Source organism: Bombus flavifrons, chromosome 5 (genome assembly GCF_040668555.2).
Source record: "Bombus flavifrons isolate JBK064 chromosome 5, iyBomFlav1_principal, whole genome shotgun sequence".
NCBI classification, from domain to species: Eukaryota; Metazoa; Arthropoda; class Insecta; order Hymenoptera; family Apidae; genus Bombus; species Bombus flavifrons.
Window position 1 is genome coordinate 333911 of NC_138446.1, and position 127326 is coordinate 461236.

The 127326-nt window shown below is 38.0% G+C and overlaps 1 protein-coding gene and 3 long non-coding RNA genes across 7 annotated transcripts; 2 read left to right on the forward strand and 2 right to left on the reverse strand.

Annotated features, from left to right (window-relative positions):
• The first annotated feature begins 15475 nt into the window (after positions 1 to 15475).
• Positions 15476 to 20018, forward strand: LOC138179732 (uncharacterized). Its single transcript, XR_011173110.1, has 3 exons — positions 15476 to 15632; positions 18992 to 19156; positions 19590 to 20018. It is a non-coding gene; the product is annotated as an uncharacterized LOC138179732 (long non-coding RNA).
• Positions 20019 to 37231: 17213 nt separating this feature from the next.
• On the reverse strand, positions 37232 to 108738 carry LOC138180086 (triokinase/FMN cyclase). 4 transcript variants are annotated; one of them, XM_069113558.1, is made up of 11 exons: positions 108704 to 108738; positions 108184 to 108373; positions 107986 to 108055; positions 95224 to 95334; positions 93819 to 93907; positions 85330 to 85546; positions 77931 to 78176; positions 64010 to 64399; positions 61229 to 61482; positions 45833 to 45960; positions 37232 to 37397 (listed from the first exon to the last, which is right to left on the reverse strand). In XM_069113558.1, exons 1-11 carry the CDS (start codon positions 108721 to 108723, stop codon positions 37280 to 37282), a joined length of 1833 nt encoding a protein of 610 aa, XP_068969659.1. In that variant the 5' UTR covers positions 108724 to 108738; the 3' UTR covers positions 37232 to 37279. The 4 variants fall into 4 exon arrangements, with proteins under 4 accessions (XP_068969659.1, XP_068969658.1, XP_068969660.1 ...); XM_069113557.1 differs by having other exon boundaries at positions 108680 to 108738; XM_069113559.1 differs by lacking the exon at positions 108704 to 108738 and adding an exon at positions 108636 to 108679.
• LOC138180105 (uncharacterized) lies at positions 60782 to 62022 on the forward strand. The gene is made up of 3 exons (XR_011173206.1): positions 60782 to 60944; positions 60979 to 61084; positions 61939 to 62022. It is a non-coding gene; the product is annotated as an uncharacterized LOC138180105 (long non-coding RNA).
• On the reverse strand, positions 64632 to 66595 carry LOC138179811 (uncharacterized). The gene is made up of 2 exons (XR_011173126.1): positions 64898 to 66595; positions 64632 to 64862 (listed from the first exon to the last, which is right to left on the reverse strand). It is a non-coding gene; the product is annotated as an uncharacterized LOC138179811 (long non-coding RNA).
• Positions 108739 to 127326: the final 18588 nt, after the last annotated feature.

Below are 127326 nucleotides of genomic sequence, written 5' to 3' on the forward strand. Positions count from 1 at the left end.
AAAACAATTTTTACTGGTGTGGCCTTTCCTTTTGCATATAAAGCATCTAAAGCAATCCTTCTTTAGATGGCCAACTTTTCCACAATTGAAGCAGCTTGGTCCTTGTTTCTCGTATTCACATTTGCTTGACTGTTTCTGCTGTTCCCTTTTATAATTGTTACCCTTTGTTACCAGCGCCACCGATGATTCCTGGTCGTCTTTCTTCCATCTGGTTTCTTCTGTCATCAGCCTGGTACTAAGCCTGTCTAGGGTCTTCTTTCCTTCTTCCACCGAATCCCACGCACTGTGAAAATGGTCAAATTTGTATGGTAACACCGATAAAATGCGTGTTATCAGCATTTTCTCGCCAATTTCACTCCAAAGGGCTTTCATCTTCGCCGCTATCAATTCCAACTTTGATAGGTTGTAGGCGACATTTTCAGATTCTTCCCATTTAAAATCGAAGAACTGCTTCTGGTCCATATTTAGATTCTCATTTGACTTCATGTCATATACTGTATTCAACTTTTTCCACATTTCATGTGCTGTTGTGCAACATAAAAGAAGATCCAACGGTTTCTTTCCTACTGAAGTCACGATTAATTTTCTCGCTAACCGATCTGCCTTCAAAAATCTTTCACGTGCGATTTCTTTCGCCGCGCTGTTACCTGGATGACACAGATTCCCTTCACACACGTTGATCAGGTCGTCATCTTCCTCCAAAAGTGTACGCATAACAAAACGCCACTGGAGCCAGTTTTCTTCGCCGCGTAACATCTCGATCTTCGCACTTGCTGATTCCATTTTAGCACTATCCCTTACTTTACTAAGCACAACACTTTAACAATTTATTCACTTCACGTTGCCGCCTTGCAATTTACAGCTCTGGGCCCATAACCTGTTGAGGTTATTCGATGTGTAATCAGAGAAAAACTAGTGGATAAATTGTAAGGCAGAAAATATATTTAAATATAAGTGTAATTATAAGTAAGAATACAATTTGAGCTGGTCCAGATCCGCACGCTAGCTGTGTTACCCAATAACTGAAAACCCCGAAGCCAACGTCGCTTGTCTACTGTTTACGGTCTGACTTCGTCGCAGTCTTTTGTCTACGCGCTGTCGATGGCTTCAATGCTTGAGAAACTAAAAAGACCAGATGTAGAGTTTTCTTATAAGTGGTGACCACTTCAACAAAAGAAAAGGAAAAAAAGAGTGCTAGTGAAAGTGCTTGACTAGTGCCGCCACTACGCCATCGGACTTAGTGTCTGCGTGCGTAAAGCGATACGCCGCCGGGACTTAGAATCTGCGTGCGTAAAGCGATACGCCGCTGGGACTTGGTGCCTGGCGAAAGTGAGTGTCTAGTGCCGCCGTTACGCCGCCGGGACTTGGTCCCTGCGATCGCGAAACGCTACGCTGCTAGGACTCCGAAAAGAATTTGAAAATGTCATCACGCGGACAGACACCACCAGCCACGAAGGCGCGAGTGATCCTGTAACACCTGAGACCGCAAAAACCAGAGAGCTTAACACTGGAAAAACAGAGCCCGGAAATGAAAAAGAGGAAAAGAACCGAGGAGGAGGAAAAAGAAGCCAAGCAGGAATCTCGGCCAGCACCTGAAACACCAAGGCCGATTCCAGATATAAAAGAAAAGACAAGCGAAATAGAAAGGAAGATCGTAGCTTTTTGCCTCGACCCGGGCAAAAAGATAAACAAGGATCAGGCCGCAACCATTATGCGGCATTTTAAGGACATGTGGAGAATTGTGGAGGACCTCCTGCTACACAATAGCTACCTGACCGGGAGGCTAGAGCAGTATACCGGATCAGCGCTAAACAAAAACACAGAAATATTATCTGTGGTAAACAAGTTGCTGCAAGCCAGCAAGCGACTTGAAACAGTGGACAAGAATATCGCGAAGGCCGAACCAAGGCACCCCTCGTACGCGGAGAAGGTGAAAATGACCAGCAGCAAAGTTGGGCAGATAGTAGTCAAGCCATCGAAGAACGTGGTAATTATCCGCCCAGAACAAGAAGATAGCTCAATCAAAACGAGCGAGGAAGCAAGGGAAGCGGTGTTCACGCTCGTGTACCCCCGAAAGAAGGGAATACAAGTCACCGCCATTAGGAAAATTGGCGGTAATGGACTGGTTGTAGAAACGACGAAGCCGGAAGGCTTAAAAGCATTCACAGAGAACGCGAAGCTGAAGGAGGCTGGCCTAAAAACCAGCACACCGCAGAGGAGGCTGCCCTGCATGATACTGTTCCCGAGGCAAATTCCTGAAAAGGAAATTTTAGCCTGCATTAGGAAACAGAACGAGGGCAGACTCAAGGAAGAGGACGTTGCGGCCATCAAGTTCTGCTTCAAGACGGGCCGCAAGGACTCCGAGGAGACCAACTGGGTGATAGAAGCCCCCCCCCAGGTAAGGGAAAAGTTATTAAAGGGGAAACTCTATATTTTCTGGAACGCGTGTAAAGTTCGCGAATTTATTGCCGTCACCCGCTGCTATAAATGCCAAGGCTACGGGCACGTGACAAAATACTGCCGCGTCGGCTACGAAATCTGCGCGCACTGCGCAGAAAGCGGGCACAGCACGAAGGAGTGCACAAGCAGGGATAAAAACGCCTGCTGCGTAAACTGCAGGAAGGCCGGGAAGAAAGGCGATCACGCGGCCTCCGACGGGAACTGCCCAATGCATAAAAAGGCGCTGGAGACGTTGGTTGCAAGAACCAACTATGAATAAAAATATGAACGGGAACGGACTAGGACATGGGAGAAAAAGGGGAATACGGATCCTGCAGCATAATATGCAGCGAACCAAAACTGTCCCCTACGAGATCAGGACACAGATGAAAGCTGATGGCGACGAAATCTTGCTGATGCAAGAGCCATACAGCATCAACGGCAAGATACCTGGGCTCGGTACAGGAGTCGCGATCGTTTGTCGAGGATCGAAAAATGACCCACCAATGGCAGCTGTAGGCGTTAAATCGGAACTCCTAACGCCACTTGAAGTCGCCGGGCTCTGCACAACACAATGCGTATGTGTGCAGATAAGCGACGGAGAAACGGAACTCTGCGGTAAGCCAGTATTTTCCACCGACCGAACACATCCGAGTCGGCGTTGAACAGCTGGAGAAAGTACTGAGGATTCTCAGAGGCAAGAAGACCATCATCGGCCTAGATTCTAACGCAAAGTCACCGTTGTGGAACAGCAGGAGTTTAGATGACAGAGGAGAAATCCTAGAGGCCGTCATAGCACAGTACGGCCTCCACGTCCTTAACCAACCAGGGCAGGCCTACACATTCGAGACAATTCGAGGGCGGTCAAACATCGACGTAACCCTGGCGAGTCCAGAGGCAATACCGCTCGTGCGAGAATGGAGAGTTCACGAGGGCGCAACCTCCAGCGACAGGGTCTTGGAGACGCGCCTGGAATTCGGAAAAAGAAGTACCGCGCCGCAGCTTCAGGAGAAGCGGTATGACGCGCGAAAAGCCAACTGGAAAGTGTTCCAAAGAGTTGTCATCGAGGAGAGAGAGACACTCCGAGGGACAACCCTCCAGCAGACTGAAGACGTGGAACGAATGGCCGAGCAAATGCAGGAGGTCCTCATAAGACCCTGCGACGCGGCCATTCCTAAGAAGAAATGGCACTATAGGTCTGTACCATGGTGGACACCCGAGCTCACACGAGCAAAGAGGGACACCTACTGGGCAAGAAGAAGGTACCAGGGGGCTAAGGACCCCGCAACGAGGGAAGAAGAGAAGCTGCGGTACCAGGAAATCAGAAGGGATTACAAGAAAATGATCACGAGAGCCAAGATCCAGAGCTGGCAGGACTTTGTAACAAAGGAGGGGAACAAAGAACCCTGGGGAATTGCTTACAGAACGGTCACGGGTAAACTTAGGAGAGAAGAAGCAGCATCGACCCTGCGGATGCCACAAGGAGATACCTCCAACTGGCGAACGACCGCGGCGGCGATACTGTCCGCCCTCTTACCCGACGACCAAGAATAAACGGACACGCCAGTGCAGACGGAGATCAGGAGGAACATAACAACCCCACCAAGCGAAGAAGACACCCCAGAGTTTCAGCTCGAAGAACTCAGCGGCGCTGTGAAAAGACTGAGGAGGGGCAAATGCCCTGGCCCCGACTTGATCGAAGCGGAGGCAATACAACGTGCCTGGGGGGAATTCATCAGGAACTCCTTAGGCTCATAAATTGCTGCCTCACCTGGGGAATCTTCCCAAAAAGATGGAAAGTGAGGAACATTATCACCATCCCGAAAGGACCAGATCGGGATAGGAGTAGTCCGAAGTCCTACAGATCTGCCTACTATCTATGGTAGGCAAATTGCTGGAAAGGCTGATGGCTACGAGGATGGCGACCATCATTCATAAGCACGAGATGTCCTCGGACCGACAATACGGCTTTCGCCCCGGAAGATCGACGGTGGACGCGATCATCAAGTTCCGTGAAAAAGTCGAGCAAATGTGTGACAAGAAGTATGTCCTCGCAATTGCACTCGACATATCAGGAGCCTTCGACAACGTCTGGTGGCCGAACGTGATGCAGGAAATGAAGAGAAGAGGCTGCCCCAACAACCTGTATCGGTTGACGAGGAGCTACTTTTTGGACAGAATCATGCAAATCGCCGGGATGAACAGTCAGCAAACCCGTCACGGAAGGATGCCCGCAGGGATCGGTACTGGGTCCAAGTTTCTGGAACCTTATATTCAATGACCTGCTCGCCGAGCTAACGACAAGCGCGATAGAATGCGAACCTATCGCGTACGCGGATGACATAGTGATCCTAGTCGCCGGAAACGCGAGGATCGAATTACAGAAGAAAGGACAAGATGTAGCTACACGCGTTTCCACGTGGTGCACCAGGAAGAAACTATCGTTATCGGCGGACAAGACGGAAATACTGCTAGTCAAGGGCAAATTGGACGCGGAGAGACGCCGATCATCAAGATCAATAACAAAAACATCAGAATGGGACAAATAATCAAGTACCTGGGAGTGCACCTTGAAAGAGGCCTAAGAATCAATCGGCATGTGCACGAAACAACACACAAGTACCAGAGACTATTCAATAGCATCGCAAGAGTGGCCAAGACGAAATGGGGACTCGGACACGCAGCCATGAGTACCCTGTACAAAGGGCTGTTTGAACCGATAACCACTTACGCCGCAGCCAGCTGGAGCGACCTGATGAATGGAAAAACGAAAAACATGCTGATAAGATCTCAGAGAATGGCACTCCTCCAAGTGACGAAGGCCTACAGGACAACGTCAACGCAGGTCACCGCAGGAGTAATTCCCATCGACCTGCTAATTGAAATCAGGGCGAGGGCCTACAAGAAGAAAAGAGGACTGGACGAATCTACCAACCAGAGAGCCATCGTCAGAGAAGTCATTGAGAAATGGCAAGAACACTGGCAGTCCACACCGAAGGGCAGAACAACGTTCGAATACTTCGACAGAGTCAAGGATAGGCTTGAGAACCGCTGGGTAAGACTCGACCACTACATGACACAGTTCATCAGTGGTCACGGGGATTTCGACAGCAAACTCAGGACATTCCGTCTGAGCGTGGTAGACACGTGCGACTGCGGAGAGATAGAAACCCCTCATCATATCTTAGAGGATTGTTCAATCTTCAACGAAGATAGGCAAAGACTCCGGAACGCAATACAAAAACTAAACTTGCACTGGCCAGAGGAAAAGTGGGAATTCGTATCAAAGGACGTATATCCCCACATCCGCCAGTTCACAAGGAGTGTTCTGCAGGCAAAGGAGCAGAAGAGAAGGAGAACTATGACTCTCTCTCTTGGGTAGCGGCATGCCGCCTAATAACGGTGTGTCGTGAGCCCTGGGATTGGTTGTAGTTGCTCAGGGGCAGGGGGACTTCGGTCTCGCCAGCTCAAGTCACACTTCTACCTCCTCGTGGTACCGCCGGTAACATACTCCGCTCGTGTCAGCGTGGGGTGTACAATCCCCCCGGGCACGATGAGTATGGCTAAACGGAGTGTGGCGCAGAAGGAGCGAAAGACTAATACCATCTCAGTCGGCTTGCCGACCCAACGGTGATTCGTCGCCGTGAAGTTGGGAAGCGTTTCCTCAGCAAGGAATTCGTTCCTGTTTGATGGATACCGGTAACGACTGACTTGCTAAAAGGTCATGAGCTGGACATGACTTGGACTGTTGAATAGATTACAAATTGAACGAAGCATTTTCGATAATGAAAATTTATGTGGAGGGGACCACTGTTGATGACTCGGCTATGTCCACTGACTTGAGTATGACTATTTTGATACCATTCGTGGGTACCCAGGTTGCTTGTCCTGTCTGTCAAGAGGGGGGAATTAACCTCTTCTTTTTATCACCGACGGACTTGAACAGGCACCTGGAGCAACATCATGTGACAGCCCCTATTAAATATATGTGCAGAGAATGTGGTAAATGCTTCTCGAGGCTTCATGGGGTTAGATGCCATCTGCCTCGTTGCAGTGGCAGGAGCGAAAGACAAGAAGGACCTTACAAATGTGAGGCCTGCCCCATGAGCTTTGGGACACAAAGAGGGCTGTCTACCCACGAGCGGCATGCACACCCTGCCGTTAGAAACGTCAAAAGAAGGGGAACAGACCCCCCTGATAAAAAATGGACGTTTCAAGAGTTGGCCCTCCTGAGGGAGCTCTGTGAAACATACAAGGATCACAGGCATCCTAATAAAATGATAAGTGAGGTCCTCACCACCAAAACCATGGACCAGATTAAATATCAAAGAAGAAAATTGAGATTAACTGGTGAGGACAATTCTCAGGAGGCCACTCCGGCGACAGAGGGAGGGTGTGATCCCGTTGATCCAGGCAATGCGCATTTCGAAGAGCCTGGAACCAACGGAGACTTAGAAGAATGGAAGCTTCAATTGGAGCAAGCCATTATGACACAAACCGAGGTGCCCTCTGTTTTAAGATGGGTTAACATTCGGTTGACGAACATCTGGGTCGCTCTCAAGGGAGATAGGGAATCCCTTGTGAGTGGAATTAATGAATTCATCTCTTCAGTGCTCTATAGAGCTATTGAAGATTTTAATAAAGGAAAAGAAAAGAATAATAACGACAGCAAAAAATTAAAAAGGATTGGTCACCAAACAAATAATAAAAAGAAAAGACGCAATGCTAAGAAACGATACTCATACGCACGTTGCCAGGAATTGTTCCTGGAAAATCCTAAGAGGTTGGCAGAAGCTATAGTTAATAATGATCAGGCCTTCCTCCAGCCGGCTAGGGAACCACCTGAAGCCGTGGAAGTGAGGAGGCTCTATGAGGAATTATGGGGCCAAACAGGACCTACCAAGGCCCCGATCCCGGGAAATGGAGCCTCTGAACTATCCTTATGCGATATCTTCCCGCCGATTGCTGTTACGGATGTGGCGGAGAGAATCAAAAGAATAAGAAAAAAGGCTGCGGCAGGTCCAGATGGCTTGCAAAAAGAACACCTTCTGATACCTGGCCTGCCTACCATTTTGGCGAAACTATTCAATATGTTATTATATATATCGTATTTTCCCTCCATATGGAAGGAAAATCGCACAACACTCATTCCGAAAGCAAATAAGCCTAGCAGCCTGGTCGAGAATTGGAGGCCTATAACAATAGGTCCCATTCTCGGCCGTATTTTCTCCTCCATAATCGACGGGAGATTGAGAAGGGGCACGGTATTAAGTCCAAGGCAGAAAGGTTTCACCGCCGAGAGCGGTTGTAAAATCAATATAGATCTGTTGGGCGCTGCCTTGGACTACAGTAAGAAACACTCGGCTATTGAACCTTGCCTGGCGAGGAAGGGAGTGCCGGCCCCCATAATTGAACTTATAAAAAATATGTACGATGGTAGCTATACAACTATTAAATCCAAAAACAATGTGGGGGTCAAGATCAAAATTCTCAGGGGTGTCAAGCAGGGTGACCCCCTGTCCCCATTGCTCTTTAACTTGTGTTTAGAGCCCCTGTTGGATCTGGTTGAACAAAAAACCAGTGGCATCAATGTTAATGCAAATAGAAAAATTCCTGTCCTGGCTTTCGCTGATGACGTGGTGTTACTCGGCGCGGACGAGGGAGAGGCACAAAGCCAAATGAACATACTCCATGAGTACTTAAAAGGCCTCGGTATGAATGTTTCTGGAGACAAAAGCCAAACATTCCAAATTGTCTCCAAAAGGGATACATGGTTCATACGAGAACCAAAAATTAAACTTGGGGATAACATCATCCCATCGGTGGATCCCGGCGAGGTCTTCAAGTACTTAGGCGCCAAAATGGGGCCTTGGAAAGGTGTTCATTGTGGCATAATTGTGCCTGAGCTTCTGAACACGTTGCGAAGAGTGAGAAAACTCTCGCTCAAGCCGTGCCAGAAGTTAGAATTAATAATAAGATTTATACTCCCTCGTTATATATACCATTTACTCATGAATCCGCCGGGTGACAGCGTCCTAAGATTGCTGGATAGCGAGATCAGGCAGGAAGTCAAAGCTATATTTCACTTAACGCCGTCAACAGCCACTGGCTTCTTCTATGCCCCTAAAAGTTGGGGGGGGGGCTAGGGTTGCCGAGATTCGAACATATTATAAAACTCGACACCCTCAAAAATGCTATAAAAATGAAAGATTCAACTGATCCGGCAGTCTCTGGCCTGGTTGACGAGCATGGGGAGTTGAAATTGAAAAAGATAGCCAATTCCCTGAGAATTAATTGGCCGGCCTCTTTGGATGATATTGAGAAAGCGAGAAAACGGTTAAAAGCCGCCCACATCAAACAATGGGCAGAATTGAGGAGTCAGGGACAAGGTGTTCTTGACTTCTTTAGGAACAAAACGAGAGATAGAGGGCACGCCGCTAAAGGAACGACCATCAGGGAGGAGATCGACACAACTGGATGAACTGACATACCGGCCTCCAAGACGAAGTCCGAGGCTGGCACGACGACCACCCGAACAGAACAGAGGAGGAGAAGAAGAAGAAGGAGAAGAACCCGCAACACTGGGCAACAGAGAGACCAGTGACGATGATGACGACAACAACAACAACAACGATAACAACGACGAAGAAGACAACAACTAACAGCAGAAGAAGAAACACTATGAAGAAGAAGAAAACCCGGAACAACAACAGCACTGGACTCGAGACAGGATAACAAGCATAAAAGAATCAGAAACAACAGGTATAGAAAAGAAAAACATGGAAAAGAAAAACGATAAGTAAGAACTAGGGAGGAAACCCTGCGACTGTCGGTGCAAGCGGTACTCATGCAAATGAATACTGTGACGGTGTAGGGAATAATCGGCTGGAAAACCAACCTGCTGGGACCGAGCTACACGTTGGCAGCTCCGCCTCCTCCGGGCTTTTACTCGACCCCCGTGGTACCATCCTTAGTCATTGGTGGGACTATCGTGTGGATGTACGGCCACGTCACTGCCGGCCGGCAACCTGCTAACCGTGTTCGGCAGTCCCAGATGGGACTCACGTAAGCGGGGGCGTCAAGGTACAAAGTACCCGGGAACTTATCCGACGGTCCCATCCTTGGCATCAGGATCGAGGGTGCGCTACCACCCAAGGCCACGTAGAGAGAGTGTAACCGTACTTAAACGCCTTACACTCCCAGCGACCTTTCCTGCGGTATACATACAGGACTCACGTAAATATATTCTTGTACAGTACGCGCACTTTCTGCATTGTGCATTTTATAATACTCCGTAAATATCAATTTAAAACAGACCAACAGCTGTAATGCATTTAATCGTCGATATAACATTTAATGAATTTTTGAAAAATCGACAAATATCTATCTCCATATAGATCTATTTGAAGAGAGTCATATGTTGCATGTAACTGATGACTATTATCACATAATGAAACACCTTTGACTACTCATTTTTGAGTATAAGCATTACATATCTATCTATCGGCAAAAATATTATTTATCAACATAAGTGGTATAAACAGAACACCCAAAACGGATGATGATTTCAACTATGGATTTACTTGAGACACTTGTAAATACAGCTCTCACCGATTTCTCTCGAGCTTATGATACTGGTGACACACAATGGTTTTAATGAGAATCTTGTAAATAAGATATTCTGAGTCCATTATTGAGTTCAGATTCGCTTATAACCAGTTTAGAAAATAAAATACAAGATCTAAATCTGATGAAGAACCAGTATTATGGGAAGAATTAATAACGTTAGGACCATCAGTATTATCAGAATAATCTTGAGATATTTGACTTATATTTTAATCTATATAACTATTTTAATTTAAATATTTTTTTAATAGAAGGAGTTTTTTCTTTAGTCATCAAATAATCGGTAAATATATTGTACTATTATAAAATATTATAAAATATAATACCAAGTATGTCCACCAGTGGTCGAAAGAAAGTTGATATCCAACAATGTCAATAGCAAAATAGCAAAAATATTACTTATTCGCAGGATATAGCGAGAACCAAATTGTTACGTATTATTACAAACCAGAGAATAATATCTATACAATAGATGAGATTGCAAAATTAAAAAATATTACTGTCCTTAGATTCCCATCATATCACTGTAAATTGAATTCGATAGAAATAATATGGACCCAAGTAAAGAATTATGTGGCCACAAGAAATATAACATTCAAATTTGGTGATGTAGGATATATATCTTATATAAAGCTGAAAATTCTGGGATTCAGACAATGTTATAGAAAGAAACCTTTCATAATAAATGCAAATGACAGTTACGGTAACGTAGAGTTTAGTGATACCTCAAATCCTGAATAAAATATATTGTTTACAACTCACGTTATTTATTGTTTCATTTATATTAACATTCACAATATATCTACTAACCATCTATACTCATCCATACTCATTTCAAAAATCCCACTCGGGAAGTTGCAGTATATGAAGAATATGAATATGCCCCTGACCCGACCATGTGCGTTTAATTACATCTATTGAATCGAATCATTGAACGGAGTATAGTTATACAGCGAGCGAAATTATTCTTTATCAATAGAGAGTGAAAAACGTCTATTTTTTATTTTCGGCTCTAAAGAACTATCTTTAAAAATTTTTTTAATTTTTTGCAAAATTGCATAATTTCTGTAAACTGTTGTGACTTTATGTGCATTCACCTGCACCGCACAGAGCACTGGGTCTAGGCTCTCCTTCCAGTAACACAGGGTGCAATGGGAAGGAGCATAAAAGGTATTAAATGTGCTAATTATAAATAACTTTGTAATTTATATCAGCTACAGCTAACGATGCAATAGAAAAGAATGTCTATAATTCATACATAAGGATACACTTCGTCCAGATTTAACCATACGAACATGTTTTCCATCAACTGCTTCTAAGCGATTAGAAAAATTTGCAAGAATTCGAAATCCTTCTGCTGTTTCATTCCATGTACATATTTTTATCTGATGATGGAATATATCCTACATTATGTACCGAATCATCTTGCGTGGTGTCTGAACTATCTTACTGGCAATCATACTACCAATCCTAACATTGTAGTGCAGGTCTTTGAAATTGCATTCAGTAGTAAAATGTATGAAATAATAGTTTAATACTGTCAGCATTCTGTTAGGGCCATTCATATAAACACAAGTTGACAAAACGCGAATGTTCTTACAATGTAAATTTTGTTTTGGTTTAATAGGTTCCGTTTTTTCCAATGGCACCTTTATAGTTTCGTCGATATATACAGGGTGGTTGTTAACTGGTGGTACAAGCGGAAAGGGGGTGAAAATATAGAATAAAAATTTTTCCTTTGAGGCTTTGTTTTCGAGAAAATCGATTTTGAATTTTCGCTCGATTCGCGTGCACTTTATCACGTCTCGTTATAACGTCTCGATGGAAAAATTAAAAAAAAAATTAAAAAAAAATTTTTATTCTATATTTTCGACATCTTTTTTCGCGTAGAATCGCCCCCTTTCCGCTTGTACCACTAGTTACCAACCACCCTGTATATGTCGGGTTAACACTATGATTAGGGTTAGGGGCGTGTAATGAATCTTCACTGGAATCAACCATCGTTGTTATACAATCGAGGTATCGTTTATTAGCACAAATGTGGGTATTACGGAATTGACAAGTAACCGCGGTGATTAGACACTAATGACAATATTCTTAGGTTCGATAACGAATCCGCGGTCAACGGGATAGCAAATGTACTTTTCTCCAAAATCTAAGTCGGACTACTAATTAAATGTGAAGTATCCACTGTTCGTAAAGACGTTGTTATACTCGCTCATGAGATCGCACGAGAGAATGTTCTTCTCCGTCACGGTGATGCTGCAGAGGAAAACTATGATGGGGTGTGTCTAAGAATGCGAGATCATCGGATTCGTCGAGAAAAGCCTTCGTTCAGAAAGTGAGCGAAATGGACCTTGCTGTTAATTGATTAATTTCTATGTTGATATTTTTTTTAAGGAGAGCTATACAATTACTCCATATCTCTGTTAGGTAAAAACGTTCATCCCGTGACCGCGTCTACGTTCAGCGACTAGTTTTCACTTCGAGCCCAAGCTCATTATCACAAATCTCGGACAATTCATAATCGGGTTAAATTATGAAAACTAAAGTATTGGGGATTTTCCCAAGGATTCCAAAGGGAAGGCCTCGGTGTCCCTTTGATCTCCGACATATATTAAAAAATATAATCATTCACAAATAAACATTGTTATGCACATATTTGTATAATTTTGCACTTCCAATTAGCGAGTGTTGAGATATGGTCTTAAAATGCCGCAAGAAAAATATAAGAAAATACCGAAAGGGCTATATACAGAAAAAATGTTTATTACAATCAAATAAGGATCTTTTTGCCGTTTATTAATGTCGTTCATTCTTATTCCAACAACGAAATACGCAAAAATCAGTAGAGAAAAACATTCAGAGTTCGCTAAAATCTATCAAATCATGATACAAATTTTTGAAAATGTCATATTTTCCAATGACACGAAAATAAATTTATTTGGTGCGAACTCTAAGCGCTTTTCTCTATTGATTTTTGAAAAGTTTCTTCCTTACAAATCGTGGTCACTTTATCATGATACTCTCCTCGCCCTAAGATTCTTCGGATTACTTTTTCAGATATTTTCCAATTCTTCTTGAAACTTCAGTGCAGGAGTACTAACACGGGAAGGATTAAAGTTTCCTTGGAATAAATAAATATTTTTGATATCTTCTTAATTGTTGACAATAATAATCAATGAATAATTTTATTGAAGCCGTACATGTGGTATAAGTCCGAATTCTAAGAGCAAAATGTTACAATGTTTAGTTTCTCACCTTGCTTATACGTATGGTCAATCGCACTCTTGGAATCTCGTACTGAGTTAGTACAGTTGCTGGAAGACTGGTTGTATGAATCATTGACGATTAATAAAATGGTTCGAGGAAGCGCGGATACCCTGCGGGGCTAAGGTACTGCGAACATAAACGAAGAGCGAGTATGTTTAAGGAATTGCTCTCCGCCTGTGTCAATGTTCCTAAACTTCCGTCGACTTCATATCCCAATGATCCTCCTGTCATTGATCTGACGTTGTCCGAAGAAGATACCGTGGAGCTCCCTGATGTTCCTAGTTATGATTTCGATATTTTTAAGTTAGGTTTTAATTTTTTTTCAATAATATTTATAATTATGTATTTATACGTTTGTTTTTTCTTGCAATATTAAAGCATTCGCACGCGACGTATCTTTTATTTCCCTTAAGCTTTCTATTCCTAATTCCACTTGCCCAAAGTTATGGTTCGCGCTATTCGCGACTTATGACGTATTCCTTTTCCTTTCCTGGTTCACGTTACGGCTCGTGTGAAGCGCGAGACGTGATAAGAAAAAATGGTTAATATTATTGTTTTTTTAGAAAATTTACGAGTAAAGAAGTAATGTAGAATAAATTAATTTAATAATGTTAACAGGACAGTAACTATTTAGATACAATAAAATAATATAAGATAAAATAACATAAAAGTAAGATGTAAGATAAATCGTGATATAAAATATGTGGATTAGTAACATAATTAATATGATCGAAAATGTGTATCATAAATAATTTGTATAAAAATATTCTATTATCAATATTGATATGCAGATTATCAATATACTGTATAAATATATAATAATATACTGTATAATATATAATGTATAAAAGAATATAAAGATAGAAATGAAAAATATAATAAAAGAATAAATATACTAAGCCATGTAATTATCTTGGTGTTTATAATAAAACAGCGTAAAAGTTTTAAAATCAATTATAAATAATAAATTAAAATAATAAAGTATAGTATAATTCGTAATAGAGTATTACTAAATTTTAATGGTTATAAGAAATTAAATTTCGTTCTATCGTAATTTAGCGTTAACCTGAGTCATGTAGTATTTAATTAGTGAGTATTTATACCATAAAACTTATGTTTCACTATAATCGAATTACTTTATTAAAAAATCTAACATTAAATTGATTAGTATGTTACTTTCTATATATGTAACACATATTAATGCATTATAGTTGTTATGGGATATTTAAGTCTCGAAATCAACTTTTATTCATCACACATTTTATTCATCATATAACATCATCCATATGTATATATATTTCCATTATGTGTTATGTTCATTAATTTATTATCATTTACTTTTGTTATTTCATTAGTTGAACTTGTAATATTATAATGTAGGTGTGCTTATTAATTAATTTAGTAAGCAACATCCATTGATTGGAGAAAATCACGACTTCAATATGTCTTAGATTTTTATAAAATGATTATTTACCGTTCATACTGGCGTTTATATTTTCTTGTGTAGTTTTGTTTTGGTATAGAGTTAGATAATCATGATGTGGTTCAATAATAAGTCTATAATATAATCTTTACGTAATAACATTTAGACTTCCATACTAAGTTCATATGTAACAATGTTTGCTTTTTTTTAAAAAGTGGAAATGGTGGATAATTTTGATCAATTTGCGTTCACCATACTGTCAAATCGTGTATTTTATGTATTGTTTATCAGTTTCCTTTGTTTAATTTTCATTCATATAATGTTTACAATTTGATTTGTTGTAGTTCATTTGTCTCTTGCTATTTATTTAGTAGTAGAAAATATATAACAAATTAACTTAGAATTCTTCTTCCATGTAATTTTTTACCACCTTGTATGTATTGTCCACATTAGTTTATTCAGAGTCATACTAGTCAACACATGTTCATTACAATATAATTGTCACATTTATTGTAACTATCTAATATAGTTAATAAATTTAATTAAAATCTTAATATATTATTACGCCACGTGTAACATTTTCTTTGTAATCACATCATGCTTCATGGACTTCTCAAGATGGATGCTATGTAAATACTTTGCTATTAAGCACGTGCTCAAGTAACATGATAAAGTATACAAAATTTAATTAAATTTAATTAAAATCTTAATATATTATTACGCCACGTGTAACATTTTCTTTGTAATCACATCATGCTTCATGGACTTCTCAAGATGGATGCTATGTAAATACTTTGCTATTAAGCACGTGCTCAAGTAACATGATAAAGTATACAATTTGTTTATTTAATTGACAGCTCATGGCGAAAAAGTATGTATTATTCGCATCTTCATAACTGGAGTTATTTACCTAAGATTTATCCATACTAAATGTGCTTCAGTGTTTTTTGGTTATAGTTATTTGGTTATAGTTACACGCGTTATTCTGCATATTTATTTATCTGTATCATATTTTCTAATTTATAAATTTACTAATTATTATGCATCAACTACCTTAATCGATAATGTGTTGTACTAACTCATATTCTTTCAGTTAAAGAACAACTAACATAAATTTGTCTTTATTCACGTACATTCATAACGTATAAGTGTGGTGAGTTAATGACTTGTAGATTTTTAGTTTTAATTATAAAGATAGGAATATTGGTATCTTAGTTTTATTGTTTTCCATGTTAAACTTTGATTTATGTAATTTAATAATTTCTTCTTAGTTTATATGATGTTAATTGTGATAGACATATTTCCATGTGTTTAGTATATTCTCTGATAGAATCCAGTATTAACTTATAGTCTCTATTATATCGTATTTGCAAATGTTACATTACTGTTTAACATTTTACTAATATCATCTTGTTATTTATTGTATACGGCTTCCATCTGGGTTACATCTGATTAGTACTAGATAATTTTAAATATAATATAATGTTGGATACTTTTCTTTAATTTGATTTAAGATTTCTGTTACAAGTATATACCTGTAATTGTAATATATATATATTATTACATATTTCAATTAAGTTTATTACTGGATTCTTTATAACCATTAAACGTCAATATACATTAACAGCTGATTTAGGTTTCTTTTTAATTTGAGACAATATCATTAAAATATATTTTTTGGATAGCTTAATGTTATCCAATGTATCATATTCTGTATCAAAAGTAGGTATTAAATAATTTTATACCTCCAAAAGAATGAAACGGAAAGAGATACATATTCATTGTATCTTTTCTTTCAAATTTTTAATATGCTAAAATAACCATTTTATATTATTCTATCCAGTGCTGTGTTATTGATGCTGTTGCTATTACTTATTATTTAGACATGTTATAGATAAAATTACCTTAATTTTATACATATTGATAATCATAATTTTATTAAACAGGTGATATATTTAAGTATCTTCTTATTAATATCAAATGTTTTATATTATCGTTAATGTTTGGTGCTAAGCTGTTAATCCTTGGATTCATATATTTCACGATATTGTTAATAGAATATTGAAATATTTTAGATTTATCATTCTACTTGTGGTATTTTAATTTATCTATAGTTCCTTATTATAGTTTGACACTTTACCACTTCTTTAGCACTACTAGTTATGTACATAGAGTACAAGTAATTCAAAGTGGCCGTGAATGTCAGTACGTGTACACTTAATAATGATTAATATACAATAAATATATGCATTGTATTACTTATTATCTACCATTAGTATCTCCCCATAGTGGAGTTCTACTTTTGGTATTTATAAGTCACAAGTGCATTCTTTATTTAGTATTCTGTTATTTTCAGCACATGATGTATAAGTTCGTTTAATCTTAAATATGAATATCTATTTTGAGTGCATCAAAACTCATGAGTATGTCATATAAAATGAAAATTTTTAACTTGTGTCAGTGCTGCTGCATATTAGGCCATATTACAGCCTTGATTCTATTAGCATGTAGTTAGATCATTTAACCACATGTATACTAGGTTATTTTTCATACAGTTACTCACGAGAGTATTTGAAGGTTTACATATGCAAACTTGAATGGGTGAAATAATGTACATTAAAGTATTAGGTTGGCAACTAAGTGATTTTGGATTTTGTCATTAGGTGGTAATAATTTGCTTAGACAAGCAGTTGTCAATAGGAAGATGAAAGTCTTAAGATTATGTCAGTAATGTAGGTAGGAATTATGATCCATTTATTAGAAACTTTATTGTAAGTGACTCACAAAAGTATTTGAACACTACATATATTATTAAATTATTTAATATTAATATTTTGTTGGACCACCTTTAGCAGCAATAATGTTTTCTCAATTGACGTTCCATACTGTAAACCAATGATTTTGTAAAACTACACTTAACAGAGATTTCTATAATTTTATCTTTCAATACTTTCTTTGAGGTTATCTGAAATTTATTTCATTTTTTCCGATTTCAGCCCATAAATTTTCAATTGGATTTATGCCTGGACTTTGCGGTAGAGTAATTAACATGTGTGGTGTGTTATATACGATCCATTCTTTCACAATTCTAGCAATATGCTTAGGATCATTATCATGTTGGAAGTGGAAATCTTCGAATAATCCTAATTTACTAATTTTAATAATTAAAAGATGACTTTATCCCAAAAAGAATTATCATTATTAATATAAGTTTTTGCAAAAGTCAATCTTTTTTTTATGATCGACCGCATTAATATATGGCTTCTTTCGCGGTACTCTGCCATGAAAAACATTGTTTCGTAAGATCCGTCGACATAATTCCGGGTGAACTTCTTTATGAAACATATCAGCTACCATACTTGCGAGTTGAGGAGTGGATGTAGTAGAATTTCTTTTTAATTCGCGAATGATAAATTTCTCTTTTCTTCCAGTCAATTTCTTTGGTTGACCTGATCGAGTTTGTTTGCAAGTGTTCCCTTATTCTACGACTTTTTTATGATATAATGTATTGCGGACTTACTTCTGTTCACAATTCCGGCAATCTCGTTATATGATATGCCGTCCTCATGTAATCGGAATATTATTTCTCTTTCACACTTTTTTGTTTCAGACTTTTTGGTATTCATTTTGAATACTATTGTGCACACATTTACGTTACTGTTACTGAAACGATATCCTAACATCAAATGAACGTACCAATAATTTTATTTCGCAATGATGTTTAAATTCGCTGCAAAGGAAGATGAAAAACTATCAACAGTGTTACAGCGTTCGAATACCTTTGTGAGACACTTATCATGAATGTTTCTAATAAATGTATCATAACTCCTGTCTATATTATTGAATCATTTTCAAATTTTACTGATGTAATCTTGATACTTTCCTGTCACTATGAATACCAAATTGTTTTAACAAATTAGTTTAGTACACATTTTATTAGTACTCATTTTATTAATTGAAATTTGTAAGTGTAAACGTATGAATACTTTTGTAACCCACTGTATATTATTAGTCTATTACCTTACATTTCCTTAACGTATTTGGTAATTAATAAAATTTATCTAGATTTGTAGTTGTATGGGAATTTATTTGGTAATTTCTCCATATCGTATGCACGTAATGAGATAACATAACGTAGAATGTAAGTTATGTAATTTTAACATGTCTTTGTATTATCTTCATATTCACTGCTATATATTTATGTTATAATACCTTATTTTTTTGATATAGGCCACGTCATGATATGACAATTAAGCAATTTAGCCTGTAATTGAATTTAGAAGATCACCACCGTTATAAGATTATGTGAGCTGCTATGCAATACATCTCGGACTACTCTGCTAATTTTTTGAGGACATTTATAATTTAGTTTAAACTTATTTCTACCATAATTAAGTAAGTAAGATCTTTTATGTGATTATTGTACTCGTTATGTTTATGTGTTTAACCGTTTGAGTCCCAAGCAATGCGATCGCTGTTTAGATTTTGTGTCGAAAAGTCCTAGTACATTTGAACGCTACGGACGACTGACGGTTTTTTGTATTTCATTGTTATATTCTTAATAATTTTTATTGAACAAAACTTGAAATATTTATAAACTAATAGTATGCATACATATATAGATTTATTTCATAAAATAACAAATATGTCGATCGCTATTACACTTGTTTCACTTTGCAATTAATTAAGGCAAGCACTATCGCACTGTTGGGAATTTTTCGGTCCTATTTTTTCAGACCCGTGGTACTCAAACGGTTAATGTCTCCTTCTTCTCCGCTGTTCCCATTCCTTTTCTTGCAATTGTCTAGTTTTCATAATTGTTTCACAGAATTTCCAGAAAGGTGTCAGTAGTTCTCCAGCATGATTTTCCAATGGCGTTCTTAGAATTTGACATCTGGAGCAGTTAAATAACGCATGCTCAGCATCGTGAGAATCTGCATTACAGTCCCAACATCTCTCGTCAGTATCTTTATTTATTTTTTTCCTATATTGATTAAAAATACCATGGCCAGTAATTAACTGCATGGTATGATGATTGATTTCTCCTTTAGTATTTCTAAATAGGCATGCGTCATATATCAATCTTCGGGTTTAATTATCCTCTCGATACATTTCATTCTCGTCTCCATTTTGGTCGTTGCTGGTGTCGCCGCGGTGGGCCTGGTTGCTTTTAGAGTGGTTAGGAGTTGTTGCCCTTCCCGTTCAAGTCACACTACCTAGTGGTACCAGCTGGTAACATAGTCTTGGAGCACAATATAGCACTTGAGCTCTGGAGATACGTTACTTGGGCTGTTAAACTGTTTGAGGAAAAATGGTTTGTTATCTATTTCATTTAAATGTTTAATGCTTTTGCCTTACTGAGAGAGGAAGTTAATTGGGGAATATTTAACGTGTCAAATGTTGAAATGCGTTCCATTTGAGGGTTTTAATTGTATACGAGTTGGCTTATCCATGGTTTATGGTTAAGGAATTAAATTATAAGAATTGCCGCATGGGATGAAGGAAAAGTAATATAGAATAATAATGGATTATAGTGCGAATAATGATTTAGCCTCGGACACAGAGTCACCAGTTGCCGGGAACTCTGTGGCCGATCAATTCGCTCAGAAGGAGACCTTTGTAAACGACGTGGCTATGAATATGGATAATGCGAATAATGAAATGACGATCTGTGTGCCCCTAAAAAGCGACGCACTATGTCCCTTTTGCGTTAGGGAAGGTCTTAGATTCGCGTTTAATACCTTAAAAAGTCTTAATGAACACATTAATAGTCATCATCTGGAAAATAAAATATCGTGGTGTTGTCGATTCTGCCTGAAAAGTTACTCAAAACTACATGGGTGGTATTGTCATTATGGTAAGTGTAAAGGATCAGTTGATACTGGGCCTCCAAAAGCATTTCAATGCGAATTGTGTAATGATAGGTTTGACACTCAGCGAGGATTATCCACCCACGAGAGGCACGATCATCCACGTTTACGGAATGAAAAAAGACATGCGATGAGCACGTCGAGAGATACTACTCAAGTCCGTAATCGCCCGAGAGGAGCAATATGGACAACGGAAGAAACTGATTTGCTAAAAATATTAGAGCTACGTTTTCGCAATTTTAAACAAATAAACGTTGAAATAGCAAAGATTATTACCAGTAAAACAGCAAAACAAATAAGCGACAAGCGAAGAGATTTGCGTAAAACTGCGGAGTCAGGAATAGGTAAAGTTAGGGTAGGAAACGGAACCGAGAATGATAATAACAACAATGTTATACTTAAAACGGAAACTGAAGTGGGAAACCAGGAAGAGATAAAAATGAATAGGGAAGAGGTGCACAGGCGATCATTAGAAAATGAAGGAGAAAGAAAAGAGAAAATGGTTAAGGAGGATGAGATGGAAGAAGGAGATGCGGTTCTAAGCGAAGGGTGGCTTACGAAGTCGATAGAGGAAGCAAGTAGTCCCGGAAATATGTCGCAATTAGTGATTGAGATATATAATACTATAAGGATGTTATGGCGCAATTACATACAGGGAACAGTCGAATTGCGTAGTGGAATAGACAGTTTTATTGAGGATGTACTAGTCCCATTTCTCAACAAAACAAATGAAACAGCTACTATAAGTAACAAAGAAACGGGGAATCAAAACTGCAGTGGAAAAGAGAATAGTCGCAAGCAGCAACAATTTAAAAATAGCTTTAATAAGAGATTAAATAAGAACAATAGGAGTCATAGGAAACACTTTTCGTACGCTATATGCCAGAATATGTTTAGAGAATGTCCCAAAAGGCTGGCAGATATCGCGGTAAAGGGCGATCTTAACTTACTACAACTACCACAAACGCCTCCGTCAGGACACGAGATAAAGAATCTCTACGAAGCGCTCTGGGGTACACTTGGTCCAAACCTGGAAATAAAAAATGATAATCAGATTAATGAAATAAATATCAGTAGAATACTTACCCCGGTTACCCCTGAAGAGGTTCGTACTAAAATAAATAAGACATCACAGAAATCAGCTGCTGGCCTGGATGGTCTGCGAAAGAAACACCTGCAACAAAAAGGATTAGAGGTAGTCTTGGCCCTATTATACAATATAATTTTGGTTACAAGTTATTACCCGAAACCCTGGAAATTAAATCGCGCGACGTTAATTCCTAAGTATGGACAGAATCTAGCTAGTGTGAAGAATTGGCGCCCAATAACAGTTAGCTCACTACTCAGTCGCATCTTTTCGGCATTAGTGGATATCCGTTTAAGGAAGATCACCGAACAAGATATCAGAAAAAAAGATTTTACCTCGGAGAATGACTGTAAAAGCAATGTTATACTCTTAAATGAGGCTATTAAATTGTCCAAAGTTCTGGATGGTGGAATAGTATCAGTTTTGGATATTTCGGAAGCTTTTGACACTATTTCGCATACAGCTATAACGAGAAGTATGGCCAAAAAAGGCATCCCTGCCGGAATCTGTGACTTAATAGAAAATATGTACACCGATGTTGTGACATATATTAAAGCATCAAATGGTCAAGTTGAAATAAACGTAAAGCGTGGCCTCAAACAAGGCGATCCTTTATCGCCATTATTACTCAATTTTTGCATCGGACTACTATCAGAGGATTTACAGAAGAAAACTCTAGGCTTGAAGGTTAATGCCGAAAGTAACACTAGAATAGCTATCCTAGCATTTGCAGATAATATCGTCTTATTAGGTGCGAACAGAAGCGAAGCACTATCCCAATTAGACCTTACGCACGAATACCTAAGGAAACTAGGCATAGTGGTGTCTATACCTAAGTGTCTGACATTTGAAATTAGAACTAGCCGGGGCACATGGTACATGGTAGACCCCGATTTATCAATCCAGGGTAATAAGATATCGGCAGCAGATCCAGACACCGTCTTTAAATATCTTGATGTAAAGATTGAACCATGGCGTGGCCTAACAGGCGGTATTATAGTTCCTGACATTATCGACATAATTAAAAGGGTGCGGAAAATGCCACTTAAGCCACAACAGAAAGTGGAGTTAATTGCGTCTTACATTATGCCCAGATTTATATATGGGTTCATAATCTGTCCACCGAGTGATTCAGTCTTGAGATTCCTAGATAGTGAACTGCGGCAGCAAATAAAGTTAATACTACACCTAGTACCTTCTACCGCCTCTGGCTTTTTTTATGTCGCCAAATCTAATGGCGGCTTGGGGCTACCGAGGTACGAACACGTGATTAAATTATCTGTACTGCGCAAGGCTGTAAGGATGACAGAGTCCACTGATCCGGCAATCTCTAAATTGTGTCTCAATAGTGCAGAACACAAGAAATTAGAACGTATGGCTCATTCGTTAAGAATTAACTGGCCAACATCGCTCAAAGATATAGAGAAGGCCAAAAGACGGCTGAAGAAAGAAAACTGGGAAGATTGGAACGGTTTGAAGTCCCAGGGACAGGGTGCGTCTGCTTTTTATCAGGACAAAATAGGAAACTGCTGGCTAAAGGAACACGATCTATTAAAACCATCGCGCTTTATAGGTGCAATAAAACTAAGAACAAATACTTACGGAAATAGAGTGACTCTAGCTCGAGCAAATAAAAATATAGATATATGGTGTCGAAGGTGTCACAGTCGACCCGAAACGTTAGGTCACATTTTAGGATTCTGTGGAAGTACGAAACCTAAAAGAATTAAGCGTCATGATGATATAAAGAATTTACTGGCTGAAAGATTAGGCACTAGAGAGAGTAATGCCGTTCTCGTAGAACCCCAGCTGCAGGTTGGAGAAAATTCGATAAAGCCTGACATAGTAATTAAAAACGAAGACAAGCTGATCGTAGTCGACGTGACAATCCGCTTTGAGAACAGAGAAAATCTTCTACAGGCCTGCAATGAGAAAATTAAAAAATATGGAAAATGTTTAGCGGAATTGAAGAAGAAATATAAGTGTAAAGAAGGCGGAGTATTACCTGTGGTTATTGGCTGTAGAGGGGCTATTCCGTCTTTTACAAAGAAAAATCTTCAGAAACTGAAAATTAGTATAAAAGATATGAAAACAATGTCGTTAATGGTACTACGAAGCTCCTTGGAAATAGCGAATGCGTTCTTAGATTATGATACTTAGGATATACAAATTTTATGTTTTGAATAATTATACCTCTATTACATGCGACATGAGAAGTGTTTTATTTTGATTTATGATTTTATTATATTACCTCTAAGCGTTTATTGTACGAATTTTGGTTAAGAATTAATACTTGTATATGTATAAGTACAGTCAGTGCGTGTGTGAGATTAGATGTTAAGCACCCAACGAGAGGGATAAGTCTCAGAAGTGTGAACTTCCTTTAGAGAAGCGTCATAGGTTATACCCAAATGCCTCCTTATGCAATTAGTGACACGTATGAATTGGTTAACGAGGTCCCCTCTGTCCCTATCTACTTCCTAGCGAAACCACTGCCAAGGAAACGGTTTTCGAAATTTTAGCGGGAGAAGAAGAACCCGTATAGCTTGACTCTAGCCTGGTATCGTAAGGCGATGTGGGAAGCGTAGCATAGATGGGAGATAGTAACACATCACCGATAAAATACCACTACTTTCATCATTTATTTACCTACTGGATTGGGCGGAGCATGTGCGCTGGTGATTTGAATCGCTTGTCATAATACCCGAGAGCCAAGCGTGTAACAGTGCTGTGCGCCCTTTCCGGTTGATCGTCAAAAATACTCCGGATATTTTGCAACAAAAATAGTTGATTAAACATTAAACCCGCCTACTCATCAAAAACCGACTAATAGAATGTTTCAGTCCCTCTTCTGGAGCGGGATGTGCCGCTTTTAGTCGGGAAGATTGTTTTTTGAAACCAATTGAAGTTGGTTTAATTGACGCGAGCTGAACAGGAAGCGATATTGAAACCTCCATCGCAGATCAAAGCTCGGTCCCGTGTCTTAGTCTTCCGTGGATCTTCTTTGCTGCGAGGCCTAGAAAGGTTGATTTGGGTCTCTTTTTAATTTGAGACAATATCGTTAAAATATATTTGTTGGATAGCTTACTGTTATCCAATGTATCATATTCTGTATCAAAAGTAGATATTAAATAATTTTATAAATCGTTTATTAAACGGAAAGAAAAACATATTCATTGTGTCTTTTCCTTCAAATTTCTAATATGCTAAAATAATCATTTTATATTATTCTATCCAGTATTATGTTATTGATGTCGTTGCTATTACTTATTAGTTAGACATGTTAGATAAATTTACCCATAATTTTATACATGTTGATAATCATAATTTTGTTAAACAGATGATATATTTAAGTATCTTCTTATTAATATCAAATGTTTTATATTATCATTAATGTTTGATGCTAAGCTTGGATTCATATATTTTATGATATTGTTAATAAAACATTTGAATATTTTAGATTTATCATTCTACTTGTGGTATTTTAATTTATCTATAGTTCCTTATTTTAGTTTGACACTTCCCAACTCCTTTATCCTGTTACTGCTACTATCCTGCTACTAGTTACGTATATAGTACGAGTAATTCAGAGTGGCCGCGAATGTCAATACGTGTACATATAATAATGATTAATATATACTAAATATATGCATTGTGTCACTTATTATCTATCATTAGTATCACTCCGTAGTGGAGTCCTACTGCATCCTTTTAATCCTTAATTCTTAATCTTAAGTCCTACTGCGTTTAATCTTAAATATGAATATCTATTTTGAGTGTGTCAAAACTCATGAGTATGTCATATAAAATGAAAATTTTTAACTTGTGTCAGTGCTGCTGCATATTAGGCCATATTACGGCTTTGATCCTATTAGCACGTGGTTAGATTACTTAACCACATGCATACTAGGTTACTTTTGATATATTATTGGTCTATTACAATACATTTCCTTAACGTATTTGTTAATTAATAAAATTTATCTCGATTTGTATTTGTATGGGAATTTACTTGGTAATTTCTTCATATCGTATACACTTAATGAGATAACATAACCTAGAATGCAAGTTATGTAATTTTAACATGTCTTTATATTATTTTCATGTTCATTGCTATATAACGTTAGCGATCAATGTTCAGTTGTGCCATCACTAGCACACGCACTTCCGTTCATTGCTATATATGTATGTTATAATACCTTATATCTTTGATATAGGCCACGTCATGATATGATAATTAACACGTTCATCGTGTCACGTAAAATAACAAAAAAAAAAAAAAAATAAAAAAATAAAAAAAGAAATTTGAGGTGAAAAATAAAAAAAGAAACTTTATTTTTCTAACAACAATCCACTTTACAATCCACCTCCGAACTCTAGGCGTGACTTTCCAAGACTGAAGCTCTTACAATTTGACTTTCGATCGGATCCGATTACTTTCTTTTGTCATCCCTTAACATCCCCACCGTCCATGCATTTTCTAGGCGTTCGCGACCGTTGCCACGTGCTCTTTCTTCTAGAACCTTCGGTGGAAGGACCGTTGGGATGTTGATGGTTCATTAGGCACTTCAGCGATATAAATTGTCGTTGAGTGCCGCCACATCTTTATCTCCATCGTCAGTCCATCGGATTTAAAGCATGCCGGTCATGACAATCGCCACGTCGCACATATCGGTGCGACAGGTATACTTCCGTGGGGGCCCCGTCACCAATGTATGGTGACGCTCTTCTTGTTCGAGTTAATTAAATATACGATATTATATTTAGGATATACAACATAAAAATATTAAAAATACATTATACCATACTTTTTATTAATTTATATTCTGGATAATATATTATATTATTCTATATCGCATAATATTTGTTAAAACATTCCAAACACATTTGGGGTGATTTTGGGCACTTCGACCAATAGTTGTAGACTCCGTCATCACTACTTTCCTCACTTTCAAATACAGGGTGGTTGGTAACTGGTGGTACGAGCCGAAAGGGGGTGATTCTACGCGAAAAAAGAAGTCGAAAATATAGAATAAAAATTTTTCTTTTTTAATTTTTTTTTTTAATTTTTCCATCGAGACAACGATCTACAGTGAGAGCCGTTATAACGTACCGCACGCGTACCGAGCGAAAATTCAAAGTCGATTTTCTCGAAAACAAAGCCTCAAACGAAAAATTTTTATTCTATATTTTCGACTTCTTTTTTCGCGTAGAATCACCCCCTTTCCGCTTGTACCACCAGTTACCAACCACCCTGTATATTTGAATGCTCCAACAACTTCAGTGTGATACAAGAGTGAGTATGTGATATGACAACTACGAACGAGTACGACCTGAGACTTCTTTCATGTTGACGATGCTGATGAATGTGTTCGGCTTATAGGTTCTTGCTGGACTTCTGACTCTTGATGTTCCTTACAGTGGCCTTTGACTGGTTCTTGACTTAGACTGACTGAGATTTGACTGCCATGTTGATGAGAACAAGTTTAGAGAGATGACGTGACTAAGACTGACTTGTCGCTCCTATGTTATTACGGAAGAAAATTCGGTGTGGGTGTGCCCTTTGAACGAAGAACGCGGCTTTGTTGTTCACACTTTTCGTTAAGAAAAGTGAGGGTAACGATCCGCGATGTCGTTTGTTATGATCCACGTTAATGCCTGAAGGCATGAGGAGGAAGCCTCCTACCAACGTGGTACGTGGGTGACCTTGTTCATGGGAAAAACCAGCCTGTTAGACAGATATTCGGTTTTTCCCAATAGGTGAATACCCGCTTTCTCCGTGTTTTTAAGAGCGCCTAATGAACCCAAGGACCTTTCTAATAACCAGTCGTGAACCGCAAACATTTCTAGGATTAAAAATCCTTCAGGGCAAACAGATTGACTGAAAAACATATGTTGACACAATGCAATTAAAAGTTGAAGGTTTATGATGGGTCCTTAGATTTATTGAGAATCGGAATAACGGTACGTAGACCGTTGACTGTACAGCAGCGAGGGATGGAGTGCAGATGTCTTACGCGACATAACAAATTCAAAATAAAGAAAATATATGTAAGGAAATATAAAATATATGTATAGCATGGAAATTGAAAATAAAGAAAATATATGTAAGGATATATAAACTATATGTATAGCATGGAAATTGAAAATAAAGGAAATTAATGTAGTGAAATATATAAAGTATATGTGTAGCACGGAAATTGAAAATAATGAAAATAAAGGAAATATATGTAAGGAAATATAAGGTATATGTATAGTATGGAAATTGTAATCGTTACTCGCTCGCTCCGCTTGTTGAGAAACGTTAAATTGGTATGATTGCTTGTCCTTACAAGCTAAGTTGGTACGACTCCTAACGACGCTCTTTTGGCTTAGGAATCGACCACGTGTTAATTATCTAAGTATATCCGTTGTGTTTAGACGTTTTGTACGAGGTGGTGAAATATAGAAAGTAAAATTGAATCTGAGTGAATCCATTAAATATCAACCCCAAACCTATATTTAATATCGCCGCTCGCTCGTAAAAATCTAGTCTAACCGCAGAACCGATCCAGCAGAGTCGCAAATTTCAAGAAAATCGCCTTCGTATGGAGACGCGATCGCAAGTGGATTTGGTTTTAGGTTAGGCTATAGTTTTTCGAGCGAGCATTGCGAGCGAGCATTGCGAGCGAGCAACACTTAAATGTGTGTCACAAACCAATGGTTTGGACCGTAGCGGCTTTGAAATATTCGCACCCGCCCGAGGAGTCGAAAGCTTCTATCGAATGGTTTACTTAAATAACGTTACAGGGAATCAATATTTTTACACAAATTTGCGACGTAATACAGTGCAATGTAACGACATAAATTTTTTCTTCTTTAATTTATTAATATTTACAATCAATTCTCGCATTGAGAATTTTCAGTAATTTTTTCTGGCGTGGCGCAGTGACATGGCTAGTTATTTATAATAAGTTAATAATTACTATAGATAAGTATAATTTATAAGTAAGGTGTTATAAACAGGTAAATATTATTTAATATAAATATCTAATTAAATCTTGTGTTTAGGTCTAGCGGGTACTGTCTCTTCAGCCTGCGGATCTGGTCCGACGTATAAAGTAGTCCAGTGATTAGGGGGTTTCGGTGTTTGTTGACTCTTTTGCTATATCTGTCGCTATATTTTGCTATTTCCTCTTTGTTTGACTGTGGGTATCTTGAGGTCGCGATGTATTGTTTCGTTGGTAACATACCAAGGTGCATCTAATAGGGATCTTAGCGTTTTCGATCGGAAGCGTTGAAGTATTTCAATGTTGGAGTTACTTGCTGTTCCCCATAGTTGGATTCCGTAGGTCCAGACAGGTTTTATTACGGTCTTATAGAGGGTAATTTTGTTCTGTGTGCTTAAGTTGGTGCGTCGACCAGTGAGCCAATAGAATTTTTTGAGTTTGTCCTTGAGTTGCTTTGTTTTGTCTGTGATGTGATTTTTTCAAGTTAATCTCCTGCCCAGGGTCATGTCCAGGTATCTGACTGTGTCCTTGCTAGGAATTGTTGTATTGTTGATGGTGACCTGGGGGCAGGTTTGTTTTCGGAGCGTGAAGGTTACATGTGTGGATTTTTTTTTCATTAATTTTGAAGCCCCACTTATGAAACCACTTTTCCATAGAGTCGAGACATCGCTGGAGAGTGAAGCAATTATCTGGTTTGCGTGGGAAGCTAATAGCGCTGTGTCGTCAGCAAATGTTGCTATTGTTATCTCTGTTAATATTGGTAAATCGGTAATGTAGATGGAGAACAGTAGGGATCCGAGGACACTACCTTGGGGTATGCCGGATTCTATTGGGAAAGTTGTGGAAGTGGCGTCTAAGTATTTAACCATGAATTGTCTATTGGTTAGGTAGGACTTTAGGATGGAGTAGTAGGCGTGTGGTAGGATTTTTTTAAGTTTGTATAGTAGCCCTTCATGCCATACTTTGTCGAATGCCTGTTGAATGTCTAGGAATACCGCTGAGCAATATTTTTTCTTTTCAAGGATTTGGCTGATAATGTGTGTTATGCGATGGATTTCCTCTACTTTTGAATGTTGTTCCCGAAAACCCAATTGATGATCTGGCAGTGTCTTCAAATCCTCTAGGAGTGGAAGGAGTTGATTCGTTAGCATCTTCTCGAATAGTTTTGACAAGGTAGGTGGGAGACTAATTGGGCGATAGGAGCTAGTTTCATATATTGGTTTTCCGGGTTTAGGGATGAGGGTAATCAGTAAGATTTTCCAGGCCTTTGGAAAGTATTCAAGGCGAAGAATAACGTTAAAAGTCAATGTGATGAGTGCAATCGCTTTTATGGGAAGTTCCTTGATTGCTTTATTGCCTATTAGGTCGTGCCCTGCTGCTTTCTTGGGATTTAGGCGACTAATTGATTCTATAGTCTCTGCAGAAGTGAAAGGTTCAATAGGAGGAGACATCTGGAAGGGAGAGTGCAGGTATTCAGTAATGTCCGCGGCAGCTTTGGAGGAATGGGGTTTAAATACTTTAGACAAGTATTTAGCAAACAGGTTGGCTTTATCTATAGGGCTACGCGCCCATCCACCTTGCGGACGTCGGATTGGAGGGATTATTTTCGGGGGGACGCGTGAGTTTCCTGGAAGCCTTCCATAGTGAGTAGTTGGAGTCAGCTGTGGGGGACAGATTGGCGAGATACTTATGAAAACTGTCGTTTTTATAATTTTTTATGATTTTGGTTAACTTTCTAGTTGCGTTGTTTAGTTTGCGTTTGTCATCCGGTGTTCTATGAGTCTGCCATACTCTTCTTAGTCTACATTTTTCTGCTATTCTTTTTAATATGTAATGGGGATATTCATGTTTGCTGATAGAAGTCTTAGTAGGTGTGGAGGAGCGGATAGCGTTTATTATGCTCGTGTTTGAGTATTCCGTGGCTGCTTCCATATCTTCATTAGTTTTTAGTAAAATTATGGCTGAAGTTGAGTGATTAAAGACTTCTCTAAAGAGCTGCCAGTTGGTGAGTTGGTTATGAATGAAGCCATTAGGTGTATTCTCGATAACTGTTGAACTGACTGCTGTTATCACGGGGGAATGATCAGAAGAGAGATCAGCCGAGGAGTTGATTTAGACGTATCTTGGCGAGATATTTTTGGTTATAAAGAAGTCAAGTAAGTCAGGTATTTTGTTAGTGTCAGTGGGTCAGTGTGTCGGTTCATATGTGGTGAGGTAGTTGAGATTGTTGGTGATTATGCTATTTAAGAGATTTTTGCCTCTTACTGTGACCAGTCTGCTGCCCCATTGGGTATGTTTGGCGTTATAGTCTCCTCCAGCTGTGAATCTATTTCCCAGAGCGTCAAGGAAGTTATCAAAGTCTTCTTTGACGATGGAGTGTCTGGAAGGGCAGTATACTGCTGAAGTGGTGATTGTACCCTGGCAGTCTTCATTGCTACGTTTGTTGCTTGGAGGTAGTCTTCCTGGAATGATGGAAGTTCGTAGTACTTAATGCTGGATTTGATTATGATTCCGGTGCCGCCGTGGGCCTTTCCGCTGGGATGTTGGGTATGGTAGAAGTTACAACCATTTATTTTCAGATAGTTTTTGTCGGTGAAGTGGGTTTCAGATACGAGCATTACGTCGATTTGCTGCTGTTTAAGGAAGAGTTCTAGTTCAAATTCGTGTTGAGCTAGACCGTTGGAATGCCAAAGCTGTCCAGGGGTTCATCAATGCAATAAACTGCAGGTTACGAGTTGGTTAAAATCGTGTAAGTAGCAATCCTTGCACCGAACATAGAACTTCATCAAATACATTTTTTTTTTCTTTGAAAGAATGAAGGACATGCTGTAATTCAGATAAGAATGAATTCGAATATTTGCTTCCAAATTTCGCTTGAAACTTTGCACCAAATGGCTGCATGCATGTGTCACGTAAACTTGAGGGTTGTGTGATAAAATAAAAATAGTTGAGTCGTAACACAACTATTAATTTTGTTTTAATTAAACTTTATTACATATTCAGCAATCAAACTGGAATACACGCTGAATTAACATAAATCACAATTCACTCTAACCACGTTATGTAAAACTGAGTTACAATGATACCTTAAGTACGCGATTGTTATAAGGGTAGAGACCGATAAAGATATGTTCACTATTCTAAGGATACAGAATAAGTGAAGTTTTACTGACGATACTGTCTCTGAAGAAAGCTAGGGGTGGGTGTGTCTAAGGACACGGGACTATCGGATTTGTTGATGACAATTTTGGTTAAGGAAGTGAGGGCAGTAGACACCGTCTCCGATTGGATAATAAGACGGTTGGTGAACCAGGAAGGGTTTTAGCCGCCCTCGTGAAGAAGTTGCTAACGGAACATACCAGACGTGAGCAAAATCAACTTTCCGTGTTAACCCGTAGTAAATAATAAACGTAAAAAGGAAATCTAAGACAAGAGATACTCGCTTGGTCTGAAGGACCTTAACTATGAAAATTCCAAGATCCCTGGTGGGTACTTAAGGCTATTGAGGGTACGCGCCAAGGATGTGCAGACATCTGGGCACCATCCGGCCGGCGGTGTGTGGCCTGGTCTCTGATGTGAATTGACGTTACACAATCTTCGTTTCTTCTAATGTCCTTTCCAAGAAGTTCCTCTTTTTACTGATATGGTTTCCTTGCAGATGCTGTTGATATCTCCTCCAAAAAGTTCTTCTCATTGCTGGTACATCAGTTTTTTGTTGAGTGCCGAGCGTGCAGACGTGTGTCTAGTGCCCTGTGAAGTTCACAAAAAACACGTGACGCCCATCCGTCGAAAGTGATTCGAAACAGACTTAATCCAAGTGTTTCTTAACTAACCAGTAGAAAATCCAATGCTCCTAATCTTTGACCCGAATCATAGCCTCTCGACTAGTTATTTTAAATTGAATTAACTGGATCGATAATGGCCCAAGCATCCCGACCAGGCTCCCTTGAGTAAAACCACAACTGCTCCGCTCTTCCTCCTCCGTGCCAAAAGGACAATATATCCCTTCTAACATTCGAGACTAAAAGCATCAAAAAGCGTAAGCTAGAAATAGTTAAAACAATTGCAATCACTAGCCAAAACGAACAGACAACAAGCGGTGTAACTACCTATAACAGATACGCAATACTAGAATCCACAAACGACTTCATGGACGAAGCTGAAACACCAACTAACCAAAATACACGTAAAAATCCCCCTCCCCTACCTATCTTCATTGACGACGTCATTGACATTCAAACAATGGTAAAGGCCATTGAGAAAGAAATTAACAAAGAAGACTACAAACTTAAAATAAACAATGACCAAGTCAGAATCCTGCCGACTAACCCAGAATCCTACAGAAAACTAACTATGCTACTAAAAACCGTAAACGCAAACTACCACACGTATCAACTTAAACAAGAAAGACCTTTTCGAGTGGTACTACGCAACATCCACCACTCAACTAATTTGAACGAACTGAAGTCCGAACTCCTAAATCATGGCCACGAAGTAACAAACATCAGCAACAAAAGACATAGAATCTCGAAAAACCCGCTATCCTTACATTTCATAGACTTAAAACAAAAGCCAAATAACAAACAAATTTATAACATCAATCGATTAATGAACTCAGTAGCAAATTCGAACCTCCTTTTATAAAAAAGGAGATAGTGCAATGTAAAAGATGCCAAAGGTACGGTCACACGCAGAAATACTGCAACCATAATTTCTGCTGCGTTAAATGTGCAGGTATACACCATACTGAGCAGTGCACTAAATCTCCAGAAACCACTGCGAAGTGCATCCTCTGTCAAGGAGACCACCCTGCGAACTATAAAGGTTGCTCTGCCTACAAAACCCTGTACACAAATAAGTACCCTAAACACAGAGTAAAAGAGATAAACAATCAAATACCAGTCCTCCTAAATTCACTATTACTTCAATCTCCTTAACTAATCAAATACCTAGTCCTTCTAACTTCACCACTACTTCAATCTCTTATGCCCAAGCAGTACAAGGAAGCCAAAATAAGCCGAATAGCCACAGGGACCATTCTCAAAATAGTGTCCCCAATTCACCAAACACAGACAACGTCTCTAGACTTGAAAAGCTAATAAAAAAACAATCTGAACAAATAAATAATTTGCTATCACTATTAACACTCAACATGGATAAATCAATACACCCCGACGCAAAATAAAACTAAGACGCATAGCTCTTTGGAACGCCAACGGTCTAGCTCAACACGAATTTGAACTAGAACTCTTCCTTAAACAGCAGCAAATCGACGTAATGCTCGTATCTGAAACCCACTTCACCGACAAAAACTATCTGAAAATAAATGGTTGTAACTTCTACCATACCCAACATCCCAGCGGAAAGGCCCACGGCGGCACCGGAATCATAATCAAATCCAGCATTAAGTACTACGAACTTCCATCATTCCAGGAAGACTACCTCCAAGCAACAAACGTAGCAATGAAGACTGCCAGGGTACAATCACCACTTCAGCAGTATACTGCCCTTCCAGACACTCCATCGTCAAAGAAGACTTTGATAACTTCCTTGACGCTCTGGGAAATAGATTCACAGCTGGAGGAGACTATAACGCCAAACATACCCAATGGGGCAGCAGACTGGTCACAGTAAGAGGCAAAAATCTCTTAAATAGCATAATCACCAACAATCTCAACTACCTCACCACATATGAACCGACACACTGACCCACTGACACTAACAAAATACCTGACTTACTTGACTTCTTTATAACCAAAAATATCTCGCCAAGATACGTCTAAATCAACTCCTCGGCTGATCTCTCTTCTGATCATTCCCCCGTGATAACAGCAGTCAGTTCAACAGTTATCGAGAATACACCTAATGGCTTCATTCATAAACAACTCACCAACTGGCAGCTCTTTAGAGAAGTCTTTAATCACTCAACTTCAGCCATAATTTTACTAAAAACTAATGAAGATATGGAAGCAGCCACGGAATACTCAAACACGAGCATAATAAACGCTATCCGCTCCTCCACACCTACTAAGACTTCTATCAGCAAACATGAATATCCCCATTACATATTAAAAAGAATAGCAGAAAAATGTAGACTAAGAAGAGTATGGCAGACTCATAGAACACCGGATGACAAACGCAAACTAAACAACGCAACTAGAAAGTTAACCAAAATCATAAAAAATTATAAAAACGACAGTTTTCATAAGTATCTCGCCAATCTGTCCCCCACAGCTGACTCCAACTACTCACTATGGAAGGCTTCCAGGAAACTCACGCGTCCCCCCGAAAATAATCCCTCCAATCCGACGTCCGCAAGGTGGATGGGCGCGTAGCCCTATAGATAAAGCCAACCTGTTTGCTAAATACTTGTCTAAAGTATTTAAACCCCATTCCTCCAAAGCTGCCGCGGACATTACTGAATACCTGCACTCTCCCTTCCAGATGTCTCCTCCTATTGAACCTTTCACTTCTGCAGAGACTATAGAATCAATTAGTCGCCTAAATCCCAAGAAAGCAGCAGGGCACGACCTAATAGGCAATAAAGCAATCAAGGAACTTCCCATAAAAGCGATTGCACTCATCACATTGACTTTTAACGTTATTCTTCGCCTTGAATACTTTCCAAAGGCCTGGAAAATCTTACTGATTACCCTCATCCCTAAACCCGGAAAACCAATATATGAAACTAGCTCCTATCGCCCAATTAGTCTCCCACCTACCTTGTCAAAACTATTCGAGAAGATGCTAACGAATCAACTCCTTCCACTCCTAGAGGATTTGAAAACACTGCCAGATCATCAAGTGGGTTTTCGGGAACAACATTCAAAAGTAGAGGAAATCCATCGCATAACACACATTATCAGCCAAATCCTTGAAAAGAAAAAATATTGCTCAGCGGTATTCCTAGACATTCAACAGGCATTCGACAAAGTATGGCATGAAGGGCTACTATACAAACTTAAAAAAATCCTACCACACACCTACTACTCCATCCTAAAGCCCTACCTAACCAATAGACAATTCATGGTTAAATACTTAGACGCCACTTCCACAACTTTCCCAATAGAATCCGGCATACCCAAGGTAGTGTCCTCGGATCCCTGCTGTTCTCCATCTACATTACCGATTTACCAATATTAACAGAGATAACAATAGCAACATTTGCTGACGACACAGCGCTATTAGCTTCCCACGCAAACCAGATAATTGCTTCACTCTCCAGCGATGTCTCGACTCTATGGAAAAGTGGTTTCATAAGTGGGGCTTCAAAATTAATGAAAAAAAAATCCACACATGTAACCTTCACGCTCCGAAAACAAACCTGCCCCCAGGTCACCATCAACAATACAACAATTCCTAGCAAGGACACAGTCAGATACCTGGACATGACCCTGGGCAGGAGATTAACTTGAAAAAATCACATCACAGACAAAACAAAGCAACTCAAGGACAAACTCAAAAAATTCTATTGGCTCACTGGTCGACGCACCAACTTAAGCACACAGAACAAAATTACCCTCTATAAGACCGTAATAAAACCTGTCTGGACCTACGGAATCCAACTATGGGGAACAGCAAGTAACTCCAACATTGAAATACTTCAACGCTTCCGATCGAAAACGCTAAGATCCCTATTAGATGCACCTTGGTATGTTACCAACGAAACAATACATCGCGACCTCAAGATACCCACAGTCAAACAAAGAGGAAATAGCAAAATATAGCGACAGATATAGCAAAAGAGTCAACAAACACCGAAACCCCCTAATCACTGGACTACTTTATACGTCGGACCAGATCCGCAGGCTGAAGAGACAGTACCCGCTAGACCTAAACACAAGATTTAATTAGATATTTATATTAAATAATATTTACCTGTTTATAACACCTTACTTATAAATTATACTTATCTATAGTAATTATTAACTTATTATAAATAACTAGCCATGTCACTGCGCCACGCCAGAAAAAATTACTGAAAATTCTCAATGCGAGAATTGATTGTAAATATTAATAAATAAAAAAAAACAAAGCTTTGGCATTCCAAGATTCACAGTAAAATTGATACTCGCGACCAGTGTGCAATTACTTATTCTATATCTTCATTGTGTTCGTGGACTGTTGAAAATTTCATCCTAATTACCAATTTTATGTTGGATGCTATGGTGTATCTGAAGGTTAGGTTTCACAGTTTGAAGACATTTATTTTTAAATAAAAGCTATAAACGTGTCCGGGTTGGTATGGTATGGCACGCAATTCTTAAATTTAAAGGAAAAGAATACACTAATTATGCAAGGTCAACATATCAATGTATGATGATTGTAGAAACAACTATCATTAACCTTATATTTTATACTTTATTATATTTTTTAAATATTAGTTTTCTTTATAAATTGAAGCAAATAATACATTTATTTTTGATTATGAAATTGTTGAAAGTTTTTGACATGTTTTTACCATTTATATTATTTTTAGTAACATGTCGCAATGCGTTAATATATAATTATGTATTTCATAAAAATATCATAAGAAATTACAATAATATGTTTCTTAATGACTTAATAAGCAACATTAATTGAAATTTTTAAGCACATTTGTAATGGCTTCAACACAAGTCGCAACAGCATATGCACCAGCATCTACATTCTGGAAATATTGTGTTTGTTTTACATAACTAGCTCGTCCTACCCTGTAACATAAGTTAAAATGAACAAATCAGTTGAATTCAATGCAAGTAAATAAAAGTCATGTGTTATATATATGTCGGAGATGAAAGGACATCGGAGCCTTCCCTTTGGAACTTCGGGAAAATCCCTTAACACCGTAATCTAGATTCTATTATAGGCGTAATTAAACAATTGTCATCATTCAATCCGATTGTATTTGTTCGAGATCTGTGATAATGAGCTTGGGCTCGAAGCGACAACCAGTCGCCGATCGTAGCCGCGGTCACGGGATGAACGCTTTGTCTAACAAAGGTATGGAGAAATTCTATAGCTCTCCTTAAAAGAAATATTTGTAGCGGCAGGCGACAGTAAACATTCCAACGGTTTCTGTCCTGTGGCTCGCCATACGCAGACCCAATTCTTCGGCTATGATGGTTACCAGATGCCGACGCATCTCCACAGTATATTGTTCAGCTAGCCTGAGGGCCGTTATAAACATTAAGATCTAGTGACCTAAAGTCCTTCAAACAGACAAACAGTCTTTGTCCCAACTACGGGAAGATAGGCGAGATCTATTTTTCAACGAACGACGCTTCCCGCTAGCAACTTTCCCTCAAGGACGGCTACCATCCTTTTATAGCCACCGACATGGAAATTGACCAATTAACAGTAACGTCAATTTCCCTCACTTTCTGACCTAAGGCTATCCTCGACGAATCCGATGATCTCGTGTCCTTAGACACAACCCATCATAGTTTTCCTCTGCAGCATCATCGCGACGGAAAGTCATTCTCTCGTGAGATCGTATTAGCGAGTTACTTAGCGTCTTTACGCTCGGTGGATATTCCACGTTTTAACAAAGAGTCAGCTTATATATATGTCGGGGTTACATTTTAATTTAGGGTTAGGGGCGTGAAACAAATCTTCGTTTGGATTATACAGTGTCGTTATGCAATAGAGAAGACATTGACTAGTGCAAATACGATTATTATAGGATTGGACAAGTAACCGTGGTAATTAGATACTCGAGAAACTAATGACAATGATTCTAGGTTCAATAACGAATCCGCAGTCAACGGGATGATAGATGAACATGCTCACAAAATCTAAGTTTGTTAAAACGAGGAATATCTACCGAGCGTACAGACGCCAAGTAACTCGCTAATACGACCTCACGAGAGAATGACTTTCCGTCGCGATGGTGCTGCAGAGGAAAACTATGACGGGGTGTGTCTAAGGACACGAGATCATCTGATTCGTCGAGGAAAACCTTCGTTCGGAATGTGAGGGAATTGAACGTTCCTGTTAATTGGTCAATTTCTATATTCAGTTCTCCCTGAGCAGTCGAGCTATGCGGACGTGTGAATCAGTGTCTCCGTACGTGCGACAAGTGGAGAAAACAAAGTGACTGAAGACAGAGCCAATCGCTAATTAAGGGAAATATGCAACAAATACCACCAATAAAAATACTAAACAAAGGCGAAACATACTTTATAAACAGAGCTGTAGATACAACAAACGCAAAACAATCAACAAACGAAGATCATGACTGCTCAGTTATAAAGGAAACAGAAACGGGAACTACACAAAAGAATGACGAGAAGAATAACATCAACAACGATCTATCACACCAGAATGAAAGCTGGAAGGTTGTAACTTCCAGCAAAAAACGAAGAATAACATCAAATACAAATGCTAGGAGGGATGTAGAAACGGAAAGGCAACAATGGCTTCAAGAAATTCTTCTCCAAAAGTCCTTCAGCGCACTGCCACAAGAGATGGAATCAGACCCAGCGGAAAAACCAAAAACACACATCGCCAAACCACCAGCAATCTACATAGATGCCCAGATATTAGACCCCCTAAATGAACTATTAAACATCACGGCAGGTAAAGTAAATTACAGCATCAAGCAACTAAAACTGGGCCAGGTAAAAGTCCAAACGAACACCCCGGAAACTTATAGAAAAGTGGTGAAAGTGCTAAAAGAGAAAACGCCGGGTGTCCTACTTACCAGCTTAAAACTGATAAAAGTTACAAAGCAGTAAACAGAGGATTACACCTAAAGACAAATACAAGTAACATATGCGAAGAACTAGACAAAATCGGACACCAGGTAAGGGCGATAAATAACATAATCAGATATGATACTAAACAACCATTACACGGGAAAAACAACCGATGTAAAATGTTACAACTGCAGTGGAAACCACCCAGCCAGCTACAAAGGCTGTATAGTCAGAAAATAACTTCAACGTAAGCTCTTTCTGCTGCTTCGAAACAGGACATACAATAACTATTACAAACAACAAGACAGCGCAGAAATTGAGACATCAACAAATATACAGCACGTAATGAATATCAACCACAATAATACCAACACCATTGGTAGCCGAAGCTACGCGCAAGTAACCAAACAATCAACACCATTAGACAACCAAAACCAGAATAATAATATCAATGACGCTACAGAAATCAAAGAACTACTAAAGCAATCCATCAAAAACACCGAAATGCTAACAAAAATGATAAGCGAACAAAACGCAGTACTCAGACAGCAAACGCAACAAATCACAGTAATGCTACAATTACTTACAAACATGCTGAGCAAAAAATAAGAAATAAAAATAGACACGCTTAAAATAGCAGCCTCGAACTCTAACGGCCTACAACAAAGGGCCCTAGAAACCAAAACATACCTGTACAGCAATAACATCGATATACTACTCGTATCAGAAACACACTTCACTACAAAAAGTTATATAAAAATACCGTACTACACCATTTATGATACCAAGCATCCCTCAGGAAAAGCACACGGAGGGACCGCAGTAATAATAAAAAGCGACATTAAACACCACCTACACAGCCAAGTCAGTAAGGAACATATACAAGCAACCACCGTTACAGTACAAACTACCAGCAACCATTTACAGTTGTCAGCAGTATATGTACCACCGCGACACAAAATTGCATCACAAAAGTGGGAAGAGTACTTTAAAAAATTAGGTGACAAGTATATCGCAGCGGGAGACTACAATTCAAAGCACACACTATGGGGATCAAGAATCACTACACCTCGAGGTAGAACCTTGGAAAAATACATTAGAAACAATAACCTCAATATATTATCCACAGGAAGACCGACATACTGGCCGACAGACCTGAGCAAAACACCTGACCTACTTGATTTTGCAGTTACAAAGGGACTAAACGCAAATAAACTAAATATAGCACCCAGCCTCGAGCTTAGCTCCGACCATACACCCATAATAATTACATATAGAAAAAAACCAAAACTTCAAAACAATTCAGAGACACTATGCAATAAAACAACCAATTGGCAAGCATTTAAAGAAATAATTGAGAGCAAAATCAACTGCAACATCCCATTGAAAACAGCCGAACACATCGATCAAGCAGTAACATCATTTACAGAAACTATTCAAGAAGCAGCATGGGCAACCACTATAGCTGAATCAACCAATAGACAAACAATAATAATTCCGCCAGACATCCTCGAAAAAATTAGAGAAAAAAGAAAAGCGAAAGCATAATGGCAAAAATATAGAACAAAAGAAAACAAAAAACACCTAAACAAACTTGCAAAGGAAATAAAAAACAAAATAAAAGAACACAACAACAATGAGTTCACAAAGTTCATAGACTCACTATTTGCACACGGGAACTACAACTACTCCCTATGGAAAGCCACAAAAGAATAAAGTAGACAATAAAACTGGTTCCAGCAATCAGAAGAGCAGATAACACATGGGCAAGAAGCAACGAAGAGCAAGCTGAAAAATTTTTCAACCACCTTTACAACACATTTACACCACATAATATCAACAACAGCAACTCCAAATGCCATACGGACGAGGATGCGCAAACAACTAGTACTTCAACTGACAAACACTACACCATACCTAAAACAACAGCACAAGAAATTAGAAACATAATCGAGAAAGCAAAAAATAGTAAAGCACCAGGAATCGACCTAATCAATGGTAAAATCTTGAAAAACCATCCGCCAAAAGCGATAAGACTAATGACAATAATATTCAATGCAATACTAAGAATCCAATACTTTCCTAAACTACGAAAACTGGCACAGATCATAATGTTACCTAAACCAGGCAAAGATCCACACGAAACTACATCTCACAGACCAATATCACTACTTCCTGTATTTTCCAAAATACTAGAGAAAATAATATACGACCGCATAAAACCAATAATGGAGAAGGAAAAATTAATACCAGATCGCCAATTTGGATTCAGAAACAAATACTCCACTATAGAGCAAATGCACAGGCTCATCAACGAAATAATACTAGCATTAGAAAACAAACAATACTGTACAGCCCTCTTTATGGACATAGAGGAAGCATTTGACAAAATAAACCACGAAAGCCTACTTCAATCAATCAGAAAACAATTCCCGGAGCAGATATACCAATTAATAAAATCTTACTTAAGCAGCAGAACCTTCGTAATAAAAATCAAGGACACATACTCCGAAGTCAAAGACATCAAGGCAGAGGTTCCGTAAAAAAACGTCTTAGGACCAATACTATACACACTATACACGGTCAGCATACCAACAACTACCAATAGCAAAATACTGACATTCGCGGACGACACAGCGGTACTAGGCAGGCACACTAACCCTGTAACAGCAGTCACATTACTACAAGAACATATCACAAAAATAGAAAAGTGGCTACAAGTTAAACAAATTAAAGCAAACCCCGATAAATGCAACCATATTACATTCACACTGCGAAAACAGATACTACCAAACATTATACTGAACGGCACGCACATAATGCAAACAAGATAAGTCAAATACCTAGGACTCCACCTAGAAACACAACTCACATGGAAACAGCATACTGAATCAATGATAGACAAAATAGACAACAAGGAGACAAATGCGTTGGCTAACAAGTCGAAAATCCAAACTAAGCATAGAAAATAAATTAAAAATATACAAAACGATCATAAAACCAATCCGGACGTACGATATACCGCTATGGGGAACAGCAGCAATTAGCCATATAAGCAAAATAGAGACAATCCAAGCTAAAATTCTCAGAACAATAGTAAACGTCCCATGGTACGTTAGAAACGAGGATATACGGAAAGACCTTGGAATACCAACGGTCAAGGAGGAGATTAGCAGATGCGCAAGAAGGTACAGAGAAAGAATAGCAACGCACCCGAACCGGCTTGCAGCGGAAACGATCAACACATCAAGCATAGAAAGAAGACTAAAAAGGAAACATCCAACAGACCTTACCAAGGACATAACCTAACAAACACGAAGATGGTAGCCCGCTAGGGGTAGCCACCCACATGATAATCAAACAGCCAAAAAATTCTACCAAATGTCCAAATCAGATAAATTGTGAATGTAAACAGCTAAATAAAAAAAAAATTTCTATGTTGGTAGTTGAAGAAGGATGCTAACCGCCCTTGAGAGAAAGTTGATAGCGGGAAGCATCGTTCGTGAGAAACGCAGATTTCCCGTAACTTCCCGTAGTAGGTGATACATTTAGGGACTGTTAGGATAAAGACTGTTTGTCCGTTTGAAGGACCTTAGTTAACAAAATCCTAAGATTTATAGCGGGTCCCCAGGCTAGCTGAACATGTACTGTGGAGATGCGTCGACATCTGGTAATCATCTTACCCGAAGAATAGGGTCTGCGTGTGGCGAGCCACGGCACAGAAGCCGTTGGAATGTTTACTGTTGCGCGCTGTTACGACTATTTCTTTTAAGGAGAGCTATACAATTACTCTATACCTCTGTTAGGAAAAAACGTTCATCCCGTGACCGCGGCTTCGTCCAGCGACTTGTTATCACTTTGAGCCCAGCTCATTATCACAAATCTCGGACAATTATAATAGGGTTAAATCATAAAGACCCGGTGTCCTTTCATCTCCGATATATATAATATGAGTTAGAAGACAATTCAAAGATCGTTAGGATACACGTAATGTAATAATAAATAACCTCCGGGCAAAACAATGTCGACACTACGTGCAACCGTCGAACAAAGACGAATTTGAATTTTCCGACTTTCTTTCGATCAGTATAAATAAACAAACGCAACCGAATCAGTTCAGTTTTCTATCGAATATCCAACGAGTTATCGACGAGAATCTAACGAGCATTTATCGAGTATTTATCAGCGATCTTATTTTGCGACTTATACACTGTACGAGCGTCTCAACGACATTATTTATACTTACTTATTTATTTAATTTAAATATATTTGACGGGTTGCAACACCAAGTTCTCGTTATTCTAACTACCAATCCTCTACAAGTTCTCTACATTGGTGACCCCGACGTGGTAAGTGAATAAAAATGATGGCAAGTACTAACGAAGCTGCGGATAGCAAGTCCACAGCTAATATAACGATCAGTATGCCTCCATTGCAACCCTTGAACATCACAAACGCAGCTCGACGCGACGGACATCACGACCGACAAGTTAAAATTCACAACCCTCGCCAAATGTCTCGACGGTCAGCTACTACAACAAATTGAGGGCATGTTGACGAATTCCCCAGCCCCAGGACGATATGCGATGCTACAAGGGAAACTCATTCGCATACTAACCGATACAGACAGTGCTCGGATAAAGAAGATGGTGGAAAGCAAAGAGATGGGCAATAAGAAGCCATCTCAATTTTATCAGCACCTTAAAAAACTCGCTAGCCCCTCCACACCTGATGATTTCATCCACACGCTCTGGAGGAATCAACTATCCGCCCGCATCAGGCGTATCCTGGCCGCGGTCGACGACAGGAACCCAGAACAATTAATGCAGTCAGCGGAACTGATACCAGAGGAATTTGAAGAGGAGTGCCAGTGTACTGCCCGAATAACGACGGTAATTGATCCACTAGCTCAAACAGTTGGAACAAACGAAACTTGTATCACCCCTTTCAACGCGTTGAGTGACTAAATGAACCAACTGAGGGCCTCGGTGAGTGCGCTGAGTTTCAATCATCGTCCTCGTCGGCGATCGAGATCGAGGAGTCGGAGTAGATCAAGGTCGCGAGAACGATCGTGTGACTGCGGCCTATGTTACTATCATCGGACATTCCGGGACCGCGCACGAAAATGTCGGTCCCCTTGCAAATGGAAGCAGGGAAACGGGACCAGCCGTCCGTAAATACGGCATACGATGACGGCTTGGGAACCCGCCGCATTTTTGTCATGGACAAGAGGACGAAAATTTCATTCTTAGTGGACACCGGTATCAACACATGTGTGTATCCGCGCAACAGGATATGCGAACCCGCGAACGAAAGCGATTACGACTTGTTCGCGGCCAACGGAACGCGGAACTTGCGGCACCATCACGGTGTCCTTCAACCTATCGCTACATCGAGCCTTCAGGTGGCGTTTTGTAATTGCCGATGTACAAACGCTCAAAGTTATTTTAAGGAAAGATTTCAGTTTCCTTTGTTTAATGTTTTATGTTACCTGTTTAAATGATTGAATGCTTACAGTTACTAATATGTGTCATGATACGTTCCACGTATTAGATATATGTAAATATCAGAATTAGATATCGATAAAAACATACAACTCAAGAGATTACTTTCTGTATTATTTAGAATATTATATTTGTTTTCTCAAATCTATCAAACACGGAAAACAGAAAGCAGTGTTCTAGCCAGATACATATGCTTTGTTCTCTTAATTTTGTTATACAGGTACATGATTATATGGGATCGTGGTACAATTGGGTGGTGGGTACTACATGCAAAAATAAATCAGGAAAAAGGATAACATTTTCTCATTTTTGTTTCATAACACTTTCACTAACTTGGAGTGAACATATACGTACTGGCAGATTTTTTAACTCATCTATTTCGGGAATGCAGCCTTAAATTAAAAAATGTGATTCATTTTTCTAGATTTATTTTCGCATATAGATTACCGTCCGACCGATTATACCACAATTTTAAGGACACCCTATATACAACTTCTGAGAAAACAATTGACTTACCTCCACAAATTTATTTATAACAAAGTAAACGATAGTATTAATAATTACAAATAATAATGTAAATTAAAAAATATATGAAAATTAAAAAACACTCCAATTCTCATCATTTTTTTTCCACTTCTCAATTTATAGTGCTGATCATTATGACTTTTGAAGAAATAAAGTTTGTAAAATTAATTGTTATGAAATAAAATCTAGAACATATACGTTCAATTTGAAGTAAACTTGTTTATAAGCAATTATAGTAATGCACATTTTCAAGAGTGTTCAGGCTATAAAGCAACCCACGATCCAAGCTTGTTATCAAAACCTTCCGACTCGACATAACATACAAAACAATCATCATTATGTAGAAATAATATAAAACAATTATCGCTGAAAAATTTTGATTCTTTCTACAAAAAAATATACAAACTGTTTTGCACTTACTTAGCTTTCATATTCTTCGTGGATTCACATGCTTTCCAAGTTACTACCTTTAATGCATCACAAATGTCTACTAATGGCTTGTGCAACAGGTTTTCAAAAGTATCACAAAATGCATTGAGAGCATCAACCTAATAAAACACAAAAAGTATTTAAATAGTATTATAGCAAATTGATATTAAAATGTATAAACGATCTTTTCACATGTATACAACATTTTATTTTTCAACTTTAGACATATCTTAAGGAGATATCATTAGTTAGTCGCGACATTTAATTATTATAAAAGTATTCATACATCCTATAAAAAGGTTATTTTTATTAACATGTAAAGTAAATACATGTTATTTTACAGCATCATATGTTATTTAAATAAAATATCTCTTATTTATGTACGAATGATTGAAAGTTTTACTTGAAAGAAGTAAGCCAAGAAAATTTCAAATTTTTTTTTTTTTTTTTTTGTTTATTGAAATTTACAATCAATTCTCGCATTGAGATAAGTATAATTTTTAAGTAGGTATTGTAAATAAGTAAATATTACTTAATTTAAATAACTAATTGAATCTAGCGTTTAGGTCTAGCGGGTACTGTCCCTTCAGCCTGTGGATCTGGTCCGACGTATAAAGTAGTCCAGTGATTAGGGGGTTTCGGTGTTTGTTGACTCTTTTGCTATATCTGTCGCTATATTTTGCTATTTCCTCTTTGTTTGACTGTGGGTATCTTGAGGTCGCGATGTATTGTTTCGTTGGTAACATACCAAGGTGCATCTAATAGGGATCTTAGCGTTTTCGATCGGAAGCGTTGAAGTATTTCAATGTTGGAGTTACTTGCTGTTCCCCATAGTTGGATTCCGTAGGTCCAGACAGGTTTTATTACGGTCTTATAGAGGGTAATTTTGTTCTGTGTGCTTAAGTTGGTGCGTCGACCAGTGAGCCAATAGAATTTTTTGAGTTTGTCCTTGAGTTGCTTTGTTTTGTCTGTGATGTGATTTTTTCAAGTTAATCTCCTGCCCAGGGTCATGTCCAGGTATCTGACTGTGTCCTTGCTAGGAATTGTTGTATTGTTGATGGTGACCTGGGGGCAGGTTTGTTTTCGGAGCGTGAAGGTTACATGTGTGGATTTTTTTTTCATTAATTTTGAAGCCCCACTTATGAAACCACTTTTCCATAGAGTCGAGACATCGCTGGAGAGTGAAGCAATTATCTGGTTTGCGTGGGAAGCTAATAGCGCTGTGTCGTCAGCAAATGTTGCTATTGTTATCTCTGTTAATATTGGTAAATCGGTAATGTAGATGGAGAACAGCAGGGATCCGAGGACACTACCTTGGGTATGCCGGATTCTATTGGGAAAGTTGTGGAAGTGGCGTCTAAGTATTTAACCATGAATTGTCTATTGGTTAGGTAGGGCTTTAGGATGGAGTAGTAGGTGTGTGGTAGGATTTTTTTAAGTTTGTATAGTAGCCCTTCATGCCATACTTTGTCGAATGCCTGTTGAATGTCTAGGAATACCGCTGAGCAATATTTTTTCTTTTCAAGGATTTGGCTGATAATGTGTGTTATGCGATGGATTTCCTCTACTTTTGAATGTTGTTCCCGAAAACCCACTTGATGATCTGGCAGTGTTTTCAAATCCTCTAGGAGTGGAAGGAGTTGATTCGTTAGCATCTTCTCGAATAGTTTTGACAAGGTAGGTGGGAGACTAATTGGGCGATAGGAGCTAGTTTCATATATTGGTTTTCCGGGTTTAGGGATGAGGGTAATCAGTAAGATTTTCCAGGCCTTTGGAAAGTATTCAAGGCGAAGAATAACGTTAAAAGTCAATGTGATGAGTGCAATCGCTTTTATGGGAAGTTCCTTGATTGCTTTATTGCCTATTATGAATGATCCTACAACTTCTTGGATTGTTGAAAATATCGTTTTTAATGTATCAAAATCTTTAAATTTAGCTTGGAATTGTTCCGTAATTTCTGTTAACGGTGCTGTGAATTTTTGAAAATTTGCATTTGCGTGTTCATTTATTATCTCTTTACGAGAAAATGATGAAATTGGGAGGTTTCTGTTTTTAATATAAATAAATAGATTTGTTCCTGGAAGCCGTTAATGTGTTCAATTAATTCTGATATCGTTTGGTCCTGCTTTTCTAAATTTAGATTTAAGCGGTTGAGGTGATATATAAATCTATCAAAAATGCTAATTCACTTAAAAACGAAATATCTTCAAATTAATGCAATTGTTAAGGTATAGAGAGGATTCGGAAATATAAATAGTTTACTTTATTTCACACACAACAGCTATACATATATATTACACTCTGAAGATCTCGATAACCTTCTTGCACTCACGCTTGTTGTCAACCGACTCCACCAGATTCTTCTAACGGCTTCCAACCGCCTTTTGTTTCAACTCAGACCTGGACGCCCTCTGATGCTTACACACACATTCACATGTACAGTGTAAATGTATCATCTACCTAACAGCAATAAATTCTCACTTCTTTTATTTCATTTTTTAAAAATTCGGCTATTTCATTTCTTAATGAAAAGAATCGGGATAAGCTGAACTCAACCAATGTATATCTATATGCAAGGATGGGCCTTCATACGTGGCACTAATTTCTTGTAAGAAGTTTTTAAACTTTTTACGCGTGAATGCATTATTTGTACTTCTAATCAAATTAGTAACTTTCATTACAGTTTTCATCGTGGAATTTAATATTAAAATCTTTCCACATCACAGCTCTCGATGCAAGATGCAATGAAATGTTGGATCATTTTTCTCAATAGGCCTTTTAAGCTGCGTAAAATAAAAACAACAGGCTGTAATAAGCCAAAAATGATAAATTATGATGTATACGTATTTGACCGTAGTGATATGAATTGACATTTAGCTTTAGTTGCTGAAGAAAAAGATATAGAGTGATGACTAACTCATTTGTGGTAGGAAAATCTATAGAGTAACCAACTCTGGCCCGCGAATCGTGAATTCGTCAGTCCTGCTCTTCTCGAAAGGTAGTAGACTTTATCAAATCCGTTTAGTTAGAGATCTTCTCCCTGATATCAGTAAGACATTTGACAAAGTAGCTAATAAGCCAATAAAGTCTCACTACATTCTCAATCATATTATTCCTAACGATCAATTCACTTTTCATTCAAAATACAACACCATTCATGCTATCAGTAAGTTTGTATTTGATATTTGCGGGGCAACGAATGCTGATAGATTTGTAGGAGTACTGCTAATCGACCTTGAAAAAACCCTTGGACACGGTGTGGTTGAATGCGTCGTTCTACAAGCTATTCTAAAAAATCTTCAAGTTATTTGAGCTCGTCCACAATTTTCTCACTTAATAATGGTGTGCAATAGGACACGGTAAACTTACCCTTGCATTTCGATATTTATTTCGGCGACTTACTGTTCTCTTTGACCTAAACAATTAGGATGAGATATCTGCAACCGCTTTTGCAAATAATCTATTATTATGTGTTTCCTACAGGAAATTTTCCCAAATTAACAAAATCTCCCAAAATACTTTTAACAAGCTCCAGTTCTATCTTCATAGTTGGAATCTCCGATTTAATATGGGCTATTTCTCAAAACATTACGAAGTCAACTATTATGTGGCCAAATACTCTAGCATATTTAGCATTCTGGAAAAATCATTTAGCTGCCCTAAACCAATTAAACATAAATCCTCGATTAAATATTTAAATTTAAATCGTTTTAAAGTCGTAAAATTTTTGGGTCTTAATCATTTTAAAAGATTAAGATTTCTAAATAATTTAAGATTGGAACTCTCCATAGCTCAAATAACAATGTCGTCAAACAAAAAATTATTGTATTCAAATTTTTAAACAACAGTGCATATATTCTATATTATAAATTATTAGTAAGGTCTATAATTATACATGGTGGTTGGTAACTGGTGGTACAAGCGGAAAGGGGGTGATTCTACGCGAAAAAAGAAGTTGAAAATATAGGATAAAAATTTTTTCTTTTTTTATTTTTCCATCGAAACAACGATTTACAGTGAGATCCGTTATAACGAGACGTGATAAAGTGCACGCGTATCGAGCGAAAATTCAAAGTCGACTTTCTCGAAAACAAAGCCTCAAACGAAAAATTTTTATTCTATATTTCGACTTCCTTTTTCGCGTAGAACCACCCCCTTTCCGCTTGTACCACCAATTACCAACCACCCTGTATATGAAATGCTTATATGATTCAATATCTTCACTAGCACGATGGAGAGAAGCAGGTTCGCCGAGAGGAAATATCTAAAACAATGCCCAGGATGATTCAACTCTCCTAGTTCCAATTCAAAAACTAAAATAGTAATTTAGAATTGTATAGCTATATGAATATTATGAGAATTTATTTATCTGAGTTGAAGCAAATAAGGAGTTATTGGGTGAAAATTAATGATATCTCAAATAATGACTGAATTAAATACCGCGCGTTCTCAAATTCTCTTTATTTTCAAAAAGCTACGAAAATCGGATATCGAGTAGGTAAAAATTGTCGGATCCGGACTGAGGATAGCATCTCACTCATCTACTATGTTGGAAGAAATCCGTACAATAAAGAGATAACATATATTCTTAAGAACTTCTAGACGAATTTGAAATATTCACTACCAGATTCTACACCTAATTTGAAATCCCACTTAAACTGCTGATATCCATGGACCAATTTAATAACAGTATAATGTATTTATTATTAGGTATATACATGTATTAGCTAGAATTGCGTATGTTAGATGAGATTAGTACCTGCCACAATTAGGTTCCTACGTAAATATTCTGTTATTCTATGGTATCACTTAATTCTATCGCATTATTATTATTATTATTATTATTTTATTCTTTATCTTTTCACATTAGTTTTTTCGGGTAAGCAATCGTGTTTGGACCATGCATTTGTTTTTTGCACATGTCACATTTGGTCTAATGTTATTTTATCTATTTTTTATCCATATTTGTATTAAAAATTACATGCCGTGACGAAGTATATAAATTATGCGAATACTTACTGTAACTATTTACAACTGTATATATAACTGTAACTATTTACTGTAAGTAAAACTGTGGCATTTTTCATTAATTCTGTAATACTAATTTGCGAGAACTGTTACTAGAGCCATACAGATTTAGTGCATATTTTTTTTTTTTATAAGTGGAGAAATCCTCATCGACACCCTTTTTTTTTTCTTTTATTCCGCGAGGAGGGGAAAATGCTGTTATGCATACCCAGAGACCTCTTCTCCGGGTTATGTAGGATTCGGCAGATGGCATGTCATACCTACTAAAAACCCCTCCTCATTCTCCCTCTGCTCGGTACTCGAGGCACCAACCCGGTACTGTCATTCGACATTACTTCAGGTTGACCTCTACACAATGTACCCAATCCTTTATCTTCTCTCCTTGACTCTGGTCCTTCCTCTCATTCTTCCTTCCCTTCTTCTCCTAACCTTCATCTCCCTTTCTTTAAAAAGCCGGCATTTCATCGCCTTTGCAAAAAAATTATTAAATCTTGTCCACAACCTCTCCTCCGCGGCCATCTTCTCAACGACACGGTTCTCCAATTTAAAATCATCACCGATCTCGGCCTCCAACTCCATTCTCTCCTCCGTCCATCTAGGGCACCAGAAGAGCACATGCTCGGCGTCATCCAACACCGCACCACAATCCCAACAGCTGGTGTGCGACTCTTTGCCGATCCTATGACGGTAAAAATTAAAGATACCGTGTCCCGTAACGATCTACATCACATGGTAGTTGGTCTTCCTCTTTCTTTCGTAGAAGATCAACGAATTTTTTTACCAATCTCCTAGTCCAATTGTAGGGATTGTGGAACGCCCACTCCAATCTCCACCTATCCTCTGCCTCCGTCTTCAAATCCTCCATTTCCTCTTGCCCAGAATGTGCCATTTCTTCAGAGCTCTCGTTGATCCACCTCTTCACTCCATACTGCTTCCACCGCAACCATGCCTTGATGTAAATCGGCATGCTACAGGTAAGCACACACAGAGCCCCATGTGACACCGTACGGTAGGCGGTAGACGTCCGGATCAACGCCGCCCTTTGCGCCCTTCTCATGATCGTCCTATTTGCTTCTCCTCCCAGGGAGGAGACACCGACTCCCAGACACCATAATACAGCCTCCTGACTAAGTCGTTAGGCCCGCCGACGTTTGGGAGTAGGCTCCGTATGGCGCCCAAGAACCGTTCCGCCTTATCACAAACTGCTTTAAGATGGGGAGAGAGTCCCCTAGCACTATCCAATACTACCCCTAGGTACTTCACAACACGGCTAGTAGAAATCTCCCCCCCCCCATCCCCCACGTTAAGGTTAAAAATCTTCGGTATCCTCTTCCTTGTTAAGAGGATAACCTCCGTCTTCTCCCTCGCTAGGTGCAATCCAGCCTCGTAGCACCACATGGTGGCCAAGGCTATGACGGCCTTTATCTTTTCATTAATGTCGTGGGTCCCTCTAACCTTAAGTAGAACTGCCAGATCGTCGGCGAACGCTACTGCTTCGGTATCCTTCTCCCGTTCCAGCGCCTCCAGCACTCCGTCATACACGAGATTCCACAGTAACTCTCCTAAGACCGACCCCTGCGGAATCCCCGCGTAGACGTTCCTCCTTACGACACCGTCACGACAATGTACCAGTATTCTTCTCTCAGCCAGATAGTCCGCTAACAACTCCTGTAGCCGTCCCGGTAGCCGTCTTCTTCGAACCTCCTCTATTATCCTCTCCCACCTTAGAGTGTTGAAGGCGTTCTTCACATCAAGGGCGAAGAGAACGCACACCAGGCCCTTCCTTCTGCACTCTTCAGCAACTGCGACCGTCCTCTCCGGGACTTCAAGAGTCCCCCTCCTTCTCCTGAAGCCATACTGGTCCCTATGGAAGGGATCCTGACCAACGCTCCTCTCGATGAGCATTTTCAGCGAGTGCTCCCACACCTTGCTCAACGCCGGCAGTATGCTAATCGGCCTATACGCCGATGACGTTGTCGGGTCTTTATTTGGCTTGGGTATGAGGACTACCCTAGCCACCTTCCATATCGCCGGTATTCTTCCTCTATTATTAATATCGTTGAACACGTCCAGGAGCACCCTAGTTCTTCGCTCCGCCACTGTACTAACAATATCGCCAGGGATCCCCTACACACCAATCGCCTTCCTCGGGTCACACTTTCCGACGGCTATCTTTAGGTCCTCTTCCGAGATCTCCAATCTTTCTTCTCCGTCGGGTGTCCCACTTGGGATCCTTAGTTCTTCCTGCATCCTCTGTCGCGGTTCCTGTCTGGTGACAAAGAGGTCTTCTAGAATACCCGCCACCCTATCTCTACCCAGGGGTCCATTGACGCCGACCGCATCATTTTCTTCTTCACTACACGATACAGCCTGCCCCATGGATCCTGATCTAAGGTGGCGCAGAACCCTTTCCAACTCTCCTCCTTGCTACGCCCGATCGCCCTTTTCAATCGCCTCCTAGCATCCTTGAATTCGGCCACCAGGACCTCGGCATATCGACACCCTGCCACTCCTGGGAAGCGGCGGGGTAGTATCGGGCTTAACCGACTAAAACCCCACGGTGGTCCGCCTGACGCTCAACAGGGATGCCTCGGGACCTCTTTCGAATTACTACCGGAGCACTCCTGGGTCTTCTCGCATTCTGGGGGAGTCGTCCCTAGGTTAGTTCGGGCATAGGGAGGGACCACCCCTCTGAACGGTATCCCCTGGGCCGTCGAGCAAGTCTGGAAAGATCCCAGATCCTCCTCGGTATGTAGACCAATGACTACCTAGCGCGGCGCGGAACCCTACAAGGGTGGGATATGAGAACCCTCTGCCGCTCTGTGCGCTCCTTCACGAACATTGCTCCTTCGCAATAGGAGCAAATTGCGAGGAACTCTTCTCGGCCTCTCAGCATCACCTTCCACGACTGACGAGGGATCCAAACTTTCGCTAATCGTTAGTCGCAGAACACGTCGCGGGCCTCCCGCGCTCGACAAAACTCCAGCGTGTGCTCGGCTGTGTCCTTGCCCTCTCCGGAGTAATGGCAGATGTTCGTCACCACTCCTCCAATTTTCTGCAGGTACTCACCAAGTACTCCATGCCCGGCGAACACCTGCGTCATCCGGAAGGATAACGGGAGCCCTCCACGGCCCGTTCAAACCTCCCAATTTGACCTTCGTCGAGTCGAGCGGAGCGCCATCGCTGTATGTAGAAGAATGTAGAGAGGCACCACGAAGAATTCAAAGGCCTCCACTATCCTATCCCAGGGTATGGTGTTGAACGCATTGACTATGTTTAAAGAGACTGCCAGCCCTACTCCACCCCGAAAAACCATGACCCCGTCACCCATCTCCTGTATCCGGTTCACCGCATCCACCGTCGAGCGTCCCCGCCGAAAACCGTCCTGGCTTTCGTGCAAACCTGGCACTCGTCCTGATATGTGGACCTCCAGACGGACGGCAATGACTCCTTTGAAGAGCTTGCCCACTTCATCCAATAGGTACACCGGACGATACGCGAATGGCGAGTCCGTCGGTCGTCCCTACTACTGAAGCAGGACCAGCCTCGCCAGACGCCATATCCGAGGGTAGGCTCCCTCCCTCAGACACCGTGTAAATAGGTGTCGTAGTCTGAAAGTCATGAACGCCATCGTTTCCACCCATGCCCGTCCCGGGATCGCGTCCGGGCCGCGCACCACGTCGCGTGTGGCCATCCTCCTCGCCGCATCCAGCATCTCCTCCTTCGCAACCCCCAGTTCCTCCCGCCACTCCACTGTCCAAATCGAGAATGTTCAGGGCTGCCTCGGCCTGTCCCTGTCCTCCTTTTTATTGCCAGATCCATATCTGCCCCATGGATCCCATTCAACCGACTGGAAGAGGTCCATCCAGGATCGGGCTTTAGTAATCTTGATACTCCCCTGTTAGATGTGTCGCGTCTCTTTATATGCCTCGTAGCAGAGGGAGATCCTTTCCTCGTCGCGAAATCGCCGACGAGGTACCCTCTGGAACCACCTGCGAGCCCGAACGCAAGTGTGTACGGGCAAGGTCCGCAGCTCTGCGATCTCCGGGATCCACCAGTACACAGTTCGGTTCTGTCTAGCACCAGATACGGAGCGCGGCATCGTAGCATCATATGCCGCGCTCATGTCTCGGCGAAAGCTCCCCATCTCCTCGTCCACGCTTGTCTCCTCTGTACAAGCGTCCCAGTTCCAGGCCGCCTTAATGGCTGCTGCCTGGAGCATTTCGCTGTCATCTTTGATGGACCATCCTGGTGACAGGCAGGAGCGTTCCACTCCCCGGATGCCGCGGGCCTCTCCCGCGGGCATTATCTCCGGCCCCACCTCCATGAATATATAGGGGTGGTCTAAGAAAGTCTCAACCCTCTCAGCTAGTCTCCAGACTGAGACTCGGCGAAACGCGTTGGGGATGTCGCATGTAATATCGACGACGGAACACCCCCTCTACGCCACGCATGTGCTGGTCGAGCCCCTGTTAAGTCATAGGAGCCCGAGGCCCGTAGCCCGATCTGTCAGTACCCGGCCACGAGCGTCAGTCCTGTGTTCCTCCATTGCGGGGAGTGGGCATTAAAGCCCCCCCTCCCCCGGACGAGAACCTGACGGGGAAAGTATCGTCTCTCGTAATCGCCAACCCCGTCCAGGAACTTCCCAAACGCGACCAGGCCACTGTTCGGAGAGACATATACGTCTACCACAACCATACCAGCCTACTCGATGGCTACATACACCTTGCTCTACTCGGGCAGGACTCCGGCGGCAGATGTGCCCGGCGCTGACGTTCACGTCACGGCGACCAAGTTATCCAGGTTTCCGACTCAGTCAGGGGTGTCTAGTACACGACAGGGCTTGGCTACTACTGACAAGGCATATCCATGGCCTTCCCCCGGTCATTCACCACACTCGTTATCCCGGCAGGTCTCTTGCGTTATCGCCCTGCCTCCTGTCCGCAGCAGACCCCCGAATCCGACTCGTCCTTTTAGTCTTCGGCGGAACACACGACGCCCCTCTCATTCTGTGGTTGGCGAGCGCACCGAGTGACTCACCGATCGGGCACCCGATCATGGAGGTAGGGCAAATCTCAACCCGGTAACCGGTGCCTCCGCACCTGTAGCATAGATGCCTCCGGTTTACTACTGAACCACAAGTTGCTCTCACGGGTCCCAGCTCTAAGCATCTGTAGCATTGTAGGGGCCTCTTCAGCATGGCTTCGACCCTTGCCGTTGACCAGCCCAGAGCAACTCTTCCCGCTCGGATTAGTTTCCGCGCTGCTACCGTCGGGCACCTTATCCAGGGTGACCCAAGGCCACCTCTGAAGATCCTGATGTCTCCTACTCGAACCTCCAGTGCCCTGTATCCCCTGGCCCCAGCCAGGGCGTCCCGAAGTTCCTTCTTGCCGACCGAGATGTTGATCCCAGTCGCTCCCAGCTCTGACGTTCTATTTGGAGCCACGACTCTTACCGTGGCCAGGTCCAGGGCTTCTGCCAGACGTCCTGCAAACGCGGTTGTCTTGTCTCTTTCTTTATCCCAGGGAACTTCCAGAATGAGGCATCCAGTCATCGCCTTCCTAATTTTAACTCTTTCAATTCCGACTTCGGCTAGCGAAACTTTCTGTCTAGCCGTCGCCAGCACTTCGGCGTAAGAAGCCTTCCTCCACTCCCTCAATGTTAAGGTCAATGCGCATGATTGCGGTAGGCGAGGGAGCACCACCCTATTATTCGTCTGTACCGGCCTTCCTTTCCCGCAGAGAGGATTTGCTTATGTGAGTTTATGGGGGCTGGCAAACCCACATTCCCGAAACTAGAGGGGACCGTCGGGACAAGCGTCCCGCTTACGTGAATCACCTATGTACACCGCAGGGAAGGTCGCCGGGAATGTAAGGCATTTAAGTACGGTTACACTCCCTCTACGTGGCTTTGGGTAGTAGCGCACCCACGATCCTGAAGGGTGGGACCGTCGTGGTAAGTCCCGGGTAGCGGACACTCGGCGTTGCCCGCTTACGTGAGTCCCATCTGAAACTGTTGAGCTCGGTTAACAGGATCTCCGACCGGCAGTGCGTGGCCGTATATCCACACCGATAGTCCAACCAATGACTAAAGTTGAGACCACGGGAGTTGAGTGAAGCCTAGAGAGATTTGCGACCTTTCAGCTCGACCAAATTGGGTTGGACTCGTGGGGGTAATGGTTAATGGCCAAATGCTGGCAAGACGACCGATTTAAGGGGTATTGGCTTCCCAGAATGGCCGTCCCTGGATGAGCAGTGTCCTAAATGTTCCGGAACCGTCCTGGAGAGACGATGGGGCGCTAGGAAAGAAGCCCCGTTTGACCTGAGACGAGTGGAAGCCCCTGCAGACCTAAATAATAAGGGTAGCAAGGTCTGGGTACCGAGTGAACCCAATCCCTATGACTCTAGGGGTGCTTGGGTCCGGTATAGCTACTTCGCGAGGTACGGACCTGTTATCTAAAGCTGCTACGGCGGTAGACACTAATTGTACCTGTCCTCCTTCTAAGGGCAGTTGTAATGTCCCCGGCGCCTTGGCAGCACCTGGTCTCTTCATACTGTTCTTCTTCTTCCTCGACACGGCCAGCTTCCATTCACCACCCTCCTGTCCCCTCGGGGGCGATGATAATTACCTGCAGCCGTAACTACGGCTAACTAGGTAAAAGGTAACTACCTTCCTCGGCCGTGCTTCTCGGCTATGTCGCCGGTCTTGTAGACGTTCTCCTAGGCGTTGCAGGCGTTCATTAGCGAAGTCCCGAGCTCCTTAAATTTTTTCTCGAGGACGGAAAGACACTCCCCCCCCCTCCTGCTCCCATCATCCTTCTTGGGAGGCCCAGCTCTGAAGTGGAAGCGTTGCACCGTGCACTCTCCTGACGACCGCAAACGGCCTTCCCGGTTTGCTCTTTCCGACGGACCTCGATCTCCTTCTCCAGCACCGTCACACGTATCTCCGCCAGCCTAGCAGCTCCAATGCCGCAAGCGAACCCCGTCCTCCTTGTCAGCTCCATCGTACCAGCGGCGATGGTGCTTGCCGCCTCCTTTAAGGTCTTGATGTAGATGATTTTCAGATTCCACGATGTTATCGCCACCTATATTACCTCCTCGAGCCGCCGAATTAGCTCAGTCCTTATGTCAACTATCGAGGACGTTCTTATCTCTAAGACCAGCTCCACAGATACATCTGGGGCTGTGGATGTCAGCTTCCTTTTTCGTTCCCTGAACATAGTTGATGAGGACGAAGCCCCATAGACCAGCGCCTCTTCGACGTCCGAACTCGCATTTCCCTGCGAGATTCCTGCAGTGGTTGTTCCGGCGTATTATCCGGCGCTTGGCGCCATGACCCGGTCCATGCCCGAACTCTTTGGTCTGTCCATCCTGTCTGCAATTCTCTTGAATTTCCTAGTCACCTTTGACGCAGGCTCCACTCCTTCCTCCATCTCCTGTTTCCTGCTAATATTCTCCTCGCCAGATACAGGAGCTCATCTGGTGGCCTGGCGGTCAACTCCCGAACGGTCGTGATCATGGGATGCCGACACAGTGGGGTCCTGCGCGCACGTGCTCTCGGGTTGTTTCCGAAGTTGCCCGTGCGGCGGTTATGCCGGCGCGCGTCCCAATATGGCCTCCTTATTGCTTCATCGACAGGGCTGAATTTTCTGTACTTCCCTATCCCATCCATCCCATACCAGTTTTCTTGCACACTTTCGTACACGCACACTGGCACAACACTCTAGTCAACTTCTTCTTTCGGATTTCCTTATTTTCCTAATAATTTCGTTTGCAGAGTATAGAGCAACGTGAACGCGTCCTCTCCATGCCGCCATCTTCGGAACTCCAGATATATTATATCTACTGTATACCTATATCTGGCGTTTCGTATAATTTCTACATGCATATTTCTGTAACTGAAATAGTGATAAACACATTAAAATAAGAACTGTAACACAGATTAGATGGTGCGGCAATCGAAGTGCTTGATTCTGATATGAACGACGAGCTGTACTCGAAATGCGTGACAAATTGATTGCCAACGATCTCTCACGAAATCGATGATACGCGAAACGAGATACGCGATATGACTCAATCTAGCACAGAAACGCTAAAAACGACGCTTTAATTATATTAAATTTAATTCCATATTTAAATAGTTCAATAAACATATTGGATTGTGATTTCAATGACATCGATACAATATTTTGCTAATTATTTACAAATCATATGACCTTATCGATTTCAATGATCTTGAAAGATCAACATTCTGGACGTCTTTTCCCTGTATATGTTACCGTCACTATAGGAAAAAGTTATTTGATATCTTAATCTTGACAGCATATTTCAAGCTCACATAAATCTGTGAAGTCGTTCGCTTTGTAAATAATTAGCAATATTTTATATTGAAATAAAAATATGTCTGGCATAGAAACGCCAAAAATGCTAATTCGTTTAACGCAACGGTTAATTCTTAAGTAGGAATTATGATTCCCAATCATACATTGATATACAGAGTTATCCACTTAACTCGAAACCAGCGGTCGCAACAATATTGAAAACTGCAACAGTTTAATATATACGCTTATTGCTACAATCAAACGTCGCGAGCCACCTGTGAGCTGTTATTAGAAGTATAATTAGGCAGTGTGGTTGTCGCTGAAAGATCTTAAAGTTGGTGTTGCAATAAGGAGAAGACAAGCGAAACGAAATGAGGCAAGAAGAAAACATGCCTTGCCGATTTTCGCGCAACGATTTCATGTCCTTGCACGCTTCTGAAGCCGTCCTTCCAAACAAGCAAGTGCATCCGATTCTATACCCACATATAGCTCATTTTTTTTATTATATTGGATTATTTGGATTTGGTTTATCTGATATATAACTGCAATTTTATTTGGTTTATTTAAAATCGCATTGAACTATCAGAATTATTAATGAACTACAATAATATTGTTCCAATATTTACAAACATTGCGGTCCTTTTTTTATTTCGCCTGGTAATTTTCATTTTTAACGTATTAAACATTTTCTTCTACATCGTACTTTAAAATTTGTTAACGATTACTTTCTACAAATTGATCTCTATTACCTCGTTTTGGATCGTTCTGCTGTGAGTATATCGAATGTAAAAATAAGGGACAAATTGAGAAACAACAAAACACCTCACAGGACTCAGATTTAAATAAATCAGTTAAAAAAAATAAAAATTAATTTAACTTTTGTACTGCAATACCTGGGCTCATTTGGACTAGTTGACGAACAGCGGATGTATGTTTGAACGATAAGAAGCCGAACGGTCTCTAAACGACAGATTTCACATCAGAATTCGACAATTTATATACAGGCTGTTCTGCTATAGGTGTAAAAAATGTAAGGGATGTTTCTTAAAGCTAAAATAAGATGAAAATCAAGAATTAAAAATTGCATCTTCAGCTTTGTTTTTTAGTTATTGACAATTAAGAATTAGCCGAAATATCCTTGTGCGCGAGCAATCCTCCTTACAAGAACGAAAGTAGGTCAGGCTAACCAGCGGGGTGCGCAAGAATCCTTCAATCGAACGATACACGGACAGCAACTTACCTCGTACAAGTAGTAAAGAAGAAGATATACAGAGTGCCCGTAATGCAAGTAAATGTAAAGTAAAGTGAGTAAAGTAAATAAAGTAAAGTGAGGAAATGAAGTGTGAACGAAATAGACAGAAAAGTTTATCAGTCAATTAATTAACCTACGGCAGCTGCTAACATATTCCTAGTGTACAATGAGATTATATAAAATTTGAAAAAATAAACGACATTTCCGTACACAAAGTTTCTTTATTACTTTAACCCATTTGTATCCAATCGCGGATTATTACGCGCACTGTGACTGCTTTTTATTTCAGTCGCTAAGAATTCTTCAGATGTGAGAGTTTACGTTTGACCCGTTTGTCAGCATCTCGCCTATATCAGTTTATTGTATTGACCATTTTAAAGAATCCCACGAGAAATAATATGATTTAATTTCTCATTTCTTATTTTTTTTTAAATACTTTTTTCTTTTTTCCATTTAGAAAGTGTAGAAAGTGCATCGATAAATCCGGATTATAGTACAGTTCAGTACTGAAATTAAGCGAGCAGCATTCAAGATAAGCTTTTGTTATTGTGCAGCGTAATATACACATGTATTCGATTCGTCGTCCTCGTGACAACTAACGAAAATATCATTGAAGCAAAAAAGATTATCGATCATGTCACAGGTAGCGTAGCAAAATTTAAGTAACATAATATGCAGATTTAATTAGTTACAATGTTAAACACCAACTATTGAAATCCCGAATATGCTTGGAAAATTATCGAAAGTTTATTGTAATGTTATATAATAAATATTTCTAAAAACTTACCATGGATCTATCACCCGGTTTCGCTTTCCCATATTTTATTAAGCAATTTAGACCACTGCGAAATGCACGTGCCCAAATTTGCAGCCAACCTTCTTTTTCAGAAATTGAAACTAATTCTGTGGTAATACTGGTAAAAAATAGGCAGTACAATGCTCCAGAAGTGCCACCCATTTCTTCTTCGGCTATATGGGCTAGTTCAGTAAAAACTGATGATGGATGTGAGAATTGAAACTTGTCTAGATTTCCTAAAATTCCTGAAAATAAATATTTATCAAAAAAATTTAGTTAAATTCGATCGTATTTTCTGTATCAAAAAAGATGATATTAATTAACTTAATTAACTTTTATTCAAATTCATATTTGTACGAATATAAGTAAAAAATAAAATTTCAATAAAAATTTTCTTCATTTTATCACCGAGATATTACAAAATGTGTATTTTATCTCGGATATTTAATATATTTCTGCATACTATACTCATTTTGTATACTTCTGCACATTAAAATGTTTTATAAATAACTAAAAATCCACAGTCTGGTAATTAATTATATACAGGGCGTGTTTACGTTGCCAAAACCGAACACGTAAATATCTCCTTTACTATTAACGTTTAAGTTTTGATGTAGCTCTCCTCGACTTTTTCTTCTTGTAATATATGCATAAGTGAGAAATAATATTGCATACATATATTTGTTTCTGTTTTGTTTAAGAGTATGTGAGCGCACATGCGTCAGGCAATTATTCAGTAGATTTTATCAGAACCGGATCGCCGCGTATGTCGTGTTCATGTTTTGTAAACAAGAAGAAGTAGTAATATTATGAGAATCATTGAAGATATATAAGATTTATGAAAAGATACCCTTTTTGTGTTAAAATATTATTTATTAAGTCAAGTCTCCCTTGTTATTTAAACCCCAATTTCTTGTCTCATTATAAATCCAACAATGTTAATACAAAATCTGTATGTTACACACATATTTCTACACTACATTGCTTTTAATAAAAATTACGACAAATTGAGGAAATTATTGAAATATGAATTTCTATACTCATTTTTTTAGAAAATATATGTTTGCAGTAAGTGTTTTATAACTACAGGGTTCAAGTTGAATGAGCCTATCCAAAGTACCTATTGCAATATGTACGTGCAAATAATTGCGTAACCATTCTAGATGCACTGAAGCACCATTTGTTGGAAATATTGGGAATTTAATTCAGATTTTTTCTATGGGTTTAATTAAAGATAAGGTATAGCCATAACCTTTAAATTTTATAGAAAATGTAAATGAACAAAAGAGAGTAAATTGTGAAGCAATAATCAGAGATCAACTTAAGTCGTTCATAAAAACGACTAAAAAGCATTATATGAACTGTTTAAACTAATGGAGAGACATTTGTGTATCTTCTTTAATTAAAACATTTTTTCTAATTATGCACGTACATTTTTGCAAAAAAAGATATGATTGTGAATATGTAGTCCACATTGAATTATTCATCTCTTTTTTTTTTAACATCATTTTTTCTGGCTAACCAAAAGAAAAATATGACCTTTTACGATTGCTCAAATCACCTTGTATATGATAACTAGTTTCACTTCGCACTTTTTTATCTAACATGTTGTATTTAAAAATCTAAAGAAATGTCATCATATTTCTTCACACTGTAGTTGTTATGTGTTTTGTTTAGAAATAATTATCGTATCGTAATTGATTCGTACAAAAAAAAGAAAATAATCACGAGGCATTGTTAGAAACTTACGAAATGGATTAACATATAGTGTAATATTTAGTATATCTGTAGTTCATTTTGATATTAATCTTCAAAACTTGATAATAATATTTTTAAATGAAAATAATATTTTTTAAAATTTCAAAAATGTTTTAGCTAGGAAATTGGAAAATAAAAAATATTTCCAATAAATATTATTTATTGGAAAATATATCTTATTGACTGTTAATTGAAGATATCTTACAAACTCGTATTTGAAAAAACATTACAATCTATTATTAGAATAAACCTTCATATCTGGACGTATTCGTCCTACTGAATATGACGTTGGATAATTACTTAATTAAATCAGTGGCTGTCTTGCCGCTTAGGCAATTCGTTTAATACCCGAAGTCACCAAGGTATTCCAAAATCAGAAAGAGAGAGATGTGAATTAGGTACAACAAGTAGGAATTTTATGCACTGATTTTCTATGTGTGAATTACGGGTTTACGCTGTACATGTGTAAATGCAAGGGTTTAGTAACTCATCTGGTTCGTAGATATGTAATTCCGCAACCATAAAGTAATTTCTAGATCTCAATCTTCGATTCCAAGAAGGAAAAATTAAACGAAAACCAAAGGATTTAGAACATTTCTGCAAAATAGCATCCGTGACATAAACCCGAGTAGTTGTGCGAAGATCTAACAACATAAATGTTGAAATTGATCAAAGTGATCGGAAGATAGATGAAGAGAACAAAAATTAGATTTTATTATATCAAATTGAACGTCCAATATATGAATTCTCTATAATTCAATGTTTCAAATAGGATCAAATAGGTACTTAAATATTTGGATAAATTGTTAACAATTTTTCAGGCATACTTAAGTTTAGGAGTTATTAGTGTTAGGAGTTTAGGACTTACATAAGACCTTAATACGTAAAAAGGGTGATATATACCGATAAAATGCAGACCAATAATGTTGAATCTTGGTAGAAGGGTTCAACGATCATCATTAAATAATACAGGAAATTTTGTATTTATTCTTAGGCATGATGTGGCATACATACCAGTAGCAAGTCTGCTAAGCGTCGATCCTGTGTCACCGTCTCCACATCCTCTATCTAGATCATTAAGATGAGTTTCTTTCTGAATGATACTTTCACAAGCACTTTTCAAACATTGCTTTAATAAGTTCTGTAGTTCGAGAGTAATTTCCATTCCAATTGTTTCCACTGTCCGTACTACTAGATCTTGAACAACCTTTCGTGCACTTTCTGTAGAAATACTATATACGCAACCTGGCCACTTTGGTGCAACAGTAGGTGCATCAAGGCAACCAAGGAAGAAACTTTTATCATCTCCGGATAATTTTAAAAGAGTGATATGCACTCCAGCACTGTTCAATGACGTCATCAGTAGTCCCGCATACACACGAAGAGGCTCTATATTCATACTTCCTATATTAACAAACATTCTTTGTAAAACATTACAGTGATTAATTAACTTTATTATTGAGATTATGAATTCAGTTAAATTTATTTTATTGTTAAATTTATTATATATGGTATCAAACCGTTTTTTAAGTTTTGTCATTTTTTCTTTTTTTTTTTTTACTTTTTCTCTCCGTAAACCGAAAGTCGTCCAAAGCCGAAAGGCATGGACTAAGAATAAATAAATAAAATAAATAAATACTTTTTCTCTCACTTTAAAAGTTTTGCGTAATATTACAGAAAAGCATTATGAGCAAAAATAAAAATTAATACATATGAATTTAACCCCAAATTCAATACCCAAGATTTACTTCACATCGTTTGAATACTACCTGTAGGATATAAAGATTTATCCATTACATCTTTCAAGAATTCGATCTTCATAAGTCGATTTGAATTAGGTTGGGCTAGGTTTGTACTTCTTGCGGGGCTCCGCAGAGGGACAGCGGGATTTCGCCCGAGAACGAGTCGCAGTTATGCGTTTGAGACCAGCGTGCGTAAGCCCATTGAGTATGGCGAGCCGACGAACCCGAGTAATTCACGCGGGTGCGCATGAAAGGCGAGAGAGCGTCACAAAGGAAGCTTCTAGTCGTCGTTGGAACTGAGTACTCTGACCGGCTGACCGAAGTGGGTAACATGGGAGTCCTAAATACTCTCTTCCGATGCAAGGCGGTCGGAGTGGCAGCGATTCGGGCGAGGACTCAGACGTCAAAGTGGGTGTAGACGTTAGTTACTTCCGGAGGTGGGAAGGGGGAATAAAATCAACTTTTTAGAGGAAGAACACCTCTCTGAGGAGCAGTGACGCGGGGATGATATCCGTTGAGTTCATGTGGCTACCCCATCGCGCTCGATGAAAGTCATTGTGAGAGTTTTAGTCGGTAAAAATACCATACTACGTGAAAAGAAAAGGAAAAGAAATAGGCCTCACTAGTAGAGTCACTGCGAGAATCCAGGTTCGATTTCCACAAAAGTGGAAAAAGTATTTTTTCTGCCACCAAACTTCAGGAGAAAGTTCGTGAATGCAAAGTAATCTGCGAATCAAAATGGGAATTTTCTAATGCGAAGAAGAGGCACTGTGGCGAAAAAGACATCGACTTCCGCCAGTCTGCCCATCAGCATGGCTTAGGGGCGCCCAACTGTACACGAAGAAATAACGGTGATGTACGACCGGATGAAAAAATTAGCGCAACAATGGAACGGAACTGAACACACTGAAAGAAAAAGCTCCGAGCGAAGAGTACTAAGAAGACTGGCAGTGGCTGTGGTTAAGCGACATACGTGCGGTCGAGAACTAGTCGTAGACTGTGGCGAGTCACCCTGGCCGTGCGGGAGTACTCTGAAAAACAACAGCTCAGAAAAATGGTGGCTTCCGTAGCCGCCGTGGCTGCACACAACTCGAATAGGGGTCCGGTTTGTTATAGCACACAAACGAGCCCCCAAGGATGGTTGCACCGGATGTGCATGAAGAGGGGTAGTCCATCCAGCTCCAAGACATTTGTAAAAACAAAGGCAAGGACGCGGGCGATACTGGTGATGTACCTCAGTATTCACTGTGCCCCTCCTATCACGTTCGAAGACGGATACCGAAAGAATTGAAGTAAAGAGAAGTAAGAATCCCGCACTACCTGCGTCCTCTCTCTAGGGGCTATGGAGTGTTCTTCGGATATTTCCAGCACATAAAAGGAAAGAAGAAAGAAAGAATTGCGTCCGGGCCTGATGACCTCTTCTGCATCGTAGGGTCGTCAGAGTTTTCACTCTGGCGATGCTAATCGGAGGCCGGTCAAGGTAGTCCTATCAAGCTTTGAAACTTGGCTGGACAGAGGGAAGGGTAGTCCCACCTACAGCATGAGGCAGGTATCATCGGCATAGTTGCTTCGGAGTAGTGCAGTGTGTAAATAGGGCCTCTCGCTAGTCTAAAACCATCCGCGCAATGCTAGACAGTAAGAGATCATAGCAGGCGGTAACCATGTTCCGCAAGCACATAATACTGCAGAAGGAGAGCGCGGAGCGATATCGGGAACACACCGATCCGCAACAAAAACGCCGCTTCATCCTCCTCTGCAATATAAACCCCTTTCTTCCCCGCTGCAGACAAGGGTTGTCCTCCCCTTCTGAAAGCTGCAGAATAATAAATACAATGAAGCTTTCCTTGAAAATGTGCATATCAAAACGGACAACAGAACAAATTTACGACAGAACAAATATTAAACATTTTCAACATTGCACAATTTTCTAAATTTCAATATGTTTCTATTAGAAACAAGCCAATCAGATGTTAGAGCAACTTATGGCTCTCGTATTCCAAACTATTACAAGAAAAACGTGATTGTCATTCGCTAAAAGAAACAACACAAATAGTAGAAGGGTATACCAAAGTTACGCTACAATGTTTACTGGATCAGACAACTTCATGCATATTGAGAAATATAAACAGATTAGAGCGCAATTCAAAATTACATTTTTATTTGCAAATGAGGATGTGATAGAAAAGTTCAGGGAAATAGAGATATAAGCAAGTGTCCTACATAAAGATTGATATGACAAATGACGATAGCGCATTTATTTCGAGTCTCTATCTTTACGTATTCAGAAAAAATTAAATTGTAATATTTTATAGAAAAATCTACAACCATCGTCATCCTGGTTTTGTCGGCCAATTAAATTTCATTTTGTAAAAAGATCAACGCAAATTATACAAGACAACAAATCCAACAAAATAAGTAATATTCAAATAACGTATACCATGACTTTAACATTGGTAGACAATAAAGTATGCAATACTATAGCAAGTACTATACCTGCGATGTGTTGCTATATTTTCAACGCACAACCCTTTGACACTGCAAACATTTTGAAAGAAATTGCGAATAGTATTACATAAGTTAACAAACACATATATAAAATATAAAATAAATATATAATATAATACATATATTAAATTAAAATGAATATAAAATATAATACAATATGTTTTACTTTCGATCATCCAACTTGCAGAAGAAACACAAGAAGCGAGACACAAGGATTTCAAGGAATATAGGAATAAAAACGACAGAAAAGATTTAAGGACTGCTACTAATGAAGATACATTTTATAGAATATTTTTAACCTCTGATCCATTGCCATCATTAAGACTAAAATCATCTATCAGGAACCATAAAATACTAGATCCTCGAGCTATAGAGCACATAAACAAATATAATGACGGAAATTAACCATTTATCAGCTCCCATATATGTAAGCAAGTTCATATTATATAAGATTTCTACTATTTCTTATACGCTTTTTTTTCCTCGTATTTCGCAAGATGATTACATATTATATTGTTGTGTATTGTTATTGTATATTACCATTATTATTATATTATTTTATATTATTTTATTTTATTTTGCATATATGTGTATAATATCAGATACAATGTTAGTATTACTTTTCAAATGGGCAATACGTTACAAATAAAAATTGCCAAAATTTGTAGTACTATTTAATATTTTTCTTTCACAATATGAAATAATCAGATTCTTCAAATTTGCTTAAAGCTATTTAATGCAAAAATTAGAAGAAGAATTGTTAAACATAAAATATACTATGTACATCGTATTTAATTCAATAAGGATTATTTTTCAACACTTTTTAAATAAAGCTTCATTCCAACATTTTGTGTGCTCCAGCATTTATACGAAAATATCCCATAATTTTTCAGCGCAACGCTGTCGAGTGTTCCCATAGCGCTGCGAGAGAAATGTATACCTTGAAGCAGTGTACACGTGAAAAGAATGCTACTAAGGAAAGTGGAGGATAACAACGCTGATTCCAACTGTAATTTCGGGAGATCCCCTAATATACTGAGGTAGAACATCATGGAGATATTAGCCGGTAAGAATCCAGCGCTACTTTGCATTCTTCTCAAGACTGTGCGGAGTATTAATGAAGATTTCCTCAAAGTGAAAACAACAAAGACTACGTCAAGTTCTTAACATTGAAACGAGTACTCGCAACTTTCGAAAGTCTACTTATAATAAATCCAATATTTGAATGAATCGGTCTTTTTATAACTAGTAGACGAATAATAAAAATATATTCCGCCAAGTTTTCCTAACAAATTTCAGTGAAATTGTAAGGAATTATAGACGATTAGCAAGTTTCTACCTTTTTTTTTAATTAATTTGTATGAGAGGTCAGTGGGGTGTTTTCTTTTTCGTCTTCTATCTATGGGAGTCTTGCTCGCTTCAGCAGCCGGCTTGTTTGAATGCATTGCCGTTCTTTCCTTGTATTTTTTGCGTATCTACCGATTTCTTCTTTGACCGTTGGTATTTTTAAGTCCTAGCATAAATCCTCGTTTCTGACATACCACGGGGCGTTGACTATTCTCGTCAGTATCTTCGATTGTAGCGACTCTAGTTTATTTGTGGCTCATTGCTGCTGTTCCCCGTAGTGGTATTCCGTACGTCCAAATTGGATTTATTATCGTTTTGTAGATTTTTAGTTTATTTTCTATGCTGAGTTTAGAGTTTCGACTAGTTAGCCAGTACATCTGTCTTCTTTTTATTCATATTTTGTCCATAATTGATATAGTATGTTGTTTCCACCTAGATTTGTGTCTTAGTGTAGTCCTAGGTATTTAACTTGCCTTGTTTGTGTTATATGCGTGCCATTCAATTGGATATTTGATGGTTTCCGTTTTCCCAGCGTAAATCTAATATGGTTGCATTTACTGGAGTTTACTCTTGTAGTAATGTGACTATTGTTTCTGAATTAGTATGCCTGACTAGTATAGCCGTGTCGCCCGCGAATGTCAGTAGTGTGCTCTTGGTAATGGTTGATATGTCAGCCGTGTATAGTGCGTGAGGTGGAGATAGTGTTGTGGTGATAGTGCTACTGCTGATATAGAGGCCGAGATAGGTTCTGCTGCAGGTGTAGACGTCTCTGCTAGAGTACTGCTACTTTTCTTCTAATTTAGACGCCGTGGAAAGAAAAATCGGACTCCGCTAACCGGGATTTGAAGCCGGGCCCCGAACGTTCGTAACCTAAGGCGCTAACCACAGCGCTGCCGTCGTCCAACGCTAGTTGCTGTCGAGTGCCGCTACATGTGTATAATATTGGTCCCAAGACGCTTCCTTGCGGTACCCCAGCCTTGATGTCTTTTACTTCAGAATATACATCTTTTATTTTTATTACAAAGGTTCTGTTGTTTAGGTATGTTTTGAGTAAGTGATGGATTTGTTCCGGGAAATGTTTTCACTTTGTCAAATGCTTTCTCAATGTCCACGAAGAGGGCTGTACAGTATTGTTTCTTTTCTATTGTTCGTAAAATTTCGTTGACGAGCCTGCGCATTTGTTGTATCGTGGAGTGTTTGTTTCTGAATCCAAATTGGTGATCTGGTATTAATTTTTCTTTCTCTACTGTTGGTTTTAGGCGGTCATATATTATTTCCTCTAATATTTTGGGGAACACAGGAAGTAGTGATATTGGTCTGTAAGATGCAGTTTGGTGTGGGTCTTTGCCCGGCTCAGGTAACATTGTGATCTGTGCTAGTAACTTCCATAGATTAGGAAAGTATTGGATTCTTAAAATTGCATTGAATATTATTGTGATTAAACGTATTACTTTTGGGGGGAAGGTTTTTCAAGATTTTACCATTGATTAGGTTGATTCCTTGTGCTTTATCATTTTTTGTTTTCTCGATTATGATTCTAATTTCTTGTGCTGTTGTTTTAGGTATGGTGTAGTGTTTGTCAGTTGAAGTACTAGTTGTTTGCACATCCTCGTCCGTATGGCATTTGGGGTTGCTGTCGTTGATATTATGTGGTGTAAATGTGTTGTAAAGGTGGTTGGAGAATTCTTCAGCTTGCTCTTCGTTGCTTCTTGCCCATGTGTTGTCTGCTTTTCTGATTGCTGGGTCTAGTTTTATTGGTTTCTTTATTTTTTTCGTGGCTTTCCATAGGGAGTAGTTGGAGTTCTCGTGTGCAGAGAGTGACTCTATGAATTTTGTGAATTCGTTATTGTTGTGCTCTATTATTTCGTTTTTTATGTTCTTTGCAAGTGTGTTTAGGTATTTTTTGTTTTCTCGTGTTCTATGATTTTGCCATTTTGTTTTCGCTTTTCTTTTTTCTCTAATTTTTTCAAGTATGTCTGGTGGAATTATTTTTGTTTGCCTGTTGTTTGGTTCATAAATATTAGTTGCCCATGCTGCTTCTTATATAATTTCTGTCAATGTTGCTACTGCCTGTTCGATGTTGTCGGGTGTTTTTAGTGGAACATTGCAGTTGATTTTGCTCTCAATTAGTTCTTTAAACGTTTGCCATTTGGTGGTTATATTGCAAAGCGACTCTGAACTGCTGTAAAGTATTGGTCTGCTTGTGTATTCTATTATTATCGTTGTATGATCGGAGCTAAGCTCAGGACTGGGTGTTATTTTTAATTTATTTGCGTATATTCCTTTTATAACTGCAAAATCAAGCAAGGAAGGAATTTTGTTTAGATCTGTCGGCCAGTATGTTGGCCTTCCTGTGGATAATATGTTGAGATTACTAATTCTAATATATTTTTCTAGTGTTCTACCTCGAGGTGTGTTAATTCTTGAGCCTCATAGCGTGTGTTTTGCATTAAAGTCTCCCACTGTGATGTATTTGTCACCTAAGGATTGAAAATACTGTTCTCATTTTTTAAATGCCATTTTATGTCGCGGTGGTGTATATACTGCTGACATCTGGAAGTAGTTGCTGTTAGTTTGTATTTTAACGGTAGTTGCTTGAGCGATATCGTTTCTTATTATCACTGCAGTCCCTCCGTGTGCTTTTCCTGAGGGGTGTTTGGTATCACAGATGGTGTAATATGATATTTTCCTGTAGCTTTTTGGTGTGAAATGTGTTTCTGAAACAAGTAATATTATTGTTATACAGAATTGTTTTAGTTTCGAGGGCCCGTTGTTGTTGGCCATTGAAGCTCCAAGCTGCTATTTTCACTGTGTCCAATTCTATTTTTTACTTAACATGTTTGTAAGTAGTTGCAGCGTGACTGCAATTTGTTGTGTTTTTTGTCTGAGTATTGCATTTTGCTCACTTATCATTTTTGTTAGCATTTCAGTGCTTTTGATGGATTGCTTGTGCAGTTCCTTGATTTCTGTAGCGTCGTTACTGTTGTTGTTTTGGTTTTAGTTGTTCATGGGTGGTGTTGGTTAATTACTTGTGCATAACTTCGGCTGCCAAAGATGTTGTTGTTTCTATGGTTAGTGTTCGATACGATTTGTACGTTTGATGTTGGCTCTGGTTCTGCAATTTCTTGTTGTGAGGGATGGCTGCCGTATGTTCTGCTTCGATGCGATGGAAACAGTTTTCGTTGTAGTTGTTTTCTGTCATCGCAGTCTTTATAGCTTGCTGGGTGGTTTCCATTACAGTTCATTTACAGTTACATTTTACGTCGTTTATCTTTCCTGTGTATGGACAGTTTGGTGTTAGGTGGTTTTCTGCACATTTGACATACGCCGGATTTCTGTTGCAGTTGTTTTTGTTTGTCGGTATTGTTGACATCGTATGGATTGCGTACGTCGTTCTTATAACGAGGTGGCTCAATTGTTGCTCTTGTGTTCAGGATTTTTTTAATGTCAAAGATTTCTTTGTTGTTGGCTTTGGGTTCAAGTTCTATTACAAACGGTGACAATGGCTGTTTCGTATCATATCTGGTTATATTATTTATTGTTCCTGCTTGGTGTCCGATTTTTGCTAATTCCTCACATAACGTTTCCTAACCATAACATAACGTTCTCCTTTAACGTTTGCGTCACTTTTCTAAAGATTTTTGGAGTTTCTGTTTGTGCTTTTACTTGTTCTAGTTTTAATTGCTTTATATTGTAGTTTTCTTTTCCAGCAGTGTTGTTTAATAATTGTTCTCTGTGTTGGGAGCAATTGGACTCTGAGGTGTGCGAACGAACCTGATTAGAAATTAGGGAGTCACAGGAGATGTTATTACAGGCTACATAACTAGTAAAAGTTGACATGAGCGATAAAGTTGTGTTGCGTGAGAACGTTTAGCTAGGTTGTACGGGCTTTGGATTGTGGGCTTGAATGTTAAAGCTTACAATAATTACATTCGAATTTATGCGGGAAACGGAAATATGTATATTGTAATCGAAAGACTGTTATAAGTTTTTCTGTCGCGGATAAAAATGAATATATGTATACAGTATTGCTTGCTTGGATTTTCGGTTTGGACTGACAATGTTAAGATTAAGAGTGGTGTCGAAAAAATACCGAATAGAATTTAGGTGCTTGTGGATTCTGCAGAATTAACGATTTATTCAGAGAGAATCATTAGTCTGATCTCACTATACTGCCTCTTAAAAAACGCGACGCGATGTTATGCAGAGACTTTCGCGATGTTTTGTCCGGGGAAAATAATTTCTCGGCTGGTGATATACCAAGAGAATACAAAAATTCCATGGTAAGATAGAACCTGTCTTTACCATTTACCAATTAGCTCCTTCTGGGAAACGGTGCTCCCGGATATTTTCACAGTCGGCCTTAATAGTAATTATCTTCCCCATATCATTTTAGGATATTGAAATATTTATATGCGTATAAAGCACAAAATTGGTGTCCCCATTGGAAAAACCATACATAAAACGCATAATTGCTATTTCCACATTAGAATTACAACCGAATCTGCGATAACACTATTTCGCGGTCATCAATATATACATTCAATGTGTCGCGAAAAGACTCACTTATGACATCAAAAACTAATAAATAATAAAAGTTGATTTTACATTGAATAGACTGTTATTAGGATCTATGTTGACTAGATATTTTTTAATCATCCCGGTCAGTACTATGAGCTCTTTAAATATTGTATCTTTTTTTCTAACGCCAGGTATAATAGTTTGTTTCATAATAAATTACGAGCCCTTTGTTCGAATCTACAATTTTTACCTGCTAATGTATGTAAAATTCGAGAGCCCGGTGATAACTAATATACACTCGTCTGTATCACTAGAACGGAAAGGGTTAAAACTCTGTGTGAGTGCTCATTTTATAACTACATTCCTCTTTTATAAAAATGGCAATAAGTTTGTTTGACGCAATCACGAACAGTATCATTTAGAGTAAGGTTAAATATGGATGCAACAACAATGAGATTTAAACAACATGCAGTGATCGCGATTGTAACTGCAGAAACAGTTATACCTATGGCAATTTATCGTCGTTTATTGATAGTGTACGCAACGACATCAAGACCACATTTGCGAAGATGTGTATGTCGGGTTTGGAATTCATCGGAGACCACATTTTTCACAATGAAGCATTTGTATCTTACGCGTGAGCCACGCTAGATCGTATGATTTGGGAATCTAAGAATAAACTATGTAAACTACGTAAGAGAAAAGCCGAGCAGTCCCTTGCTCTCACCTTCTCCTCTCTCGCTCTCTCTCTTTCTCTTTCTCCCTTCCCCGCATGATTGCGTGTGAGACTCAAGATGGATCGAATGGCAGCGGAAATAAACCGTGACGCGAGGGGAATTTGAAGGGTAAGAACAAGGCCACGCGACCGTTGCTTTCCGAATTTTTACCACTGCAGTTCGAACCGTCGCATTGTCTTTGAGTCGCAAACTTGTCTTCTCATCTAGCCACTCACATCGAAGTCCTTCATCTTCTTGCATTTGCAGAAATACTGCAATTATATCGAAGTCGTATACCTTTTCGGAATGCAAAGAAATAAACTTTTTTTCTAAGTCCTCTTTTCCTTTCCCTATTTTTCTCGATTGACAACGCGTTTCATTTTTTTGGGCTAAGTCCTAATTTCAACTCGCAACATTCATTGAAACTATTGAAATATCGCTAGTATAATATTATTGCAGAATGACAACGCTCGACCAGACATCGCACACTCAATACTTGATAGTCCTGCGAGTTTGAAATTTGAAGTCGTTCCGCATCCGCCTTATAATCCAGACCCGATTCCTTCGGATTTCCACTCCTTTCCACAATTAAGGAGGACTTTGAAGGGTATTCATTTCAAGTTAGACAATGAAATCAAGACACCAGTGAAGTCCTTTATCAAAAGTAAGCTGGCAAAATTCTTCATTGTGGAAATGAAAAAACTTGTCACAAGTTGGCAAAAATCGAAGTTAACGGTGATTACATTTAAAAAATTTTTATTTCCTTTTGATAATTGCCTTTTGTTCTCGGGATACAGACGAGTGTACAACATTACTTATCGGCCAGCTCTGGCATAATGCTTCTTTACTATTTCAGATATTTGTTTTAAAAAAAATGTAAAAAATTTTCTAGTATGTTTGCTGCCTGTTTATCATACAATGCACGTTACAAATAATGATATGATGAACTCTATTAAGATGAATTATCTTAATTTAAAAGCATCTACCATTGTATCTTACGCGTAAACAATCATTCAAAATATATCATTTGCAAATATAAGAGTTAATGTGGTCTTATATTCAACATTGATGACTATTAGAAACTACAGGGTAGATCTTCGCCAGTTTCGGTAATATACCCAGTATATGCCGCTTAAAGTTAAAAAAGTTTACTAAATTTAGCTCCTCAATCCTCATACAAGGGGAAGGACGAGCAAATCATCGAGTATTCTAAATATGGTCTGACTTTGTGGGAAAATATTATAATAATGTACGGTGTTTGTCGAGACAGGACAGCCTGCTATAAAAGAGAAAAAAAATACTACTTTGTGACAACAGCATCACGCAGTTTGAAATCGCTGTGGCTGCGGCAATGGTAAGTCGAGAGAGTTCAAAAAATAGTTATTTCGCATTCTCGAATATCGTAATACTTTGCCCGAAACTTAATCACATTTGAGAATATCGTTTTAACAGGAAGTACTCGCGGATGTGAACTATACTTTATTGCACAAACACTGTTGTATTTCGTCAGAATTAATATAATTTATTTTCGATTTCACTAAATAAAAACTCTTGTTATTTCACCACGCTAGATCCCCCTATTTTCGGATTGAGTTATCTTAAATCAGTCCGACTCCGACAAAACGATTAGATGCGCGATCATCGCTGTTATCTCTTCGTTGGATTTATCATCGGAAATTTTAAAGCTCCGACTCCTTCATCTTGAGTCGCGTAAATAATCGGCAGGATAAACAATCGTGGATGAACGGTCTAGCAATGACTGTGTCACGTAAAAGTAGGGCTTAGGTTTTAAAGACAAGAAGGTTGAGCCGTAACTCAACTTTATGTTTCTTTTCTATTGAACTTTATTAAATAACACAGGTTTATAAGCACAGTTTACGCGACTGATCTGAGAGATGTTGACTGATGAGAGTTTGTAATTTCAGTGCCGAGGTGTTCTCGTATTATTACGGAGGAAAGCTCGGTGTGGGTGTGTCCCTTTGAACTTACAACGCGGATTCGTTGTTCACACTTTTCGTTAGCAAAAGTGAGGGTAACGATCCGCGATTCCAATTGGTTATAGCCCACGTTAATAAATGAAGATAGGAGGAGGAAGCCTCCTACCAACGTGGCTCGTAGGTGACATTGTTTATGAGAAAAACCAGCTTGTCCAAATATTCGTTAGCCAAATATTCGGTTTTCCCATTAGGTAACTACCTGCTTTCTCCGTAATTTGTAAGAACGTGCAATAAACCTAAGGACTGTTCCATGGACCATCCATAAACCGATAAAACTTACAGGAACAATAAACTAAAAGTTTAAGTTTATGGTGAGTCCTTGAGGTTATTGAGGGTACGCGGTGAGGACCCGCACACATCTGGTCTCTAATGTAGATTGACGTTACAACTGTTACGTCTCGTTATCTCGTACGGGTTGAAGTCCGTCCCTCGGTCGGGATGGCCACCAGAGGTGCAAACATCATAAATCGGACCGTAATAATCTTAAGGAATAGTCATAAAACTAAATATCTTTTTTTACTTTAACGTCAAGGCCCTCAATTGCTGCAACATAGAGGTCAAATCGAGACATTTGAGGCGAATGTATTGTCCGTGATAATTATAACTGCTGGCTGAAGATGTCGCTGCTGGGGTACTGCTATTTTTCTTCTGTTTTTGATGTGTGGAAGAAAAATCGGACTCCGGTCGCCGGGATTTGAACCCGGGTCCCGAACGTTCGTATAACCTAAGGCGCTAACCACTGCGCTGCCGTCGTCCGACACTAGTTAGTGTCGAGTGGTGGTATTTGGTGTTGAGTACCACCACAGTAGCCCCTTGCCAGTGATGACGTTTCTTTTTAGCGTGGTAAAGCATCAGCCGATTGTTGTCAAGCCCATGTACATGTTGCGCGTTGTCTTCGATGTGGCAGTGGATACCTGTCGGTACAGTGAGGAGCATTCCGCGTAGGCTCGTAGGCCTCTGTTCCACTTTATAGTATGACATGCTGGTGGTGATGCCCGTGAACTTTGCAATGGCTACATCACTCCTGGCTTGGTCATCGTCTCGTATCCTGTCACCTGCTTGCGTGGGTCGGCGGTGAGGCGTCGAGTTTTGCTGAAGGAAGAGCCGATCCGTGTGCGTCGTAGCGGTAGATCCAGATTGCCACAGTCTTAGATTCGCGATGATCGAAGTCTCGGGTAGCGCTATCACGGTCACACCTCTTTTCGATGTCGATCACGTCGGGGTCACCAGTTTGAGGTAGATAGTGGGAAGTTGCTAGCGGGAAGCATCGTACGTGCGGAAAACAGACTTTCCGTATTTTCCGTGGTATGTGAAGGATAAAGACTATTTGTTCCTTTGGAGAATCGTAGCTAAACAAATCGTAAGATTTGTAGCGGGTCCTTGGGCTAACTGAAAATATTCCGTGAGGATGTGCCGACATCTGGCAATCATCTTGTCCGAAGGATAGGGTCTTTGTGTAGCGAACCACGGGACAGGAACCGTTGGAAAGATTAGTGTCGAGTGCCGCTACACATTCCTTAGGGCTATTGTTCCAGCCAATAAAAATTGGGGACGTGGGTTTTTCTACTTTTCCCGGGATTTCCACTCGTAAATAACCGATGGTGGGCCGATCAGTGACCATCCCCGGTTCAGTATAAATACCGCCATCACAGAAAAGGAGTGTTTTTAGTTTTCTATTAGTTCTCTGATCAGTCACCGTACTCACGTGTATCTCGTACTCCGTCTTAATTTGTATACCGTCTGTCGACATATCAACTGTTATATTGAATGTTGCATTCATTAAGTTGTTGAAATAAAGTGTATATTGTAACTTGTTACATCAGTATTATAATCAGTTCAACCACCTCTAAACGAAATAGGGGATCGATCATTTCGTGACGTCGATGATCTAATCGTAACGGAAATTTACGACTCCCGTCGACGCGATCTACCGCGAACACGTTTCTCCGCAAACGGTCGAACAGTGACATATTATTATTTTTATTGGTGTGCGGAATTATAACGAACTAATTAAATTGGCCGGGATAAACACGTCAGGTAATTATGAAATATACAATATATGTCTTTGCATACAAAATTTATGTATAAATATTTGATTGTTACTTACGAAGATGTCTCACAACATCATAAACTACAATTCCTTGTTCCAGTTGACTTAACGCTCCGAAGTTATTAATGATAACTGCAACTGAGTCTCCACTCTTCAAAGATAATGCCTCGCGTAAGCGTTTGAGCATGAATGCAACTATTTCACTGCAGGGTTTCAATTTCATTTTTTCATATCCAGCCTCTCCATGAATTCCCTGGCCAACTTCGATTTCATCTTCTCCGAGCTCGAACATTGGAGATTGGCCTAAAAATGTTAATATACGTTGGTGTGGAAAATTAAAGGATCGCTAAATTTTCGATAAAAAAAATTGTCTATATTCAAGCTATTGTAATTTCATAAAAAAATCATACTACAATCCATTTCGGCTTGTAAACCTGCTCTTCAGCAATTTGAAACACAAGACTTCCTCTTTCACAATTCTATATTTTTCAGAGATGTTTTTACCTCGTGTAATGGATACAAGTAAGTGAAAGTAGATATGCTTTTTTTCTTCAACAATTTTATAAATTCAAACAACTCTATGGAATTTGTAACATCTTATTCCAGATTCGTTTTAAGATGATTTTGTAAAAAGAAATATCCCCTTTACAATGACTTTTAAAAAACTGATGCACCATGTTTTCATCGTTTCATGACATTTTAAATGAAAAGTAAGCTACACCATCATTCAAATAATTCAAAGTACACCACGAGGAAATGTGGAAGGAAGGTAATATGTGTGTGTTTAGTGCGTATGTATTGCACTAAATAGTGTGTATGATGCACGTATAATGTGTGTGTTTAGTGCACGTGCAGTCTGTGTGTGCGTATGTGTGTTTAGTGTGTTTACAAGTGAGTATTACCTAGTCATTGCATTATACCTTCTTGACATTGCTCCTTCATATTAATGGTTCGCTAAATTAATTCTTAAGGGATATCTGTCCCTCAAAGTACATCTCCCAAAGTATCACAATATGTTTTCTCTGATTTCGTAGTCGGGCTCCAAGAATAAAAATTAATACGTGGGAACAAGAACATGCATGAACGACGCAAAGAAGTCATAAGACAATGGAAAGATAATACACTAAATACTTTTCAAACACACTAAATACTAAATACACGAGATACAAATTATACCGTGATGTATCCAGAGTTATACCAATACAGTTTTAAGACTCAGATTGAATTGCTACTTAAATTATGGATTTATGTCAAACTACGAATGTGTATACAGAATTTCAAATTCAAAGTCAAATATTCCGATTGAACCGTATTCTATTGCTGATGAAATGATTGATGATGACTGATGATTGATGATGAAGATGAAAAACCTCAAAGAAACCATAGATTGCAACTCAACTGTAGCGGCACATGAGCGTAACAAAGTTCAAGTAGAAATGGAAAATTCGAATCTGGGAGAGACCCATATTATTGTGCCTTTGAATACTAACGATCGTTTTGGTTTACAAAGTCTAGAGGCAAATGAATTCTGGACAGATTGTTATTGCCGTTTCTTGTAATCTTCAGCGGGAGTTAAATAAAAAGGTTAATTTTTTGTGGTAACGCCCGTCGATATAAATGTATGAACGTGCTCCCTAGGACAAAGTATTATTATCTTTTATTCGATCGGCATAATATCATTGAGCGAGCGACGACTACAATTGGCACACAGTATCTCTGTATCAGTACTTGTACTTGTACTGATTTTAATACAACTGGCTATTACGAATTTGTCCACTCGTTTCTTTATCAAACGAACCTACACGTTTAACCTTTAACGCTCCGACTTTTAATTGTGAATATCGACCGGCAACTTGCAAGTTTTTAAGTGTCAGATTTTAAATGCTACAATGACATGTAAATAACGATATTAGTCATTCAAAACAATCTTTATTCGGCTCAGAAGTAATATAACTTTGATTACAATATTGTAATATCGTGAACAAATGGCCTAAGAAACAATAAACCATAAACAATGTCACGGAAAAGCCTAAGTGCCGACAGGTCCATCAATTTGTCGTCGATCTTTCAGTCGAATAGTTATGCGGAAAAGAGGCCTACGTGATCATGGCCACAGACGGTTGCGGAACACGTACATGCTGGGGCTATGAAAAAAGACAAAGGGATGCTTAAGGGAGAAAGACGAATTAACAGTCGTGAGATAAGAAGTCAGAGTATAGTCAGCATTGTCGGAAAAGGTTGTCAGCGTTGCCGAAGAAGGTGGTCCGCGTGAAAGAGAGCGTTGGAACGATAGCGACGAGAGTTGTAAATTAACTATTTAGTTGTCTTAATTATAGCACATTACTATATTTAGTTCACGTTAAATAACCATCGTTTCCTGTTTAATCCATTTTAAATAAATAAAAAAATCCTACAACATTTATATTAATTATGATTGAGTATTGTGTGGAATTTTTTAAAACATTCATTGGAATGCAAACCGAGATTGCGTTCACAGGTTTCACAGTAGAAAACTGTTTGTTCTTTTACCGCATTACTTCATTTTGGTGAACAAACAATACACTGATTTCCTTTCCTGAGAAATCTTGTAAAGTATATAAGCATTTATTATACTCGTTTCTAGTCCCCAAAAGAACCGTATTCTTCCACCACTTCAACGATTTTCTCAGAAAACAATATGTTGATGCATATTGATCGGCTTTATCTACAGTGCTTGAGAGACACGCTTGGAGTAGAGCGCTGCACATCGGTGGTGCTTGAGAGAGGCACACTTGGAACGTTAAAGGTTAATCCACCTCACTTTCAAGTGAATGAAATTCTTCAAAACTCTTTCAAAATACTCTTGCACCATGAAGACGGGCACATGAAACTTATACCGAAATCTTTCAAAGTAGGCAACGAACGGCAATACTCACATATTTACGGTATCAATGCGACGCAACTGTTCAATCGGATCAATGGAAATAAAATTTATTAGATGCGTGCCTATTAGAGGACTGCTAGATATGATACAAAATATCGGCTGTTATGTCGTGTCCGACAGTCAGACCACGACCCTTGTACTTTGTAAGACGGAGGACAAGCGTTCTTTACCACTGATTGTGCATAACTGACTGTCGTGTCCGACGGTTGGATCACGGCCTAGCGTTGTCGTAAAACGGGGGACAACACTGGTTTTGAAGACTGCTCTTTAGAGTAGAGTAAGACTGCTCGTGTATAGACCACGACCTTCTAGTTTCATCAGATGGAAGACAACAGCTCTTCAGGATTGATTCTTCGAATCTATCCGTCGTGAGCGACGATTAGACCATGACCCTTGGTTTCGTCAGATAAAAGACAACAGCTAATGGTCATTTCTCCCATCTGCCCGACTATTAGTCGCTCAAGATGGGGGCGAAGGATAAAAGTTTGCTTCTTTTACCGAGTAGCTTATGACACTGTTGAATCTTTAAGAATTTTGGTGCCTAAACTTTAGGATCTACATAGCAGTGTCATAAACCCATACCTCTTCAATGATCTTGAACAGTGCACATTATCCAAATCATCTCTATTCAGATTCAGATCCGAAGAATAGACAGGTCACTTCATAACATTAATTTTATGGTTCTTTAAATACCGTTTAACTGCATAGAAACTCTGTTTTGGATCATTATCCGCCTCATAAACATACTCCTTAGGCATATGCTTTATAGCGAAAATCACATCATGTATTCTATAAGTCTCGTATCCTCTTGAGAAAAAGAAATTCCTTTAGCGATGTTACATAGATGAAGTAAAATGCTGTATAAGCTACAACTGTAATGGAAACCACCCAGCAAGCTATAAAGACTGCGATGACAGAAAACAACTACAACGAAAACTGTTTCCATCGCATCGAAGCAGAACATACGGCAGCCATCCCTCACAACAAGAAATTGCAGAACCAGAGCCAACATCAAACGTACAAATCGTATCGAACACTAACCATAGAAACAACAACATCTTTGGCAGCCGAAGTTATGCACAAGTAATTAACCAACACCACCCATGAACAACTAAAACCAAAACAACAACAGTAACGACGCTACAGAAATCAAGGAACTGCACAAGCAATCCATCAAAAGCACTGAAATGCTAACAAAAATGATAAGTGAGCAAAATGCAATACTCAGACAAAAAACACAACAAATTGCAGTCACGCTGCAACTACTTACAAACATGTTAAGTAAAAAATAGAATTGGACACAGTGAAAATAGCAGCTTGGAGCTTCAATGGCCAACAACAACGGGCCCTCGAAACTAAAACAATTCTGTATAACAATAATATTACTTGTTTCAGAAACACATTTCACACCAAAAAGCTACAGGAAAATATCATATTACACCATCTGTGATACCAAACACCCCTCAGGAAAAGCACACGGAGGGACTGCAGTGATAATAAGAAACGATATCGCTCAAGCAACTACCGTTAAAATACAAACTAACAGCAACTACTTCCAGATGTCAGCAGTATATACACCACCGCGACATAAAATGGCATTTAAAAAATGAGAACAGTATTTTCAATCCTTAGGTGACAAATACATCACAGTGGGAGACTTTAATGCAAAACACACGCTATGAGGCTCAAGAATTAACACACCTCGAGGTAGAACACTAGAAAAATATATTAGAATTAGTAATCTCAACATATTATCCACAGGAAGGCCAACATACTGGCCGACAGATCTAAACAAAATTCCTTCCTTGCTTGATTTTGCAGTTATAAAAGGAATATACGCAAATAAATTAAAAATAACACCCAGTCCTGAGCTTAGCTCCGATCATACAACGATAATAATAGAATACACAAGCAGACCAATACTTTACAGCAGTTCAGAGTCGCTTTGCAATATAACCACCAAATGGCAAACGTTTAAAGAACTAATTGAGAGCAAAATCAACTGCAATGTTCCACTAAAAACACCCGACAACATCGAACAGGCAGTAGCAACATTGACAGAAATTATATAAGAAGCAGCATGGGCAACTAATATTTATGAACCAAACAACAGGCAAACAAAAATAATTCCACCAGACATACTTGAAAAAATTAGAGAAAAAAGAAAAGCGAAAACAAAATGGCAAAATCATAGAACACGAGAAAACAAAAAATACCTAAACACACTTGCAAAGAACATAAAAAACGAAATAATAGAGCACAACAATAACGAATTCACAAAATTCATAGAGTCACTCTCTGCACACGAGAACTCCAACTACTCCCTATGGAAAGCCACGAAAAAAATAAAGAAACCAATAAAACTAGACCCAGCAATCAGAAAAGCAGACAACACATGGGCAAGAAGCAACGAAGAGCAAGCTGAAGAATTCTCCAACCACCTTTACAACACATTTACACCACATAATATCAACGACAGCAACCCCAAATGCCATACGGACGAGGATGTGCAAACAACTAGTACTTCAACTGACAAACACTACACCATACCTAAAACAACAGCACAAGAAATTAGAATCATAATCGAGAAAACAAAAAATGATAAAGCACAAGGAATCAACCTAATCAATGGTAAAATCTTGAAAAACCTTCCCCCCAAAAGTAATACGTTTAATCACAATAATATTCAATGCAATTTTAAGAATCCAATACTTTCCTAATCTATGGAAGTTACTAGCACAGATCACAATGTTACCTGAGCCGGGCAAAGACCCACACCAAACTGCATCTTACAGACCAATATCACTACTTCCTGTGTTCCCCAAAATATTAGAGGAAATAATATACGACCGCCTAAAACCAACAGTAGAGAAAGAAAAATTAATACCAGATCACCAATTTGGATTCAGAAACAAACACTCCACGATACAACAAATGCGCAGGCTCGTCAACGAAATTTTACGAACAATAGAAAAGAAACAATACTGTACAGCCCTCTTCGTGGACATTGAGAAAGCATTTGACAAAGTGAAAACATTTCCCGGAACAAATCCATCACTTACTCAAAACATACCTAAACAACAGAACCTTTGTAATAAAAATAAAAGATGTATATTCTGAAGTAAAAGACATCAAGGCTGGGGTACCGCAAGGAAGCGTCTTGGGACCAATATTATACACATGTAGCGGCACTCGACAGCAACTAGCGTTGGACGACGGCAGCGCTGTGGTTAGCGCCTTAGGTTACGAACGTTCGGGGCCCGGCTTCAAATCCCGGTTAGCGGAGTCTGATTTTTCTTTCCACGGCGTCTAAATTAGAAGAAAAGTAGCAGTACTCTAGCAGAGACGTCTACACCTGCAGCAGAACCTATCTCGGCCTCTATATCAGCAGTAGCACTATCACCACAACACTATCTCCACCTCACGCACTATACACGGCTGACATATCAACCATTACCAAGAGCACACTACTGACATTCGCGGGCGACACGGCTATACTAGTCAGGCATACTAATTCAGAAACAATAGTCACATTACTACAAGAGTAAACTCCAGTAAATGCAACCATATTAGATTTACGCTGGGAAAACGGAAACCATCAAATATCCAATTGAATGGCACGCATATAACACAAACAAGGCAAGTTAAATACCTAGGACTACACTAAGACACAAATCTAGGTGGAAACAACATACTATATCAATTATGGACAAAATATGAATAAAAAGAAGACAGATGTACTGGCTAACTAGTCGAAACTCTAAACTCAGCATAGAAAATAAACTAAAAATCTACAAAACGATAATAAATCCAATTTGGACGTACGGAATACCACTACGGGGAACAGCAGCAATGAGCCACAAATAAACTAGAGTCGCTACAATCGAAGATACTGACGAGAATAGTCAACGCCCCGTGGTATGTCAGAAACGAGGATTTATGCTAGGACTTAAAAATACCAACGGTCAAAGAAGAAATCGGTAGATACGCAAAAAATACAAGGAAAGAACGGCAATGCATTCAAACAAGCCGGCTGCTGAAGCGTGCAAAGCTCTCATAGATAGAAGACTAAAAAGACACCCCACTGACCTCACTATGGAAATAAAATAGTCAAACTTGAATATGGTATCCCTCTGGGGTAGCCATGCACATGTTATATAGCATTTAAGCTAGAAAAATTTACCAAATGTCCAGCTGGATAAAATTGTAAAGTACGAATTAAATATTAAAAAAAAAAAAAAAAAACGTACGCCTTCTTCCGTGTAACTATTCAACTAAAGAACCGACCGCTTGGCCCATTGAAGTTTCCCAACTCTTTCAGTCTGTCTGCACATAGGCTTTCTCGCATCCTCCAGCCTACCTAGGTTATATTACTTTACGTCTATTATATAAAAATATGCATTTTTATAAACATCCTCAAAGTAATTATGATGTAGTTACTAAAATAAATAAGTATATAACATTTATGATTGAGAATATAAGAAAACAATTTGTTCCAATTACATCTTGTGTAAGTAATATTTGGATACTAACCGGGTATTGCACATGCTGTTAATCCAACCGAATAAGTGGCTGTATTTTGCAAAACATCATGTGCAGTTTTAGTCACTTCTTCAAGTGATAGTCCTTGTTCTGCTAACGCACCTGCTATTTTCATAACAAATATTATTCCCGTTAAACCACGCTTGCCAGCGACACCTTGCTCCTCCTTCGGTATACTACAGTCTTCATTTACAATTACTTCCGAAATCTAAAATGTTAAATAGAATAAATTACACTAAATTGTAAATACAATACAATAAAATACAAATAAAATACAGTTCAATACAATAAAAATACAATAAATTACATATGTTAAATAGAAACAATTACGATTGTCTATTACACTATAAGCAGGACAGCGAGCTTGATTTTGTGTATCACTGTCGGCATCCTACCTCGAGGCCACTGTCGGCCTGCAAAGCTGCATATTTTCTACTACGTCCGGTGACTCTTACACGGTGCACATAGAATTAAGCAATAATCCTAAGGAACTGTCATAAAACAAGGTTTTTTGATTTACCGTTAAGGCCGGTAAGTCCTTTTTTTTTTATTTGGAAGAATTTTTACAATCAGTTCTCATTGAGAATTATAAGTAAATTATTCTGGCGTGGTACTATATCGTGTATAATAGGTGATTATCGTCTGTTTGATTCTGGCTGAATCTAATGTTTAAATCTAGAGGGTAATGTCTTTTTAGTCTGCTGATCTGATTCGTCGTGTCAAGTAATTGAGTAACTAATGGGTTTTGGTGGTTGTTAACTCTTATGTTATATCTGTAATATCGATACTACTTTAATTTGTTTATTAATGATAAGTAGATTGAACAGGTATTAATTGAACAGAGAATAATGTTTGTTAAACATGAACTGATCGCAGCAAACATATAATAATTAACACGACTGAATAATTAATCAACGACTCTCATCAACGCAATCCGCACTCTCTGACATCTCAACTCATATTGCTGTTAATTCGTTTATTGTCCCCTAGCAACCCCTTGTCTTGTGCCTTAGCCTCATTACGTACATGCTCAGCAATCGCTCGTTTATAATTCACACGACACCCCCCAGGCACCTCATTCATGATACCACATATCTATTACTGAATTTGGATATTTCTTCTTTAACTGTGGGTATCTTAAGGTCGCGATGTATTGTTTCGCTGGTAACATACCAAGGTGCATCTATTAAGGATCTTAGAGTTTCCGATTGAAATCGTTGAAAAATTTCTGTATTGGAATTACTTGCTGTTCTCCATAGTTGGATCCCACAGGTCCAAACAGGTTTTAATATGACCTTATATAGCATTATAGTATAAGTCATAGTATAAGTTATAAGTAAAAGTGAAACCGAAAAACGCACCAAACCTCGCGGTGCGTGTGTGATTTTGCTGTGGACACTCGCGGAGGCAAAGAGAAGGATTAGAGGAAACAATAATCCTGCCTACTCGGAAATTTCTAGGGCAGTATTCATAAACGAATTTAATGTTCAATTCCTAAATACCATTTCTCTTGCAAAACGTCGCGCTGAATTGTTTACGTCTCTGAATACCATGGTTTTCTTCTTTACGACTTTTATGAGATAAGCTGCCGCTCATGTGTCGCTCGGATTGAGGATCACTATGCGCCTCGCTGCTTAGGTTAATCTTCTTTCGTTCGTGTAACGAGATTTGCTCGCGTGCAGGGACATTTTGGCTAGTTTTTAATTGCCAATAAGTAAAAAAAAAAAAAATTGGTTGCCTCTTAGAAATAAGTCGAGTTAGTTGTTAATCGCCATCCGTAGTTGCTGGTTGTCTCCCTTAGTCGTCACTCATCACAGAGTCGACACTCGTAGTCATCACTTACCCTGTCTAATAGTTGTTTATTCTCTTTAGTTAGATCTCGTTTTCGCTACTTTACTTGTTATCTCTAGTCCCTAACAATCGTTCTAGTATTAGGTTGTCCGGAAAGTGTCTTTCTTTTACAGACAGATCTTTTACAACGATGCATCTTATACAAACATGAAACCTAATCTGTCGAATGTTGTGATCGTTATTTTAATAGAACAAAATAGATCATACGTAATTCGATACAATAATATAAAACGGAAAATGTTGTGCATCCATTATTTCCTTATAAAACAAAAGAAACTTTTCGGACGACTTATAGTTATTCCACGCAGTAGTGATGATCCTTCAAGTCAAACACCTAATTTTACAGCGTTTTTGTTCGGCACATCATGTACAAAGTCCAACAAAACCCGAAAAATCACAATATTCGGTCAACTACGTGTATTAACAAATAACCAATTTATTGAAACAAGCTAATTTCGACCACTACACATATATTTCAAAATACAAACATGATCAAATATTTTTAATACAATATTTAGAAGAAAACATTGATAACAAAACAAAATTGGTCGGACTACACAACAAAGAAACAATCCAAAGAAGTCGACATAACACTACCCATATTCACGACACATCTCATACCAGATGGTAATAATAATAAGTTGGGACAAATAAAGCACGTATTGCACCAAACAGTAAAATGGGAAAGAATATGATTCAGCAAAACATGCTGGAACTGTCAAAGGTTAGGTCATTCTTCACTAATGTCAAACCGAAATACTTCAACAAATTCGAAATTCTAAAAGGCAAACTCAATCAGAGTTACAAATTAGATCTGACAGAATATACACTGCACAGATCAGACCGACCTACCATTGTTATTTTCGTTACGATCTTTCTGTAAACAGATTGGACGCTCGCGGGCGTATGTACTTTTTCTGTGAACACTCACGACCGGAACAATCGCGGTGCGTGTATGAACTTTGTATAAACATTATTAATATGTGCTTTTATTTATTATTTATTTATTAAGGATTAGAGAATTTATAAAGGATTAGAGGAAATACTAATATTCGATATGCCGTTATGGATTTCAATAAATAATCAGGTTTAATGCTTAATCTACAAGTTTTCTTATAAAACTTTCCGTCACGATGATGCTGCAGAGGAAAACTATGATGGGGTGTGTCTAAGGACACGAGATCTTTGGATTCGTCGAGGATAGCTTTCGTTTAGAAGGTGAGGGAAATTGGTGTTGCTGCTAATTGGGCAATCTCCATATCGGTGGTTAGAAAAAGATGCTAGCCGCCCTCGAGGGAAAGTTGCTAGTGGGAGACGCCGTACGTTGAAAAATAGGTCTCTCCTATCTTCCCGTAGCTGGGACAAAGATTGTTTGTCTGAAGGACTTTAGCCAACTAAATCTTAAGATATATAACGGGCCCTCAGGCTAGCAGAACATGTACTGCGAAGACGCATCGACATCTGGCAATCATCTTACTCGAAGAATAGGGTCTGCGTGTGGCGAGCCACGGGACAGAAACCGTTGGAATGTTTACTGTCGCGTGCCGTCACAAATATTTCTTTTAAGGAGAGGTATAGAACTACTCCATACCTTTGTTAGACAAAGCGTTCATCCCGTGACCGCGGCTATGTTCGGCGACTGGTTGACGCCTCGAGCCCAAGCTCATTATCACAAATCTCGAACAAATACAATCGGATCGAATGACGACAATTGTTTAATTACGCCTATAATAGAATCTAAATTACGGTGTTAAGGGATTTTCCCGAAGTTCCAAAGGGAAGGCTCCGATGTCCTTTCATCTCCGACATATATTTATTATGATATACTCTATATGTACACTTTGTATAGAACTCGCGATTACTATTAGCGGTTCGCGATTCGCGATTACAAGTTCAACTTCTGGTCGATGCGTTTTGATGCGCGATGATGATTACTTAAGATGCCGAGGAACTCTGATCAATTATTGCGAACTACCGACTATTGATTCGGACCGATGTGTAACGACTCTTGTGTAACGACTGACTTTCCGTCACGATGATGCTGCAAAGGAAAACTATCATGGGGTGCGTCTAAGGATGCGAGATCATCGGATTCATTGAGGAAAGCTTTGGTTCGGAAAGTGAGGGAAATGGACGTCGCTGTTAATTGGCTAATTTTGTGTTGGTGATTGGAAAAGGATGCTAACTTCCCTTGAGAGAAAGTTGCAAGCAGGAAGGCATCGTATGTGAGGAAAGCAGATTTCTCGTATCTTCCCGTAGTAGGTGATAGATTTAGGGACTGTTAAGAGAAAGACTATTTGTCCCTTTGGAGAATCTTAGCTAAACAAATCGTAAGATTTGTAGCGGGTCCTTGGGCTAGCTGAAAATATTCTGTGAGGATGTATCGACATCTGGCAATCATCTTGTCCGAAGGATAGGGTCTTTGTGTAGCGAGCCACGGGACAGAAACTGTTGGAAAGTTTACTGTCGAGTGCTGCTACACACCCTACAGCTGACCTATTTTCGTTCATTTTTTTTTTTTTTTTTTTTAATTATTCACATTCACAATTTGTCCAGTTTGGACATTTGGTAGAATTTTTTAGCTGTTAGATTATCATGTGGGTAGCTACCCCCAGTGGGATACCATCTTCATGTTTGTTCGTGTTCATTCATTTAAGGAAGTTCTCTCGTACACAGGGATATTTCGACCGATATTTAATTCTTAATAACTAGTAAGAAAAAGAACATTTGCCATTTTTAACTTTCGCCTTATTTTGATTTCAAGAATTACCTCTTAGAATATTTTTACACCTATGGCCGAAAGTCCTGTATACTACTGCTACGCTTTGACTATGAAAGTTACTATTACAACACCAAGATATAACATTTTACCAAATGTCCTACTGGACAAATTGTAAAATTTAAATAAATAAATAGAAAAAAAAGCTATGAAAGAGGAACTCCTTTCGAATCAATTGTGGAAACTTGGAGACCATGAACTGTCTATGCATACGTATATATCTTATATGGGCATGTCAGAATAAGATGTAGATACTCCCTATCCTCCCCCCCTCTTTCTAAAGAGAAGGGCCACTTTCTTATCAAATAACATTTAATAGATCTATGTAGAAATCATTTTACTAGAACAACAAAAAATCAACATAATAGACTAAATAGTAGGATTATCTTACCCACAACCACAATACTTCGAAAAGGTAAAAAAAATAGGATACACATCGCCCTTAATATTCTTCTATTTAGACGCAGACGGAATCATTACAGATAACAACATTATCCTGATCATATATCACAATGACCGAGGTCTCAACCTAAAAACAATAGTATACGAAAAGGCCCCTCATACAGGTCTTGCGCTTAATTAGGAAACGAATACTAAGAAAAGAGACCTAAAGAGAACAAGAGTTTCTGGAGGTTCAATTAACAGTACACAAAACATTAAATGCCGAATATGAAGCGAACACCTGCGTCATCCGGAAGGATAACGGGAGCCCTTCACGGTTCGTTCAAACTTCCCAGTTCGGGAGGACCGATCTAACGGCCCGGTGGCTCTGAATCTGACTTTCTCTGATTTGGCCAGGCCTCTCAGGTTTTCGTACACTCCTCGGAGCGCCAAGGCCTGGAGCTGGAACGGTGAATATGCCGACGCGTAAGATACCGTTCAGTATCCCCTTATGACCCTGATGGCGGTCGTCCTATGCAGCCTCCTCAGTAAAAGCAGACTGCGACGACTCGCCATCAGATCTTCTGCCCACACTGGAGCCCCGTACAGTACCCGGGAACGGACAACTCTCACATATAGTCGGCACACTCCAACCCCAGCCCCACCGATATTTGGCAGCAAACCACATAAGGCGTTGGCTGCCGTCGTCTCTTTGGGGACCAAGTGCATGAAGTGCGTGAGGTGAGGCCCAGGTATTTCATCTAAAGCCCTACCTCGATGTCCTCCCCGTTTATATCCAAACACAGGTCCAGCAGAGGAGCCCCCTACGCCGCCAGTCACAAAACCAGATAGCCTCCGACTTGGCTGCGGACACCCTCAAGCCCAGCCTACGTATGGCACGTATCGCACAAGCGACGATGAGCTTGTCGTGACGCAGTGTCTTGTGCCACCAACATCCCCCGGTCAGGAACAATGTGTCGTCAGCGTTAGACGCCATGCCTGTGTCCGGAGTCATGAGACAGCGAAGCATCGCGTCGTAGCTGATGATCCACAGAATCGGTCCCAAAACAGAACCCTGCGGAACACCGCGCTCGACGGGTCGCCGACCCTCTTCATCCCTGCCGATGTACCGACCCACCTGCCGTTTAGGTAGGGCCGGATAACACGAATAAGGTAAGGAGGCACCTCGAAGAATTCGAAGGCCTCCACTATCCCATCCTACGGTATGGTGTTAAACGTGTGGACTATGTCTAAGGATTTTTTCAAATTGTAAATACATTTTTCTCAAAATTGATTGATTATCTAAGACTGAAATGACAGATCTGTTATATTTTACATACATATCAAATTTCATTTAAATCTGTAAGAACTAGGTATGAAAATTCCTTTGTTAGAGAATTTAGATATTTGAATGTTTCACCGAACAGAATATGAATGTTCGGTTACAATCTTATTTTTTATTTTACTAAAATGGGGGAGATCGACTGGTCGCTCTGTTCGTCTAAAGCAAATATAAAGGTCGGATTTTCTAGATGCGTCCAACGCACGCGCTGCATTAAGAACGGTCAAAAACCCAGCATTACTAGATTGAGAGAATAAAAATCCTTTGATAGTAAGGGATATAGTATAGTATATAGTATATCCCTTATATATACTATATATATCCCTTATATATACTATATGTATACTATATGTCGGAGATGAAAGGAAAGCCGAAGCCGTTCCTTGGAAATTTTAGGAACATCCTCTAGTACTCTAGCCTGGATTTTATCATAACTGTAATTGTTCGAGATTTGTGATAGCGAGATTGGGTTCGAGGTGACAATTGGTCGCCGAACGTAGCCACGGTCACGGGATGGACGTTTTGCCTAACGGAGGTCTGGAGTGGTTGTATGGGTTTTTCGAGAAATGTGGTTGTGGCGGCATGCGGCCTCGGGAGCGGGCCTAGCCACGTGTGATGCTGCTGTCACGACCGGCTCACTTTAAAATCGGAGATAAAGATGTGGCGGCACTCGGCGACAATGTATATCGCTGAAGTGCCTAATGAACCATCAACATCCCAACGGTCCTTCCACCGAAGGTTCTAGAAGAAAGAGCACGTGGCAACGGCCGCGGACGCCTAGCAAATGCATGGACGGTGGGGATGTTGAGGGATGACAAAAGAAAGTGATCGGATCCGATCGAAAGTCAAAAAATCATAAGAGCTTCAGTCTTAAAAGGTCACGCTTAGAGCTCGGAAGCAGATTGTAAAACCAAGTGTTAGAAGAAAAATAAAGTTTCTTTTTTTTATTCTTTTTTGTTGTTCTTTTGTGTAATTTTACGTGACACTGCCTCGGAGGTGCTGATACAATGGGCCATACATTGTATTACTAATCAAACTCCAGGCAGAAACTGCCTAACAACGGTGTTTGGAACTTTCTCTATGCTTCCAACGAGTCTGCCTAGCAACGGTGTTTGGAACTTTCTCTATGCTTCCAACGAGTCTGCCTAGCAACGGCGTTTGGAACCTTCTCGATGCTTCCAAACGGGTATAGAAAAACAAATGCAATCGTACAGCGAGAAAAATCTCCACGAGGCTGGCATTCTTGCGATTGCTTTGGAGAGTGACACGTCGAGTTTTCAACCATCGTATTTCTGTGCTTAAGATCAGTCTACGCTTAGTAAAGAGTTATCCCGTTGGCCGTGGATTCGTTTGAACTCAAAAATGTTGGTAATAGCGTTCATTAAATTTATTATTCGCAAATCATACTATTCATTAAACTTACTATTCGTTAAACTTATTATTCATTAGACTTATTATTTGTTAGACTTATTATTCGTTCAACTTATTATCCACTAACTTTATTATTTGTTAAGCTTATTATTCATTAGACTTATTATTTGTTAATCTTTGTAGTAGACTTGTGTATATGTGTAGATATAATCCCGGCTGTGTAAAACAATGGTTAATTTACGTGAAGAGTTGTTACGCGCCCAAAATTCCAACCATAACCCGACATATATATATATAGTATATATACTATATATAAGCGATATACTATATTATTATATAGTATATAGTATATAGTATATAGTATTATATTATTATAGTAATATATAGTAGATTATATAGTATATAGTATATAGTAAGGGATATAGTATAGTAGGTCAAATTAAGGACATCGTCTGGAAACCCTGGATAAGCTCGAATCACACAATATGCTAGTAAAAACGAGAGAATGCTTCTCTATTGTAACGGTAAAAATCAGTGATCTCGCAACGAGACAGTGTTACTTACGTGATTCGGGTTTTAAACTGTTTCTGACCTAACGCGCGCGTTAGATGCACATAAGAAACCTCGCCTTAAATGAACCATAAAAACCGACGATGTGTTACATACGTACATAAACGTTGATCCTATCCATATAAAATATAGAAGCTAAAATTAATCAAAAAATTCAGTTTATAAATTCGTTTTCCTTTTTCTTACCTTCAGACCCTTTTGTCTCGCTTTTTCAATTGCTATTCCAAAATTAAGGCAATCTCCAGTATAATTCGGAACGACCATCAAAATACCAGCTAGAAACATATTATACACATAAAACATTTTATAATTTAATGTGTTACATTATATAACTCCATTTAAGATTTATGATAATAATATTAATAATACACTTCTGATCATGTATGTTAAATTGTTTGAATTGAAATCAAGGAAATGACCTAACGCCTAAACTTTTAGTTAAATTTTCTAATATTTTTTTATATTTCAAAGCTTACGGAAGCAGCATGAAATTTTTTATCATCTGTTACTGGACACTCTGTATAGATAATAAAGATAGTACAAAATCTGTTTAACTTTGCGGAACTAAATCGGACATTTTGTGTAGTCTCGAAATTTCCGAAATTGGGATTAAAATTTTCGAAATAAAACCAGAAATTATTATTTCCTTTCCTTTTTTTCTAAAGATATCTAATTCAACAAGAACTAAAATTTTGACAAATTTTTTTGAGATAATCAAAGTATTTAATGGTGAAATGGTACCAATTAAAATCTAAGCAGAGATGCAATTGAATGATTATCAGTTAAATAAAAATAAATTTATATGTATCGTCACAATACGAGGTGTTTCGAAATTCCCAATGTCCCCTCTCTAGTAATTACATATGAAATAAAGAAAAAGAAAAATTGTAAGAGGAACAAAGGTGACATAGTGAAATAGTAAAATCCACCAAACTCCAATGAGTAGAAGTTCATATGTTTCAAAAATCGTACACGTAATTTAAGAGTCATTTTCAGAGGAGAACGATATGCTTTCAGAACCAGCTATTCCTCTACAATATATCTAAAAGAATTTTTCTGGGAAGTAAAAGAGTTATATTGATTCATTCTTTACTTGTATCCTGGGTGTTCCGGATCTATGATACATCGTTACACTACCAATCATTATACAAATTGATTTTTAAAATTTGATATGAGTGACTACGTGCGTATGGGACGCACATGACTGTAAATACAGACCAAATTGGCACCAATTTTTATTTTACGATCTCATTGTATCATTTCCACCAATCATATCAGAAATCAAGTCAAAATAGTCTATTATATCTAATACTATATTGTGAAGGTAAGTTTCGTAAAAATTGTAAAAAAAACTAGTCATTTTGAAGATCTGTATCTTTCAAATATTTTAGATAAGAGGAAAATGATGACTTAAAAATTTTTTTCGTATTAGTTATAACATATAGTTATAACACATTCCAACTTGAAACAAATATCAGATATTCAGTACAAAAGTAACTTATTTAACGTAAATAACACGAAATGCTCAATTTTGGATTTATTAAATCTTGTTCTGTCTAAATCCAACGAAATTATAAATCTTACAACTTACTATTATTATATTGAGAAACACGGTCGATGGCATAAGAGATATGTTTTGACGGTGGTGCTGCGTATATTGAGCCTGCTACAGCCGCAGCTAACATACCATTTCCAACATAACCTAAAAGAATATTTGAAACTAATTTTATATTGTTTAATTTTACTTATACTATTATATATTCATTTAAAATTATATTATATGTACATATGTACATATATATTGCATCTACATATATATAATGAAAAACGCCTTCGTATTTTTAATAGTTAGAAAAATAGTAGTGCGTAACATTTATACTGGATATACTATATCTACACATGTACAGTGTACAGAATTTAAAGATATTGTTGATAAAAATTATCACAGCGTAATTCTACACATCTGATTCGATGAAAATTTATCTAAAAGAGTCTATGCGGAATTGTTTTTAAGCTTGAAAATCAAAATCGAAAGAACAAATTTTTTTGCATCGTATCTTACTCATCACGAGAATCAACTTTGCAACTTTGTTAAGTCGCAACTTAACTGATGTTAAAATTCTATTGTCTATTGCATTCACATAATTTGTAATATGTTCATATTTAACAATCAAATAGGAAATAAATAACGGAATATTAATACAGGAATAGAAAATTATTTTCTGTTTTTGAATAGAACGAAACACCTATCTTCACGATTTCTAAATATTGCAAGATTACGTTTTGTATGAAAATAACCATCCTAACAAAAGTTAGATAACCACGATTTGGTGTTATTAGGTCCGATCCAGATGAGTGATTTTTGTCCGTGCGATATCGCTGCAATCATATATAGAGAGAGAATATAAACATATGGTGACAGTAATATCGCGCGGATAAAAGTCGCTTGTCTGCATCGGGACTTCATTTTTTCCGCAGGTAGATACTTGAAGGACATATGAAGATCCACTATGTGTCTTGTAAATAGAATCACTTTTCTTTATGCGTTGATCGGTACAACTCGTTATTCCACATAGGAAACTATCAAAAAATTAATTATGCCAAAAAACCAGCTCAGAAGGTATTCATTATCTTTGTTACCTTGTTTTAAAAGCACAATTTATTAAAATATTTCCTGAACCAATTACTTTTTAACATAACCAATTTTAGTAGTTTCTTGTGTGGAATAAAGAGTTGCGTTAACCAATGTATACAAAAAATGCAAAAAGATACTGTTAATTATGCCGAGAAATGTTTCAATCAAAAGTTGAATAGCTTCTATTAGATGGACATTAATCGATGTAATTAGCATTTTCATAGGTGGGCGCGTGGAGGATCTTTGAAACTCAAATTTGTTTTCTTAAATGGAATTACGCATTTCAATATTCTCTATAAAAAGATGTTCAGCCATGTATGTTGCAAAGTTGTTTTGGAGATTCTGTAACTTATATTTTACAAAATAAAAATTAGAACATCTAATGAACTTCGATGTAGGTTGATAATTTTTTTATAGAGAATGTTGGACTTGGCGTTGTTTAATGTATAAAGGAATATATGATTCCTTTTAAAAAAACACCTTTGACCATGTTCTCTACGCATTCAGCTACAAAAGTACTAATTACGTCGATTATTGTCCTCCTCGGAATCAATCAACTTTTATTTGAAACATTTTTTGAAATAATTGACAGTATTGAAAATATTTTAGCTTTCATCTTGGGTAACTCACCTTGTATGTAAACATATATATGTAAACTCTTTAAGAGTTCAAATGCGAATACGTTTGTACGACCGTCTCTCGACGTCTCTTCTTTTGTTTCACGGACAGAGCGGCTTTCTTTGTTTTACGGAGAGCCATTTTGAGAGACACGCATTTCCCAAACGTACGGACAGAGATCAACATCGGAGATAAACAAGATCACAGAAGAAAGTATAATTATTTAAAACATTGAAGACTGACGGAGAAAGATCGGTAGCTCAGGACGTTGAAAATCGATCCTCGATTTTCAGGTAGACATTACACAGAACTTGTTATTTATTGTTTACTGTTATTAATTGGTTGTTGTTTATTTATTATTGTTATTAATTGTTGTTTATTCCTGTATTTCATTTAAGTATTTTCATAATAAACTCGATTTTCAGATTTTCAGAATCGATGCCTGAATTATCATAGAATTGAACCTTATATATATATATAACATTATATTTTAGAATATTTAACGACCCGACGACAGCAATTAGATTTTCGCACAAGACAAATTTTATTTTGTAGTAGCTAAGAATTTAACCAACTTATATTTTCTGCTACGGAATAAAGAAAATATTTTAATTCCCGGGATCATTTTTATACAAATTTATATAAACGGGATTTCATTAAAACGATCTTTACTTATACATACTATTATAATAATGAAATATTATCGTTTACTGGATATAAAATATAAGGTATCAATGAGTTCATGGAAATTTAATGAAAAGTACAAGTTATAATATATATATGTAGTATCGTGGGAAAGGGACTAAGAAATATGAAGCTAACCATAAACAATGTCGCGAGAGCCGAGGCGCCGTCGGGACCATCAATATGTCGTCGGTCCTTCAATTGAATAGTTTCGTAGAAAAGGCGTACGTGACCCTGGCAACGAGTGTCTGCGGAAATCGTGCGTGGTGGGCCTAAGAAAAGACAAAGGGATGCTAGAACGGTCAGTGTTGGTGGAGAAGCCACAGAGTGTCAGTTGAGAAGTCAGAGGGAGAGTCAGTGGAGAAGCCGCAGAGTGTGAGTGGAAGAGCCGGAGAGTATGAATCGGGATGTTGAGAGCCGAGTATGATAAGACGTACGACGATATTGTAATCAGTTTTTTGTATTGAGTATTGCTTATTAAACTAAACTTAACTCCAAATAAAATATCATTACTTGTCCTTACTCTAAGACACGTTTAAGTAAAGTAAAGTTAAAGAGGTTTTAGACGATTTTCAAATGTTGCTCATCCCTACATTCTGAGTTCCGCCCGAGCAACCGAGCTAAACGGACGTGTAAAACAGAGCTCCAGAGAAAATGCGGCAAGTGGGGAAAAGAAAGTTACGAACGTCAACGGCCATAACCAAATGATGGAAATCCGTGTCATCTACTAAGAAGACTATTATCAAATCTAAAATGCAAAATCATATCCCACCGATAAAAATAATTAGTAAAGACGAAACATACTATATAAATAAAACAACAAACATTTCAAAACCAAGCCAATCAATAAACGAAGAACAGGAGTGCTCAGCTACAAACGAAGTTGAAATGGAACCAATACAAAATAAAGAAGAGAATAAAACCAGTAACGAACTAACCCACCAGGATGAAAGCTTGAAGGTGGTAAGTTACAACAAAAAACGAAAAATAACACGAAACACAAACGTTAGGAAAGCCATAGAAGCAAAGAAACAACAATGCCTACAAGAAATTACACTCCGAAACTCCTTCAGCGCACTGCCAGAAGAGAAAAAAACAGACCCAGCCGGAAAACCAACAATCCACATCGCCACACCACCGCCAATTTACATTGAAGCCCAAATAATAGACCCCCTCATTGAACTACTTAACAACACGGCACGAAAAGAAAATTACAGTATAAAACAATTAAAACAAGACCAGGTAAAAGTACAAACGAACACCCCAGAAATTTTCAGAAAAGTGACAAAAGCACTACCAGGTATGTAAATATGAAACCGGAATTTTTGTATAGAAAATACACGTTTATTGTATGAAAATGATTAAAAATATTTTATTCGAAGTATTGCCCATCGCCAGCTATACATTTTTCCCACTTGTCTGGCAATTGGTAGATGCCACGCCAAAAAAACTGTCGCTCTTTTGAGGCAAACCAGTCATCGAGCCATTTTCGTACATTTTCGTAAGAAGTGAAGTGCTGGTCAGAAAATGCGTGTCCCATCGATGCAAATAAATAGTAATCGGATGGAGCCAAGTCTGGTGAGTAAGCCGCGTGCGAAAGTATTTCCCAACTGAACGCTTCGATCGTTTTCTTGACCGGTTTTGCTGTATGCGATGGTGCATTATCATGAAGCGAAATTACTTTGTGTTGCCTTTTTTGATATTCTGGTCGTTTTTCACGCAAAGCTTGATCCAAATCGATCATTTGTCGTCGGTAGCGCTCGGTATTAACGGTTTCGCCAGGTTTTAACAGCTCGGTGGTCTTTTTCGGTGGTCTTCCACGTTCTTCGTTCCTCGCGTCAAGATTGCCACTTCTGAATTTTTTAAACCACTCAAAGCACTGTGATTTACCAAGAGCATGCTCACCGTAAGCTTCGACAAGCATTCGATGCGATTCTGCAGCAGTTTTCTTCAAATGGTAACAGAAAATCAATGCTGTCCGCAAATCGTAATTTCCAGACACAAAATTTGACATGTTCAACGCTATTACAAACTATGCTGTTGTATGAAACTTGTATTGTTCTGAGTCCAAAATGTTTGTGAAATGTCAACAAAGACTTTTGGCATCAATGATGCAGTTTAGTGATAACTACATTATCAGCTAGGGCCACCTATAGGCAAATTCCGGTTTCATATTTACAGACCTAGTAAAAGAAAAAAACGCCGGGTATCACACTTACCAGCTCAAAGCTGATAAAAGCTATAAAGCAGTAATCAAAGAATTGCATCCAAAAACAAGTACAAATAACATATGCGAGGAACTAGCTAAAATCGGCCATCAGGTAAGAGCAATAAGCAACATAATCAGGTACGATACTAAACACCATTACCGCTATTCCTAATAGAACCAGAACCTAAAAACAATAACAAAAAAATTTTTGAAATTAAAAAGATTCTAAACGCAATAGTAACAGTGGAGCCACCTGGACATAAAAAAGACATACCGCAATGCAAACGGTGTCCGCAATATGGACACACAAAAAATTACTGCAACAGAATCCCGGCGTGTGTCAAATGCGCAGAAAAGCACCTAATAACAAACTGTCCATACATATAAAAAATAAATGAAGTAAAATGCTACAACTGCAATGGAAACCACCCAGCTAGCTACAAAGGCTGTGTACAACACAACACACAACATCTTTCACGCGCAACAGGATAGTACAGAAACTGTGACAATACCAAATCTACAGCACGTAATGAACAATAACCACAGTAACACCAACACCGTTGGTAGCCGAAGCTACACGCAAGTAGTCAACCAATCGCCACCCTTAGACAACCAAAATCAGAAGAATAACGGCAGCGACACTACAGAAATCAAGGAACCGCTCAAACAATCCATTAAAAATACCGAAATGCTAACAAAAATGATAAGCGAACAAAACGCAGTTCTCAGACAGCAAACGCAACAAATCACAGTCATGTTATAACTTCCTACAAACATGCTAAGCAAAAAATAAAAACGGACAAGCTGAAAATAGCAGCCTGGAACTCAAACGGCCTACAACAACGGACCCTAGAAACTAAAACATTCCTGTATAACAACAATATAGACATATTACTAGATTCAGAAACACATTTTACTCCAAAAAGCTACATGAAAATACAATACTACACCATATATGATATCAAACACCCCTCAGGAAAAGCACACGGAGGGATCGCAGTGATAATAAGAAACGATATCAAACATCACATACACAGCCAAGTAAGAAAGGAATATACCCAAGCAACCACCGTTACAGGACAAACTAGCAGCAACCACTTCCAGTTGTCAGCAGTATATGTACCACCGCGACACAAAATGACAACACAAATGTGGCAAGAGTACCTTCAACACTTAGGTGACAAGTATTATATATCGCAGCGGGAGACTACAATGCAAAGCACACGCTATGGGGATCAAGAATTACCACACATTGAGGTAGAACCCTGGAAAAATACATTAGAAACAACAACATCAATATATTATCCACGGGAAGACCGACATACTGGCCGACAGACCTGAGCAAAATTCCTGACCTACTCGACTTTGCAATTACAAAGGGACTAAACGTAAATAAACTAAAAATAACACCCAGCCTCGAGCATAGCTCCGATCATACACCCATAATAATTACATACAGAAACAAACCAATACTTTATAGCAATCCAGAGACACTATGCAACAAAACCACCAAATGGCAAACGTTTAAAGAAATAATCGAGAGCAAAACAAACTGCAACATCCCATTGAAAACACCCGAACACATCGAACAGGCAGTAACGGCATTGACAGAAACTATCCAAGAAGCACCATGGACAACCACTATACCTGAACCAACCAACAGACAAACAAAAATAATTCCACCAGACATACTTGAAAAAATTAGAGAAAAAAGAAAAGCGAAAACAAAATGGCAAAATCATAGAACACGAGAAAACAAAAAATACCTAAACACACTTGCAAAGGACAAAAAAAAAAAACGAAATAATAGAGCACAACAATAACGAATTCACAGCTAAGCGGACGTGTAAAACAGTGCTTCAGAGAAAGTGCGGCAAGTGGACAAAAGAAAGTTACGAACGTCAACGCCCATAGCCAAATGGTGGAAACCCGTGTCTTCTACTAAGAAGACTATTATCAAATCTAAAATGCAAAATCATATCAAACCGATAAAAATAATTAGTAAAGACGAAACATACTACATAAATAAAACAACAAACATTTCAAAACCAAGCTAATCAATAAATGAAGAACAGGAATGCTCAGCTACAAACGAAGTTGAAATGGAACCAATACAAAATAAAGAAGAGAATAAAGCCAGTAACGAACTAACCCACCAGGATGAAAGTTGGAAGGTGGCAAGTTATAACAAAAAACGAAAAATAACACCAAATACAAACGTTAGGAAAGCTATAGAAGCAGAAAAACATCAATGGCTACAACTTCGAAACTCCTTCTGCGCACTGCTAGAGGAGAAAGAAACAGACCTGGCCGAAAAACCAATAATCCACATCGCCAAACCACCACCAATCTACATAGACGCCCAAATAATAGACCCCCTAATGAAACTGCTAAACATCACGGCAAATAAAGAAAATTACAGCATTAAGCAACTAAAACTGGACCAGGTATAAGTGCAAACTAACAAGCTGAAAACTGATAAAAGTTACAAAGCAGTAATCAGAGGATTACACCCAAAGGCAAATACAAGTAATATATGCGAAGAACTAGCCAAAATCGGACACCAGGTAAGGGCAATAAATAACATAACCAGATATGATACTAAACAACCATTATCGCTATTTCTAATAGAACTTGAACCTAAAAACAATAACAAGGAAATTTTTGTCTTTAAAAAAAGTTCTAAACACAGTAATTACAGTCGAGCCACCCAGACACAAAAAAGACATATCGCAATGTATGCGGTGTCAACAATATGGACACAAAAAATTACTGCAACAGAAACTCGGCGTGTATCAAATGCGCAGAAATGCATCTAATAATGAACTGCCCATACACGGGAAAAACAAACGATGTAAAATGTTACAACTGCAGTGGAAATCACCCAGCCAGCTACAAAGGCTATATAGACAGAAAACAACTTCAACGTAAACTGTCTCCGCCACTTAGAAACAGGACATACAATAACCATCACAAACTACAAGACAGCGCAGAAATTGAGACATCAACAAATGTACAGCACGTAGTGAATATCAACCACAATAATAACCAACACCATCGGCAGCCGAATCTATGCGCAAATAACCAAACAATCAACACAATTATACAACCAAAACCAGAACAATAACATCAATGACGCTACAGAAATTAAATAACTACTAAAGCAATCCATCAAAAACACCGAGATGCCAACAAAAATGATAAGCGAACAAAACGCAGTCCTCAGACAGCAAACGCAACAAATCACAGTCATGTTACAACTTCTTACAAACATGCTAAGCAAAAAAATAAAAATGGACATACTTAAAACATTCCTGTATAACCACTATACCTGAATCAACCAATAGACGAACAAAAATAATTCCGCCAGATATCCTCAAAAAAATTAGAGGAAAAAGAAAAGCGAAAGCAAAATGGCAAAATCATATAACACGAGAAAACAAAAAATACCTAAATACACACTTGCAAAGGACAAAAAAAAACGAAATAATAGAGCACAACAATAACGAATTCACAAAATTCATAGAGTCATTCTCTGCACACGAGAACTCCAACTACTTCCTATGGAAAGCCACGAAAAAAATAAAGAAACCAATAAAACTAGTCCCAGCAATCAGAAAAGCAGACAACACATGGGCAAGAAGCAACGAAGAGCAAGCTGAAGAATTCTCCAACCACCTTTATAACACATTTACACCACATAATATCAACAACAGCAACTCCAAATGCCATACGGACGAGGATGCGCAAACAACTAGTACTTCAACTGACAAACACTACACCAAACCTAAAACAACAGCACAAGAAATTAGAATCATAATCGAGAAAACAAAAAATAGTAAAGCACCAGGAATCGGCCTAATCAATGGTAAAATCTTGAAAAACCTTCCGCCAAAAGCGATAAGACTAATGACAATAATATTCAATGCAATACTAAGAATCCAATACTTTCCTAAACTATGAAAACTGGCACAGATCATAATGTTATCTAAACCAGGCAAAGACCCACACCAAACAGCATCTTACAGACCAATATGACTACTTCCCGTGTTTTCCAAAATACTAGAGAAAATAATATACGACCGCATAAAACCAATAATGGCGAAGGAAAAATTAATACCAGATCATCAATTTGGATTCAGAAACAAACACTCCACTATAGAGGAAATGCTCAGGCTCATCAACGAAATAATATTAGCATTAGAAAACAAACAATACTATACAGCCCTCTTTATGGACATAGAGGAAGCATTTGACAAAATAAACCACGAAAGCCTACTACAAACAATCAGGAAACAATTCCCGGAGCAAATATACCAATTAATAAAATCTTACTTAAGCAGCAGAACCTTCGTAATAAAAATGAAGGACACATACTCTGAAGTCAAAGACATCGAGGCAGGGGTTCCGTAAGGAAGCGTCTTAGGACCAATACTATACACACTATACACGGCCAACATACCAACAACTACCAATAGCAAAATACTGACATTCGCGGACGACACAGCCGTACTAGTCAGGCACACTAACCTAGAAACAGCAGTCAAATCACTACCAGAACATGTCACAAAAATAGAAAAGTAACTTCAAGATAAACAAATAAAATCAAACCCCGATAAATGCAACCATATTACATTCACACTGCGAAAACAGACACCACCAAACATCCTACTGAACGCCACGCACATACCGCAAACAAGGCAAGTCAAATATCTAGGACTCCACTTAGAAACACAACTCACATGGAAACAGCATACTAAATCAATAATAGACAAAATACAGACAACAAGGAGACAAATGCATTGGCTAACATGTCGAAAATCCAAATTAAGCATAGAAAATAAATTAAAAATATATAAAACGAGCATAAAACCAATCTGGATGTACGGAATACCACTATGGGGGACAGCAGCAATGAGCCATATAAACAAAATAGAGACAGTACAAGCTAAAATTCTTAGAACAATAGCAAACGCCCCATGGTACGTTAGAAACGAGGACATACGGGTGGACCTGGGAATACCAACGGTGAAGGAGGAAATTACAAGACACGCAGGAAAATATAAAGAAAGAATAGGAACACACCCAAACCGGCTAGCTGTGGTGTAGCAAACGATCAACACCTCAAACATGGATAGAAGACTGAAAAGGAAACACCCAGCAGACCTCACAAAGGACACAACCTAACAAACACGAAGATGGTATCCCACTGGGGGTAGCCACCCACATGATAATTTAACAGCTAAAAAATTCTACCAAATGTCCAAACTGGACAAATTGTGGATGTAAACAACTAAATAAAAAAAAAAAAATACAATCGGTTTGAATGGCGACAATTGTTTAATTACACATAAGGTAGAATCTAAATTACGGTGTTGATGAATTTTCTCGAAGTTCCAGAGGGAAGGCTCCGATGTCCTTTCATCTCCGACATATATATTATATACAGGGTGGTTGGTAACTGGTGGTACAAGCAGAAAGGGGGTGATTCTACGCGAAAAAAGAAATCGAAAATATAGAATACAAATTTAAAAAAAATTTTTTTTTTTTAATTTTTCCATCGAAACAACGATCTACAGTGAGATCCGTTATAACGAGACGTGATAAAGTGCACGCGTACCGAGCGAAAATTCAAAGTCGATTTTCTCGAAAACAAAGCCTCAAACGAAAAATTTTTATTCTATATTTTCGACTTCTTCTTTCGCGTAGAATCACCCCCTTTCCGCTTGTACCACCAGTTACCATCCACCCTGTATATATAAGGAAATTTGGAACAACTAAATTGTGTATCTCCTCGTACTTTATAAGCAATTTTGGCCCATCCTAACTGTTCTAATGCCATAACAATAATAACCAAAGCCACCTAGATCATCTAAATTGTATAATTAAATTTTATTTGTTAGAAAATGTTAAATTTCGCCATCATCGATAACTCTGTGCAGATTTTCTTCGAGTTTTGTTCCGTATAAGGTGTTCACACATTTGACTTTATTTTTCATACCAGTGTTGTTTCTAATATACATATTATAGATAATAATATTATGTTGTGAAGCACGAAGAATTGTTTTCTTTTTCTATGTTTACTTGTTAATGTCAGTACTCTTGTTTCGTTCATACAATAATTTTTAACATATTCATATTTAGAACACTATGGACATATTCAAAGTATATGAATATTGTCGGTATGCTACTTGTTTGAGTATAATACAATTATATATCACAAACAAAAAATGTAATCTATACCAAGTATGTTTACCATTTATGTTTATGTAGTTACAAAGTGCCATTGAATTACATTAATGTTTCATTTAGGCATTAATAAAAACCCTTATTATAATTTATAGCGATTTTTTAAAGAAGTTTTTAACAAAAAGGAAACAATTTAATGATATTACTGATTATGAACTATTTGAAAAAGTGGAAATAATTTAATCCTTTTATTGGAAAAATTGAAGTGATAATTGTAGCGTCTGTTTCAAAATTCAACATACTATAATCAATAATAATTAACTTTACATAACAAAAGGCCCGTAAGCAATAAGAAGTTTAATAATAATTATACTTATAATTACATTTAATGCCAGTTTATTCCGAATAGATTGGGTGTCATTTTTCTACAAAATAGAGAATAACATTAAAGAACAGCCGACAATCGCTAATTAAATACCGGAAAAAGCATGAATTAAAATCAGGGTACAAATTTAATCAAGATATATCAAGGAAAGTGAAAAGGATTGAATTCAAATAAAAATGTTTAAACAGGCGTCATTTTAATGGTACTAGATTACATTAAATCATACGGAAAGAAAATTTGATTCTTTTTAACATCACATTAAAATAGAACATAATTAATAGAACATAAGAACAGAATTGGTTCCATTGTTTAATTATTATGTAAATACTATCTATTTATAAACATATAAATATGTTGTTTTTTAGCATATACAGTTTATAATTGATATTCTATACTTTTTATATATTTGGTATAACAAACAGTTAAGCTTTTTAATTTTAGTACAAAATTATAGCAAAAATAAAAATGACACAGGAATATAAAAATCGTGTCACCAAATTTGAAATTAGATATACAGGATAGGACACATAAATCGGAACAGCAAAATATCTCTGTTATTAATGGCCGTATGAAAAAACTTCACAGAATTAAATTATACTATTTTAAAAGGCACATGCAATTGGTACATAATGTTTTTTCCGAAAGTTACTTTTTTAATAAGATTTCAAAGGACATCACCATTTTTTTTGGACAGGACCATATCCTTTATATATTATTATATCCACTTCGGCATTATCTATAAAAAAGCATTAACATATGTATGTCAACAAACTATTAATTTAGCAAATATTTTAACTCTAATTTATCAAATTTAATATAGAAAAGTATTTTTGTTTCTTATATGTTAAATTTGACAAATTAAAGTTAAAATATTTATTAAACTAATAGATCCTCGACATAAATATGTTAATACTTTTTATAGGTTATACTGAGGTGGATAGACTAATGTATTAAAAAATGTATGGTCCTATAAAAGAAAATAGTAATGACCCTGAAATCTCATAAAAAAATGACTTCCAAAGAAAACATTATCTATCATTGCATGTGCTCCCCCAAATAGTATAACTTTATCCTCTGAAGCTTTTTCACATAACCATTAATAACGGAGATATTTAAGCGTTTGTAATTGTTTCCGATTTATATGTCCTACCCTGTATTTAAGATAACATTCAATTAACATGTTCCATATATTAAAAATATGTATCCAATATAGTCTTTAAATATTTAAGTTTCGTTAGTCTTGTAACTACATAATCTAGGAAAGCTTCTTAGAAAATTATGGAATTCCCAAATTCTTAAAAAATTTTGTTTTTTATATTACATAATTAATAGATCCTAAACTCTTCGAAAATTTATATACGCATATACTTTTATACCGAACTGCAAATAAATTATGTTTACTGTTTCTTCCCTTGAATGAATTACAGTTTTATTTATTTATATCTTACATAAAATTCATTAAGTTATTGGTTTAATGTATTTAAATGAAATTAATAAATTCAAGTAGGATATTTATTTTTATACTTGCTAGCATTTAAGAAGTATGATATGACTCAAAATAAAATTGTATTCATAACTCATAATAACATGCATATGGTGTTCCGATTTTTTAAAAAATAAAATAAGCGCATACCAGCCGCGAAAGGTTCGTGTCCACTTCCACCGCCGCATATCAGGGATACCTTATGTTTCCGTTCTTGAAGCTAAAATACAGCAAATTATTAGTAAAATTGTTCATGGAAACGCCAACATATATAGTAAAATCATGACAACATTAGGTATTATTCGTATTAATTTGTTTCATACAGAATATTCAAGGTTATGTACGTACGTTTGGCATCAAAACGACTTTATGAGATTCTTGATACTCCAATTGCGGAAATGCAAACGATAATCCAAAAAGAGATTCCGTGACGGCATTATTAACTTCGTTAACTAAACTCTTCATAGTTCTGAATAAAATTTTCGTAGGATACACACTGAAGTAAACGTAGCTGTTCACGAAATCGTTCTTCTGCGTACTGTGAACGAAGAACATTCAAGATTAATCTTCACTCAGAGGTCAAGAGTTATCGCACACGTTGAAATCGCAATAAAGACACCAATAACCCTGAATATACACGAGCTACACTATACCGTGCGACTCCACTGCGATCGTATATCTGACTTTGTCATATTTAACAGGAAAACAAAGAAAAACATATGATCGCAGCGGGATCGCGCGATAAAATATCGCCCGTGTGTATTCAAGATAACAGATATATGTTCATCATGAATGTTAACCAGTTAAGCGAAATGCAATTAGATAACATCGAGTATTTCTTTACACTTTGTGTATAGTAAAACTACACCATTTCTTAATGAATCTCATTGATACTCGAACGTCACACATACTAGCTTGCAACGGCTTATGTAATTTTCCTTTATGTTTATATATTTATTAACGTATAATAATATCTATGAAACGTATTAAAATTGATTAATATCTTTAACTCCGATTATATGTTAACTTCTGATAATCTTAGTTTTGTAAGTGCTACTATATTGTATTTGAATAAACATTAAAAGCACGTGATAATTGGGAAAATTACGAAAATTTCATTAAGATAATGAAAATGGAACTGCTTAAAACACTCTCGCTACCACGGACAACTAAAGTCGCTCGCCACGATACCTTTGTTTAGATACCACAGGCAACTGAAGTCGCTCGTCACGAAAATAATCCAGTCAAATTAAGCCTAACAAAAGTGAATCCATAAACAAATTGACAATAGAAATATTTTTGGATGATATGATTCGGAACGATATTTAAAACAATATAAACGACTTTGAAACAATTTTCCTCCGGTACTTCATAAATAAAATATTGATTAAACGAAAAATATATGACTTTTCTTATATTTCGCTTTATATGTTAAAAAGCATTTGTCATCCAACAAAAGGGTTTAAATGGAAAGTTGTGTAGATCATAGAATTATCCGTAAAATGAGACCTATTACACTACGATAAGTCCAATTTGTAAGTTACAAATTAGTAAAAAGTGCCAAGAAATCCTTTTTCCTTAAATCGTTTATAACTTTAATTAAAAGCAGTATCGAAGGGCTGTGATAAGTAAATACTATCAGAGGGGAAATGAGAGTGCTCACTCTCGTAGTTCTGACTGTTTCAGAGTACAGGTGCTGCACCATGCGACCAAATGCTCAATTCAGCTAAAATTAGCGTATACAAGAACCTATAAAATTAGGGATCTGCTCTGTTTGGTTATAATTTAGCATATACAAGAACCTATGTATTTAAGCTTAAAGTTAGGGATCTTCCCTGCTTGATTATACACTACCATAGATAAGAACCTACTGAGTTCCACGCTACAAGAAACTGTGTAACCTTGCCTAGCAATTTAAGTTCCAATAGCGCTAACCATAAACAGCAACAAGATCGGTCACACATCAAGCCATTTCACGGTTTGGCTGAGCGTTTGGAGTTGTGCAAATCGCACATGTCTTTTGATATGTAAATGCATGTGTAAGGTACAACTAATTTTATTTTGCAAAATGTTTAAGTAAATCAATAGTAAATAGTAAATCAATAACATCGACGAACCACGTCTCTCACACGATGGACAATTGCACGGTTCTACTGAAAAGTTCATACCTACTTTTCTATCCGAGATAAACAAGTAGGAAAATGACAAAATTTTCTTATTACTATTAGTTAATTTGTATTTGTATTTGTTTTACAATTTGCTCAGCTGAACATTCGGTAAATTTTTCTAGCTTAATTGCTAAATAACATGTGGATGGCGACCCCCAGCGGGATACCATCTTCGAGTTTGTCTATTTTATTTCTTTAGTGAGATCAGTGGGGTGTTTTCTCTTTAGTCCTCTTTTCATGAGAGTTCTGCTCGCTTCAGCAGCCAGCTAGTTTGGATGTGCTGCCGTTCTTTCCTTGTATTTTTCTGGGTACCTGCCAATTTCTTCTTTGACCGTTGGTATTTTTAAGTCTTTGCGTATATCCTAATGACAAAATTGCGGAATAGTGAAACTAATAGTAAGTTGCTTAAGAAGGAGAAATTAATTGTTTACTATATTTTTGTAAAGGAGAAAAGAGAAAATTTTTTTTCAAACGATCAGTGGAGTGATACAATAATTTTTATATTTTTCCTAACACCACTTAAATTTAACATTAATCCTCAGCACTTGGCATGTCAATTGTACTGGCATGAATATTTTTTCATTGTCGCATGGAACAATATATTCCTTTTCCTTAGTATGTACGATGGTGTTTGTTAAGGAAAATTCAACGACATTGTATATGAGCTCATTTATTGTTGTAAAATGTTATAAATTAATCAGTTCATAAGGAATCAAGTGAGCCAGACTCACTAGCTACTGGCTATTAGATTGCAGTAAACGCTGTAAACAAATATCGAAACCTATCCCCAAACCTCTCAAATTACCAAATATTACTGAATCATGAAAACTGACTTTAGTTGACATACTTTAGACGATTAAAAATTGTAGATGTTAAAAATATCTATCAAATACGATGTCACATGTTAAGATTGGTAAATTCGTCGACTCATAAATAATAAAAACTGTCAAAAATCGCACTATTCTCAATTACCAACTATTGAAATTGAGAATGCGAAGTTGAAACATAATGAAAATGTAGTTCTTGTCAGATGTATGAAAATGTGAATTTCGAATGCCTGGGATAACCACCTGACTTTTGTCATCCTCCATTGTGGAAAGAAAAAACTTCAACACTTGAAGGTTTTGATAAAATGAACCATGAAAGCCTCTTACAAACAATCAAAAAACATTTCCTGGAACAAATTCATCACTTACTCAAATCATACCTAAATAAAAGAACCTTTATAGTAAAAATAATGGATGTACATTCTGAAATAAAACACATCAAGGCACGGGTACCGCAAGAAAGCGTCTTATGCCCAATGTTATACACACTCTACACGGTCGACATACCAACAACTATCAACAGCAAAATACTGACATTCGCGGACGACACGGCTGGACTAGTCGGACACATTAATCCAGAAACAGTAGTCAAATTACTACAAGAGCACATCACAAAAATAGAAAAATGGCTACAAGATGAATAAATAAAAGCGAACCCCAGTAAATGCAACCACATTACATTTACACTAAGAAAACGGAAACCACCAAATATCCAATTGAATGGCATGCACATAACACAAAGAAGGAAAGTTAAATACCTATCTCCACTTAGACACACAACTTACATGGAAACAACATACTAAATCAATTATAGACAACATACGGATAAAAAGAAGACAGATGTACTGGCTAACTAGTCGAAACTCTAAACTCAGCATAGAAAATAAACTAAAAGTCTACAAAACGATAATAAAACCAGTTTGAACGTACGGAATACCGCTATGGGCGACAGCAACAATAAATAAGCTAGAGTCGCTATAATCGAAGATACTGAGAACAATAGTTAACAATAGTTACAAACGCCCCATGTTATGTCAGAAACAAGGATATACGCAGACTTAAAAATACCAACAGTCAAAGATGAAATCGGCAGGTACGCAGAAAAATATAAGGAAAGAACGGCAACACATCCAAACCAGCTGGGTGCTGAAACGTGCAAAACCTATATCGAAAAAGGGCTGAAAAGAAAGCATTCCACCGATCTCGTTAAAGAAATATAATAGACAAACTGTAAGATGGTATCCCGCTGGGGGTACGCATCCACGTGGTATATAATAATAAAATTTTTCTTTTTTTTTTATTTAGTTGTTTACATTCACAATTTGTCCAGTTTGGACATTTGGTAGAATTTTTTAGCTGTCAAATTATCATGTGGGTGGCTACCACCAGTGGGATACCATCTTCGTGTTTGTTAGGTTGTGTCCTTTGTGAGGCCTGCTGGGTGTTTCCTTTTCAGTCTTCTATCCATGTTTGAGGTGTTGATCGTTTGCTACACCACAGCTAGCCGGTTTGGATGTGTTCCTATTCTTTCTTTATATTTTCCTGCGTGTCTTGTAATTTCCTCTTTGATCGTTGGTATTAACAGGTCTTCCCGTATGTCCTTGTTTCTAACGTACCATGGGGCGTTTGCTATTGTTCTAAGAATTTTAGCTTGGACTGTCTCTATTTTGTTTATATGGCTCATTGCTGCTGTCCCCCATAGTGGTATTCCGTACATCCAGATTGGTTTTATGATCGTTTTGTATATTTTTAATTTATTTTCTATGCTTAATTTGGATTTTCGACTTGTTAGCCAATGCATTTACCTCCTTGTTGTCTGTATTTTGTCTATTATTGATTTAGTATGCTGTTTCCATGTGAGTTGTGTTTCTAGGTGGAGTCCTAGGTATTTGACTTGCCTTGTTTGCGGTATGTGCGTGCCGTTCAGTAGGATGTTTGGTGGTGTCTTTTTTCGCAGTGTGAATGTAATATGGTTGCATTTATCGGGGTTTGATTTTATTTGTTCATCTTGCAGCCACTTTTCTATTTTTGTGATATATTCTTGTAGTGATTTGACTGCTGTTTCTAGGTTAGTGTGCCTGACTAGTACGGCTGTGTCGTCCGCGAATGTCAGTATTTTGCTATTGGTAGTTGTTGGTATGTTGGCCGTGTATAGTGTATATAGTATTGGTCCTAAGACGCTTCCTTACGGAACCCCTGCCTCGATGTCTTTGACTTCAGAGTATGTATCCTTCATTTTTATTACGAAGGTTCTGCTGCTTAAGTAAGATTTTATTAATTGGTATATTTGCTCCTGGAATTTTTTCCTGATTGTTTGTAGTAGGCTTTCGTGGTTTATTTTGTCAAATGCTTCCTCTATGTCCATAAAGAGGGCTGTACAGTATTGTTTGTTTTCTAATGCTAGTATTATTTCGTTGATGAGCCTGTGCATTTGCTCTATAGTGGAGTTTTTGTTTCTGAATCCAAATTGGCGATCTGGTATTAATTTTTCCTTCTCCACTATTGGTTTTATGCGGTCGTATATTATTTTCTCTAGTATTTTGGAAAATACAGGAAGTAGTGATATTGGTCTGTGAGATGTAGTTTCGTGTGGATCTTTGCCTGGTTTAGGTAACATTATGATCTGTGCCAGTTTTCGTAGTTTAGGAAAGTATTGGATTCTTAGTATTGCATTGAATATTATTGTGATTAAACGTATTACTTTTGGGGGGAAGGTTTTTCAAGATTTTACCATTGATTAGGTCGATTCCTGGTGCTTTACTATTTTTTGCTTTCTCGATTATGTTTCTAATTTCTTGTGCTGTTGTTTTAGGTATGGTGTAGTGTTTGTCAGTTGAAGTACTAGTTGTTTGCGCATCCTCGTCCGTATGGCATTTGGAGTTGCTGTTGTTGATATTATGTGGTGTAAATGTGTTATAAAGGTGGTTGGAGAATTCTTCAGCTTGCTCTTCGTTGCTTCTTGCCCATGTGTTGTCTGCTTTTCTGATTGCTGGGACTAGTTTTATTGGTTTCTTTATTTTTTTCGTGGCTTTCCATAGGAAGTAGTTGGAGTTCTCGTGTGCAGAGAATGACTCTATGAATTTTGTGAATTCGTTATTGTTGTGCTCTATTATTTCGTTTTTTTGTCCTTTGCAAGTGTGTATTTAGGTATTTTTTGTTTTCTCGTGTTATATGATTTTGCCATTTTGCTTTCGCTTTTCTTTTTCCTCTAATTTTTTTGAGGATATCTGGCGGAATTATTTTTGTTCGTCTATTGGTTGATTCAGGTATAGTGGTTATACAGGAATGTTTTAAGTATGTCCATTTTTATTTTTTTGCTTAGCATGTTTGTAAGAAGTTGTAACATGACTGTGATTTGTTGCGTTTGCTGTCTGAGGACTGCGTTTTGTTCGCTTATCATTTTTGTTAGCATCTCGGTGTTTTTGATGGATTGCTTTAGTAGTTATTTGATTTCTGTAGCGTCATTGATGTTATTGTTCTGGTTTTGGTTGTATAAGGGTGTTGATTGTTTGGTTATTTGCGCATAGATTCGGCTGCCGATGGTGTTGGTTATTATTGTGGTTGATATTCATTACGTGCTGTACATTTGTTGATGTCTCAATTTCTGCGCTGTCTTGTAGTTTGTGATGGTTATTGTATGTCCTGTTTCTAAGTGGCGGAGACAGTTTACGTTGAAGTTGTTTTCTGTCTATATAGCCTTTGTAGCTGGCTGGGTGATTTCCACTGCAGTTGTAACATTTTACATCGTTTGTTTTTCCCGTGTATGGGCAGTTCATTATTAGATGCATTTCTGCGCATTTGACACACGCCGAGTTTCTGTTGCAGTAATTTTTTGTGTGTCCATATTGTTGACACCGCATACATTGCGATATGTCTTTTTTGTGTCTGGGTGGCTCGACTGTAATTACTGTGTTTAGAACTTTTTTTAAAGACAAAAATTTCCTTGTTATTGTTTTCAGGTTCAAGTTCTATTAGAAATAGCGATAATGGTTGTTTAGTATCATATCTGGTTATGTTATTTATTGCCCTTACCTGGTGTCCGATTTTGGCTAGTTCTTCGCATATATTACTTGTATTTGTCTTTGGGTGTAATCCTCTGATTACTGCTTTGTAACTTTTATCAGTTTTCAGCTTGTTAGTTTGCACTTATACCTGGTCCAGTTTTAGTTGCTTAATGCTGTAATTTTCTTTATTTGCCGTGATGTTTAGCAGTTTCATTAGGGGGTCTATTATTTGGGCGTCTATGTAGATTGGTGGTGGTTTGGCGATGTGGATTATTGGTTTTTCGGCCAGGTCTGTTTCTTTCTCCTCTAGCAGTGCGCAGAAGGAGTTTCGAAGTTGTAGCCATTGATGTTTTTCTGCTTCTATAGCTTTCCTAACGTTTGTATTTGGTGTTATTTTTCGTTTTTTGTTATAACTTGCCACCTTCCAACTTTCATCCTGGTGGGTTAGTTCGTTACTGGTTTTATTCTCTTCTTTATTTTGTATTGGTTCCATTTCAACTTCGTTTGTAGCTGAGCATTTCTGTTCTTCGTTTATTGATTGGCTTGGTTTTGAAATGTTTGTTGTTTTATTTATGTAGTATGTTTCGTCTTTAGTAATTATTTTTATCGGTTTGATGTGATTTTGCATTTTAGATTTGATAATAGTCTTCTTAGTAGAAGACACGGGTTTCCACCATTTGGCTATGGGCGTTGACGTTCGTAACTTTCTTTTGTCCACTTGCCGCACTTTCTCTGAAGCACTGTTTTACACGTCCGCTTAGCTCTGCTGCTCGGGCAGAGCTGTGTGTTCCTTAAAAATGTTGCTTTTTATTATCGGAACAACTGGTAGCAGCCAGTCGTTAATTTTAAAATTACTTGATGAGTATGTTAAACGCTGTTATAATCCTACAGTTAATGCGATAGTAAAACGGTTTTCCATCGAAGTAATTTATTGACTGTCGCCGTTCAAATATTCTTTTCATTCCTTTATTTATATTTTCTGTTTGTCCACTTAGAAAGGCGCTGTTATAACCTATCAGCAGATGACAGGACAAAAGATTAAACAGGAGAAACCAAAGTAGCGTAATATGATGTAATTGATTGTTGATAATATTATCAATGGTATCTTACAAGGATTAGCAAAAAATTAATTTATAACTACAGGAATTCAAGACCAATGGAGAACTACTTTGTCGCATAGATGTACTTCTCAATTTACCAAATGTCCAGCTGGACAAATTGTAAAGTACAAATTAAATAATAAAAAAAAAAGAGGGAAGATGTACTTTTCTTTGATGACATGCAACTACCCTACTAACTGTAAAGAAACAGCTGAAGTCTACTTTCTACAACCAATGTGTAGAAAAACAATCCAAGTATACTTGAAACGAAGAATTCGTAATAAAGCGACAAGTTTATTTTACAGAACGGACAAAATCCGCTTCCACAGGCAATTTTGTAAAGAAAGTGCCCAAATCAGTCACTTCCAACGTTTGTGGAGAAACGATCAGACATAATAAAATAATAATGATAGATGTGAATAATAGATAATTTTTAATGGCAATAGTTAGGAACGAAAGGATTGGCGGGATTAATTGGTGCTCTCTTCAAGCTAAAATAAAATGAAAATCAAGAATAAAAAGATTGCATTTTCGGCTTTGTTTTTTAGTTATTGATAATTAAAGAACAGCTGAAATATCCCTGTACTCGAACAAACCTCCTTACACGAACGAAAGTAGGTCAGCCTGAACAACGGGTACACAGCAATCCACAAATCGAATGATACATGGGCTGCAGCAAGAAGAATTATTGTGGAATTCGGAAACGTAAGCCATCCTGCACGACAATTCGTAAGGAAAATCGCAGATTAAACATTACACCCACCTACTCATTGAAATCCATAACAGCGTATCGAAAACCGCCTCATAGAATTTCTTTTAATCCTTTGCTCCCATAAATAATTAATAAATGAAAGCACATATGAACAACATTTACACAAATCTACACGCGCCGCGATTGTCCCCTCCGTGGGTGTCCACAAAAAAATCGTAACAAAATAGCAGTCATTTTATATTACAGTAAATGGTAATATAACCTCTGTTTTCTTGCAAACAAATTACACAATAAGCACTGTACACACTACGCACCCAAATCATTTGCACTGGAACTAAATAAAAAAGATTAACAAAATAACAAATAATAACAAAATAAAGAAAATAATGAAGTTAAAAAAACTAAAAATAAAAAGGACCAAAGAAATTTACACCGGAATAACTTAAACCTATACTAAAACTACAATTAACTCCAACTTTATGTTTATACGGTTAGAGGTTCTCCTAAAGTTTCTCTCTGGCTCTCGAAATGATTCCGTTCTTTCAGAGCTGCTTTACCCTCTTACCAAATTTCTGAAATCGCTAAAACATGTTGCGTAACAAGATAGTAGTGGAGAGTTCATTCAGAAAAAGAATTTATGATATTCTTCGCCAACGCTTTCATTTCTCTTGTATAATTTTTTCTGTTTGTGTTATGTGCGCGCCAATCAATTGAATATTTGGTGGTTTCCGTTTTCTTAGCGTAAATGTAATATGGTTGTATTTACTGGGGTTTGCTTTTATTTGTTTATCTTCTAGCCATATTTCTAGTTATGTGATGTGCTCTTGTAGTAATGTGACTACTGTTTCTGAATTAGTATGCCTGACAAGTAAAGCCGTGTCGTCCGCGAATTTCAGTACTTTGTTGTTGGTAGTGGTTGATATGCCGGTCGTGTGTAGTGTGTATAATATTGATCCCAAGACGCTCCCTTGCGGTACCCCTGCCTTGATGTCTTTTATTTCAGAATATACATCTTTTATTTTTACTACAAAGGTTCTGTTGCTTAGGTATGTTTTGAGTAAGTGATGGATTTGTTCCGGGAAATGTTTTTTGATCGTTTGTAAGAGGTTTTCATGGTTCACTTTGTCAAATGCTTTCTCAATGTCCATGAAGGGGGCTGTACAGTATTGTTCCTTTTCTATTGTTAGTAAAATTTCGTTGACGAGCCTGCGCATTTGTTGTATCGTGGAGTGTTTGTTTCTGAATCCAAATTGGTGATCTGGTATTAATTTTTCTTTCTCTACTGTTGGTTTTAGGCGGTCGTATATTATTTTCTCTAATATTTTGGAAAACACAGGAAGTAGTGATATTGGTCTGTAAGATGCAGTTTGGTGCGGGTCTTTACCTGGCTTAGGTAACATTGTGATCTGTGCTAGTAACTTCCATAGATTAGGAAAGTAATGGATTTTTAAAATTGCATTGAATATTATTGTGATTAAACGTATTGCTTTGGGGGGGGGAAGGCTTTTCAAGATTTTACCATTGATTAGGTCGATTCCTTGTGCTTTATTGTTTTTTGTTTTCTCGATTATGATCGTAATTTCTTGTGCTGTTGTATTAGGTATGGTGTAGTGCTTGCTAGTTGGGGTACTAGTATTTTGCGAATCTTAGACTGAATTACATTTGGTTCTACTGTTGTTAATATTATATGGAGTAAATGTGTTACAAAGATGATTGAAGAATTCTGCAGCATGCTCTTCGTTACTTCTTGCCCATGTGTTGTCTGCTTTTCTGATTGCTGGAATTAGTTTCATTGGCTTCTCTATTTTGTTCGTGGCTTTCCATAGAGAGTAGTTGGCATTCTCGTGTGCAGAGAATGTCTCTATGAGTTTTGAGAATTCATTATTATTATGATCTTTTATTTTACTTTTTATTTCCTTTGCGAGTTTGTTTAGGTATTTCTTGTTTTCATCTGTTCTATGTTTTTGCCATTTTGCTTTCGCTCCATCAGCGGTGGTATTAGGCGCGCGGGGGAGGAGGCCCCGTTGTGACGCTCGCACCGGTTCCCGGGCCTCTCTCGATCGCAGCCGGGACGGTCATCGTAGAGGTTTTAGTCGTTTGGAGTCCGACACTACCACGCCGCTTTCCCCAGAAGCGGCCTGGCGTCCGTGCGGATTTCCTCCACGTAAAGTAGTTGCAGCGTGACTGTGATTTGTTGTGTTTTTTGTCTGAGTATTGCATTTCGCTCACTTATCATTTTTGTTAGCAAAGTGGATTGCATGGATTGCTTGTGCAGTTCCTTGATTTCTGTAGCGTCGTTACTGTTGTTGTTTTGCTTTGGTTGTTTATGGATGGTGTTGGTTAGTTATTTGTTCACAACTTCGGCTGCCAAAGGTGTTGTTTCTATGGTTAGTGTTCGATACGATTTGTACATTTGGTGTTAGCTCTGGTTCTGTAATTTCTTGTTGTGAAGGATAGCTGCCGTATGTTCTGCTTCGAAGCGATGGAAACAGTTTTCGTTGTAGTTGTTTTCTAACTACGCAGTTTTTATAGCTAGCTGGGTGGTTTCCATTACAGTTATTTCATTTTACTTCGTTTATCTTTCCTGTGTATGAGCAGTTTGCTGTTAGGTGGTTTTCTGCACATTTGACACACGCCGGGTTTCTGTTGCAGTTGTTTTTTGTGTGTCCATATTGTTGATACCGTAATAATCTAAGTGATTACAAATTACTATTGATGTATGATGTTGGATGTTCAAATTTTGTAAATATTGCTTGAGAAAACTATTTATCTTTTAACTAATTCTCTCTGATAAAAAGTGTAAAAAAATATCTATTTTTTCAAGTAACAAGTTTTAAATGCAGTTTATTACATAAGACTTTTACTGAAATCCCCTAGATACCTTCTCAGTCTCCAATAGATAGTTTTTAAAATAATACCGATAAATTCATATACGGTTATTTATTTACCTGGCCGCCTTTGTCACAATACCAGTATGTCCTTTATTATATCTAAAGCTTGTTATAATTCATAAATTAAATGAAAAAGTGTGTGGGTAAGAATCACTCATATGCAAAGCAATTTTGAAAAGCGAATATCTCATTAAAATATGCGTAGACATAAAAGAAACATATGATACAATATAAAGACTAAGAACTATCGAAATATTAACGAACTAAAAATAAAAAGCCATATGATTGCCTTAATAAGAATTTTTTTAATTATATTACATTTTTTAATGTAGCGACCAATATTACAGCCCAACTTAACACGATTTTCATTATCATTAGGAAGACGGTAATTTCTTTCTATGTATTTATTTCAATTATTATTATTATTGCTACAAAAATTATTAATTTTTATTAATAAATAAAAAATTGTGTGGCCTGTTCAGCCCCTCATGCGAATAAGGAATAATTCAACTGTACTCTGCCACTAATGTTATGTTTTGAACAGTTTTTTCGAGATTTTGAGTGGTCGTCCTTTTATGGCTCGGACAGCACCTATCCCTTCTTTGGGAAATTCCGAAGTACCTGTCCTCCCCGAGCTGATGACTCCGAGGTCAGGGAAAAACCCCGGGAAAAACCCCAGGGAAAACCCTCGGCCGGGAAGGCACAATGGACGGATGAGACTCAACGGCTGGTGGGGAGAATCAGCGACATACTAAGTCAGTCATCATCAGAGCGTCGTACCGTGCAGGTGAAATACTTCAGTTTCAACAAGACTTTACCACCGTCGTGTCCATAACATCAAACTTTACTGTTATATAACAAGTGCAAATAAGGTGATAAATTACACTAACACTCGATCTATTAAACCTCCTCCACCTTGAGCGTTAAGTCATTCAAGGTACGCGATATCGACCGATCGGTTTGACTTGACCGGTTGCTCTTTAGTTGATAATTCGCAACACAGTTCACGAAGTAGACTTATGTGCAAAAACGAATCAACAGAATAATATTTCCTGCAACGGAAACATGAATTCAACCCTATATTGACAAACGCAACTGTCAAACTAATTGCCCATGTAAAACAAATTATTGAAGCAGATCTCGCCCATGCTACTACTTTGAATACAGTACACAAAGAAAGAACTAATAATGATTTATGCCGATGGAAGAAATTACAATGACCAAGTAGATATATATGTAGTATCGTGAGTTGCTTAGCGCTGTAGATGTTGCTGCTGGGTATGGCCGCTTCTCTTCTCATTTTTGTATCGTGGAAGAAAAATCGGACTCCGGTCGCCGGGATTCGAACCCGGGTTCCGAACGTTCGCAACCTAAGGCGCTAACCGCTGCTGTTTCTTTTAATAACGTTTATTTACAACCACGATACATATTAATACATTTGGGTATTCACAATAAACTATGAATTTGATAATATGTGTTAGGCAAAAGTACCGATACGCGACGGTACGACATAGCCATACTATATTATGTGTCGGCGCTTTACATTTTTTGTGTTAAAATCTAATCTTTGGATTTAAGCCGCTGGAGAGCGGAGCTTTTATGTAATTTTGTTTTTGGTTGATTTTTCTGTCCTGAAAACTGATTTTTCTGTCCTGAAAACTCGCTAACCACTGCGCTGCCGTCGTCCGACACTAGTTAGTATCGAGTGGTGATATTTGCTATCGAGTGCCACCACAGGCCTTTTTCCACGATACTACATATATGGAGGCCAACAGCAAAAGGCGGTTGCAATAATGAAAAATGTAATCCTTAATAACATTCAAAGTCTTAATATTCAACAGAAAGATCAACTTAAATCAAGTCCCGCAGTAATTGAAAAAAATATAAAAAATGATGACAATACAGAAAAGACATCGTTTCTTACTACCGGTGGACTAGAGCAATGGCAAGTCGTTTATTTTGATATTGCTCATTGAAAATACTTAACATTACTAATCCTACAGTAGCTGAGACAATAAAACCGCCGTTCATTAAGGAAGCGTTGTCAGCCGTTAAATATTCGGAAAATATTTGCATTCCGTTTTCTGCTTGCCCATTGAGAAAGGGAGGAAGGCACTGCTACAACCTATCAGCCAATGACAAGACAAAGACTTAAACAGGAGAGACGGAAGTGGTATTATATAAGGTGGTTGATTATTGATAAGATCGTCAGATATCAATTGTCTCTTACGAGAATTTGTGAATAATCCATTTAAGACTGCAAGCACTCAAGACCAATGGAAAATTATTTCGTAGCATAGATGTATAATACTTCTCTCTGGCGTCATCATGTAACTACCCTAAAAGGAAGTTGGTATTTTGTACAACCACAATGTGTACTACAGAGATTAATTTATGACGCCAGTTTCAATCCTGCAAATTCATCATTAATATGAGACAAGAAGATGATACACAGTTTATTGGCCTATTAAATAACTTACGGTTTGCTGTAGTAACAACTCTTCTAATAGAAATATTAGGCGAACAGAGAAGAGTTCCTCTAGCTGGAGAGTTTAAGAAGGGCGCAGCAGTAAGGATATTACCGACAGTAAAATTAATGGACGAATATAACATAAAAATGATTGATAAATTAACGAAATTAATTCATATGTACATTATTAATTCATTATACAAATCTTGGGAAGTAACTACATATGGAGAAAGACCACTAGCAAACGTTATTGCTAAAAATATAAATAACAGTAGAGGATTCTTGTATATAATAACGTAAATTGGGCGATCATAAGAGCGACAAAACATGCCAATTTTTGTATGGTTTAATAAAGGACGCAATAAGAACTGTAAAGAAATTTACATAGCCAACTCTTCGAAGAGATCAACTGGAAGAGGGAAAATTGTCGGACTCAGTACTTATAAAATTTTACGATTGGAAGCAGATTCAAAGATATCGATAGTTAGATTCCCATATCTCCAGTAGTAATAACATTTTAAGTGACGAAAGCTAATGAAGACACTGAACGAAGAATGTTATCGTTTACTCTAAGCTGAGTAGTAATCACACATAAATTACAAGGGACTACACTAAAGAGAAATGTAATTGATCTTCCTAAAAACAATTTTGGAAATAGCCAAGTCTAGGTCACTCTTAGTCATGTGATAAGTTTAAACGGCCTATCCGTATCTAATTTAGTACCAAACAAAATTCTCAATAAAACGCATAACGGAAGAGCATTTGTAGAAATGCAAAGACATCTTTCGTAAAGAAAGAGTTCTGGTATATTTCACATGAACAATGTCTTTACACATTACAAGATGCAATGTAAGCATATTTAAAACGAAGAATTAGTAATAAAAAAAACACGGATCAAATTAGCTTTGAGCGAGAAACCTATGTGCAGAAATGGACGAAGTAAGGTTCCATAGAAAATTTTACAAGGAAATGGCCCAATTTCATCGCTTCCAGTGACAAGTCTGTGGTGAAACGATCAGACATAACGAAATGATATCAATGTATAATGAGTAATTTGCAACAACAATAGTTAAGAATGAAGAAATTGCATCAGTTTTTTAGTGGAACCAACAAAAAAACATGTCCTACAAGATGCAAAAAGAATCATCTCAATTGATCTAACCGTTGCGAAAAAATCGGCGGATATACATAAAAAAGAAAGAAAAAAAAATACAATATACTCATCGAATTGAGAAAAATGCCATTTAAATAGCCCTTATTAACATATTAAAGCATGAAAAATGTGGCTAACCAAATTGCTCACTATTACCTTAATTCAATGATGAAACTTTTTTATTTACAATTTTTTTCAAATTAAACTTTTACTAACGTGTTTATGAGATTTTTCTAATTAAAATGAGATCAAAGGCAATATACTTTAAGTCACACTTATATACATATTTCGTAACTGAAAAAAATAAGTAAATGTTATTAAATAAATAGTGCTCCAAGTTATATCGTGTCTTGTTTTAATTATACATTAGTAAAAGTTTTACTCAAATGTTACGAATTGAGAATATCATTGTCCACCCGCTTTCTTTGAAACTTCTTCAAAAGACACTCAGAAAACAGAAGCGCCTTTTAGCTCAGACATCCCTTATTTAAAGCGATACGGGAGATAGAGCTGCGTTTGAACCGATAGCCGTGAGAATTTCTGAACTAAATTCAACCGTTTTTCAAAAATCTTGAAGAGATTCATTTTTCCGATATGTGGACGTAAATGGTAAATCACAAACTCAGTACCTATCTCATTTTAATCGCTACCATAGGAGCAAGTGCATGTACTTTGAATGAAAGTCGTATAGACTTCCGACATTATAGCTTAAAACACTTTTAAACTCAAAATTAACGATTTTTTTTCGTTATATGTTATAAATTTGTCATAATAAAGTGATTTTATAAAATTCCGTACAAATCTACGAAGAAGTAGCTTTTCGACTAGTTCATCTAGCTTTTTTTAAATACGAATACAAGTTTCGGCCGTTAGCGCTCTATTGGTGTAAATGAAGGATTGTAATTTGAATGCATTATGTTATTACTTATTACAAATATAATCTTGTTGAAAATGACAACGTCACATCGCTCGCATTACATCGCTTGAAATGATAAATTGATAACAATAAAAGAATGTACTTCTACCTAGAAAAGTTACGTTATTATCGAAAATTATATTATCTTTTTAAGTATCTGTAGCGATTAGCTGCACAAGCAAAAGAGGAATTTCTTATGCAAACGACTAGTACGGTTTATGACACGAAAGCACCAAAGCTATTTTTTTAGAAAATCGTTAGCTTTTAATAAATAGCTTTCTGTAGTACATGATTTCGTTACAGTATTTTTCGATGGCCTCAATAGCAAATTATTGGTGTCATAAGTCGAGGTTTTTCGCGAGGGATAGCAATCCGAGACCGGATGTCCATAGTCGATAACATTCTGGCTTCGGGCCCGAAGGAAATCCCGTTACATTGCCAACTCGCGCCGTGATCATGGACAAATATCGATTGGCTAACTCCTCCTTTAGTTTTAGCCAATTAAGAATACTTCCAAAAATTTTTCACGAACAGTAAAAGTGCGAAGCAAAGCAAATAGCGTAGAGTCTCCGATGAGTATGGAGCATTGACATTTCAGTGTAAAAATGAAGTATTGCAAAACTGAACACTGTGAATCAACATACAATCGGCTGTGAACCGTCATAAAATACCTGACGTCTAACGATAACGGTATCTCTCACGAGAACCACAGACACAGAAGCAGTGTCAATGAAAGTATTAATGACAACAATGTTGATATTGTACATACTTGCATGGATCTAAACCAACAACGATGGAATCACGTTTATCACAATTAATTGTGGAATCCCAATTAATCGAGATTCAAGAAGAGAGAATACTTCAACTTCAAATATAATGGAATCAAACCTAACTATATGCAATAAATCTTACGCTAATGCCATAGAACACGAAACTATCCCCACCAAAGAATAAGCCATAATCATTCAAATAGCCAGCGAGATCCGATTAAGAAGATTCCTTGAAAATTGCCATGAAGCTGCCCATCCATTACAAGTAGTAAATGATTATACAGAAAACATCAAGAATAGAATTTTTTTATTATTTAATTTATACTTTACAATTTGTCCAGCTGGACATTTGGTAAATTTTTCTAACTTAATGAAGAATAGAATTTACCGGATCTGCGAAAAAAACTTACGCCAAGATCACTAAAAGATAGTCACATGAGTACTTGGACGTCAGAAATCGATACTGACTTCGCATAGGTTGCCAGCTAACAAATATATCACAATAAATAAAACAAATTGCACCATTGTGAAAACGATTATATAATTGAACTTAAATGGATACTACAGACTCTACGAAGAACTCCAAATAATCCGAAAACTACACAATCCAGATTTATTATGCCTGCAAGAAACAAACTTCAAGAATAACCATCATTTTACATTAAAACACTATAACACCGTAAAGAATAGAGAAAGCGGAAAATGCAATAAATGCAAACGGCAATATCAAATAAGCACCGTTCCATCGAGATTCCACTATCTACGAATTTAGAAACGGTAGGAATCGCAATATCCTTCCCACAAAAAATTCACATTCTATAATATCTATATTACAAACAATTACACCCTCAAACTTAAAGATCTCGAAAATTTAATAGAATTTAATAGAATTTAATTTCATAATAATAAAAGACCATTTTTTTAACGAATCATTTCCTGACGAATATTTCGATAATTATAAAAGAGAAAATTACTTATATTCGAACGTTATGATATACAAGATATTATTACTTATCACATACTTATATAGGATGTCCGTGGTAATTCTAGACACGGTTTAACATATATATAATATATATCTCTTTGTATTGCAGATACAAAAAGTGTTATATACGAAGATTGGATAGCACAAGGCGGCACATTTTTTTAAAGAAAACGAATTGTTTTTACGTAATTATTTTGCAAGATATAAAGATCAAATTAGTTTTTCTAGAAGTAACTATTATATACTCTTCTGCAGACCGTTTTATAGTGCTTTTCAAAACGAATTCATTAATTTTTCATCTATACGACCAATTTCAATTAGCTTTTAAGATACAAAGTTTGCAAACTTACTGATTTTTACGGAAAAAAGTGCACTGGAATAGGAAGCACGGAATAGGAATAGGATGAATCATGTTCGCAGGGCAAGTGTCAAATGTTTAAACATTGCTTCTTGAAACAGATACGAATGACTAAATATATATATATATCCAGTAACATAATACAACATTTCGCGTATCATGGTGCTGAATATTAATGTGAGTCATTGTATATTACTGGGTTTTAATTGGAGCGTTTTGCAGAAACGTTTGTAGCAAGAGATTTTGGAAAAAATACAGTTCCTTCTTTATTGGTTTCATATCATAAACGGTAATTAGTCTGTACAGGTAATGTTTTTGGATTTTCATTCATGGTTATCAAATCCTTTAATGCCGCATCATAAATCATAAATCCGGGAGATCAGTTTTTAACATGATTCAACTGGTATTGAATGCCACGTTTGGAATCCAACAGCCCCCTCTCTGCATAGTGTACGAAGTTTAAAATTTATTAACTGTTGAAGTGAGTCCCACTTCAAGGAAAACTTCACATCTTCTCTAATGTTTATTTTTTTTAGCCCTTGAAGCCATTGAGTATTGTTTAGCACTAAATCAGTTTGAAGGGCCTCTCAGCCTCACAGGCTTTTCTGGGAACATGCCTTGCGCAGATGATGCAGCGGGGTACAGACAGGCCGGCTTTTCATAATTATATAAGTACCCATAGGCCCATGGATTCGAAGCTTTTTCGTAAAATAACGCTGTCAGCGTGCGGATTTAGACTAGGATACACATTGTACTTATACTTAAATATATTTCTATTATACATTCATGCACACATTTCCTCTCTCTCTATTACGAGATAAAACCTTAACATTAACTAATATCTGCTGTTAAGGTATATTACATGTGTTATGGAAATGTAATGTCTATTATTAAATACGTTCAGAGATTCTAAAAATCATTCAATTAATAATAGATAATAAATCTCAGGGATTAATGGAATATACTCGAGTATACTTGGAGTTGTGCAGGAGAAGATCCATCAAGTTTAACTGTCTTTTGATACTTATACTAATTCATCGAGACACCTCCGCACCAATCAGCGAGGCGTATGTTCAAGGCCAAAAATTTTTTATGACCTTGGTCATTCGTTATAGTCGGCGTATTCGGACGAATATC

Coding starts and splice junctions, on each gene's coding strand:
- LOC138180086 (XM_069113557.1), bottom strand. CDS start 108,723: ATGAGATTCATTAAGAAATGGTGTAGTTTTACTATACACAAAGT. Junction 95,335..107,985: donor ACACGAACCTTTCGCGGCTG/GTATGCGCTTAT, acceptor ATATTCTTTTAG/GTTATGTTGGAAATGGTATG. Junction 93,908..95,223: donor TGTTTCTCAATATAATAATA/GTAAGTTGTAAG, acceptor ATATGTTTCTAG/CTGGTATTTTGATGGTCGTT.